The 144179-nt window shown below is 34.8% G+C and overlaps 3 protein-coding genes across 4 annotated transcripts; 2 read left to right on the top strand and 1 right to left on the bottom strand.

Moving 5' to 3' along the window:
* The first annotated feature begins 28690 nt into the window (after window positions 1-28690).
* Window positions 28691-70294, top strand: LOC149080047 (cysteine-rich venom protein AnHyalC-like). Its single transcript, XM_089238572.1, has 9 exons — window positions 28691-29067; window positions 33052-33361; window positions 63173-63260; window positions 63636-63811; window positions 63932-64041; window positions 65190-65314; window positions 68969-69118; window positions 69799-70061; window positions 70166-70294. The coding sequence occupies exons 2-9, from the start codon at window positions 33071-33073 to the stop codon at window positions 70256-70258; spliced, it is 1296 nt and encodes a 431-aa protein (XP_089094698.1). The 5' UTR covers window positions 28691-29067; window positions 33052-33070; the 3' UTR covers window positions 70259-70294.
* Window positions 70295-71192: 898 nt separating this feature from the next.
* synr (BH3-only protein sayonara) lies at window positions 71193-112345 on the top strand. 2 transcript variants are annotated; one of them, XM_089238995.1, is made up of 13 exons: window positions 71193-71630; window positions 76716-76840; window positions 78905-79015; window positions 80302-80477; window positions 82609-82741; window positions 84721-84847; window positions 86084-86282; window positions 88505-88649; window positions 91680-91793; window positions 98777-98921; window positions 100131-100213; window positions 103536-103635; window positions 112046-112345. In XM_089238995.1, exons 2-13 carry the CDS (start codon window positions 76802-76804, stop codon window positions 112222-112224), a joined length of 1551 nt encoding a protein of 516 aa, XP_089095121.1. In that variant the 5' UTR covers window positions 71193-71630; window positions 76716-76801; the 3' UTR covers window positions 112225-112345. The 2 variants fall into 2 exon arrangements, with proteins under 2 accessions (XP_089095121.1, XP_089095120.1); XM_089238994.1 differs by having other exon boundaries at window positions 82594-82741.
* A 10459-nt stretch (window positions 112346-122804) lies between these two features.
* On the bottom strand, window positions 122805-133796 carry LOC149080045 (transmembrane protein 115). The gene is made up of 3 exons (XM_089238993.1): window positions 132996-133796; window positions 128512-128682; window positions 122805-128015 (listed from the first exon to the last, which is right to left on the bottom strand). Exons 1-3 carry the CDS (start codon window positions 133724-133726, stop codon window positions 127787-127789), a joined length of 1131 nt encoding a protein of 376 aa, XP_089095119.1. The 5' UTR covers window positions 133727-133796; the 3' UTR covers window positions 122805-127786.
* Window positions 133797-144179: the final 10383 nt, after the last annotated feature.

The raw sequence follows: 144179 nt of genomic DNA, 5'->3' as shown, positions 1-144179 counted from the left end.
AGCAGAATCAGCAAACTTGAAATTCCGTGACCGCCGACTCTATGGCAACCATCGTTTTTAGTGCTGTTGTCAAAAGGATGGGTTCTTTTGCAGCTTACATATCATGTCACAGATCCATATGGACAATTGTTGTAAACAAACTATTTGTTTCCAATTGCAAAAGCATGAACGTGGAATATATTCGTGCTAATGATTAGGCATTGACTCGAAAAAGAATCAATGAACATGGAGAAAGCGGTTTGAAACAAAACAGAAACCAAGAATTCAATACAGACGCTCATGATTAAAGAGAGAGAGAGAGAGAAACAGAATTGTTTTAAATTATTTAATAAATTCGGGTCAATAGCTTACTGATTAAATGTATACTTTACGTTAAATGTGATAAATCGGTTATTATGCATACTTAACAATCGTCTTGGTAAGTGTAATAAATTTATAAATTTTACCGGCAAATATGCATGATAACCAAGCGTCGTTGGTAAATTTGATAAATACTTGAAATTTATCGCCTTTATCTGTGATTATGCGTAATACACTTGTGTAATCGGTGAGTTTGATAAATGTGAAAAAAATTTCCAAACGAGTCTAGTATGTGCGATGAATACAGTCGGACCCCGATGTAATGGTAATAAAATTTTACGAGCGTGCTCCGATATAATGTTACAATACATGTATGAATTATCATTACATCGTATAGTACGATTTATCAAGTTTACAAGCGACGCGACGATTGGGTATTATGCAAAATCACCGGTAATAGCGATAATGTTTTAGTACTTATTAAATTCACCAACGACGCTTGGATACTATGCATAATCACCGGTAAAAGTGATAAATTTATGGAAATTTATCAAAACTAACAAAATTTTCGTCGATCATGCATAACAACCGGTTTGTTATGTACAATAACCGGATTTATCATATTTACCGTAACATATACACGGCACGGTGTTACATGAATAATACCAAAAGGAATAAAATTTTTATGGTTGATTCTAAAATTAAAAAAATACTAATAATTGAAAAATATTATTAAAAAAAGAGAGAAATTAAGCTGTGAAAGCTTCAGTCCCTTTAAACAGTAGTTCTCAAACTTTAATTACCCGCAGTTTCTTTGCTCAATTCATGGTTCATCCATGGCAACTCAGAAAATAGTTTATTCGATATTGTCACACTTATAAAAGATTCATTTCTAAGCATAAATACACACGAATGAATATCTCCAGCTTGCAGCGACTCCCCTAGGAACCTCGATGCACACTTTGAGAAACACTGCCTTATAATAATAATAATAATTGGGGAAATTTAAAAATTATAATTTGTTAATGACCTCCAACAAAAAAACCCATTCTTAATCTGCTACTTCTCTCTATTGTACCGTAAAAACTTGCCTCGTAATAATGTATTTGCATGAAAATTCGTAGAGATCGGTGATTGAATTTATCTATTTTTGTCACTACGTGCTAAAATGATGTAAACTTAGATAATAAGGCTTAAGATAATAATAACAACAGGATATATATAGTTTGATAGATATATATGAAATACTATAGATATATATAGTATTTCATATATATAGTTTGTTTTAATTTAATTTACTCTCCGTGAACACTCATTACGGAAATTATATAGCTGTTCTAGAACATGACAAATTTTTAAATTCCATCAAAACTGTGTTAAATATTATATTGCAAATTTTCAATAACTTTAACTCATTATTGAATTGTCCTTTTGTCCTTTGACCATTGTCCTTTTTTTGGGACGCTTGTTTTAATTTATAATTAAGCGGTGGGACTTTTAGTTCCGATTGCTGTAAATAAATTTTGAACTGACTGCGAGAAACGTTACAAGCTCAATAAAAATATTTGCAAAATTTAAATAAATAAATAATTAATTAATGAAATTAGTAATTTTAATTTAATAAAACTTTTTTCTCAAATAGTTTTTCTTTCATATTTTATTCATGTTATCATATATTAATGTAATTTTTTTTGAAAAAGTGAAATAATATTATGGGTAAACGACTCAAACACCCATGTGTGTGTTATACAAATACAAATGCAGATACAAACACAAAGGTTACCTAACGAGGTGGTTGAAAATGATTCCCATAAAAAATATGGATGTCAAATATAATTAAAATACAACAACCCAATATAAAAAAATATATACCTCGAAAATAATTAATAACATATAATACCCTCCCCTAAAAAAAGGTTATGATTGTCTCTTGTCTAAGTTTTAAGGGGCATTGGTGTACGCAAAGGGGGTGTTAAGGTTCTAACCCCCCCCCCCCCCTTGAGGCAAGATTATAGTGTTATTTTTCAGGGAAAAAAAGTAAACCCCCTCAGAAGTAAAAAAAATCTGAAACCCCCCTCGAGAAAATTCTGCGTACGCCTATGTTAAGGGGTCTTTTAACATGGTGAAAAATTATGCTCTAGTAGAAATATCATTAAAAATAATACTTAACCATTGATTTATTTTTAACTATTTACACATATTTTTGATTATATATGCCATCATATATATGTCAGTATAAAGTTTGACATATTTCTAATACTTAATTTTTTTGCAAATTTTCAAAATAATGCATTAAAAACAGCTTGCGTGCATGATAAAGTAGCATTATATCAATGTAATTTAATAACAATTGATTCAAAATAAAGAAAACTGTTCAGTTCATGATATGAAGCAAAAGATTAGGATTTCCGTGACTCAATCTTATTTAAAATTAAATTTAAATATTTAAATTTTTAAATTAAAAAAAATTAAATTCAAAATTTAACTTTAAATAAGATTGAGTCAATAAAATCTCAATCTTTTGCTTCATTTTACGAACTGAACAGTGCGTCTTTTTTGTTTTGAATCAGTGTTTATTCAATTACACTGAAGTGCCAAAAGTCATGGGATACGTTTTAATATTGCTGCAGTTCGCCAGGTAAAAGGAGGTCCCACACGATATTAAGAGGTATCCCATGACTTTTGGCACTTCAGTGTATATTGACGTCATGCTATTTTATCATGCAAGCAAGCTGGTTTTAATTCATTTTCATAATTTGCAAAAAATTAAGTATTAGAGATATATAAAACTTTATACTGACATAAGATAGTATAGATCAGTGTTTCCCAAAGTGGGCAATATCGCCCCCTTGTGAGCGATGGAATGGTCCAAGGGGCGATAGAACCTACTGATTTAGGATAGTACTGATTAGGGTCAGTAGGTTACCCATAGGAACCTACTGACATAGGATCCTATGGGGTTACTTGAGTTGGGGGCGATGAGAGGAAAAAATTTCTGATGAAGGTGGCGATGGAACAAAAAGTTTTGGAGACTATGGTATAGATAATCAAAAATATGCGTGATAAACTTGAAATAGATCAATTGTTAAAAGATGTATTTTTAATGATATTTCTACTACAGTTTTTCACTACGTTAAAAGATATGAGACCCCTTAAACGTGTCAAATGTGTTAGCATTCACGACCCCCGGAGGTAACCTATTCGAATTATAGACAACCCTGTTGGAGAAAATGTTGCCTTAATTTTTTTGGTAATGCACAGAAAATATAATTATTGAATTAATAACTATATTCATTTAATATTTTTTTTAAATAAAGGAAGAAGAAAAATAAACCTTTTTTGCGGATATGGTTTAGTTCTTGTGAAAGGATGACGCCTGGGAACACGCCCAGTCACGCCCCTAACGACCCGTTAGAAAATAACGTATTGCAAAGCCAACAACAACAACTCGATACACATATATCTGGTGCTTATAGCTTAAGTCACCGCACTAATTAATAGAACGATATTCAATTAGTAGTCACCGCCTCTAGGAATAAAATCTCAAAAAATAAGTAAACAAACGAATAATCTGGAAACGGGTCAAGGACCACGATCGCCGCAGCGGATAGACATACATATATCCAATACCATATAGATTCACGAGCTGATATACATATAATATGTATATATCAGTGATGTTTTATAAAGATATCTCTGTAAGCAAGCATATTGGACGCTTTCCCCATAGTGAAGTAATAGCGGCATTTTTTTAATGTATATACGGTTGTTACATTTTTTTCTTCTAACACATTAACTCTTTTTCAATTACTTTTTTATCTAAGTGGGGTATCCAGATCTGCCGCACTTTCTCTCACGCGGGGAGGACGATAATTAGTATGGCAATTACAAGTAATTTGGGCGACGTGTTGCAAAATTTATTCGCAAAAGTAAAGAATCGAACCAAAATGGAAACCCCAAAGGGCAACTATAGCCCTGATATATATATATACATACAACATGAGTATATACACACACATGCAACATACACACGTACATACACTTTTTGTGTAGAGGTCTCTGGGTCTGAGGTCGCTTTCTGATGACCTCGAAGTGCACCTGCATAAAAGGCTAACCGGTTCTTTACCTCGGATGTCGGCGGCAATTCTGCTCTCTCTTCTCGGTTTTTGTGCCATATTACAAATTAGGTCCACCTGGAATATATCACTAAAATTACATTTAGATATATCAAGGGTTCGTAACCTATTCGCGATCCAAACTTCGGTCACAGGGGCTTCAAGGAGATGTACTAATCCCCTTACAATACGATTCTAAATTCATTTGTTGCACCACTGGTTTCAGAGTCATCTTAACGATTTTGGCTGCCTGGGCTGGGACTCAGATATTTTTGGGAGACTCTTGAGTAATGATTTTATATGCAGTGTTTTAGGCAAGAAGTTGTCATCTCCGAAATGACATGATATTATTACAGAATTTACAAGAATGCTGTAAATTATCTAGGCCTATTAAAAACATCAACAAATTGAAAAAAAAAACCATCAATGAAAATTCAGACACGATCAGAATCGGAAATTTATTAAAGAATATTATTCCACAACTAATGTGTGTGTGTGTGTGTGTGTACACGGGTGAATCCGACCTATTCTGCCAAATGAAAGGGGATGATATACGAGCCCAAGTGGATTATGAAACACCTCACCAACCCTGTCGTATCTCAAACCGTTTTCGAGTTATGGTGGATAATCGATTATGGAAAAAAATTATACCCACCGAGAGATTGGTGCACTAACCCCTCGATGTGGGACTCCCTGCGGTAGCAATCTTTTTCTGTGGTCACGTTTCTGCTGTACCCCTGTGTTGGGAAAGTTTCTTTCAAGGACGAACCGGGTATCGAATTCGCGACACCTCTAAACATACTTTGGTACTTTAGGCGAGCATCTTATCGACCTAGGCTACCGTGACCAAAAACACATCTATACAAACAAGGGAAAATTCTCAATATCATATAAAGAATTTTTTGTGTTTTTTTTTTTTTTAAATCCAGTGATTACCGGCCATCTTGGTAAGTTGGATAAATTTGTTCACACATTGCGAATTTATCACAATTACGGGTGATTATGTATGATTTATTCGCCGTCGATAAAAAGGCTCAAATTTTCCGAACATTTAATGCATAATTAAAGTCATTTGTCTAGAATAATGAATTCGAACGGGGAATGCCAGTTTAGTTTGCACATGTTGAGAAATGTGGGAAAAGCCAACATATTACGAGACAATTAATAATTTTTGTTTCTATCTTTTTAACGCTTATTTTCATTTTATTTAATTTTTATGGCAAACTACGTGAAAGTGCACGCATTATTTACAGGCAAAATTAATAAACTTATTAAATGAAGAGAAGAGAGGGTTGAATTTTTTCTATATTTATCAAACTTATCAACTTCATTTGTAAATTATGCATAATTGCCGGTAAAAATGATAAATGTATCGAAATTTATCAACCGTACCGAGAAGATTGATGATAATTCATAATTACCGCTTTATTGCATTTACCATAACATAAAAGTACCAATTAATAAAATAAAAGACCTTATAAATACCAAGGGAATAAAAAAAAAACAATGAGGCTTCGTAATTTTTTATTGATATAGTATTAGATATACAGTGAGCAAGTTTGATGTTACACGACTTATCTCTTAAAAACTTCTACTTATACATTGCATCCCTTGAGGACAAGTATAGTTTTATAGTCAGTATGATGGCTTCAAATACTGAGCAAGTACTCATCGTTGAATCGGCCAATCAAACAGAACGTTAAGCAGTTCTCATCGTGTTACACCGCGTGTAGGGGGATAATCATATGTGCAGAGTTACTTAATAGACACAAGGGAATAGGAAGTGCGGTTGCTATGGAATATCTTTTTTTTTTATTATCCCAGTTTAAAAAATGATAGGAACCGGAAACCTGTATTTTTATAAAATTTGGATTCTTGTCTTTGCACTGTAAAAAGTATGGTATTTAAAATAATTATTATGTGTCCAAGAAAAAAAACCCATTAAAAAATGATGTTATTAGGGTAATATGGAATGGGGGGCAGATTCAAAATGAAGAAAAATAACTAAAATTAATCACAAACAAGATTGAATGAGGATATGACAATGAAAAATAAAAAAACCCATAGTTTTTTTTATAGTTGATAATGGTGGTAGTGTCATGGTCTATTTTCAAAATTTGCAGTTGCATTCTTCCCTCTCTGTTCCAGAAGTCAACGTGGAGCCACAGAGAACAGCATACACATATTCCCAGACCTTTCATGTTCTATCTTCTTAAACTTTTCGTTTCGAAGAAATATTCTAGCTCTACTCTGATGAGACTTATAGTATTCCATATAACCCGACATATTATCTCTTTGAAAGAATAGCGTTCCATCTAACCGCAGAGAATCGCTAACTAAACAATATCACAGCACAATTAAATGCTATTCTTGTGATGTACTGTATATTAAATACAAGTACAAAAATACAAGGCCAGAGCAGGCAAAATGCCCAACGAAGTGGCTGAGAAAATAATGCTCATAAAATATATGGATGTCATATATTTCTAAAATACAGCAACCACCAATTAAAAATGCAATTATAAAAACTAAAAACTATATACATAATAAAGTATTATACAATGCCAATAAAAAATATTTATGGTTGTCTTATTCTAAGTATGGATAGATTCTCGATTTATCCCAATATGTTCTTTTTAAACGTTTCAATTGTGTTAGAATTTACTACCCCGGTATGCTATTCCATTTATTAACAACCATGCCAACAATATTGCTTAATTGGTTTCATATTATTAAGCACTCTCCTCCAATAATTTATCAACACTTTTTAAACCTTCCCTGAGAAAATTTCTAGAATTGAAAAAACAAATCTCATAAAGCAGACGCAATGATTGTGATAATCGAGCGTCGTTGATTCTAGAGTATCAAGGGATATTTTGAAGTAGTTTATCACTGTTCCATTTGGTGACTATACCTAAAGATGGAGTTAATCGATATTCCATATTATCCGACTATATAATAATCCTCGCACTTCTTATATATGTAATTGTGAAATTTTATGATCATATACCGGTATAAGATATTATATGCCCATAGGCGTATGCAGAATTTTCTCGAGGGGGGTTTTCAGATCTTTTTCCTTCTGGGAGGGGGGGGGAGGGATTTACTTTCTCCTGCAATATAACACTATAATCTTGGCTCGGGGGGGGGGGGTTAGAACCCCAAAACCCCCCTTTGCGTACGCCAATGATTATGCCTACAATTGAATATGTATTGAATTGAATTGATGTGTAATCGTAATATTTTATGCGTGTTTGTTTGTGATCATAGATATGTCTACAATTGATACATATGTATTGAATTGATATGCAGTAATGTAATAGAAAAATTTCATGTGTTTGTGATCATAGAAATTATGCCTACAATAGAATATCAATATGTATTGAACTGAGAGAATTGCACACACACACACACACCCAGTGGCCAAAAAATTAGGGATACCCTGTTACTCACCACTAATATCGTGTGGGACCTCTTCTGGCTTTGATGACAGCAGATATTCTCCTAGGAATGGACTCTACGAGTTTGCTGAAACCGTTGGGAAGGAATATTAGCCCATGCTAACGAAATGGCAGCTCTTAAATCCCTCAGATTAGAAGGTGGTGTTTCGTTGCTTTTAACAGACCTTTCAACCTCGTCCCGCAAATTCTCAATTGGGTTGAGATCGGGTGACTGGGAGGTAGACACTGGCATTGACGGATGTTTCCAATGGAAATAAGGGACTAAGAGTATACCAGGGAAATGCTTCCCAGACTGTGATTCCGCCGCCACCCGCTTGAACAGTTGTCATGTAGCATGCCGTATCCATGGCTTCGTGCTATTTACGCCACACACGGATCCTGTCATCACCCTCATGGAGAAGAAATCTTGACTCGTCAGACCAGACCACATTCTTCCATTCACCAAGTGTCCAATTTTGGCGTTCTCTGGCCCACAAAAACTGTTTCCTTCGGTTTTGCAGCGAAATCAAAGGGACTCTTGTTGGTCGCCGGCTATTAAAACCAATTCGTTGTGAGATCCGTCTTGTAGAGCGTACGGATATGCTTTGATGGTGATCCTGAGTTGTATTGCGCTACAATTTGGTGCGTTGTAGCTCTTTCGTTGCTACACACAATGCGTGTCAGTCACCTGGCACCTTTTTCGTTCACAAGCAATTTCCGCACACTATTTCGCTTTCCGCCCGAAGTTTTTTGGCTGTCATTCTTTGAAGACTCGAAAAACTGTTGTACGAGGGAATCCAAGAACGTTATCGGCTTCGGAGATACTGGAAAAGCCTCTTCTGGTGTCCACAATGATGCCGCGTTCAAAGCCACTCTCTTGTTTTCCCCATAAACAGGCAAATTGCGACGTTAACTGGTGCTTCTGATCAGGAAAAAGCTTTTTATCAGCAGATCTGATTTATTACGTTAGCACAGGTGCTGCATGGACGAGTCGAAGTTTGAGCTAGGGGTGTTCCCAATTTCTTGGCCACTGAGTTTATATATATATGTTATGTCAAAAAGGAGAGAAATTTTCCAGTTCACGATGTGGTCGGCCAGATCACGAGTTGGCCAGTTTTGTTGTAAATTGACCCGGCCAATGCCCGAATTTTGGGGCCTTGACGAGCCAGTTTGCGAAGTGGCCGGAGGTCCCTGGCAACGGTCCGATCATTTGGCAGAATAGATCGGATTCACCCTGTATATATACATATACACAAACACAAAAAGAAAATTATTTGAAGAAAAAAAAAATGCAAGATGGAATTTATATAAGAGTGAAATAGAACCTATGCAGTGGGTCGTCATCAGGGAACTCCATGCATGGTTCGAAAAGAGTAGGTGTTTGTGAAGGGTGGCTATGCTTAATTGCACTGAAAATGCCAACCCTTGTTCCCCAATGCCTGCCTTCTCAAAAATATGTTGGACGAAAAAAATGGAATGAAATACGAGAAAAATATATTGAAGAAATATGCTGTATGTGAAAATATACAGAGCTTCAGATTATAAGCGGGTTGTATGCTATATATATTTTTTGAATGGACAAGTTAATAGCAACAGAGCGCTTTTGTCATTTAAAAAGCTAATTCGGCTATTCCTTCATTCTCTACATTATATATTCTACATTACATACTCTACAAGATGAATACATATTTACATATGTAATTGCAAAATTTTATGATCATATATAAGATATTATGCCTACAATTGAAATCTCGGAAACTCTCCAATAATCTGTATAAACTGAAAAAAATCAAAACCAAAGAGATCGCTTTTCTTTGATAATATATACATCATCCACCAGAATATATAGCATCAAGAAATACACACACATATTCGTATTCATTCTCATTTAACTCGTTAAAGGAGCAGCGAAGCTTTCGTAACCTCGAAAACAACGTAAATCTTTTAAAAGGCGGTAAAGAGCGATATATATATATATATATATATATATATCATCAGCACAAAACATGCATCATTCTGACTAAGATGCGTGCCTCTTTGGAAGAATGATCTTCCGTGATAGTTAAAAGTAGTTTGTTATTAAGAGGGGGGAATCCACTTGACACATCGTGATCGGAGTGCCAAGAGATACGTTTTCATTTTGGACACCTCCTGTCACTGTTAATTTATTTCACTTAGAAAAGCCAGAAGGCACGAAATCTTGAAATAATAATAATAATAATATAAAATAATAATAAAAAAAAAAACAAACTTAGTTCGAAGGTCACTAAGTACGTTAAAGCAGGTTCAATGCGAAGGAAAAAAAAAATGAAAGGGTGGTGTATAAATTTTGATATTAGAGCTATAAATTAGCATAAATAAGGACAGTTTAAGCAGTGGTTTCTCATCACTGCTGTGGGTGTTGATATACATATATATGTTTTCCTTCCATGCATTAAACAATTTAGATAAGACGAAAACTCTTCTTATTGCTCGTAGTAAGTAGCTATTTAAAATAGTCTTCAATAAACAACTCAACGGGTTTTACGCTTGAAGTTTTTATTTGATTCTTAATAAAGAATATCACCGGGTTGTAATCGTATTTTCTTATATAGCGTAAATATTAAAGCGAGGATATGATAAGTATCACGAGTTGTAAAAAGGTAGATCACCGTCGTTGCCTAATTAGTAAAATGTAAAAAAGTGTCACGTTAGGTACGTACATCAAGTCACGTACATTCTTGAAATTTCTGGAATCTAAAGAAGATATGACATTATCCACGTGTTTGAACGTCCGGCATTCCTCAAGTGGATGGACGATCTGTCCACTGCTGAGATATGATCGTGGTGGATAGTTCCCTTAATACAACGGGTCATGTGGGTCAGCAGTAAAAATTCTCTGTTGACATATTCGTTCTAATTTTTTCCGTCACGTTTTATATATAATAATTTTGTTTTTATTATCAAATGAATTTTTTTCCTATAAGTTGTTTTTTTAATGATATTTATGGAATCTTGGTAAAGAATCAGCAAGAAATTTCTCAGGGAAAATGCAGTATGGCTGTAGACAATGTAATATTCAGGGTAATATAAAGAATAGGTAAATGTGGGAATTGTAATGGGGGAATGGGTAAATATATGAAATTGGGTGAATAAGGAAAACTGCTTCGAAAGAATGAGTATGAATAATATTCAGTGTTATACGAAGAGAGTGGGAAAGGAATGAAAATTCTCTATGGCTGAGTATAAAATTAAAGTAAATTATCAAAAGAATTTCAGTAAAACGCGGAAAATCGATCTGAGATTGTTTCACATCCGTTGAATGATGGTTGAAGGAAAGTATAAAATTTAAAATTTTTATACGATCCCGTATCAGAAAAATATCTTATATTAGCAAAACTTGTGGCTTTTTTTCTACTTATAATATCGTAAGAAATTTACCCCGTAAACATTTGAATAAAAACTCGTCTAGATAATTGACAGTGGGAAATTCCTGATTTTTACCACTTTTTACAAATCTTCGTATTCCTTTTCAGACTTTGTGATTTTAGCACGTAAAAAGTGATGAACATCAAGAATTTTAATCACCGAAATTTTTAATCACCGGCGAATTTTCATTCAAACACTATAGGGTGAATTTCTTCCGGTATAATAGAGAAGCGCGTAAGTTTTAATAGCTGAAATATTTTTTTTGATTGAGGACCATATAAAATTTTTTATTTTCATGTTTTTCTCAATTTTCATTTCACGGGAATAAAACTATTTCCCCAGTTCGATTCCCTTCCGTTCGCTCTCTCTTTTTGCTGATATTTTTTCTAATTTTAATTAAATTTTAGAATCAACAGTAAAATTTTTATTCGTTTCGGACGCTCTTAACTATATAGAAGTTATACTGTGCAGTATATAGAAGTTACAGCAGCTGGCAGTTACCAAGAGCGACATTGTGATATAGTTACTTTTTTTGCGAAGAGATATGTAAATAAAATTCCTTTACGTAAATAATTCCTTGAATTTTTAGATCTAAAATGAATTTGATCCATCATTTGATGCATTGTTTATAGAACCAAATGAAAGAGTTTTCAAATCCTCATTTATACAGGGTGGTAACTATCGACTGCCCACAATAATTACACACGTGATTCCTTGTGAAAATCTTATACGGAAAAATGTTTTTAGTTTTTTGATTTGACCCATAATTAATGAGTTATAACACTTTAAAGATTGATGACGTCACTTAAAATCCTGCCAAATTCACCGAATGTGCACCAAATGTATAACTTGGCGTTTTTGAAACTGGATAAAAATAGCATAACCCTAAAGAAAAATCGAGAAAAGGCCAACCATTTTTTCTCCTCTCTTGTGATTGTGCAACACCGCCTATAGAAGAAAGCCTCCGCGGAAAGCTTTGGCGTCACTGAAGTCGTTCATTTCACCGGTGGCCATTGGATATAGCAGTCCGACGTATGCGAAATATTTACCTATTTTTGCAGTACATCCAATGACTAAAGGTGAATTGGACGACTTCAGTGACGTCACAAGCGTCGCGCGGAGGTTTTCTGCTATAGCAGGTGTTGGCTCTGCACGAAGCTGGTGACGGCACCGATGAAGGCCATCTCACCTACAGCCATTGGATAAACTACAAAAAAAGGTAAAGATGGCGCATGCGTCGGCCTGCTATATCCAATGGCTATAGGTGAGGTGGCCTTCTCCAGTGACGTCACGAGCTTCGTGGGAAGGCCTGTATGCCTTTTCTAAATTTCTACGCGACCATTTATACAGAAAAATAAAAATTTTTTTTGCTTTGATTAAAGTTGCACATCATCTGTGATCACTTGATTTGTTTCGTTTAAATGAATGAAGTATCGCTAATAATTTTGAGATGACTTTTTTTCCAGTTCCAACTTCAAAGTTACCGAAGATTTAACATATTACATCCATGCAGTCCCGTCTTAACGCATGGATCCATCCTATATAATAAATTGAGTTGTTTACTTCTCATGTTTTTGTTAAAGTTTTCATTTTTGTTCGGATTGTAATTTTTGTCCGCACGTCTTGGTGACTTTTGTTAGCATTATTCTCCTGATAATGTCAATTTGACACATTTATAGAATCCTTCAAACATATCTGATAATCTTGATCATAGAAAACAAAATTATTTAACCTTTTACACAGTCCAAGCGGATGCATGTTGATGTACCAAGAATAAAAATAAAATGAAAGCCTTGATCTGAAAGCCACAAAGTGAAGTGGCTACTTTATCAATCGGTTTGCAATGCCGTAATAGATATAAATACGGCTATATTTCTAAAAAAAAGGAATAAGGTCACAAATTTCTAGCACAGATTAATTTGCATATTTGTGAGATACGCTCGGAATTCATTAACATTTCTCATGATCTGCACTGAATAATAATCGATGGCAGAACATCATAATAATAAGCAGAAAAAGTCAGTGGAGAGATATTTTCGAAGCAAAAACGTGCCGTTAATGAATAATAATAGAAAAAAAAAAGTTGTGCACATCCATTATAATGAATACGGTTAATGTTCCTTTGAATGTTGGCTGAAGACCAAAAAGTGATCTTTTTGCTACCAGTTTCCCTCTTCATTAATATAATTGCATCGATCTTTTTTTTTTATTGGATTTGCGTGTTGTTCCGGTTTTTCCCAATTTTTTTCTCCATGAAACTTGAAAAAAAATTCTGTTCCGGTCGTATAAATTATACACAGTGTGTGTCAAAGAATTTTTAAGACTGAGTCTGTGAAATGTCAATATAGAAACGAGAAATTATTATTTGTTTTAGTATTGTATGTTCAAAATAATCCCCATCCGGCTTCAATACACTTGTTGCAACGATTTAATAATTTTTTTCAATGCCTGTTCCAGTTCACTTTGCGGAATTGACTTTAAAGCAAACGTCGAAGCTTGTTTTTTTGGTTTTCGATGAGTTTTTTGACTTCCGTTCCATACTTTGTCGTTTTGTTTTAAGAAAACACTATATTTCATCACCTGCAACAATCGATTTCAAGAATTTTGGATCATTTTCAGCAGCTGAAATGATGTTTCTGCAATGTACATTTTTCATTGTTAAAGTGTGTGGAAAAAAATTAGACAGTTCAGTTTTGCCCAAATTTTAATTTCAAGATGGTTCGAATTGTTTCTTTTTTGATGTTTAAAGACTCTTCCATCATTCTCAGTGATACGCAGCTATTGATTGCCACGAAATCACAACAATGAACTTGGTCTTCCGCTATACTATCCAGCTTCTAGCGTATCTCTTCAGTCCAAATTACATTTGTGCCGCAGGAAAACATTTGATCTACTTAAATAAAACTCGCTGTAAAGTTGCTTCATCAATTGGTACGTTTCCGAATCATTTTTACCAAGTTTTGCGTTAAATTAGTTAAAAAGAACAGCTCTTTGTTCAATCTTAATAATTCAGCATGAAAAAATTCTACTTCTCTAATGAACGTACGTATCGTTTAAGTTAGTTTAAAACCGGTATTACACAGTATAAAAGTTTTATAAAAATTCTTTTATTAAATTTGAAAAATTCAACCAGTAAGATTATCGGTTGCATTTGCTCGAATGTAACCTATGAGCTTTATTGGCTAGATTTTTCAAGTTTTAGAAAAGTTCATTTATAAAACTTGAAAATTCACCCAATAAGCGCATCGGTTACAATCGAGCAAATCTAACCAATAGGCTTATTGGTTGTTTTTTTTTCATATTTTGTAAAATGTATTTTATCAAACTTTTGTAGTATAATCCACACCTAACAGAAGCGCAGAACTTTTGACAGTGCGCAAGCAAAATGTCGAGGTTTATCGCTGATTAACCACGAGGCTTATTCTACGCTGATGGCGACACTGTAGGCTGAGATAAGCCCCAGTCTAAAAAATTCTTTGACGCACTGTGTGTGTGCGTGTGTTATATAGGAATAATTTCCCGGAACTATTTGAGAATTTGACGATCAAAAATATATAATATATGGATGGTGCTGCGCGGCCACTCCAGAGAAATAAACCAGTAAATTTGATAAATAGAAAAAAATTAGGTCTGTTTCCACCATGAAAATTATTCACAAAAAAGGGTTCCCCGAATAAAACAGGGCTCCGCCGTAGAAATTATAGACCGCTAAGGGCTCCTCAAGTCAAAAAAGGATGAGAACCACTGCACTAGTCCATGATAAGTATTTTATTGCCAACCGCACCTTCCTATATCAATTGGCTGATTTGTTATTAATTTTTAAAATGTGTCGAGGACTTCTCGTTCACCCTGTATATTTTTATTTTACCATTATACAACTAACATTTTTATCTCAAGTGTTGAGAAGAATATCAATAGCCACGCAAGGTGGAAAAATGCCTAGAATTTTCATCTTTAACAATGCAAGAAGCGTCCCATTTAATTTAGGCCGACTCCGACTAATCTACCCTTGAATATCTATCAAATCACGTGCTACGGAAAATCGAAATGTTCTAAGAAGAATATAGATATGATAGTTGAAAGTGTTAATTATCACTTGTATAGAGACGTTTTCCTCTCAAACTGAACATATACCTTCCGGGTTCACGTGCATGTCTTCGGTTGTACTTAACTATAAAATTATGGAATAACTGGAATTGTGTCGGGTTTCTCGAAACTGAGTTTTCTTTCTGCTTAATTTTCACCTTTGCCCTCTAGAATTTAGTTACTTATTTTCTTAAGGGAAGGCGGGAGAAAAAAAAAACAAAAAAGAGCCCTATTATCACATTTGCCTCTGAGCATCGTCGAAACCTTGGGATACAGATAATGATCTCTATTTCAAAGAGAGTAAATTTGTCCACATCTTTCGCGTTATACAAGAAACACAACGTGTTTTTTTTTTATATTTTATTTCACTTTTTTTTACCAGCGACATTTGTCCATATTTTGTGGGTCAGTCTCATTAGCCTCCAACATTAGAAAGTGTTTTCGAAGTTATTCAAAAAAAAAAAGAGCACACGAAGATCATTTGTCTTTATATCGGAAGAAGGCGTGAGAGGTGAGCAAGTTACTGGTGTTTCCATATACCAATTTACCTGTCAAAAAAAAAAAAAAAAAAAATAAATAAATAAAAAATAAAATAAATTCTTTAGTTTCTCTGGTTTGTTTGGCGACAGACAAGTTCACGCCATGTCTGGCATGTGATCCCGAAAGAAAAATTCATTTATTTTCCTTTTTTTCACCTCGTTCAAGTAAACCATCATAGCATAAGCATAACAGCTGATATACATGATATACATACATACATGTCTTATGCTTTCTTCCCACAGTATTTGGGCGCAGATGGCGGAGGTGAATTCTGACAGTGGCTTCGAGGGATATTAATTAAATCACGATGTTAATATGTTTGAAGGTCATTAGGGATTCCAGAAGTAAAAGCAGTGTTTGCCCCTATTTCATATCTAGCGATTCAAATTATCGCTCAAATTAAATCAAAATCATAACACAGGAAAAATAAAACAAACAAATACAACAATATCCATGACCCAAAGGAAATCATTATCCTCGATATTTCATGAAAAGGACGATATATATATTAAATTGTACTCTATTCAAATTTGAGTAAAAACAAAATTATCGAAACGCACGTGAATTTTTTGTAGATAGATATTCGATCGTTTATCATGTAATGAGGTCAACGGATAAAGAGTAATAATTTTTAAAAATGTAAAGAAATTATTAACCCTCTATGGTCCTACGTATATTTGAATACAAATGACAAATACACGGTAAAAAACATACTATACCAATTTCTTTTCTCAATTTTTTCGGTATTTAAAAAAATATTATAAGTATATAAAGTATTATAAAAAATACATCTTTTAGTTCATTTCTGTGCAAAATACGGCACATAATAAGTACAATACTCTTTTTATCTACAAAGAGTTGTCTGAAAGAGTTGAGTCATTATCGGTGTCAAGTTTTGAGATCTGCTGAAATTTTATATGTTCAGAGATTAATAAAATATCACCTGATTGAAAAGAAATTCGAAATAAAATTTGAGGTAACAACTATTAGGCTTTGCTAAGCAAGATTTTATCTGCTTATAAATAACATTGAAATCAAGGGCAAATTATGCTTTTTACCTTTATTTAACCAGTTTAGCCGATTGAAAAAAATCCACTTTAATTAATTAAATTGCTGTATTGATGTATTGTTTCAATTAAAAATATGCTAACAACACCACAGTATCACTTTACATCCGTTTTTATGAAAAATAAAGTAAAATAAATTTCAATGCGTTTTTATGGGGGGGGGGGAGGTGAACCGTAGAGGGTTAATTGTAATTTACAATTATATTAGTTTCAGGTTGAGTAAAAATTTGGATTGTGCAATAAATATGTGCAAGTGCTTTTGTAACAGTTTCCAATTAATAACTAAGGATTACGATTTTTTTTCTCTTTTAGTGAAATAAGTTTTCACGATTTAAAATGGCTGCTTGGAGGAAGAATGCATTCTCGATATTGATGCTCTCTATCATATGTATAACACGGTGAAGATTTATGAATACGCACCGTCTAATTGCTGAACATACCTTTGGACTAACCTAAACGACACGCTATTTCCATTAAGAGCATTAATAATTGCCCGTCAGGCATTATACGTCTTTGGGAGAGGCTGCTTTACAATCTACTCATCTCATTACCATAATCGTCTGTGTATTCAGTCTTGCTATATATTCCATTCATGACTTTCCGCTTCCTCACTCACTCTTTCTTTCTCAAGACCTTAAATCATTGTTTTTCCTTTCATCTGAACACACACATATACACATTAGATTCATGACTTGACAAACTGTCTTTTCAGTTTAATCTGCAATAAAAGAAGCCGAAGACAAGCTTATATCTTTGATTACAGCTATTACTATTTAGTATGATGTAATTATATATGTTGGTTATTTTTCGTTACGGATTAATATTTTTTTTAAGAGCAATTTATTCGCAGGTAATATAACTAAGAAATAATTTGCATTTGATTAGATTTCGTTCTGATCAAAATTTTATAAACAGCGTCTTTCATTCACTTACTGAGACAACTTTTTTATTTAGAGTAGGCTACATGAAAATAAATGCAGTGTAAAACTCTCTGATCTGGATTTTTTTTGTATAAGGTTCGATGTTAGTTTTCCCTCCCTTAAAGGCCACTTTTCGACGAAATGAAATGAGATGCTTTCATTTATTCTTGGAATCGACTTCACATTTGTTCAGTAGATTTATGCCATATAACTATTGCTTAAATAGCTCTCTAAGGAATTTCCCAATAGCTTCGCATCTGTTGAATACAATTCTTTTGTGACTGTATTGAAAATCTATCAATGCACTTGATGTCATGGAAAGGGTAGTTTGAAGTCAAAACAATTTCAAATGGCTTTTCAGTGACAGTAAGTTAGCAGTATGTAAAGATTGAATATCAGTAGTTAAGAATATACAGAATTTGCAAACACATTCACGTGAATGTATGATTTGTAACAACTTGTGAAATTTTTATTTTTTGACTTTTTTTTTTATTTTCCTAACTTTATTGTTATTACAAATATTCCGGATTCAGGATGACAATATAAAAATACATGAAAAAATTTCAGAAAAACAACTGTCAACTGTAAAAACGATGATGCTAAAGAAGCAGAGTAGGAATGCAGAGACATGATTCAAATGCAGGGATGAAAATTTTGGATAGTCAAGGAGTAAATGTGTTGCAAGAAATGTTACGCAAAAAACATTAAAATAGTTACTTTTCAATCTTGTATAGATATCACATACAGTATTGAATTATTGGAAAACTAGTCACGCATTGTAGCCTGAAACATTTTTTTTAGCGCGCCTCTATGAGAGGGCTGTCTCTGTAAAGGGCCAGTGAAACTTAGGGTGGCCCTCTTAGATAGGTTTTGCTCTACATATTTTTAAATATGTGATATAATTAGGAGATGTATAAGCATTTCTCTATGACATATACAGGGAAATATTTTCTATTAATGATAGTAATAGAACATCCCTTCATGGTAAATCATGCTATCTTTCTGTCAAATTACTAGTTTTTACAACTTCCATTGCATCTTCGAAATTGATAGATCCACGCGTAATCTGCATACGCCGGATGCAAGATGGACTTGATCTCTCCGTGCAACGATTCATCCCGTATTTTCACGGTAGATTCTACAAATTATTCTCCCAGCAATAACGCCAGCAACAACAACCCCTTTTATCCGCAAGATAAATGACAGCTATTTCATTATGATTATGATAACTGCTCTCTTCGCCTTTCGAGATGAAAAAAGATATCTTCTTATCTAATTATCTTTGTAACCTAACATTTGTGTTCACAGAGAAGAAAACGAAGGCTTAAGAGAAAGTGTGGAAAAAGATAACCTGTTTTTTCTGTGAAGATGCTTCCCATTCAGCAACTACAACATCACAATATGAAGAACGATCTTTCCTCTCAATCCATTCGTGGTGCACTTCACCATATCCTTACATATTCTTCCACAAAAGCCCCAGAAAAGCCGAGCTTTACTTTATTTCTAGTGTCAAAAGATATGAAAGAAATATTTTTTCCCCCTGAAATATATCAGGCAGGTAAATATGGAATCCAAATGCGTGTATAAATATAGAGAGATGAGCCTCTCTTCTCTCCTCAAGAGCTTCAGCATAAATTTCCTATGGATACTAGAGATTTTATGTTTAAAATTCAAAACATGGTCCACTTCTAATGCTTACCGAGACAGTGCAATGAATAAATCTGAAATTTCCATACAGCAGGAAGTATCTAGCATCCATTTTGAATGCTAATGCACTTAGACATGAACGTTATTATTATGCAATTTTTTTTTGTCCTTTTCACTGAAGCCTTTATATATGCGATTTATCAAATTGTATTAAAGAGTCATTCTTTTTATAAATAGTTTTTCCTTGCAAGCCTTCCAAAATATTTATTTACACATTACACAATGTAATTATACAATAATAATATTGTGATCATACAATATTCAAATCTTGGTGAATGAGATAAACTGACGACTTCAATTTTATTCGTCACTTGTCAAAAAATATTTCGTGACATTCATTATCACAAGAATGTTTCTGGAATCAATTTTTTGACTTTTTGTTGCGCCACCCATTGATCATCAATGATAATATATTTTATAAAAGTTTCATCTAACCCTTATAGATTTGTATTCTGTCGTTGTTTATGGCTGTTATGCCTCTAGAATTTTTGCCTCGTCCCTTTTTTGATATTAGCAGATATGGAAAAAGTTTGAAATCACAACATGCTTCCAGAACAGAATATTGTGGAATGAAAATTTATAAGTTGAGGGGAGGGGGGCATTGAGGGTCACATAAACTACATTATACCAGCGTTGAAGTTCTCAATCCGATTCGGCTTTCTCGCTTCCCAACAAAACGTGATGGAAGCTTTATCTATCTCTGCACATGACATAAAAATTGACAAGGCAAAAAAATCAAGACAAATAAATGACCAAAACGTTCATAGCAAAATGCATATAACACAAGTTAAATATTCAGGGACGTTGATGACATTTCATAATTTCTAGTGCCGTCAATGTTTAACAGATGGTGCAACAAACGGCCGCTAAAAAATTTATGAAAAACCCTTTGCACAGGGAAGTGTATACCAGTGGTTCTCAACCTTTTTTCCCATGACCCCCTCCCCCTTTCAATAATTTCTCATTCCTGTAGCTTCCCCCCCCCCTTGCGACCATGAATAATTATTGGGATTTTTATGCCCTAGAACCCGATAGAATATGCTTCATAAAAAATTCATTTATGCCCTAAAAACTAAAAATATGCTGTAAAAACTTAAAAATATGCTTATATAAATGAGCTGATCATATTTCCTTGAAGAAATTACAGGAAATCGCCAATCATTGTCAAAAATGAGGAAAAAATGTACGTTAATAAAATTGCCAATAAGTTGCTAATATCGCAGAAAAATCGCTAATCATTGCAAAAAAAGATATCAAATGTAAGTGAAATCGCCAATTATTGTAAAATCACCAATTGCGGGAAATGAATCTGGGGAAGAGAGGGAGAGCTTTTGGGGCAAAAAATCCCATTTTAATTTTTTTATGCTAACATATGCAAAATAATGTCCCAAAATACGACTTAAATTCTGAAGATCATGAAAAATGCCCTAAAATTGCTGAAAATTATGAAAAAATGCTCTATCGCGTAAAAACAGCGAAATATGCAAAATGTATAAAAAAATATGCAAATTCATAGAAATTCTAGCTTTAATAATTACCTACCCTCCTCCTCCCTCCCCGTTTTCCCATTTGAAGGTACGGTAGTTATTTAAATATGGTTTGAATATAGTAATCAGATTTCAAATAAGAAAATTATCAGTTTGTTAACTTTCATTTCAATACGGCGCGATTTAAATTCATCGTGAAAATCTGATGTCTCCAAGTGGCTTTTTGGTTCATAATGTAGCCTCTCTCTCGTAGAGGAAACAAGTAACGTGTGAGTTGGCTTAAACACAATGCAATATTTCACATATAACACATAACAGTTCTACTAGAAGTAATCTATACACAAGGTGGGCAAAAAGTCCGTAAAAACTTTAAAAATTCATAAAAAATAGCCGAAATAAAAAACGGTTTGCAGGGTTAGCATCGCTAGGTCACGGGATTTTTTTTAAGAAAGGAAAAAAACTGCCGATAGGTGGCGCTGATGTGCACAAGTCAAAGAAAAGATACGCAAATAACAAGCAGAATGCATTCAAATCGTTTATTACATCAGTCTGTGTTCCACATTACCACCACCACAGGGGATAACACATTGCAGGCGAGTCACAAATCCAGAAACGGCAGAGTGCAGCAGGTCCACATACACGGTTTACAACGGTGAACTGGTTGTGGATTAGGAGCGCAAGTGCTTATAACCGTCTCATTTGCATATTTCCACCGAAGTCACTTGTATCAGCGCCACCTATCGGATGTTTTTGAGTTATTTTATTTTTCCTGTCTTAATAAAATTTCCGTGACCTAGCGATGCTAACCCTACAAACCGTTTTTTATTTCGGTTATTTTCCACAGTTTTATTCATTTTTAAAGTTTCTACGGACTTTTTGTCCACCCTGTATATAAAATAACATGTCCTGACTGATTCATCACCGCCGAGCCAAAACTGCTCAAGCTATAAATATGAAATTGGGTCAGTAGTTTTATTTCATAATGTAAAGACTCACTAAAAAAGGGTTTTCAAAATTCGACCCCTAAGGTGTCATAAGGGGGGGGGGGGCTGGTTCAAAGGTTATCTGGAAAATCGCTGAAACTAAATATGAAATTTGGCCAGTGTTATACTTTACAATATAGAGACTCACTAAGACGGGATTTCTGGAAATTCTACCCCCAAGGGGGTCACGAGAGGTTCAAATGTTATAGGGGGAAATCATCGGTGTGCAATTTTCAGATTGTCAAATTCACACGAGCGAAGCCGTTGCTTAGCAACAGTTCGTGTATAAGTATAGAGATGAATAGAGTCCCCGAATTATTATCAAGCTCTACATTTCACACTAATTCGTTCAGGCTCTGAACAAACACATAGTATTAATTTATCATTGCAATACAGAAAAACAAACGCGCACCTTGTTTTTTCTTCAAAGTTTTTCCTGTAGTAACCAAATAGGTTTTCTGGTGAAAGTTACTTATTTTTTACTTATTTCAGTTAAAGTCCTGATTTAATATTTTAAATTAAAATTGAGAAAAAATACAAAAAAATGTCTTACCTTTTTTTAGATTGGAAAATATTATGTCATTCAATAAATTGGCACTGTATATCAGGGCCGTAACTAGAGGGGGCGGGGGAGGGGCAACTGCCCCAGGCGGAAAAAATTTGGGGGGTGGCAGTTTTAGGTAGGAACAAAGAACACCATTACAAAATTATCGAATTTTAAAGGTGTGGGGGCGGCAAAAATCTTAGCTACTACTGTATACATACAGGGTGATTCAAAATGCAATGGATATAGGCACCCCCTCTCAAAAGTCATAAAAAGTCAGGGCATTTTGCCTGTTGTGGCGTTGTATTTGTATTTTACAAATTTCTTCGTAACCCCCCTCCTTATCAGCAGTCGTGGCTCCCCTTTTACGAGACTTTCATCCGTGCTCACCCCCGGAATATAGGCAGTGGTTCTCTAACTTTTGTGACCCGCGGCTGTCTTGCACTACTCATCGTTTATACGCGGCTCCCTAGAATAGTTTAAAAGATATTCCATAAAATCGCCAGCTCAATGTGACGCCTCAAACAAAAGTTGGTGACGCCCCTAAAAGCTGCGACGCACACTTTGACAAACACTATGATAGGGTGATACATCAAAGCAAGGCAGAAAAATTTCAATTAAACCATCGAATACTCTGAATTTTTATATGTAGAAAATGTTTCGATTTTCGATATTATCACGTTCTCGATGACTTCATATTAAATAAGACAAATCGTAGATATGTAATCGTATACGCTAAATATTATTTTCATATCGATATTGCGTGTTTCTCCGGTAGGGCGGGTCTTGACCTATGCAGTGAGCTAATACAAAGCGGGTTCACATGGTGTGCATAATGGGATGGCTTCTAGTTATGAAGGTTAGCTACGAAATAGTGGTTTTATCTTCCTGACGGGTAGTAAAGAAAGAAGTGTTGTTGTAGTAGGTAGCGAGCGGCTGGTTCGACCCACTTAAAACCACATGCTTAACACTTCGGTTGGTGGATTTTTTTCCTTCATATGACTAGCATCGTATCGTTCAATCACTGCTCTAATGAATTAATTACATCGAAAGTGAGAGTCATCATCGACATCAAATGAATATAATAAGCATTATTTATACACAGCTTTCTATCGAATATAAATACGTATTGGATAAAAATTCTTGAAGCCTGAATGTTTCACTATCTACAGAGTGATTCAAAAATCACGCGACTTTTTACAACATATTTAATTTTTTGAAATACTACAAAGAAATAAATCGAAAAACCGTACTTGTTCTAATGACGCAACATCTATGGATACAAACACATTTACGGCAAAATATCACAACACAGTCAAAATGTAAGCCTCTTTCGTGAATAGAAGCGCGAATTCTTTTTTCCAGGATTGTGGATACTTTTCTGAAGGTTAGAGCACTTACCTTTTCAATTTCTCTGATTGAATGTTCTTTTTGAATTTGAAGACCACAATTTTTTTGGCACACCCAAATTACAGTGCTGCTTCGAGTGTATGAACGTAGCCTGTTAGATGAAACCGTCTTCATCTGTGAAAAACACAGAATACAATTTATCAATACCATTTTCATCAATGAAAAATCTCAGCCATCGACTATGAGTTGGATGTTTAACTTAATCGGGAGAGTTTTCAATTTCTCAACAATAAGAACACGATAAGCGTTAAACTTGAATTTCTTCAGATCTCTGTGAGCAGTCCCATATGACAAACCCCCATCTGTTATGCCAGCTTTCCACGCTCTTAGAAAGTGAGTTCAGAATTTTGTTCTTCACTTTGTGCATTTTTTGCTGGCCTAGTAGAGACGGATGTCCACTTCTCCTCCAGTTGCCACCAATATATTCAGTTTTTTCTTGTTTTTTTTTTGAAAACGCGAATGTAATCTCGGGAGATTGTTGTGTTGTTGCGTGTAGAAACATTTGAAAAATCCTTATTGAGCGCCTCAATAATGGCTGCAAATGAATGAATTGAAAAATATTGCCCAATAAAGGTGTCTACACACGTAACTGCAAGCTTGACAAGCAGGGTTGCAACTAGATACTTTGTCACCCAGGGCAAACCGGCATTTTAGTGCCCCATGCCATTTAGAAAGAGTGAATTCGGCACCCATTCTGGTCCAGTGCCCGGGGCACCAGATTCGACAGCCTCCCCTTCCTAGTTGCGGCCCTGTTGACAAGCATGCATGTTCAATCTTTTTCCGCAAGCATGCACAACTTCTCTTTCGCCTACACACGGTAAAGCATGCTTTCTTGTGCAAACGTCAGTTTTTACACTGAAGAAAATTACAGAAAATTCATCCACAAACAATTCGGCACAAGTGAGTGAGCGTTTGACGCGAGGCATTGACCAAGTGAACAAATGAGTGAGGGAATGAGCAAATCAATGAGCAATTGAGCAAATGAGTGAATGAGAAAATGAGCAAGTGAATGAGAAAATGAGCAAGTGAATGAGAAAATGAGCAAGTGAATGAGAAAATGAGCAAGTGAATGAGAAAATGAGCAAGTGAATGAGAAAATGAGCAAGTGAATGAGAAAATGAGCAAGTGAATGAGAAAATGGGCAAGTGAATGACCAAATTAGTGAGAAAAAGTGAGTATGACAAAATGAGCACACATGAGTGATTGAATGAGCAAGTCAGTGAGCAATTGAAAAAATAAGTGAGTGGACGAGTGAGAGAAAGAGTGAGTGTGTGAGAGACCAAGTGACAGAGTGAGCGACCTAGTGAGAAAGAGTGAGTAACTTATTGAAAGAGAATGACCTAGTGAGAAAGAGTGGGTAACTTATTGAAAGAGAATGACCTAGTGAGCGAGAGTGAATGACTTTCCCACTTGCTCACCTACTTGCTGATTCACTCATCTGCACAACTGCTCATTCACTCGCTCAATTTTCTCACCTGGTCACCCATTTTCTCAATTGCTCATTAAGTCACCAATTTTCTCATTTGGTAACTCACTCATTTGCTCACTTTGTTATTCTGTTGCTCATTCACTCACTCAATCACACGCAGAGCTCGCTGAAGCGTGAAGACTGATACAGGTACCCGCATGGTTATGCTTGTGCAAATATGGGGCTTGAACAAGCATGCATTATCAAATTCGCTCGAGCCTCAAGCAGCTTGTACAATATCACGCAAAATTCTTATACACACGCTCAAGCATGCTTGCACAAAAAAAGTTTACACATCCATGCTTGCAGTTACGCGTGTAGGCAGGCACCTTAATACAAAGTCTTGTCTCCTGGCAACAAAACCATCTTGGCCACAGAACGAACCAAACACTACTGAGAGTATCAGTATGCATGGATAGGAAAAAAAAATCACGTTTCATTTAAAAAAGTGACACACACGCACACACTTATAAAAAAAATACATTAAAAATTTAATATTTCATAGCGGGTCATGTGACTTTTGGATCACTCTGGACTTCATTGACACTGGATATGTGTAGTGAATTCGGGGTTGATCACTACACATATATCCTGCGCCAATGAAGAGTAATCATCTTGCAGTTAATTTTTCTCAATACGTTAGGTCATAGTCTCTATCTAGTGCTCGGCGGTATCTTACGGTTTCGCGAGAGTTTTCTGTGGTTCCGGTGGTAGCAGAAGCTGTAAAAGTTGTGATTGGCGTTAAAATAGAAATATCCATATTCATGTTTATTTGCGTTCCGTGGAACGGTTTCCTAACCATCAAAGTTCCACGTGAACTGAACTAAAACGTTAGAACCCTATGCGTTACAGTAGTTTTCCTCAATCGCTGAAAGGCCGGTCTTTAACACTAGTCATACTAAGCCGCAAGAGGGTAACTTGAACTACGTTATTTTCTTTTTCCTACTTAATTTCAATTTGATATTCCAGAAATACTTTGCAGTCGCATACATGTTTTGCTGTGATATGCGCATTGCAATATCGAAATCTTTTATCGGGGTGATTAACCACTTTACGATCAAGGACGTAATATCGCGTCCAAATGCCAGTGGAATAAATTTAAACAAGTTCTCCTTGTTTTTTTCCCTCTGTCCTCATCATCGTGAAGCTTTGTTGTAACCATATGAAACAAAGTTGTTCTTTTACCTCCGTTTATTTCTATACTCCTCTTAGTGATTTTTTTTTTCACATATGACGTATCCTTCTATTACACAGGTTGTTGCCTTGAAGTGGCGACAAACTCAGAGGGGGGATATTAGGCATCAAGAGGGACAAAAATTGCCATAGAACATGGTATCGTAAACCACGTTTAGTCGGTAAAAATCGCAAAACTACTTATGAAGGGTGTGACGTCGAGTGGGACGAAAAGTCCAATAATAAGTAGAAAAAACATTTGTTTGACAGCATGATTACAACACAGCCTGTGGCGTCAACAACTCATGTAATAATTTCTCTTCGTCTACTTTCTGCCATTGAACTGAACAGGCGGAATAATATCATGCTGTCAAATAAATGTTTTTCCTACTTATTATTGACGTTTTTATCCCACTCGACGTCGTACCCTTCATAAGTATTTTTGCGATTTTCACCGATTAGACGTGGTTAGATATACTATGTTCTATGGCAATTTTTGTTTCTCTTGGTGCCTAATATCACCCCTGTGAGTTCGTTGCCACTTCAAGGTAACACCCTGTACACATGTAATAGCGAAAGAGAGCAGGCAGGGACTGAATTTAAACTGAATGCATAATTTAGATTCATTTGTACCACCATGAAATGCATTGTACAAATACCTTTAAAATATGCATCCAATTTAAATGCTTTTTATGGTTTTACTAACAACGCGAATCCACCCACTTTAGTCTGCAAAAGCTGGTGTTGACACCACCCAGTCGAGTTCGTAGGTATCCCCATCCATTTGTGATTTGGTCAGCTCATTTCTGTGTCTGATACATTCAGATGGAAAAGATAAGCTCCTAAAATGTCCAGACAATTCAATTTGATGCTAAGAGTCTTATATTGAAAGAACGGTGTTCTGGAGAAACATATGCTGCTTTTTTCTTTTTTGAATGCAAAATTGTTCTACTGGCTGAATCTTTCATTTTACATGAAATGGTTCGAAAACTTTCGGAAAGAGAAGTGAGGGTACAGCTGGAAAAATATTGCGAGGTAGACACGAGATCATCGGCCTCGAGTGACAGTGATTCTGATGATGATTGGCACTAAAATTCAGCTAACGACGCGGCTGTTTTATGTTAGCACGTGCATGCATATCAACGGAAATGCTCGTTAGCCGAATCTGTATTCGTTAGCCGAGGCAGAAAAATTGCAAAACAATCTTCGTTAGTTAGCCAAAAAATTCGTAAGACAAGGTGTTCGTTATTTATTTGCAACCACAAAAATCATAGTTTATTTATAATTAATAAATTCATTCATTCAGTAAAATAAAAGAATTCATTAAGTTGTTTCGAGCTGTAAAGTGGTTTACCGCACAACATTTTTTTGTTCTGCACAGAAAGTCACAGCAACTTCATTAACACTTAGAGGGTAGATAGCACAGAATACTGTTGTTATTAAACATCTTCGAAAGAACAAAAACTGGTGAGGAATTCAAAACTATATTGACGGTGATTTTGAAGGAAATATAAAAAATATCGTTGTATAGAGCAGTTTAAAAATCTCCTAAAAAATATTGTTATGAAAGGATTTATCGTAGTTAAAGGGTTTATCGTAGTAAAAGGATTATCGCATCGAGGGATTATCGTTATATCGAGAGGAGTTTAACATTAGACTATAGGCAATTCCAAACAAGATTTGGAAAAATATCGTTGTAGAGGAATTTATCGTTATATCATTGTAGTGAGGTTTCACTATAATTCTGAAAAAAAGTTTTATTCAAAATTTTTTTTTATGAAATTATAATTTAAATAAATAATATATATATATATATATATATATATAACAATTGTGTGATCAAAGTCAACAGTGTATAGAACTGTGTAATTTTTATAAGTTACCCACTTTTTTTTTTTCATTATTATTATTTTGTTTTCTTTTCTCATTTGAAACTCCTTTCCTCATTTTCTCAAGGATACCTGCACTAGGTCGTTCTCTCATTCAAATTTAGAGCACGGAAAAACACTTTCAGTCGCTGAGCAACTTTCTCGACAGGTGATCGGTTGTGACTCGACGAAGCAGCAGCCGCAAATCGGCGATTAAAGAAAACACTTGTTATATATAATAGTAAAAATAAATAAAAATAAATGAAATAAAATAAAAAGAGATAAAAAATAGACATAGAGAGAGAGAGAGATCGAGAAAGAAAAAGAGATTGAGATTTCACAGAGAGAAGAGAAAGAGATAGAAGCTATGAATGCCATACTAACGAGAATCAGCAGCATCTTCTTCTTCGGCATCATCATCACCAACGGGCCTTTGTTTTGAAGAGGCTACTGGCCTCAGGAGGTGGTGGACTCATAACGGACTAGGCTCATCCAGGATCGGCCACCCTTAACCTACATTAATTCGACTTTCCCTTTCGCTAATCAAACAGGTACATTTTTGCATTTTTTACATATTTTTGATTATTTGAAAAATAACTATTGATAATTTTTTTTTTTCCTTTCCTTAAATTTGGAATTTGAATTACTTATGAAAGTTTCTGACCATTGTTCGATATCGATAGTATTACGCTGTAATATTTTTTATACTGATATAAACACATATTACATTCTAATTTTATTACACCCAAGGGATTACAAACTAAAAATAGAAAAAAAATAATAAATCTAATTAAAATTTTTTTTTTACTATCTAGAAAATTATAAATTTATTGTTTTTTTCGATTTCTAAATTTTAACCCAAGTCTCAAATTATATTTAATACCAAAATTTAAATAGTTATTCAACAAATTTTTTGGTTACTTAAAAAAATATGGGGAAAATTGTGTTTTATTTAATTTGCAAATTTAAATATTATTAAATTTTTAAAATTGTTCAATAAAAAATCAATATCTACATTGTATTGATTATCCACGAAAGTGTGTTGAAATTACTTTTTGATTTGCATGAATTAATAAATCTCATTTTTAAAAACTTTTTATTATCTAAAAATTATAAATTTATTGTTTTTTTCGATTTCCAAATTTTTAAACATAATTTTTTTTAACCATTTTATTATCTAAGAAAGTTTTAATATATATTATTTTTTCCAATATGAAAATTTAAATAGATTTCATTTACCAAATTTTTTGGTTGTCCAAAAAGATAAGTGGGAATTGTGTTTTTTTTAATTTGCAAATTTAAATATGATTAAATTTTTAAAATTTCTTTTATAATGTAAATGATATATGAAAACTTTTTGTACACGTTTTTTTTTTAATTTGAAATTTATTGTGATTGATATATTTAATTTTTGAATCATTCCTTCTTATTAATGCATGGTAGGGCACTGAAATTGTATATCTGTGTGAATTAACTTTTTATAAGATTTAATATTTGATATGAAGGATTTTGAAATTATTTTCAAGTTCAATTGAAAAATAGTCAGTTATACAAATCAGTTATACTATTGAATAGTTTTTGTAATATGTATATAATAATACTTACATTACTGCCGCGCGCGCGCGCGCGATTTCATTACAGAAGTCTCATTTTAATAAATATCCAATAATAATAATCAATTGAGATTTTATGTCAAGAATCAAAATTATTATTGTTTCATTTTCTTAAAAGTGCAGTGAATATCCTCTTAACAGTTACCTTGTAGATGTGGGTGACCCCTCTTATACAGCCAAATAATAATCAAGTTTTGTTTCAAAAGCTTCAATAACGCCCTCTTTTTTTACTATCCTTCTATAGAGACGAATTTTTTTTCCCACCGGTGTCCACAAAAGAGGGGTTTTACTATAGTTATAGAGAATCGGAATCATAAATAAAATGTATCAATAAACCATAAACGAGATCGATGCAATTATTATTCCCGACTAGAAATTCTCACTTCACGCTGTACAAATTTCGTCTGACTAAATTGATTTTGATAGTTTTTAAAGTTTTGGAATACTAAAATATATTTAGTAATTTTACCTGAAAAATTATTAAATTCGAAAATTCATTTTTTATGAGTCCAACAATTCAAAAATATTTATGCAAACATTCATCAAAAACAAAACTTTTTAATTAATTTTTTTAACATATTTTCGGAATCTAGGATAAGTATTGCAGAAATTTATACAAATGTCATTTTCATGGTAATCTTAATTATATTCAATTTAAATTTTCCTAATTTACGTAGTTTAAATCGATTGGTTTTGTGTAATGTAGCTGATTTTGAGAGTGAAAAAGTTCTTCATTGAAATGATTTAGAACTGTCATATTAGAATCAGTCTATTCGATTCGATATGAATAACAAGCTTTGTCTTTCTATTGGGTATTCTATTCGTTTCTGGCGAATTCCCAGTAATATATGGTTTAAATCTTGCCATTGCATTAATGTGATTTCGTACGTTTATATTATTGCACTCTGTTTTAAGGTGATAAAGGGTTTTACGAAGAATGATTTCAAGAAATAATTACTCATAGATGAATAATAGTATAGAGAGCCGTCACATTAATATACAATACAATATTCTCCAACAGCCGGTCTAAAGAAAGTTACGATAAGAGCCATCGGAGTAGAAAAGAAGAGAGAATTATTCTTTTCAAGATTCATTCACACCATGCTGATTAAAATATATTGCTCTCCAAATTAAATCGTAATAAATTGTGTATTCACTTAGCGATCGTTACTTTAGCCCTAAGCCGTTCTATACGTCTTGCAACAGCCGGTTGCCTCCGGGCTAGACTCGATAGTGGTGAAGCAATTACTGAAAAATCTGCATGCGATCATTTGCCATTCATACCTTGACTCTGATAATTTAGGCAAATAGTCTAGATGAATGGAGAGAATAGACATTGGTTAACTCTGAACAAGTCAGATCTTGTATGATTAGAAAAGTTTTTTTTCTGTATTTGGAAAAAGATTTCTCCGTGAGACATTATTGGTCTGTATTATTTTGAAATTCGAGATGTATTGATAAAAAGAGATTCATTAAATGCAAAGTAATTTTTCATCTAGGTAAATACTCATTTTTTTCATGGTTTATTTATAGTTTTACTTGATGAGTTCTCGTTTTTTCTCAGTTATTACAAATCGCCAGAGGGAATGAGACAATGTTAAACTGAATGTTGTACACCTTAAAGAGACAGGTAAACTTTATGTTAGGATAATTGTTTCGGAAATCTATAAGAGCAGTTCTCTCTGGGAAATGATGCATTGGACGGACTTCTTTCAGTGTAAGTTGAGAGTTTAAAAACAAAAAAAGAACTAGTTGTTGACCTGCGCTCTAGGGTATAAGTATGGGCGGTTCTCACCAGGGAACTCTCGCGTAAAGAAAACCGTGGAAGCTTAAAGAACAAAAAGACAGAACTGGAGAAGAATTCCCACGCTGTCTGTCAGCATTGCGTTAAAGAGTTGATGCAACAAGAAAACTCCGAACTCATCTATAATTAGTTATTTGTACACCGTATTGAGTACATTTAAAGACATAAATTATACGAACGAAAACATTTTGACGTGTCCGAAAGTTTCCCGGTGTTTCACTGATGGTAAACCAAGTCACGCGAAAGTAATAATAATTTACATACACAGTGGTTCCATCAAGTAAATTTTCCCATAGAAAATAATGGAAATTCCATTAATTAGTTCCACGCTGCCGAAATGTAGATACTCGTATAAAAGTTTATTAGCATGGCATAGTACAGTGGTTTTATTTCTTGCGGAAATAGTTTCAATAATATTTTTTTTGCTCGTAATTCAGATTTTAGATTATTCGTGTACCGAGTTATTAAAATTAGGTATATATATATATACATATATATATATATTTTTTTTGTAATTTAGTTTTAACTATTCTTAAATTAAGTGAATCAATTACATTGCTTGTGATTTTCAATTTAAATAATTGAATATCATGAAATCATTGCATAGTCACCTTGAATACATTTTCGCTTAGAAATTACTTTGTTTTCGTTAGAAATTACTTGGTGTTACCGATGGTCCCAGATTTCTTGGCTTATCCACCACAGTGCAAACATTTTTAAAAACATGATTTTATAGGCTTGCGGCACAACACTAGGTTTTGTTTTGAAAAATAAATAGAAAATAGTAAAATAGAAACAAAATAACTACATGAAAGTTAAATGTTGTACTGAAAACGTGCAGCGGATATACCCAGGCTTATTTTGCACTATTTATACACTACGGCAATTCCGAGAAATTAATAAGTCAAGACATGAACATAAATATTCCGAGAGAATTACCGTAATATTTATTTAATAACTCATAAAATTCTCCTGTTTAGAGTTGAGCTTTTAATAAGTTTATAATTTTATATATTATTCATTGAATTATTTATTGTTGATCACCACATGTTATTATTTATTATTTTATACAATAATTTGTTATAAATTTCCGAAAATATGAATTTTTGTTTTTCCAGGTTGTTGTCCCCCTTGGAAATGCCAAATTTAAGGAAGTATTTTGCAATTCTGGTGGTAATTGTTCTCCTAACTGTCTCCGATGGATGGTACCCTTACCAACAACAGAACTGCCCGGACATTTATCTCAGGTACAGTCGACAGCATACGGCTTGTCGTCCTCCGAATCCGTATTGTGAAATATATTCGCGAGGAATCAGCAAACGGGATCAAGAGATTATCATACGAAAACATAATCTCTTGAGGAATTTCGTTGCGCTTGGATATGAAAGAACTAATAATCAACCATCGGCAGCTAACATGATGCAAATGGTAAGTGTGCCTCAGTGATATTATCACCCGATCGGGATTGACGTAAGGCATAATATAGTTGCACCAATGTATTTCAGATTTTAGAGGGAGCAATAAATCAGTAAGGTAAACTGAGGCAACTAGAAATTGGGGGGTAAGTGGAACCACACATGATTTGCAAAATTCAACTAGCTTCTGGGAATGGTATCTTGCGGAACTTTTCTTTCATACTTAATCTATTTTTCAGTACAAATTTCTTACTACTTTATCTGTCATTTTAATGTAATTATGATATCTCTTGAGGTAAAGTAGGAATGAAGTGGTTTCTCTCCCCCCCCCCCCTTTTTCACTGTGCGGAGGCAAGTGGAACCCAATGCATTTATACCAACCCCATACCCCGCATTTTCTGAAATTTTGAGTTGCCCTTCTCATTTGCCTCATATAAAATGTCGGATAATCTTTACGGAAGAAGTGATATTTTTACATTACGAGTTTTTTTTTCCACATTCCAAGGTTATTAACTAATATTGTGAGTTTTCTCTGCATAATAAAGTTGTAAATAGCTTTTTATATCAAAATGATAAACGTTTTTGGCTTTTTATGGTATAAATGAATTTTTTCCTTTGTTCAAATATCTTTCATTTATGAATCATCGTTTTATGAATAATTTTAAAGGACAATCAGCGTCAAGTTCCACCTGCAACCCCCCCTCAAGGAAGCAAGTTGAACAACCACTCCACTGAAAAATAAAATTAATCTCGAAAAGGGGACACTAAAGAAAATGTGGTCAAAGCAAGCCCTAAAAATAGAATAGTTCAAAGAACCTGCTGCCATATTTTTCAAAAACTTTCGTTGACTTCTCCAACGTAGGTGCCAGGTTGAACTTGAACTAATGAAAAAAGCGGTTTCATTTACCTGAGTTTACCTTATGAAAAATAAAATAAATGAAATGAATTTTTCTCCCCAAGAACTTTTATAAGCTCTGTCGGAAACATCGAGTCAATCTTCATAATTTCATATGAGTCTTAGGGATGCTTCTTAAGGTGTGGTTCGTAGAATGGCTCGAGGCCGTTTCATATTCGCAGAACAGCACAATTTTTCTAGTCCTAGGGATGGAAAAAATAAATCATATATTTATTGAAGGACTCTTTTTTTTGTGTGTGTTGAATTCACTCAGTTGACCACACGCAGCACGACTTCACTATAAGAAATCACTTTTCTCGAAGTTTCGTGTATTTTTCAAAAAACTTTTTGAAGTTTTTTTTTTTCGCAGAAGGAGATAATTACGATTGCCTTTCTCATCTGTTCGTGACCTCTGTCAATCGATGCTCCAGTCACCAGAGAGCACTTTTATATATATATATATATATATATATACATAAAGTCAACCTTGATATATATACTATGTCTTTTTTATATTGTGTGGCCTTGTTTCTCGTGTTTCAATTTCTTAGTGTTCCAGAACCATTTAGTTTTATCTTCTTCGATGACATATCAATTTTTTTGTTATGATTGTTGTCGTTTTGAAGCTTATCACCTGGAAACAAACCCTCACGATTTAAAATTTTGTTACTCTTTTTTTCTTCTTCGATAGTTTTATCAGTAATAATACATTGTTGATCACATCCATTGAATTGATAATAAAATAAATTACAATTATTTCAGACACACGTGAATATTATTTTCCGTAAATTAAGGAAACATATTAGTAACATTTCGGTAATTCGTTCCAAATCAAACTAATGAATACGAAATTTGAGTATTTTGTTGAGAAAATAATGCTAAAAAAGGTGAAATGTATTTATTATGTTTAAAACTGTATTGAATGATTTTGATGAGAGTTGGATGGCCGATTTGTTGTGATGACTCTGAGCATGCAAGTCCATAGACTGATTATGTAAGATTAGTCTATGTCAAGGTTTCTCAACCTGTGTCCGTGAGGATAAGTTGGTCCGCAAATAAATGGTCCACAGGCAGATTTGAAAATGTAATTCTGATGAAATGAAAATTATTCAATTCTATATGCAACAAATATTAATGATATTCACATAGGCTCGAACATACTGTAAATTAGTGGTCCATTGAATTATTTTAGAAATTTTTGTTGTCCTTGGGTTCAGAAAGTTGGAAACACTGGTCTCTATATGTAATGTCCGGATGAATCGTGATGGACAGCCATCGCTTGATTAAATCCAAGTTAAAATCGGATAGAGGGGGTAAAATGATTGAATGTGAGTTCTTTTGAGTTTCATAAATTTTGACTACAATTTCCGCAGAGTTGGCATTCAGAAGGTGTAGCCAACCACGATCAAGAGCTACAAGAATGTTACTTGTATGTACTTGAATGTATTTGAACGTGAACGAGAGAGACCGATAATAAGAATAGAACCACTCGATCCCAATCTAAATAAGGTACTTCTTGCTGCGTCTAACGGGGGGATATCATCGAATTCTGCGTGTAGAACTTCTTCATTTACGTAGCTAATGCAAATCGACTAGCAGATAGATCCTGTACCTCTTACCTCTCGTTCAAGGAGAGAGCATTTGAAGTGGGCACGTATGTCCACTCGACTTCAGATCAATAGAGGGCTGTATCCTTCACGTACGTGTCTATGTTTTGCTATGAGCGATAGCAGACGTTGTTAGATTTAGAGAGAACTCAGAAAACCAGCTATCATCAATTAATCAATCAATCATCAGCGAACGAGATTCATTCACAGGAAATAGTGTCTGCGTGTTTCGGGTGATGTATATCTTGAGATGGACAAATACAAACACAAAGACCACAACACAGGCAAATTGCCCAACGAGATGGCTGAACAAATATCCCCATAAAAATATGGATGATGAGGATGACGGGGGTACAGACCCATGTCTTTAGACGTGGAACAATGACTGCTCAAGTCTATTGAGTTAATATCCTTGGAGTTTGTGTGGGTCTTTATGCGGTGTAATAAATATTTCCCATGCTGTATTGCTGCTTCAGGTGATCACACCAATATTAAAGGTATTTTTGCCTATATTAGGGGTGCTCAGCCTTTTGGATAGCACGGGTCACTTCAGTGATTTGAAAACCTGTCTCGGGGCACTAAAATAATTAAGTATCCTGTCACTGGCCGCAAAATAAAATGTTTAGTTTTCTAATTTTATACATGTGCTATTCTTGAAAATAAAATTACTGTCTGGAAATTTTTTTTCATATGTGTTATACGGAGTGATTACTTAATTCCCCTTGGCGCATTTTACTGGCGAACCGTTGATCCTAGAGGCATATTTTCAATTATAAAAATTATACAAATAACGTGTAGAACTCAGATACGTCATTCATGTTGCAAGGGGATGTAAAGTTATTAAAATAAAAAAAAATAAACTTTTTATACAGGCACCCTATTCTCAAAAACCCAATTAGAAAGTTGTTGCCCTGTCTCTTTTGAAACCAACAAAGGAAATTCCACGTTTATAAGTGCTATATTATACGCAGAGATATTAGAATTCAAAAATCGGAAGAAAGTTGAGAAAGAGCAGCATAAATAAGGGAAAAAGCGTTGTCCATTAGTTTTTGCTTTTCTTTTCCAAGTTTCCTCTGATTTTGAAATCAAATATCTCAGTGAATATTGCACTGAGAAACGTGGAAATTTTCTTGTTGGCATCTGAAAAGACAAGCCAAGAACTTATTGGGTAAGCTAATTGAGTTTTTTGAGGACAGGATGTCCGTATAAAAGTTAATTTTTTTTATTTTAATAATTATACAACTTGCAACATGAATGACCTATATATCTGAGTTCTATATACACGTTATTTGAATAATTTTTCTAACTAAAACTATGTCTCTAGGATCCGCGGTTCGCCATTTAAATGTGGCGAGGGGAATTAAGTAATCACCCTGTATAATTTGGCACAATTTTATAAAAATCCACACATAACTTTTCAAGTTATCGCTAACCTTGTAATTTTTTCTTTAACTTATGAAAATCAGTGTACGTTTACAGTTTTAAAGGATTGTCATGATTCTTACGGAGGATCAATCTCTCTCTCACACACATACTACAGATATTTTTCTATCTTTGCTAAAACGTATATGAGGTTATCCTTTAAAAGTTCCGTTATATCTTGGGTTTTGACATGGAATTGCTCCCAAAGGAGAAATATTTGAACATACTAATTCCAATACATTTCTAGTCGCTTGTACAATCTATCAAGGGAAATTTATCGTATTCTTGTGTTAGAGGTTATCTTTTTTTTTGTTTTTTTAATCAATAACACACCCATCATGGGAATAACGATACTTTTTTATGGCAACATTTCCCAATGATCGTGAGGAAAGTCAATGACCTTAACGCGATCTATCATTTTTCGAGCGAAGAATTTGAACAGTTTCCTTGTACATCACGTCTCGCCAATGACAACGATAATACAACAATCTGTCGACTAGCTTGGATGCATGTGTTAGCATAAAACGGCTCCATGAGGTTCGTTATTCATTACCTCGGAAAGGGTTTTTTTTGTAGATCGATGGTTTTAACAGTTTCTAATATACATCAAAGTTCCAGTTTGAAGGTTAACGTGTTATCTTGAAATAATGTACGAGTTTTTTCTTTAGTAATTTTTCATAATAAATATATTTAAGAAATTTCATTCGTTGCAATTCGACACAACAAGTGTTTGAAGTCTGGTTGAAAACTTGAATCCGCTTCAGCTCAATTAACTAGCGAACCGTAGGTTATAAAAATATATTTCTAATTGGAAAAAAGTATTTGAATAATTTAATTTTTTTTACGCCTCCCCTCCTTTAGCAAGTTGTTGCCTTGTCTTCGTGAAACTCAACGAAAATAACTTCCAATGCTGTCACTGTGATATTGCTTATTGAAAGTTATACGGTGTCCGAATTTCGGAAAGTTTAAATTAACTGCAACTTCAAAAGAATTTTTCGAATTTTCTCGTTTTTTTTCTCAAGTTTGTCCCTTAATATACGCTAATCTTTCCCTCATTTTCAGCAATTTTCGAATTCAAATATTTTGTATAATATTGATTTGAACCGTATAAAAAATTAAATTTTGTATCTCAGTAGATATGTATACACCCCTTTGTAAAAATGATGACATACCTGCGATGTGCACGTTATTTAGATACTTTTTCTAATCTAAAGTACGTTTCTATAACTTCACGAGTTATTTAAGCTGAAACGCACTTAAGATTGATTGGTTAACGTTAGCACTTTCGCTATCACTGTCCCGTGGACATTTTATTGTCTTATTAATATCTTTCACAAAATTGATTTTAATGAAAAATATTGGTTGCTCATTGCATTTTAATCGTTATCGCAATACCCCACTAGGATATGTGTGTCTCGCTAAAAAACACCAATGGGATACATATGTCCCCTCTGATCCTTTCTCCTCTGGTGATTGTTTAAATATTTTTCAGCATATTATCGGTATTCGTATATTAGTTGATTTATTAAAGTACTGATTTTTGATTTACTTGTCAGAAAAAAAATGGAAGTGAGAAACTGTGTGTTAAATCTCGCACTCTGAAAACTAAGTTTTCACCCTGTATAGGTTCCACCCTGTATTACATAAACTGTAAAACTGTAAAACTAACACTGTAAAACTAAGTTTTCACCCTGTATTACATTTAAAAAAATTAAATTTCTAATTTAATTCGTTTAAGCTGAATTGAAAAAGCATCTTTTTAAATTTTAAAGTAAGCGTAAAGTATATGGGGATGTTTCAAGAAATTAATCAAAACTCTACGGTTCATTCTAAAATTGAAGTAAAAGAATAAAAAAAATGCAAAAGAGTGAAATCAGTTTAATAACTTCACTCACGTAAAATAGTAATGGGGAAATTTAAAAAGTCTAATTTTATATGGCTCTCAATCGAAGAAAATAGCAACTGTATACTGTATATATAGTAGAATTCACGTCTCGCTTTATTGGACCGGAATTATACTGTAAAACTTTGATAAATGTTATTTCATAAAACTTGAAAAATGCAACCAATAAGCGTGCTGAACACATTAAAGCAGGCTTATTGGTTGTTTTTTTTATCAAGTTTTCTAAAAAACCTTTTATCAAACTTCTATAGTGGAATACCCCGGCCTTAAACCGAAATAAATTCCACGTAACATTTAGAAAAAAAAAATTCGACATATCGATGATTGATATTTTTGACTTCTGCTATTTTTCATGTCATAAATAAAACTTGTTTTTTTTACTAAAACCGTAAGCCGGGATTACACTATAAAAGTTTGATAATGGCTCTTTTATAAAACTTAAAAAATGCAACCAATAAGATTATTGGTTACATTCGAGCGAATGTAACCAATAAGCTTATTGGTTGTTCTTCCCAAGTTTTCTAAAATATCTTTTATCAAACTTTTGTAGTGTAATACCGGCTAAAAAAAGTGAGAACATCAAGAATTTCAATCACGCTATTCCGGTGCATCTTTATCCAAATTGGGTTTTTTTTCGGTAGAGCAGAGAGAGGTACACATTCCACTTGTGGATATTTCTTATGATTAAAAGCAATATAAAAATTAAATTGTTCCTTCCAATTATACTATTTTACGGGAGTGAAGTTATTATAGCTTGATTTCGCCTTCATGAGATTTTTTTCATATTACGGAGTAAACTCCTCGGTGTGTGATAGAGAGAGGTGCAAATTTCACTGATTGAGGGTTTTTTTTTGGTTTGGACGTTTGGAGTAATATAAAACTTTTAATTTTTATATTTCCCTAATTTATATTTTACGGGAGTGAAACTGAGTATAACTATCACATCTCAATTTTTCTCTTTTGCTGTTCATTTTCCACTTACATTTTAGAATCCATCAAAGAATTTTTATTCCTTTTGGACGTTCTTCATGAAACACCCGTCTAACTGGATTGATGTCACACTTTGAACAAAACAAATTTCATATTTTAGATCGTAGTTCCCCCAACTTTTTATTCCATCTCCCCGTTTCTTCAAATTTTTTTTCTCATCGCTCCTTAGCTTAATTGACGATGCTTGATGGATAATTTTCATCACACACTTCAATTTCTGATTTTGTATGCAGCATCAATCGTTTCCTATATCAAATCCCATCGTCACATTTTCTTATGTAGGCCTTGGCCAACAATATGTATAAATAAAATAAATAAGAGGACCCACAGTATCCCATATTGTACCCATAGCTTCCACGATCCCCTTGGATCATTTCATAGCCCCCTGGGGGAGCGATATTGCCCAATTTAGGAGACTGTTTTAGATGACTCAAAATTTTCACGAAAATTACTTTTCAATGTTATGCGTCACTCGACTGAACTTAACAAACCGAGCACGACCGGGCTCTGTCGTATTAGCGATGCAAACTAAGTGCCCCGGAGGGTGCGGTCGTGCTAGAAAAACTCCAGTCGGCAGTCCGGCTGGTTAATCAAGGGAACAGGGGAAAAGAAAAGATAATAAAAGTGAGAAAAATAAAAAAGTAACAGAATATGATAACAATTAAGCTACATACGTAAAACATCACAGAGCCCTGCGAGGCTGAGTCCAAAATGATATCAGCAACGCGGAAAGGGCCCACGCGTGCACACGATGAGTCGCTCGACTGAAGAATATCTTAAAAAATTTAATCCTATAAGCGGCGTTGACGAGATATCTTCCCTCATTGAAAACCTTTAATTTTAGCATTGAGAGCCCAAATATTTTGAAAAGTTGATTTCTCAATGGAATATTTCCCCCTATACCCGTTTGTTTGCTTCTGCTTAAAATCGGAAAAAAGCCTACTTCATTAAAAAAGATATGACATTTTGAAGGGGGTTTGGGGATTTTTGCTGTGACGCTTAAAGGGTTACATAATTTCGTACAGAGATCCAAACTCCTTAGGATTATATGTTTCTCAATGTTTATGAAGTCCTTCGGATAAAAAAGAGAGATTATTTAATCCGTATATAAAGAAAGTTCGTGTCATCAAATACCTATGCTTAAGTGATTGCTGAATAGTGGAGGTTTGTCCGTTTAAGAACTGGCATTATGTCTGCTTAATGACTACTATCAAGCTGTAAATTGACCACATTCTCTTAACACTTCTGTTGCAAGTGAAAGCTTGGCCAAGAGACGCCTATTGCGTTCCTAACACTTTTCTTTTCGTACTTAATGAATATCATTAGATGAATGCTCATCTTTTTTTGGTTACAAAGAAACAAAAAGACACACGTGAGGATGTTGAGCCATGTTGATCAGAAATTCATTCAATATAATTCAATGAATAAATGAGGGAGAGACATAAAAAAAATGAATAAATAAAACTTGAGGCCAAAATAATTTCTTTTAAAATCCGATTACCGTGCCGCATTTTTGCCTCATCAACGTTGCTTATTCCCCCTCATCAGCCTATTTATAAAACTAATACGCTGTAATCATGACCTCAAATTATCTACTTGATCACCTTAACCCAAAGGCAAAGCTGTGATGGCAAGTTTTACATGTTTTTGCAACTCTCTCTCTCTCTTCCGTGTAGGTAAGTCTAAGGGTTTTTTTTTCAACATTCAGTTTCATTATCTTTAGAAGAGGAGGAGGAGGATAATAATGATTGCACCTTGAAAACTGCCAATAAGCGTTTTGTCATGGCAGGTGATTTCACTAGAATATTGGTTAGGTAATTATACGAATATGATTCAAATGAATGGAGTATAATGGTTTCGAGTTTTTTTTCTTTGAAGGGGGGGGGGGAATTCCTCTATATACGTGATTGCAATCAAGATAGAATTTCACGGATGGCCTTAATTAACACCACATATAGATCAGTATTCTCTTTTTATAGGAAAAACCGTAGATAATTAACTATTGTAATAACTATTATAATATTGTTATAACTATTGTAAAATGGAGCTCGTGATTCAAATTCTATGACTTTTTTTTCATTTTATTATATCTCTTACATAAATTCCGTGACACGTGGTTGAATCATTATTAAAAGAAGTCACTTTATTCTCATTTTCTAATACTACTACGTTCAAATAGTTCTGAAACTTATTTTATTACGGAAGAATGAATACAGATAGAACCTGTTGATTTGGTGTTTCCCTCGGAGTAACTACCCTGTGTAATTATGTATTTTTGCCATTGTTCATACAAAAATGTAAATGCGGATTGCAAGCCCCTTCTTTTGTCACATCCTCCAGTGCCTTCGTTGCTGCTCGCTGCACTTCTTCGTAACCTGAGAATTGTTGCCTCTAAAGCAAATTCTTTATCCAAGGAAAAAGTCACATGGCGAGATCAGGGAAATGAGCTGGTTAAGCAGTATCGGAATGTCATGTTGTGACAGGCAATGTGACACCAGGAGGAACCTGTGAGTCCTTAGAAGTCAGCATGATTCGGTGAGTCGCAAGATCTTTGGAAGGCCAAGTCGTGGTTGTTCTATCACGATAATGCGCCAGCTCACAGGTCTTTCCTGGTGTCAGATCACCTGCCAAAAAACATGACACTCCGATACTTCCACAACCAGCTCATTCCCCTGATCTCGTCCATGCGACATTTTCCTTTTTCCACGGATTAAAAATTTGCTTAAGGGGCAATGATTCTCATGTTCCGAAGAAGCGCAGTGAGGATGTGACAAAAAAAGGCTTGCAATCCGCATTTACATGTTTGTATGAACGATGACAAAAAATTCATAATTGCACGCACGGGCTAGTTACTTCGAAGGAATCACCAAATAAAATGGTTCTATCTGTATTCATTCTTCCGTAATAAAATAAGTTTCGAAACTTTTTGAACGTAGTATTATTTTTAACCCTTTACTGATTCAACCCTGTGAAAAAGGATTGAAAAACCTTTTTTTTTACAGAAATGGATTTAAATTAGTGCTATTTTTTTTAGCATATTTTTTATTTTAACAATAAATCAACACAAAAATTCAATTAATTAGTGTGGATTTTTTTTAATTGGCTAAAATGGTTAATTAAGGGTAAAATATACAGTTGGGATACATTTTAGTAACATCTATGAATAGATAAATCCTTGCTTAGCAAAGTTGAATCGTTTTTACTCTTGAATTTTATTTCTAATTCCCTCAAATTCATACGATTTTACAAATCTCTGAACATGTAAAATTTCAGCAACTCTCAAAAAAAATGACACTGACAATGAAGGAATCAATCTTTCCCTGAAGGGAATCAATATTTCTAGATAAAAAAGTATTGCACTGTTATTTATTACGTCATTATCTAATAAGTCTTGTTTAATACGTCATTCTTAGTCATATTTTGTACTGAGGTATGACACTAGAACATAGCTTCCCAAACTTCTTATTCCATCACCCCACTTCTTCAGAATTTTTTTTCTCATAGCCCCCTGCTCAAACCAACCCATAGAATCCTATGTTATACCCGTATTATTTCTATCACCTCCGGACCATTCCATCGCCGCTAGGAGGCGATATTGCACATTTTGGGAAAGATGTACTTTTTAAAATACCAAAAAAATTGAGAAAATAAATTATTGTAATTGTTTTTTTTTGACCCTGTATATACCATGTATATCCATATTTATACGGGACCATAGAGGGTTAATTCATAAATTGAAGATTCTCAAGTCTCCTATAATAACATCTGGATGAATGTCACACAACACTAAAAATCTTACATTTTTTTCAAGAAAAACTTTAAAATATTTTAAAAGGAGTATAACATACGAGAAATAAGCTTAAGTAAGAACTCTTATCAAGTGACCTGGAGTTTTTTTTTCATTTTAACATTGTCTTTTTTCACGTTCAATAGACAGTATAAGAGGGAAAAAAACTATTCTGAAAGAGTATACGCTCGAAAAAACTTTCACATGATGAACCTAGATGAAATAATGCAGTGCTAATGTCAGGCGTGGAATAGCGTAATTTGATAAAGTATTGGAAATTGTGTTTGCATAATTGCGTTAAATCCTAGAAAATAGAAGAAATATCTTCCAGTGCACCGTTTATCTCTGGAGCATGAGAGTTAATGGAGTTTGAAAGAACAATGGCCGTAAGACGGCGTTCATAATGTGATGAGATTCGGTTATGGATAACTTTAACTTTTAGTTTTTACAGTAACAAAAATTCCCTGCTTGCTCTGTCGAAGACATATTTAGACCATACATAACGTTAGTATCCATGTCTTTAAACTTTTAATACAAGAAAGGTATGGTTAAAAAAAATTGCTATTGAATAAAAGCTGTGCAAAGTTTTTCGAATATTAATTTAAATTACGTTAAATGCGTTGATTTTTGAAATCTAAATTTCTATGCGTGAATTGCAGTTTAATTAAAAAAATACTGTTTGATACATTCAATAGAGCATTAGAACGGTTTATAATAAATCGATAGTTTCTATTTTTGGTTCAGTGCCAGAATGAATAAAAATAAATCGAGAACTAATACCAAAGTCATCTTTAAATTGCAACTAAAATTAAATATTACAGTACCATTAGATGAAAAAAATTGTTGAGGTTTACAACGAAGATATTTAGGTATGATTAATATACGGGGTTGGAAAAAGTATGTGACTTCGTGAGTTCGATGTCATTTGCAAATATCTAGCTAGTTTATGTTTACATATAAAGCTTTTAAAGGATTCGAACCATTTAATATTAGCCATTTCTGGCGTCGTATCTGGCATTTATAATGGCTTATTTAATAATGAAATTTTTAGATGCATGAGAAATATAATGGTGATTGGTATATCGACGTAAAGTTGTTCGTGAATATTAATGACACGAATTCGGCTTTCATCATTTCATCATTGCCGAGAGAAAGAGAGCTGTAAATCCAGTTATAATCCATTATTCAGATGTTTCGAATTGAATAATAAATTATCTGTATGTACGGTCGATGTCGTAACATATTGTGCTGTTCATAGTATATTGAAAAACCGATATATAGTACTGTAACTTTTCTCACTCACTTGATGTGAACTCGATTAATTCAACCTGATTACCATATTAAAACTATTGGTAACATGCTTTGAACATAATCTGATGGGGAAAAAAATGAGAAATATCCTGTCACACAAAATTCTGATTAAAGTTGTTGAGCATATACAGCTCTCCTCTTATCGAATATGTGATTATACAATGAAATTTATGTGAAGTAAAAATGTTTTTATATATATAACTTTCCTACTACGTGATTGTCATGAACATGTATTGCTAGCGCGCTGGTCCTCGCCTATTTTTCAAATATTCCGTACATCACGAACCGATGAAAATGTGTTCGGGAAATTATTACCAAGCCTAGTCCTATTATAGCATAACGCTCTTATAGACGTTGAGCTTAAATTCTAGGATATCTTTAAATACAAATTTCCAATAGAGTTTGCACCCTGTTTAAATTTGAAATCAATGAAGCTTACAATAATCTCGTCTGAGTAATAAGAAAACTATCGGACATGGTGTTTGTGTGCTAGAGCAGTGTTTCTTAATCTTTTTTCACCCATAGCCGTCTTCGGATCATTTTCCTTTTCGTGACCCCCCCAGTCATATTTAGGGCCCCCTCACCCTCATCTAGAAGCGAGATCATTGTTCTACGTTATGCAGTCTCAACACCATGGGTCTCAGAGTGATGCTCTGGGGCTCCCAGAATTTTTTGGAAGCCCATTAGCTGGTAGCAACAGCTACTGAGTCGCATATTTACATACTTAAACTCAAAAATCATAGCAATAGATCATTATGTAGCTCTTCAATGATCATAAGGAACTCTACCAGAAGGGGGGGAGGGGGCTCTATCTCAATAGCAACATGAGCCTCCAAGAAACTTATAGTCTGGGGATTTCCCTACCTTCCAGGCTGGAACCCAGCCCACCAATTAAAATCATTTAAGAAATCATAGTATCGGATCTCAATATCATGGAGACCTCGTATGTATCCGAGCCCGGGTGGTCCTATGCCTTAAATGGCAATAGTTCTATAAGCATTTCTGCTAAATTCTAAAAGTAGCTACACTTTTTCTCATCATATTTCACCTGGAAGGTTTAATTTTTCATATCTGAATTTTTTTTCACTGCTCTCTGTGGTCCCTTAGCCACCTGTCACGGATCCCTTTAACATATCCCAGTATCACGAAGAGGCTATATGGCCACAGGTTGAGAAACGCCATGCTAGACTTCATAACTAGAAATGAAAAATGTTGACCGCAAACGCGGTCCGCCTTTATGTTCTATCAGTATTTTTTTTACCCAATGTCCCTCACAAGACCTCCTTCCTCCAAAAAAGGAATGGCCTATCTGAAAGCTTAAGGACACACGCATATCTAAATATTCAATTAGATAGTCGATTCAGTTTGCATAAATGCACTTTAAGGGACCCACGATTCCGTAACGTAAAAATGGTTCTTAAATCGAAACCATCTTTAATTGAGCAGGTTTCGTAGGATGAGGTTATGGCCTTTAAATGCCTATAGCTCTCACGTACAATCTTCATTCATCACATATCTACAACATCATTACGAGATTAATATGATCGAGCGACTAGGCTGTATTCTACAGAAGCTGTGTTTTGATGTTGCCAGCATCCCAGCAAGTCCAATGACAAACAAATCAAACAACACGTGAGATTATGGTGTTGAAACTGTAGCCTAGATTCTGACAGTACGCTCCTTGAATCTACAGTGTTCCATAAAAAAAACTGACGTACCCATTGCGGTTTGCGTCCTTAGACTTGTCAAAGAGTTGGTTGGATTTTTTTCTGACATAAGAAAAAAAGTTCAAATTCTTGCCAATAGGTGGCGTTACAAATTTTTGTTCCTGATAATAAGCATATTCAGTAAAATGATCTCTCTCGTGCGCGGTTACATTCTCTCATTTATAAGATTTTCTGTGCTCCCGCCCAAAAAAAAAAGAAAATAATGCTACAGTGGAACCTCTCGATAACGGGCACCCATGGGATCAAAAATTTTGTCCGCTAACGGGGTGGTACGATATACAGTAGAACATAGTTTATACGACTTTCACATTTTTACGACGTTTAGTTTCAGTCGCAATTGATTCCTATACCAATTTTAATGTTAAAATGTAAATGTTACTGTGTGTGTGTAAAAGTGATACACCGGTGGTTATGCATAATCACCAGTCGTCTCTAAAGAAAGTTTGATTAAATTTCACTACATTCACATCACTTTTACCAGCGATTATATATAATCAACTAAAGTTGGAAAGTCTGATAAATATGGAAAAATTTATCACCTTTCTTCTCTTCATTAAACCAATTAATTATTTTTATCCGTACATGATACGTGCACTACGTATATATATTTTGCAATAAAAATTGAATTAAATTATATAAGTGTGAAGAAGATCATAACAACATTATTAGTCTTGTAAAGTTAGCTTAATCGCATGTATCAATTAACAAAACCAACAGCACCATTCGAATTCATCATCCTGGACCATAGTCCTGTAAAGTTAATTGAGTAATTAATTGATTTATCATATTTACCAAAACGAGCTTGGTATTAAACATAATCTTATTTGAATATGATAAATTCTCGGTTTAGGACCAAAAATTAAAAAAAAAGTAGTTTTGAAAAAAAATTGGAGTTTGCGTGATTTCACTGTTCGCTATCGAGAGTGTCCGCTAACGAGAGTGAGATACCGAAAATTAAGCCTTATTCCACGGGACCGGGGATCAAAGTGTCCGTTAACGGTTGCTATGTACGTCTCAATTTTAAGTCGCAGAAAGTTCAGATTTTTTCTCTCCCCCCCCCCCAAAAAAAAGATTTTTCAAAGAGTCCAAACAGATTTTCAATGAAGTTTTCATGTGTATAACTAAATTGGTTAGATTTCTGTCAGAGAGCGTATTATCTTCTTTACTTGGACTACAACTCTGTTTATGACTGACTAACCATCGATCAAAATATTCCCTAAGTTCTTGGTTCTTTTCCATTCTGTATACAACCCTCATGGTGAGATTCTAGTGCCCAATGTGGCTTATCAGTATCAGTTGGCCAGGTCCCTTCACAGGTGCTAGGGATTTCAACTGAAGGGGTTAGTTGAATTGATGTGATGAGAGAATGGTGATAGAACTACGAACTTGCAACCAATGGCAAGTGTTTTAGAAAGATGGCACATTTTTTTGTCACAAGAGATTGCTTTTAATGTTTAACTATTTGTAATGTAATGAAAGCAGTTATTGATTCCATTCAAAATGAACGAATGAACTAGAATTAAGCTTATAAAAGTTACACGATGGCCACGAAAGCTTTTTTTTGTTTCATTGAACGAATGAACGTTTGATGATAACTAAGTTAGGAGAGCTACAAAATGCACATGACAACGATGAAGAGATCAATGCGGAGGATGATTAAAAAAAAAAATTAGGGACATCTGCTAAAGTTTAGAATGGCTAGAATTCTTACGTTGTCGTAATTCTTACAAGTAACTTCCAGTCGTACAAACCTAAAACACTGCTTTCCAGGATAGCAACAAAAGCAGTGTTTGATTTTAAGTTGCTTTATATGATGTTTGATGAAGAAATATTATCTTATGTTCTGAGAATGAAACAATATCTATATTAAAATATAATGCACTTGCGTCTGTCAATTTTCATGTCTTAAATATATTTTTCGATGCATTTTTCTTGATATTCACTTAAACGCCTCTGTCACTTATGCGTCTTATTTTTCTTGTTCCCTTGCACCGATGCATAATTGAGAGATTACTGTACCTTTGTTTAAAAGACGATGGGGGATCAACAACTAGCTTATGAATAAATTCTTTCTAGACAAAAGTGAATGCGAATTTAATTATGGCGTCGTTGCATTATACTGTGCCTCTTTGTTAAACTGCGATGTTGACACCGGTAGAAAAGGCACATTTACTGAATATTCTCAAACGAAAAAAATGCCAGATGTATAATCTAGATGTTTATTATGTGTTTCATTTTCGTGGTGCGAAATGGATCTGCCTATTGACGAGAATTTTGATCAATTTTTTTGTTATGCCGAAAAAAATCAGACTTTTTAACAAGTCTAAGGGCGCACACCGTAAGCCAATACGTTAATGTGCTGATGTTTTATGATTTTATAAAATCCGTCTAAGTTTATGGGACACCCTGTATTTTCTCCAACATTAAACGTGAATATGATATGCACCGACACTACTATTTTCATTTGAATTCTCTGCGTAAGCTATGATAATTTACGGAAACTATTCACTCTTGTCTCGTACTTATATTTGATTTCTATTCGTTTCACGATTTCGTGTTATTTCCATGATGAAATAATTATTTAATTTCGCAAACGTACTGAATATACATCGTACCGTTTATAAAATTAACATTTAAGTGTTGAAATTCACATCACGACGGATACAATATATCACCGCAGAATAATGAGAAATGCGTGAACATTTCGACTGTATTTAGGCTCTATATTTTTGACATGTCAGTGTTTTATGTGTTCTAATGATTTTTTTTCCGAACAATTATTTTATAAATGATATTCCGTCGATTGACATGAGAGATTTTCTTTGTAATTGGCGTTATATCTGATGCCCCTGCTCGTATTTTATCATGCAACTGGATCAGCTCGTATGAACATTTACTTGTGATTGCGTGTCGTTGCTGTTTTATCTCGTTCCAATAACAGCAGAAAAGGCGTGGCGGCATCTTGATGGGAAAAAATAGTTTGAGGGCAACCAGTGCATGCATCAAAACATCACCATTAAGCCTTTTTTTTTTCTTTCCAGCCCCGGGTTATCCAACAGAATTCCACACGAAACTGGAATGATTATTCATTATTAATAGTAGCACCATTAATAAAAATTAACCATCAATATTTTAGAGGCTGCGAAATTATGTGACGAGTTCAATGTCTTTGTTGCGAAAATTCCCCTCGTTGCCTGTCAGAAACAACAAAGTATGACAATATCGTAATACCCACGCATGAACTGATACTACATTTCATTTTAATTCATATATTTTAATTAGATATTCACAAGAGAAATAGCTCGCTGTGTGCATTATTAATTTATTATTATTACGTTTAATCATTTTTCATACGGCCCCTGTTCTTATTCTCACGCTGTGTCTTTTTTCCTTAGCATAACATATTTTCCATACTTGGAGCTTTTATGGTTTTTACTATCTTGTTTTTCAATCGTAAGACTTTTATTTGCTTCTTTTATGGCAAATAAGAATTTCACTTTTATGTTAGTTTCAAATTTCTTCAACACATTTTAAAAGAAGGTAAGTTTTAAAGGCATAAAACTTTTTGAAGAAGAGTCTTTTGCATCACCAAAATAGCCTCAACATAATTTTAAAAAATAGGTGAAATGTTATAGATATTCTACATTAAACACATGTACAGTGCTGTCATAAAATAACTTTCTCGAGTTTCTACAGAGTTGAAATTTCAGTTGAAATTGAGATTTAAACTTCGTAAAAAAGATAGTGTTTACAGTTGCGTGATGCAATGTATTGTTATTCTATATTGTAAAAATATATGGGTCGATAAAATGGAAACCGTTCGCGTGAATATATGAAGACGAACGAAAAGGTATACATCTGAATGTGTGGTAGAATTTAAAACAAAGAGATACCTATAAGAAAGACAAATTGCACCTCTTTTTTTAGAAATTACTGTGGACATTTAGACAGGTATTAAACTTCTTGAGAAGTTGGATGCCATATAGATAGAAGGTGTTTGGTTGGTCCGCCGCAATGTCACATTAGTAAAGCTACATAAATTTATCATGGTATTGTAATGCAGCATAATATCCCGTGGTGTGATTCCGTTGTCTAGTTGCGAACAGTTTGCGGAATCATTCATGATGAAGTATGGTATAAGGTTCCGCAGAAGCCATTCCATAACTAGAATCTGTTACCAAGTGACTTTCATTCACCTGCGAAAAAGAAAAGAATTGGGGTAAGTCGTGTCATAGACACGGTCGCAAGTTTTAACATGAATACGTACTTTGTGCTTGAATCACGTGGTCAGTAGGTACTGAATTAATGAAATGGATACCATAGGATTTATCTTTGGAATATGTAACAGACGATACCATTGTCGTCTATTTGCATTGCGAACTTTCCGAGATATAGCATAAAACAATTTCGTTATGAATGCGAGCCGCAAGCCAGGTGCCCAAATCAGAAGAGAGATCAAAACCAGAGTGGTATCATTGAATTTGAATGAGATCTTACCTGCAGACATCAGAAGCACTGATAGATTCTGAATACTTTCTGTGAAATATGAGCGTTTAAAGAATTCCGTAACGCAACTTTTTGCGAACGCATTCAGTATCGTCAGGTGATTTAAAAGACGTTAAAATGCATTATATAGACGTTAAAATTATGTATCTATGTCAAAAGCTCTAAAAACATGAATGAAGAGGAATCTTTGTCATGCAACAAAAGCACATCAAGTGATAGTAAGCTGCATTGCTTAAATGCACCTTGTTGTTGATGTGACGTCGCAGTGAACTGACCAAATTTCTTATTCACGGACGGTATCCGGCCTCTTATCAAGAGCTTGGATATGAAGAGTAAATTTGCATGCCTCTCTTAGTGCCAATGGTAACTTCTTAACGAATAGTTAGGGCAAATTGAGAAGCTATTCATACTTAGGTGAGAACAACAATATTTTTTACAGGCAGTGTATTATATTTTTCTTCTACTTTTCCCGTGAAAATTACTTTTATTTTTGGTTGCTGTATTTTAGATACACATATTTGACATCCATATATCTTTTATGGTCATTTATTTTTTCAGCCATGTCGTTGGGCATTTTGCCTGGTTCCCTTGAATTTGCACCTGTATAACACAAGTGCATTCTGATTTTCTTGCAGATTGATTTGTTGAATTCGCTTTTTCCGTCCGTCTCAACAAATTCATTCCAACGAGTTCCATTTAATCGGCACTCATATACAGTCGAACCCCGATATAGCGCCACCATTTGTCTCGCAGATTCCTGGTGCTATAACGGGTTTGGCGTTATATCGAATCACAAATTAACGTGTGTAGTTCCTGTACATGGAAGATTTTTTCACTGAAAATTTTTCGCGCTAAGCGGGGTTGGCGCTAAATAGGGGGCACTACAACGGGGTTTGATTGTATTTCAATTGATTCCTACTGATTATACATAAAAATGTACCGTGTCTCATAAGAAATTCAAAACAGCGAAATCATTGCAAAAGAAAAGGAACAAACTACATATAAGTAATAATTCACCACCATTTTCTGTATGTATATCTTTGTTGATTTTAATGAGCATAATTACGCGGTAAAATGGGTGGACGCAAAGGTGTTAAGAAAATTATTCAAATTTATGGTTATGTTATCGTATGTTTCGTATAGCTCTCGGAATAAACACGTAGTTTTAATTAAATACAATGAAAAATCCGGTTTTATTTTCCTTTCCTTCAACGAATAAATGTAGCTTCAAAGTAGTCGTTTCGGAACACGGCTGTCGCCTGAGGACGTTTTAAACATTTAATTATCTCTTTTGATATCAACTAGACATTTAATTGCAAACATATTTTAAGTGATAACAAGAATTCGAATTACGTAACACTTTATACATATCTTTTAAATAAAAAAAAAGCTTATCGCAGGTTTTCATTAGCTACCCGATTGTCCTGTGGCTAATATGACCGAAATGAAAGGGGGGGGGGGAGCCAAATAAGAATGCGGAGAGAGGGGGGGGGGAACGATGAAACGATCTCTATTTATACCGAAGCATTTTATGTCTTTGACTGCTGTGATTTTTATGATCCTTCTACCATGGTTTGAGTTCTCTCTGAGTCTGTCACATCCAGCCATAAAACCACACCTCGAAGCTATTTCTGCTCCACACTTTATGACCGCAATGATGGTTTCTCTGTTGCTCTCTATGCACTCTGATATAAGAATTAAAGTTTATTGGAATTTTTCCGGTAAAAAAAACGTGGTCGTGTCAAGTTCTCCGCTTTTCTGTAATAACTCACGCTTAATTTAAAATATATAAGTGAATAAAAACTTTTTTTTGAATTTGAAATGATACTGCGCGATGAATCAATATTTAATCCTTAATCCACCGCATTATGAAAAAATGAAATAATTATTATGTAAATTTTTTGGTAGGTGATTTCAGATCTAATTAAAGCCCCCCCTAAAAACAAAAAAATAATATTTTTTTGAAAAAATTATCCAGTGCACAACGAGCTAATTAACCTGGTACTTTAAAATACCGTCTCAGCACCCGAAGCTTACAATAAAAAAATACCAATTAAAATATGGTGAATAATGCATAATAATAAATATTTGTTTATTTTACCACAAAGAAGGCCATAATTTGTTTTATACATTTGTTAGGGAATATTTTGTAAAAGCAGTGTTTTTTACTGCGTCACATTTTCCTGTAATGCAGTAAATACTTTCACAGGGGTGAAACAACTAACTGAATTTTATTAATTAAAATATTGTTACCGGGATCTCGTTTTCGCAGAGTCCTTGAGATGCGTGAAAGCTCACAAGAGAAGGAATGTTTCAGAACGTAAAACAGTTCTATTTACAGAAACTAGAATTCGCGCTAAGCCACAGCAGCCATTCGAACGCGCACATCTCTACTCAACCAATTCTCGAGTCAATAAAAGATCGCTCTTCTATTCGAACAATCGCATGCCACGCGTACCTTACATGACTTAACAAACCTTTTCAAATTTCTACACTTCGTAAAGATATTTAAAAAACTAGTTGTTCCACACTGGTGCTGTCATCTGGTTACCGTAAAGTAGTTATGTATAGCCCTTTTACTTCAAAATACCAACGACCTCCTCCTAATCAAATCATGGCCAGCCACTCTGTCTCAATGGAGAGATTTTAGCAGGTGGACGAAGAAGACCTTGGTTATGCTGGAAGCTGTGCATGTGTGTGTTGTGAACCTAACGTCAAGTCGGTATATTGATGCAAATTATCAATAATTAGTTTAGTATTCAATCAGCCTAATCAAAACTAAACGAGCTTTTGATTTGAACTTCCATCTTACCATTGTATAAGAATAGTCACGTTAGAGCTTTTAGTGAAAATTTCGACGCAAATATTAAGTTTTAATTTAATTGTAATTAATTGTTTTAGTAATGTATTTTTAAAATTTGGATTGTGCAATAATTTATGCTTTTAAAAAATGAATGAATGAATAAAATGCATAATACGTATATTATTCTTTATTTGGAATGTTTTTATGGTTCAGTTTGGAGGTAAAAAAACCACATGTATAAATGTAAATTTCTCAATAGATCAACCAAAGAGGAAGCCTAGTAAGTGCTGTGTTGAAATATGGGCTTTCATGACCATAAACATCGGTCTTCTTTTATTGGCGTGGCTGGAAAGGGGGTCATTATTTCCCACTTTCGTTTCGCGCTATAACTCAAAGCGAGAGGATGACAGATCATTTTTCGCAAATAGACCTAAAGGCGTTGCGAAAGGTGTGAAAATACGTTCTTTTCCCCCACCTTCAACATTTCTTAGACTTACTTTTACAAGCAATTCGCTACTAAACAATCATGCGCACACAACGTACTATATTTTTCTCTTTTCCTTTTATCACCATCGACGTGCTTACGAATACTCTCTTTCTTGTAACCAAGAAGAATGTGGCAAATCAATTCAATGTGAAATATATCATATTCCCAACACACATATGCCAGATAGATCCGAATTCGTGACTGGCCGTGTTCCAGTCACTATAACTGATTACTCTATTGATTGTCAATCAAATCTCGATTCGAACAAATGGCTTTATTCTAGTAATTTATTTGTTTTCCTTCTCCCGGGTTAGTCATATATTTCCGCGGCTATTATTTTATAGTTTCCGTAAACGCTATTTTACTGAAAATGTTATTAATTTTATATAACCTCTTCAAACCTGAGCCAAAACTAACCATTAAATTTTTTTGATTGATTTGTATTTATTGTATGTCAAAATGCCCTTTAAAAAGGAAAGAAAATTGAAAAAAATTGATTAATTAATTAGTTTGAGTCGATATCTTTACTAGGGCCATTTGAGTTAGGTACCCTTACGCATACCTCACGTCTTAACTTAGAAAAAAATGTCATTAAAACCATTTAATATTGTTAAAAATGTTCCACATATATGTTCCTCAAATAACTCTGCACCCTTGGTTATAGAAACATACTTTCAACTATAAAGAGTATCCAAGTAACGTACCCATTTTAGATATGCCATTTATTTAACAAGGGGCCGTATATGTACGGAAATACAAAATTTAATTTTTATACTGTCCCTCTGTCTTCAAACTTCCATTAAAATGTTGCTGTCCTATCTCCCGAGTCCCCCAAGAAGAAATGTCTTCTAAAATAATAAGAAAGTGCAACATTTGCCGAGATTCGAGAAATTTCGTGTTGATTTCTAAATTTTTAAATAAATAAATCTTTCTTTGCATATGGGCACTTACATATAGCAACAATTAAAAAAAAATCGAACATCAATATAAAAAAGTCAAAAACTTCACACACACACAACATCCTTAAAAAAAAAAAAAGTTTTCCAATTTGATCTTGTTCGAGGTGGTTTGATAAGTTCGAGGTTTTGCAAATGAAATTTTGTCTGGTGGGATTGCGGAAAATACAAGATTTAAGAGAAATACACTTACTTGTAAATTAAATAATAGACATTCGAAAAATATATGGAATATGTCGAATAAATTATTGAAGTTACCAGCAATTAGGGCAGTGCAGGATTTAATGACATATCCACTAGGCATACGCAAAAACCACCATCTGCTCTAATTTGAAAAATTAGGCGTTTCCTTGACAAAGATATGTGTATGTGTGTTAAAAAGAAGATAATTTTCAGATGTGAGACTGAAAAAAAATCTCGTGGTAGTTAGCATATCTTGTTGACCTATGAATTGATGAAAGATCGTTTTGAATTGTTAGGTCTATGTATCTTGTTCCAGACTCTGCCACGAAGCTGGAAGAGATCTCGGCAACGGGATAAGTCCAGTGGCAAAGTTCTGGAGTTCATTCATTCAGGTCTATGTATCTTGAAATAATCATGGGAAAATGTTTTCCGGGAGCAGCCGGTGTCACTTTCATGTCCGAAACGAATGGGAGCACAGTTATACGGAGTAAGTTCAAAATATTAGAGGCCCAATTACGGCTGTTATTCAGTGGGGGGGGGGGAGGCGTTTTAACAGGCCATTGAAACATATCTTAGGAGTCTAAGATTTTTAAATTTAATAGGGAATCTCAGAATTTAGGAAACCTTCAACAAACTGCAATGATCTTTTGAATTTTTGTGTAGGTGCATAGCATAGAGACACCTGCCATGTAGCGGTACTATAATGTGGTATCAGTCGATGTTGAAGTGTGAGACCCCGGACGCATGAAGAAAATGCGCTACTGATGGGGGTTTCTGATGTATCGTCTAATTCAGGACCACAACTAGATGCTTGGTCACCAGGGGCGAGTACACATTTGGCATCCCCTTGTTATGATGAAGGAGAGGTTAAATAGTAAAATTTGAGTTCCCTCTGGTTCGCCGCTCGGGGTAACAAACCTGTCAGCTCCCCCCCCCCCATTTGCGGATTGGGTCTAATTTAATCTCATTTTATTGGGTCTAATTTAATCTCATTTTAATTAGACCCTCTCATATTAACGATGTTGTGTTTCACGAAGCATCTCATTCATTTATTTTATATTTGTCCCTTAATCCTTAAAGTAGCTTTGACGAGATATCTCGCCTCTTTAACAGCCTCTTATTTTGGCATTGACAAGCTCAGATAATTTGTAAAGTTGATTTCTCAATGAAACACTTTTCTCTATATCCATTAGTTCGCACCTGCTGAAAATCAGAAGAAAGTCTATTTTCCTTAAAAAATATGGCATTTTAAGGGGGGGGGGATATTTAATGATTTTTGTCGTGCCACTTAAAGGGTTAATACTATATATGCTGTCCTTTACCTCATTTTGATCGATTTTGAAATTCAAATACCTCTTCTAATATTGCAGTTAAAAACATAGGATTTTCTTTGTGGGGCTCAAGAAAGACGGAGCAACAACTTTCCAATTGAAAGTTAGAGGAGAGTTTGAAAAATTAAATTTTGTATCTCAGTACATATACGACAAACAATAAAAAAAAATAGCATATCCGAAATGAGCACGTTATTTAAATTCGTTTTTATAATTGAAAGTATTTTTCTATAACAGAGATTCAGTTATTTGAGCTGAAACGGACCTGAAATTTCACTCTGTTTAATACGATTTAAATCAGTGGCGTTGGGGCCGGGTGCTGAAGCACGGTAATTTGCCGCACAGGTCCAAGTACCAACACAATTGATTCCGAAATCATAATTTTTCACTTAAAACTCAAGACTAGTGTCCACAGGCTCAAAAAATTTCTGATGTCACTGGTTTGAATAATGTTTCTCCTTCATAAATCTTATTTCATTCGCAAGGAAAAGGAAAACATACGTAGATAATTTCTTAAAAAAAAATAAGAATATATATATATATTTTTACTGAAATAAAATGATTGTGCGCATATACACATGAAAGTATCGAAGGGAAACTTATAGTAAAACGTAGAAAAGGGGCATATTGTCGGTGAATTGAAAAAAAATTACCGTCAGTGAAATATTGTAGTAAATACGGATAAGAATGAATGAAATGTGACAGTTTAGGTATAGGTATTATTATGAAAGCCTGCAATTTACAAACAAAAATAATCTCCAGTACTTTAAGTACTGCCCTCTGATGAAATCCCCCTCCCCCCAAAGTTCATATTCACCATTTTTCTAACTCTACATTTACACAATCCTTTAACCCTTTCAGACTCTGGTGCCCCAAATGTGTATATCGGTTGCTTTTTTTCTCACTGCAGAATTTTTTCTGAAGGATTGCGCAAGTTTTGAACAAAAAAAATAACGATTTGATGACGTTTATGTTTGGGTGCAGTAGCCCAGGTCGGTAGGATACACGCCTTAAATACCGAAGGATTTTTAGAGGTGTCGTGAGTTCGATACCCGGTTGGTCCTTTTCAGAAATTTTCCTTATGCGGAGGCACAACAGATACGGCGACAACATGACCACAGAAAAAAAAAAATTGCTACCGTAAGGAGTCCCACATCTAGGGGTTAGCGCACCAACATATCGGTGAGCATAAAGAAAAAAAAAACGCTGCCGGTTCGGAATCAGCAGTAGGTCACGGTCTAATTAGCCCTCGTGTGCAGAAAATGAACGTAGTGCGACAAAAATGATCAACATTTATGTTTCCAATCCATTTTTTGAATATCAATTTTAATATCAAAACATTTTTAACATCAAATAACATTTATATAACGTATAAAAATTTTTAAAATTCCAAAAAAGGGGTCTAAAAGGGTTGATTCGGGGATAAAACTCCCTGAGGTCCAAAAGAAAAAATTCTACAATGAGAAAAAGCAACCCCGGTCAGCACCAGGGTCTGAAAAGGTAATTTAACCGTTCCGGAAAATTTTATGGGTGTTTTGCATCAAAATGCACACTTGCCCTTTGTGATAGTTTTCTCAACACGTTTTGTGACATGGCTTAAAGAGTGACAGCATATCTCGTGAATTTTCATCATTCCAAAATTTAAAAAATTTCCGTGCCTAAACCAAAAGCCCAGTCTGCGCCCCTTTCAACCAGCCGCAAGGTTGCACCTCACCCTTTGCATCCTCGCTTATGCCGCCCTTTTTTGACGATTCTCCCAGACCAGACCAGAATAAAATTTTTCTTCCCGGGCCATCTGCGGGCTTACAAACTGTAGCTCCGGGGGGAGCTACGTATGACAATTCTCAGTAACACAAAAATGTCAGTTTATCGCAATTGGTTTCACAATTCGGGATATGTTTCGAATGTTATACGGCAACAATAGATGGCAGCACAAAATTCCCACTCCTGGAAAATTTAAAAAAAAAATCTATCTTGATAAACTTTGCTATAGAAAAATTGTAATAATTAATTTTTTTTATTTAACTCGTCTTTAATTTACATCAATGTAAATAGTATTGGTGAAGAGCATTCCACATGGGGAAAGGAAAGTTGAACTAACTTAATAGATAAAATTAACATTAAGTATATAATTACAATGTGTGCCGCTTAATGTGATCAGTGATCACATTGGAGCTTGAGGTTTCTGATAACAATAAAAGATTGATAACTACATCCGAAAAAAATCCCGTTTGTAAGCACGATGACCATATGTTCTGTTTAATCGAACGGGACAACTCCGTTTTTCTTTCCCACGTTAGGTTTCAAAACGTTTTAAATCGTGCATTTTATTTTAAATTGTTGCAAAACAAAATTTTAAAATTGCTAAAAAATTCTTTTTAAATCAGAAATTGTAAGGAGTTATAATGGAACTGTCTGATGTTTCTGTGTATCAGAGCCGTACAAAGGTGTGTGCAACAGGTTCAGTCACACCCGGTCCCGTGTTTTTTCAGTGGCCCTGTTTACAAACTGTTATACAAATACAACGCCACAACAGGCAAAGTGCCCAACGATGTGGCTGCTTAAGAACATCATGGATCCCCGAGCCATTTTTTGGAGGCCCTACCTACTACTACTACACCACACGTGCACACCCCCACCCCCCATCCAACCCCCCCATCCAACGAATCGGTACATGCGGGAATGTGCGTGTACGTGTAGTGAAACCTGACGTGAAGTTTTTGTTGTTTCTCTGTAATGCTTGTTATGTATAGTGCTGCCATCTGCCACTAGTTTTTCTAACTATGAGTGAAGTGTTATGATTGAATGATTTATCGTTGTAGGACTGTTGCTCTCTGTGGCGAGACTTTTTAACGGGGAGATCGGCTCGCATTTGCGCCTTGAAGTTGGGAACCACAGAAAACCAACTTCAGCCGACCACTGATAATTTCGATAATGATAGTTACGATAATGATAATTTCTTTCATAAATGAATTTTCATCAATTCTGAGATTACTTCTTTCATAAACTTTGCATTTTCATCGATTCTTAATTGTCTTCCATTCTGAAAATTTGAATTTTCATCTATTCTGAATTGCCATTCATTATGGAATTCTGAATTTTCATCAATTCTGGAATTCTGAATTTTCATCAATTCTGGAATTCTGAATTTTCATAAATGCTGAAAATATTTCTTTCATTTTTTTTTCTATAAATTTTCTTTTTTTTCTTATCTTAATTATTATATATCTTATTTTTTCTTATCTTTAATTATTTCTTTCCTATATCCTGAATTTTCATTGGTGTGCTGGAATTATCTATATTATTTTTCTTATTTTCGATTCATTGATTCTGAATTTTCATTAGTTTTCAGATAATTTATTAAGGTAATAATTTTATTTGGTTCTGGAATTATTTCTTCCATCAATTTAAAATTTTCTTCAGTGTGAAATTTTCTTTAATTTTTTTGTTATTTTTACATTTAATTGTGTCTATATTTTTCAGTATTCCTGGATATTTTGTAATAATGCATGAATTTTTGAATGCTGATTCCCATTTTCACCAGGATGTATAAAATCGGGGCTAAGGAGCCCCGAAATTATTATGACTTCTCTAGTCCTGTTATTATTTTCGCACCGGGCCCCACGTATGATATGGGGAGCCCTGTTGTGTATTACGTATTATTATCCCGATAACAAAGAACCATTCTTTTGCTATCTGCCTTACCCAAAGAAAAGTCATAGAGAAAACTAACGACTGTGTAACTTTTCTTCGCGTAAGTTGTTAACAAAAGAAGGGTTCCTTTTTTCGGAGAACCAACTTTGATGTTTTGAGAGAAAGGTTAGCAGGAGTTTTCAAGAACCGGTCGGAATCAGTCGGGATAGTAAGTCAATGAATATAAAATTTAGTAAGAAGCTGTCCTCGGTTTGGCACGATGTCATTCCCTTTGTTCGTAAAAAGCATGTTTGTACATCGCACCCGCTTTGGTTCAAGGATAGCGTGCGTAAACTTTATCTTGAAAAAAAAAGACAATTCAAAGAGTATAAAAGTGAACGAGGTGACCTGTCATTGTTTACTTGTAAAAAAAGGGCGTTAAAGAAGGTCCAATGAGTTTAACGAACTCCCTCTTGAAAATTTTGGAAATTATTATCAAAAGGCACTTGGTGAAGTAGACAGACGAGAATAATGTATTGTCGGATAATCAGCATGTGTTCAGGAAGGGGAAGTCATGTGTAACTGACCTCCTTTGCTTCTATGATCACGTGACAGGCGTCACAAGTGGAGTTCCTCGAGGAAGTGTCCTTGGCCCCATAATTTTTTTCACTTTTTATCGATAAACTCGATCAGGGTATCGATGGGATTACTAGCGAATTCGCAGATGATGTGAAGCTAATGGGGGTAATCGGGAATGAAAGCGATAGGGAGTTGTTCCAGACCAACTTAAACAGGATTGCAGCATGGGCAAATGAATGGAGCATGATGTTTAGCGTTGATAAGTGCATGGTCACTCATTTTGGTTCGAACAACCCACGGTTCTCTTACGAGTTGAATGGTGTCACTATCCCGGATGCAACTAGGGTAACCGATTTGGGAATTCTCATTGACGAGCGGCTTAGGTTTTCTGAACATTGTTCAGCGGTGGTCAAAAAAGCGAATAGAATGCTTGGTCTCATTTTCAAAAAAAGTCTTCGCGCTCTCCTAAAGTCATTCTTCCACTTTTTCGAGGCTTAGTTCGTCCTGGACTGGAGTATGGTTTTGGAGACCATACCTACAGAGGGACATAGACTTGGTTGAAGGAGTGCAGAGAAGAGCTACGCGTGTCCTTATTGGCACACGGGGCTTGAGTTATGAAGAGAGACTTCATTTTTTGAATATGTTTACATTGGATGAACGCAGGTGTCGGGGAGATGTGATTGAAGTGTTCAAAATTTTCAATGGGATGGATAGGATGGACCATGAACTTTTATTACACCGCCAATCGACTGCTTTTACAAGGGGACACCAGTATCGATTGGTGAGGGACAATGCAAGGTTATGGTGTCGCAGGGAATTTTTCTCTAATAGGGTTGTAAATAAATGGAATAGCTCACCCCCGGAGGTAGTAAATTGTAACACAATTGACACGTTTAAAAAGAAACGATAAACATGTTGGGGTAAATCGAGAAGTTATCCATACTTTGAATAAGACAACCATAAATATGTTTTATGGGCATTGTATAATATTTTATCACGCGTATATTGTTTTTAGTTTTTATAATTTCATTTTTAATTGGGGGTTGCTATATTTCAGAAATATCTGACATCCATATTTGTTATGGGCATCTTTTTCTCAGCCACCTCGTTGGGAATTTTGCCTGTTGTGCCTGTGTATTTGTGCAATACCTTCTTTTAATGTATAGTATGCTCCATAGATCCCTAGAAAAGTCTTTCGGCCGAAGAACTGTGGATATGATCAATTGAAAGAAACTGACCATGTACTAAAGATAAACTTTTTCCTTATCTTGAGGGAAGTGCCTTCACTTTAGGAGAGAAAATTGCAAAAGATACGCTACACTTACTTACTACAATACTTACATGATCTTAGTGGCTATTACGACCTGATTAGAACATGTTGAACTAAATACGGAAATTTTTCTCAAAAAAGGAGCCTTCTGACCTCCTACATAGTCTCGTAGATTGATAACGATAACTTATGGGGGGGGGGGATGAGTCTAGATCAACCTTAGCTTCCAATATACAAAAAGGAAAAACTTGGTAACGTAAACCGAAAAGTCCTGATAACTATTTTTCCCATGTTATGGTATTGTTCTGTTCCATACTTAGTGAAAGTGATAATTACCCAAATGTACCATTATCCGTGATTTAAATAAACGGCGTATATTGTACAATAATTATTTCAATCCAATATAACGTATATATTTTTTTAAATTAAAACAGGTCTGGGATAATGAATTAGCTGCCGTTGCGCAGAAACATGCAGATCTATGTATATTTGCACATGATTGCAACGAATGTAGATCAGTTGGTAAGTATTCTATTTTTTTAATACCTATTTAAAATTATCAGAATCGATTACAAAATAACTAATCATAAACGTAATAATTCTTTGTCAACATGAAAAATCGCTGTTTTTCATGATGGATGCATTTTAATCGTTCGTTTTCCAATGGACGTATTTTTTTGGAAATTAATTTCTTTCTCTTGGTTACCAATCGGTCTTCCATTGGAGCCAAACATTATACAGTGTATCACGTGAATTTATGTTTTGCAATCATGCATTTTGTATCACTAATATGCAGTCGATTCTGAGTGTCATCAAGTATTTATTTAAAAATGTTTCATGAAATATCATTAATTACAGAAAAAAATCAATTTATTTTACTGTGATGAAATCTTACAGAAGCCTTCTCAGTTGGACAAAACATAGCAATGAAAGCCAAAACTGGTAATTCCCTTCCAGTACCCGATTGGGATGCAACAATACAGAGCTTATACGAAGAAGTTCAGTTTTTTCGGCCAAGATGGATAAACCCATTCAGAGCACCAAAGCGACCAATGACAGGTCACTATAGTCAGGTACTATTGAGAATCAGCTCTTTCTAAATTACAACTAATCACAAACTAAAAAAAAGTCAGTCGAACTGCTAATGCGACAAAAATAGACTTTCTCAATCAATTTTGTTTCCGTGTTATCAGATTGTATGGGCCGATTCTTGGAAAGTTGGCTGCGGATACACTATACATAGTTATTCAAAGGATAGAAGGTTCAAATTTGTGGAGCTTTATACCTGCAATTATGGACCAATGTAAGTTTATTCTCTTTATGAAGTTAGTGGTGCAAAATAAAAATGCATATTGCACAGTGATAACCAAAAAATACATGTTTCGCAATCAGTTTTTCCGCTTAACTCATACCTTTTAGCAGGTCTGTAAATGAACAATAATGTGATTGAGCTGAAGATAACCATTCTTAATGTCAACCAACATATTCTAAATTCTCCATATTTTTGATTCAGTGTATTACTGTATTTACGTTTACCAATTATAATAAAGGATTTTTTAACAAAGCTTTTCCTTAATGCTTATTTCAATTTAGGTACATAATTTCACAGTTGTGTATATATATAGGTATATATAACTGAAAATCTCTGCGCATTATAACTCAAAATCTGTATCATCATTTTTTTCAGTCTGAGACCAGTGCATCATGCAATTAACGTGACGAAAAAGGTCTTAATTATATTCTCATCTTTTTCTTCAAAATTGAAATTGAAATCAAATATCCAAAAAATTCAAAAACAAAACTTATATATAAAAAATACTAAATTTTTATGTAAAAAAAAACTTATGAACATTTCAAAAATATTTTTCACCATTTTTATCATCATATTTATTACATCAGTGTGTCAAATTTCATGTAAATCTGTGTAACAGTTTTTGAGTTATCCTACTCACAGTAACATAACTGTGAAACTATGTACCCAAATTAAAATAATCATGAAAAAGGAGTTCTGCTAAAAAAAATCCATTATTATAAGTGGAAAATGTAGATAATATACTGTGTGAATCACGTATATGACAATATTTAAGGTTGATATTGTGAACATGATCACCTTCAGCTCAATCACATCATTGTTCATCAGCATTTACAGACCTGTTAAAAGGTATGAGGCTTCTGAAAATGTGCGGCATTCTCACGGTGAGCACATGCATAGCAGTACAATTTCTCACGTCAGTTAACATCACTGCCGGTGAAAAAACTTGTAGAAAAGAAAACAGTATTTAAAACAAAACAAAAAATGCGTCGGATTATGAAAAAAAAAAAGAAAATTTAACTGTTTTGTTTCTCTTCACTGAATTTCTGAATTTAAAAACAAGAATTGAGTAGGTTTTTCTCGTCTTGTTTGTACACTCATTGAGCTCATCAGAAGATCTAATTGTTGACAATTTTCAGGGGAAACGTCCGAATGAGGGAGATGTACCGACCAGGAAGGCCCTGCAGCCAATGTCCAAAAAATACATGTTGCGGACACAGTTGTGAACAGATCGGTATCCCTGCCGAATACGATGGACTCTGCAGTGAGTAAGACAATCTTTGATTCATTAGATCAAATTCATATAGTACTTTTATGAAAATGACCGTCGTCCTTTTATTTTTATATGTTACGGTCAAAGCCCGAAATCGGCCGGTTGGCCTGGCCTACGTCCGAATTTCGGACTTTGGCCAGTCTATTCGTGAAATGCCTGAAGATCTCTTTCCGAAAAAAAGGCATGATTCGGGGTCATCACTGAATTGGCATATTTTTTGTGATGATAATGGCCATTTATAATTATGGTTAGCTATAGCAACCTCAACGATGAAAAAAATTGGAATATTGATATCTTAGGGGATTGGTATTGATATTATAAGGATCTCCAGCCATTTTTTGGCCAATGTCCGAAATTCTACAGAATTTCAAACTTTAGCCGAGCCAATTTCGGTATTTGCCGTAACATATACGCATCGTTTTCATAAATTAGAACACCCCAGAAATTTACGAGAGCAGTTCACGAAATACTGAAGCTAGAAAGCCCAAATTAAGGGTAATTAATTAATACAAATTGCGGTGTAGTTTGTATTTTCATCTTCTAAGAGCTTCTTCTTGAGCATGTCGGCGGGAAAAAATTTGCATGAAGTAGATCGAATTATTAAAGTGTCAAATTACTTTTTCCTCTTTATTTCAAAAAATTAGAACAAACCGAAAGTTGTTTTAAAAAATTAGAACATCTTAAAACGGATTATAGCGTGAATATTTTCATGAAAAATTTACATAAACTTGATCGAATTCGTGTTTTATTATTTGATCATTTTTGTCGCACCACGGTCATTTTCTGCACACGAGGGCTAATTAGACCGGGACCTACAATTTATTGCCGATTCCGAACGGCGGGCTTGTTTTTTACACTCATCGAGAGGTTGGTGCGCTCACCCCTCGATGGGGGACTCCCTGCGGTAGCAATTTTTTGCTGCGGTCAAGTTGCCGTTTTTGTTGTACCCCTGTGTCAGGAAAGTTTTCTGACAAGGACGAACCGGGTATCGAACTCGCGACACCTCTAAACACCCTTTGGTACTTTAGGCGAGTATCTTATCGACCTGGGCTACCGCGCCCAATTCGTGTTTTATGTCTTTCCTCGTTATGTACGTAAGCCAAGAATCGTTCAACTTTGGTAATACGGGTAGAAAAACGGGACATTTCTGCAAATGAAAAATTGCATGTGCATTTGGTAGGGCAGTATGAGCAAACGCGTGTTGATACCGTACTAATACATTGTATTGTGGCGATCTTTGGCCTTAGCCATGGATATTATGCATCATGACATTGAATTGATGTCTCCAGCACAGATCTGGATCGGACCTCAACCGTGAATCCAATCGTCACTATTTTAGAGCCGATAGCAGTTGGTTTGCAATTGATTATTATTTTTTTTTTAGCACGACTCCGCTATCTCTTGGTAGGATCAACATCAGGTACAATCATCACATATCACGAAACCACCGAAGTATCGGTGATGCTTGATGGACATTGTCGAATGCTTGATCCAATCTTCGTTTTCCATCTTCAAACGAAGTCTGTAGCTACTGGAACTAAAAACTAGAGATCAATGAATCAGAAGACTTCTCTGGATGAAGGTGTACATTAGGTTCTCTACCTTTTGATTCCAGATGTTGAAGACTTGTATGAAGATGGAAATTTGATTTGCCATAAAGATTTTGCCTATGTGTATTACTGCAGCATCGATATAGCTTCTTAGACGTAGTCAAGCATGATGCATAAAATCCATGGCCAAGGCCAGAGGCGTATTTATGGCTTTGCCACTGCCACCTGCGGGCTACAAAAATTTTGCTGCCCTTCTCTCATTCGTAGTGTCGGAACCGGGGGTGCTGTGGGTGCTCAAGCACCAAAGGAAATTTGTGTGAAATTCCCAACAGGTTCGAAAGTTTTCCGACACCCATGATTCTAGTCTAATTTTCTCTTTCTTCGCCACTCAATCCTCGAGTTTACCGCCCTGGGCTATAGCCCCACTCAGTCCCTACCTCCGTAAATACGTCTCTGCCTCTAAGTAACTATTTTCTTCACTCATATGCTTGCACACTTTCTTGGTCAATCTTTTGGTCGTTCACTGATCTGGTCTCTCGCTCACTAGGTCACTGTTTTGGTCACTCCCGTACTCACACTCTCCGGGTAGTTCTTTTGGTCATTCACTGACTTGATCCATTGCTCTGAAGATCACTCTTTTGTTATATCATTTGCTTGCACACTGGTTTGGTCATTCACATACTTGCACATGCTCTAGGTGACTCTTACGGGTGCTCACCGACCTGATCTCACGCTCTCTCTGACAATCACAATCTTGCGAACTCGTTGGGCTGCGCTACTAATTACTCTCTGACCGGGTTAATTACTTTCTAGGTCACTACTCGTTGACCTGGTCACTTGCTATCTATATCATTCTTTTGGTAGCTCAAATGCTTGCACACAATTTCGGTCACAAACTCTTTTCATGACTTTTTTTTTCGGCTGCACACTGACCTGGTCTCATGCTCTCTAGGTTAATATTTTGGTCACTTACATGCTTGAAAATTCTCTACGTACTCGTTTGGTCACTATGTAGCAAAGGCGGATTTATGGTTTCACTGCCAGTGAAGAAAATGTTTTTGCCACCCTTCTTCCATTGTACTAGTTTTCTTGACCACCCATTACTAAAAATTTGCCGTCTTTCCGAACTTGCCACCTTGGGGTATAGCCCCCCCCCCCTGTAAATACACCAATGGCTGAGTCCAAGGATGGCCACAATACAATGTATTAGAATGGTATCAACACGCGTTTCCTCATACTGTCCTACCAAATGCACATGCAATTTTTCATTTGCAGAAATGTCCCGTTTTTCTACCCGTATTACAAAGATTGAACGATTCTTGGCTTACATACATAACAAGGAAAGAGATAGAACACGAATTCGCTGAAGTTTGCTGTAAATTTTTCATGAAAATATTCATGCAATATTCCGTTTCAATATGTTCTAATTTTTTAAAACAATATTTGGTTTGTTCTAATTTTTTGAAACAAAGAGGAAAAAGTAATTTGACACTTTAAAAACATTCAATTTACTTTATGAGAATTTTTTGCCTCCGATGTGCTCAAGAAGAATCTCTTAGAAGATGAATATACAAATTACAACCGTACCCTTAATTTGGTCTTTCCAGCTTGAGCATTTCGTGAACTGCTCTCGTAAATTTCTGAGGTGTTCTAATTTTTTGAAAAAGATGTGTACGACATTTAAAAATTCAGGTTTGAATAGTATTATCCAACTAGAAGTTCAGACAGACAATGAAATGTTCATCTTTTTAGCCACTCGATTGAAGATGACGTGATAATTTACCTTAGCAATAATAAAATAGCTTTCTGAAGTGTTCAACAGCATTCTCACTAATTTTTCATGATGTGTTGAATTCCATAATCGTTGAAAGTCACAAATTAATTACAATTCGTTCTAACTATTTTAACGAGATCTATAGTAGTTATTATGATAAATTAAAATTATATGATAGTACAATTACCGATTGATAACGCTGAAAAAAATATTTTTGCGTTTATCAATGTCTTTTTCCCGAATAATACTGTTTCTTACAGTTTCTCGAATATATGTTTTCGTTTGAATTGTTTTCCCATTCATTTATTCATTTTCATTTAGAGTCTATGGATAGTTATGGACCACATCCGAGTTTGCCAATGGGAAACGTTTATTTATGGTGCAACTTTCGAGCTGATCACAGGAATTCTGACTGGTGTGATTTTGTTATTGATGGAATTAAAAATTGGAAAACTAGAAAAGTAGCATCAGGTAACATTTCTTTTTAAAATGAAATAATGTACAAGTTTCAGTAAGATATAATACTATCTGTATGAATTTGACTACGTGAATTGTCTTTAATGAGATTAAAATCATATATGGCATCGATAGGAGAAAACAAACGATGAAAAAATATATGAAGCCCTAAAGTTTATAAACTTTGCTGCTTCATCGTGTTAATAGTCGAAATGAAATATTACTTGTGCCCATGCTCATGTTTAGACACTCAGGAGTAAAGTTTCATTTTACTCATTGGAGTCACGTCTTCTTTCCAAAGAGGTAAGTTTTTGGTTATGACTCGCTTTGGCCTATCTCTGATCGAAATACGGTAAGTTTTGCTCTTAAGTCAAAGAATTAGAGGAAAATATATTTTGGTTTTATTCACTTTACACACCAAAATCTTTGAATTTAAAATTAATATTAATAAGAGTGCACAAATTCTATTTTTTATAAGTATTTTCTTGATCGTTTCTTTCAAATATACGTGTATAAGTTGATGCGTAAGTAGGCACATAAGTATGTTGGAATCTATCGTAGAAGCCGACTCATATAGTCTTGTGTTCGACAGCTGAAATAGATTTAATACACAGCCCTTCATAAAAACGAATGAGATACCTGAATTTTGTTCATAAATAAAATAATAATATGTTTGTGCAACTGTCATTTCATAGGAACTTATGCGACAATAGTGCTGCGCGGTGGACAGACTACAGCGTTGAAATTCAGGACGGAGATGGATCTTCCACAATATTTGTGTGTGCACATGGAATACCGGAAAGGACCGTCTATAGCTGGAGAATACTCGAGTAACGCTCTAAGTGGCACTTTACACAGTACCTTGACCGACGCTTACTATCATCTGAATTTCACGTCTGATGCTAACGATTGGGTTGTTACCGAATTGCCAATCAGGTGGTGGGGAGGACCTAGCATGGTAAACGTCTACTATCGACATCACCATCATTTTTGCAATGGGAATAATTTTATTTTTCTCAATTCAAAATGGTACTAAAATTTTGTCTTTATGTATTTTCACAGATGACGATTTTTTTTGCTGTGCCATACAGAGCTCCATCACAATATTTGGACTTGAAAGAATTGTACTTACGAGAAGGACGGTGCCTTTCCTGATTTGTTACTTTGCGTTTCTATAGACTTTCTTCTATGTAAAAATATGAATTATATAATAAATATATTATTGTATTATAGCCTCCTCCATTTCAAAGAATTCATTTTTATCCTTTTTATCAGTATATTCCATTTTTAAATTTACACTGTAAATAGAGAAGAAGATAGAGATGAACTTTTATTTATCTTAGTTAAGCCAAGTTAATCAACATTTTCATTCATTATTGCGCCAAAATTACCATCGCTATTTCCAGAGTAATTCCAGAAATTAACTCCGTGTGAGTTTAAAAGTACAGTTACATTATCCCCTTCTATGTATATTAACACCTCTCATTTGAACTATTTCTTTAAGAGAAAGTAAGATAAAAATATCTCTTTAGAAGAACTTTCTTAATAAGAATTTAAGATAACCCCCTGTACCATAAGAAAATGAATGCTTCGTTAAAGTAACCATCCAAATTTACTTATCTCCTTTTTGTCAGTTACACCTGGGTCCAACCCTGCTGCAGTTACAACCGCTGTAGCATAGAAACGAAAAAACGAGCTAACGTTAAATTTAGGGCAATGAACGAGGCATAAAACGAATGTAAATATATTTATGCGTCCTATCATTTTAATATAAAATTTTCATTAGAGTGAAACATAAATATTAAGTATTGAAGCTTAATTTTATTTTTATATTGAACCTTATGAGTGGATATACACACACACATAGAACATGGAAAAACCTTAAAATGAACTCGTTCAGACAAACACACATAGAGATAGGATGAACTTAACGGTTCGGCAGTTCTAACAAGGCAGTTGAAGCGACGCCTCTTATTTCTGATTTGCTTCTAAATCCAGCTAGAATAACACCATGGAAACGAATTCTTCAGTCAACAACAAAAGCCCCCTTCCCGAACTCTCGCATAAAGTAGACAGCGATAAGTGAAGAGCACCAACCATGGGTATAACAACGACGCATGTTTGACATTCATTGAGATGTTGAATCAACACGTGGCATCTTGGAAGAAAATGCGGATGATGGATATCTTTCCGAGATTGCTCTCAAACCTCTCGAGAATGGTCGAGTAAGATAATTACACAGAAAACATTTATCGTATTATTATTTATTGACCATATTTAAAGCAAAATAGTATAGGATACAGAAGACTATTAGTTTGTTCGATATCAGTTTTTCGTGCGATGTTACATTGATTACTTTGTTCTGCATGTCGTTAACATGCAGTTGATTTGCTATAAATACAGTCAAACCGAAATTATCATTCTCGAAACATGAAACAATTACTTTTGCTGAAATATTATATTCTCGGTTCAAATACTCGGGATATCAGAAGACTGGAATCTTCATAAACTAAACATAAATCTAAAGGTACGTGAAATACGTTCTTTGTAACTATATATAATTTATATATGTATATTTTTAGTAATGAATTTATCTCCAGATCTTAAAACTTAGTTATTAATCCAGTTATTCGTTAGACTTTCGTTGATTCATTTCCCGAAACAAAATTCCATAAATTAAGTTTCATATCGATGGCATATTTTCTAATTTCTCTCAAATACAACTATTATTTTTAAGTATTACGTATATCAAATTATTTACAGTACAATGATACCTTGGCTTACAAATTTTTCAGCTAACGAAAATTTTTTGTAGTGATTTTTCTGCCTCGGCTAACGAATAAGGTTTATGAACATTTTCGTTGATATGAATGCACGCGTAAAAACAGCCGCCTCGTTAGCTGAATTTTAGTGGCACACACACAATCACATAATCAGAATTTCTACTTCACCAAACACACCAACTCTGGCTATATCGCTATATTGCAATTTACTGCCATTATTGGGCTGGAAATGAAGGCGCTGTCTGTTGGTGGTCGCCTCAAGCTCGCTATTGAAAATATCTTATTTATACCGTCCCTCGGGTTCGAACCTGGGACCGTGAAAGCAACCTTCACGGCGGTAGACGAGCATCTTACCACCACGCCACTCCGGCAATCAGAATTTGCGCCACTCGAGCCCGATTAACTACTGTTCATCTAGAAATCTTTTCCAGGTACCTCCACTTCTATTCTGAAAGTTTTCGAACCATTTCATGTAAAATGAAAGATTCAGCCAATAGAAAATGCATTAGCAAAAATAAGAAAAAAGTAGCCTACGTTTTCAGAGCCCGCGTTCTTTCGAGTGCAAAACTCAGAGCATCAAACTGAAAAAATAGTCTGGACATTCTAGAAGCTTTTCTTTTTCATCTGTAGGTATCAAATACAGAAATGAGCCGACCAAATCACAAATGGATGAGGACACCTACGAACTCGACTGGGTGATGTCAACACCAGCTTTAGTGCTGCTATTGGTTGCATAGGCGGAGATAGACATGGAAGTCTGGAGGGGGGGGGGGGGCACGATGATGATGATAATGTGAATTCATATATACACATACATTAGATCAGTCGACTCAACCTTTGAAGCTGGGGTGGGGGGGGACATTACCCCGCATCTCCGCTCATGATTGGTTGTATACTTAGTGTAAAGTAGATACTGAAAGCTTTTCAGCATCTCCTCTTCTTGTTAATTCTCATTTATCCAGTTTTGAAGCTGTTAATTTTCACTTGCGATAAGTTTTTGTCTTTTTTATATCGCTTCTTGGTCGTAAAATGTGAAAAATCTTGGTCCAAAAAAAACGTAACTTTGAATTTTGGGCCACGATCGTTAGCTGAGGTATCACTCTGAAAAAATGTCGTAAAATCGTACAAGAGGGGCTATATACTGAATTAGTTGCACAAAATTGGAATCGTCCTTTTTTTAATTAATTTTTTACTCTATAAACTTTTACTAGAAAATTAATATGGGGGATGATAAAAGTCCTGCTCTGGGGGGGAGGGGTCCGTAAATAAACCAGACATAGAGATCCGATTAAGAACGCGAGGGATGGTTGGATGTCAAAGTACGGGGCTGAAAATCTCTTACCCCGTCTTGATAAGTTTTACATAAAATTGTGATGGTTATGAATGCTGGTATGAATGGAAATTACCCTATTTTATTTGTATAAAAGTATAGCAGTTTTTACAATTTTAGTGATTCTGAAATGGTATAAATACTTTGAAATTGTGTTAAAAGACAGTATCTGGGATTTATTGTTTAGTAACAATTGATTCAGTTTTTTTCCAATCAAAAATAATGAAATGCCTTTCATATTCATTTTCGGAATCGAATTAATCTTCAAGTTTCTATTATTTATTAAACCATCATATTTGTTCAAAATAATTTATAAATACGTTTGAAATAAATTGTCATTCACTGCATATTTCTTCCGTCAGTTTTACATTTTTTTGAATATACCTCATAACCTGGGCCCGGATGTTGATGCCATTTGGATTTTTTTTTGCATTTTTCAATATTTTTTCATTTTTTGGCATTTTTTCACTTTTGAAATTTTTTTCAAAATAAAAAGCAGGCTAAAAAAATTTTTAAACAAAAAAAAGCATTACTTTCAGCACTCAATTCCTTTATAAATGACAAAGTTTTTGTAGAATCAATTCCAGGTAAATTTAGTATTCATTAAAAATTCTAAGAGCTGGCCACACTTGCATGTACGTACTACATGGGAATTTTGAAATATGCAAATTCGTGTTGAATGATTTTGATCCGTAGGAATGCTGCATGCAGTAAGATTTCTTAAGCTCTGTTTTGCCTTGGGAATATTGAATGATGACTGAATATTGAATGAACTGATGACGTACATAAGATCAATCTTCAGCGAACATTCTGGGGGTTTCCATCCTTCAGTTCTTGCAGAAGAGCATGTAGCTTATTGATGCTATCGTTAAAGTCAGTGTTCTAAAAATGGGGTAGGCCAATTCGCTACCAAGAAATTTGAAAAATAATGGGGTAAAAAAGCGAACTTATTGCCTATAGAAATTCTTTTTTGTCTTGATGTCTTTACAGAAACGTCTGAAATTGAAGAGAAATTAACACTGTGAGTAGATCAGATCTCCCCCTCCAAATACCTAAATAACATCTGTTGATGTTGAGAGAAGTTTATCTTGTCTTTTCAGGAATTTGATGAAATCAAATATTGAGAATGAATGTGGTGTTTTCAATAGATACTATAAGAATTTTTTTTATTTAACCTCCAGTCAAAATAATGACTGGTTCAGTCTCTAAAGAAATTTCTTTTATTATTTTTTTGTTAGTTTTTAAGGCATTTTTTCGAATTTTTAGGGAATTTTTTCAAGTTTTTGGGGCGTTTTTTATAGTCATTTTTCAGGTTTTTTAGGTCAACAACATCCGGACCTTGTTCATAACACATATAAAACTGCAATCATTATAAAATTTAACAGACGTTTGATCATTTTCAAAAATAAAACTTAACTACACACACAATTCTTATGTGAAATAGGTCTAAAATATACGCATGTATTCCTATATAACTACGAAATAAATATAGAATGATGAATTTGGTCAAGAGTACACAAACACACGTATAATACTGTACTTGAATAATAATGACCATCAAACGATGCATCAAAAAAAGATTTTTATCTGATTCGCATTTAACTGAATAGGAATAAAACATTCTTTGTTGGATTGCATAAGAAAAATATGCTATCATAAAAATTCCATGGTATATTTTGCAAGAGTTCGATGATGTCTGGTGTCATTCACCTGTGACGGCACTTGTACAGGAAGCACATGAACTATGTTTTGTGAAGCACATCGGATCGATGGCGCTTCATCATCTCACGAGGGCTTTTATCATCCAGTGACACTTTCTGATTCTCTTTTGGGAACATACGAAAAAAAAATTTTGCTCGTTAACTAAAAATTACCCACTTATTCTGGGAGTGATTTTGAGCAAATCAGTGAAAGTACTGTGTGTAAATTGTATGAAATGAACGCTGAAGATTTAAAAATCTCAATCATTAATTTTTAATTAATGAGTTGAGTGAAATGATTTTTTATACCTTTGAGGTGAATAATCATGTCTGTATTGATGCAATTCCATTATATATACGGGATGATAAATAAAGTCTCTTAGCCGCATTTTACTGGCAAACCGGTGATCTTAGAAGCATACTCCCAGTTAGAAAAAGTACCCAAATAATGTGTAGACCTCAGATACGTCATTCATATTGCAGCATAGTTATTAAAATGTAAAAATTAACTTTTTATATGAACACCCTGTCCTCAAAAGTCCAATTAAAAAGTTGTTGTCCTGCCTCTTTTGAGGCCAACAAAAAAACTTCTACATTTCAAAGTGCAATATTCGTTTAGATATTTGAATTTAAAATCAGAGTTTCAAAAAGTTGGAGAAAAAACAGCATAAACTAACTGACAAACTCATTTTACATTGTTTTTTTCCAAACTTTTCTTTAATTTTTTTAATTTAAATATCTCAACGAATATTGCACTTAGAAACGTGAAACTTTTTTTGTTGGCCTCAAGACAGACAGGACAACAACCTTTTAATTGGGGTTCTGAGGACAGTGTCTGTATAAAAAGTTAATTTTTATATTTTAATAACTATACACAACCGCTTTCAACATGACTGACCTATCTGAGTTCTACACGTAATATGGATACTTTTTGTAATTGGAAGTATGTTCTAAAATCAACGATTCGCTAGTAAAATGCGGCCAAGGGGCTTTCCTTACTACCCTGTATATAAATGATTTATTGAAGAGCTCAACTTTCAAGCTCAGTTTGAATGAGAGAAAGCTCGGCATTATTCTTTTCAATACGTCTTCTCCGAAAATTTATTTGGAATGGTTTTGGATCAAATTCCTTTCTCATTTCATGATGGATAATGATGATGGTGTGCCACTCGCAGAAGTAGAGAATTCTTGAAGTTGGCAATTTACTATATAGACTTGGCATTTCTGATTCTATTATTAAAACTCGGTGTCGGTATTGGACTAGAGTACTTCGTTTCGAAAGAACTCGGTTGAATGCCAGTCAACAAAGTCTCATTAAATTCACCTTAACTTCTGATCGATTAATGTTTTCATGAGAGCCGATCTCTTTTCATGCAGCTGGTCATGCGAGATTGCATGTGCGAAGTAAAGCCAGTCATTTTAGCTGGACTAAACCCGCTATGGAAGATAGCATTCCAAAAAACCTCTACGCTAACGTTTCTTTTTTTTTTTTTTTATGAGAATAGTGGGAACGTTTTCCTGATATTAGATCTAGGACCCTAAGTGCTTTGATGTTTTATGCTGAAATGTGGCGAAAAATAGTAAAAACCAATTGAAGTGCGGAAAGCAAAAAACCATTTCATATCGTCAAATAGACCTAAAAATTAATATAAAATATAACATGAATGATAATCTATTTGTCAAGCAGTTATTTTAAATAAATATTCTTACTGTACGTAACTTTATTTTGAGCAATTTGACCACTTTAATATCCTCTCGAATTTATTCTATCATTCGATATTGTTTTGCTATATGTACAGAGACGTGCTCTTGAAGTGTAATGAGTCCAAGTAAATGGCGATGTCGTTGTTTTCCCATTTTTTTTTAATCTGTTCAACTGCTCAACATGGGATGCGGTAGTACGAAGTACGCCAATGCCAAAAAGGTGAGTCTATTGAAAGTTATTCGTTAATTTATTTAGTAGTTTTCATTTAGAAGGTGATTCAAAATTTTTTTGGTAGCAACGTTAAGGGGTGATACCGTAGAACAACCCCCCCCCCTCTTCAATCCGTTTCTCGCGTGCACCACGCTGCTCTCTGAAGCACCCAGAGTGCTCAATGCTCGTGTCCGATTTCGTGCTCGCGAGCACTTGATAAACGTCCCAAGGAAACACCTTGTACAAATCGCATTGAAGGATTGAAATCGTCCTGATTCCATTTATGGGTATGTCAAACTTGCCGTAAGGGTGCTCATCTTTTGATGATGGGAACAGGCAGTGTTCGCGACTAGAAAAAGGTTGAAGACCTCTGCCGTAGAACAAAGTTGAACAAGCATTTTTCGCTATGGAGTGTGTGGTTGAAAATGATGTTGTTGTGTAAATAATGTAAAAAACCATATTAACGGCATTAATGTTCGTCCTTGGGGTTTCGATGGGAATAGCGTACATAATGTCCAGGAGATGACCCCACAAAAAAGAAGCCGAAAGCAGAAAGATCGAGGGGGAAGCTATACCAATGGCCCACCATATACAATCCATTGGAGTACAAAGTGATTGAGATAGTGTTTTTGAAAGGGTGCTAGTCAGCAGTTCCGCGATATATATTTTGTGTGCAAAATTATATTGAATTTAGTACAGTAATAAGACTATTTCTTAATCGGTGTATCACAGATCTTTAGGGCGATGTCGAAGTGCCTCAAGATCAGGCGGGGTGACGGGAGACATTTGAAATCTTCAAGGGTGTCGCAAACGTAAAACGTTTGGGAATCCCTGGTTAAAGTAATTCCAAATTTCACGGTGAAATGGGCCAGCTTCATCATGCTTTAACCACGTGTGCCCTCAGATGATTGATTGCACATATTACATATAAGCACATATAAGCAAATCCGTCAAGATTACTGGTGAAGTGCTGCCCTACAAAACACTCTCTAAAAGCTCCTTACACTCTCTTTTACTAGCTTTTAGCTACTATTCTTTGCGCTGTCCCAGCTTTCTTCATCACATTATGAATTGCCTGTTGTACCGTGTCAATTCAGATATAATTTTTTATTTTTCTCTTTGTATTTTCTTTCAAATATTGTAAAATATGTAATTTAATTGTAAACTCTAATTTGTATAGTTTTATCGTAATTGGCTGGGGATAAACAAATTAAATTATGTAAAACAGAGGTTCTTAACCTTTTGTTTTTCACGGACACCTTGTGGAAATAAAATGAAGGACGCGGACCCATATTTTGTCTTTGAAATGACAGCCACGGATCTCTTCTACCAATAAAATGAATGCATAATATCCAGAAAATACCTGTTTCCTTGATATCTTGGGCTGAGAAAAAGCCGTCTATCTCTCTCTCTCTCTCTAAACCGTCCCATCTGGGGGCCATTTCCTGAAGTCAAGAGAGGCTACTAACATCTTTACTTCAGCGCCTCACGCCACAGTGCGTGAAATAAGAAGGGCAGGGTCGTGTCTACAATGGTGTAGATGGTTGCATGCTTGCCCAGTATGCAAGAGAGCCTGGGTTCCAGTTTTGGCGGAGACAAGATGACTTTTCTTTCCGAGTTCCCCTCAGCATAATATTCAGGAAATACCTGTTTCCTTAATATTCAGTATATAATATAAAAATAATAAATTGCTTTCTCATACAAGTTTACGGACTTCTGAAATTTTTCCAAGCACCACTAAGGGGTTCTTGAACCCCTGGTTAAGAACCTATGCTCTGAATGCACCCTCTACTGTCTCTGCTATTATAATTCGACCACACATTATATGACAAGAAATGCTTATATAAGTATATTTTATAGATCCCTTTCAGTTTCTATCAAAAGTGTTGAATCACTCAGTATAGTATAGTATACCTCATGATCATAATATACCAATGTTGCTGCAGCTGCATCAAAAACTGAACAGTATATTGTATTTTGATCTATTATTTTAAATAATGCGTAAATTAATAATATTATATTTGTCTCACAGTAATGAATATATATATTTTTTGACTTCGTTTTTCCAAACAGATAGACCCTACTAACGATGAGTCAATACAAGTCCCTTTAAAATTACCCAATAAAGATCAAAATCCAGATGTTGGCTTTGTTATTGAAGAGAAAGGTTCAACAAAAATTAAGGTTTGAAATTCTTTTCCGCCTGTTTCCTTGATATACGTTTGTTTTATTGCCATTTTGAAATATTTGATCTTATTAATAACTCATTTGGGTCTTGGCAAAAAATGTAAAAAAAACTAAAGCTTTTTATGGTATGAACGGTACGAATTTTGTACAAATACGGTTCCATTCACCCTCACCACATCTCATAAGGATGACATGAATGAAGAAAAAATAGTGGTAAATAGTTTCATTTCCGAGAATCGTTTACCTTGACCGTTAGGCTTTTGAATAAATATGATCTAGTAAGTTTGTTAGGTCAACAACACCTACGTTACAAAGTGGGAGCCCTCACAAAGATAGTGACCTAAAAATCTGGTGAATCTTCTAATGTGAATAAACATTTCAAACTACCCCCATAGGGTTACGCCTTTATTTTTGCGTCCTTCGGTTAAGAGTGACATAATTGTAACAAGAACTAATTTATCTTTCAGAACCTTCCTTTGCATTATGAGTTTAAAACTATAATTACTCCTTATATCTACTTCATTTTACCTAACCACGAAACACATGAACTCATTCGATAGACAAAGGGGTAGTTTCTATTGAAAATGCTTTCAACACCCTCTGTCTTTTCTTGACCCTTGATGACTGATGTTAAAGTTTTAACGGACTTTTCAAAGTATGCGTGATTGAATTAACCCTCATATCTCATTGATGAAGATGTAGCAATATTTTTAAAACTTGAATAACAGTTTCAAAGCATACGAAAAGTTAAATTTTATTAATAGTTTACTTTTTATGACATTCTAGCTCTTTGTTTTTTGTTTTGGTGAAACAAAGTACTGAATAACTGAACAAAATCAAACATAGCTAATGTACTTTTCCAATCATATCCGTATCAGTTGATAATAAAAATTGAAATAAATTATCGAATATTTAGCCTAACCATTCATATGCATAATGACGCTGAATTTTTAAGAGATTTATGCATGTGTATTAATTACGCAAAGTTTTTGTTTTAATTATTGAATAAGTCCTATAAAAACTGACGGAAATTTATCCCCATCGATGAGGATTTTCTCTGTTTTCCCGAAATAAGCAGGTTATGGAATGAAAGAGCTTTTTCATGCATATTAATTGTGTATTTACTAACCCTATAATGCTACCCGTGGTGGGCATGTGCCCCATCAAACATTGAGTTTTAATTCGTGTTTAAAGGATGGGTAGCATTCCAGGGTTGAAAAGTTTTGTGAAATATTCAAACTCTTTTCTGACAATTTTTATTTATCAATTACAATCTATTAAAGCCTGTAGAAATATCAGCCGAAACACTACAAAAATACCTGGATTTAGAAAAAGAGATACAATATTTTGAACGACGACAAGTATTGGATAGTTATCAGGTAACAGTGGAGCAACTGGAGCGACTAGAACAAAAGCTGAAAGAGCTGGAGACGACTAAAAAGGAGCAAGAAGAAATTGCGTAAGTAAAATATTTTGCTTCAGATAAAACTCGATATTAGAGATGAAATCACACAACCCGAGACCCACTCTAGCATCAAATAGACTGCAGTAATAATCAACTCATATTAAGATAAATTGTTATTCCTAACTTTTGTTAGAGTCAAAAACCAGTTTGTGGATAAAACTCTAAATATAGAGCAAATGGCTATTCTCCGTATTAAAGGATTGTACGGAATTTGATAAGAAATATTGATAATACACAAATACTTCTCAAATACTAGACAGGACTCAAGTAAAATATTCAAGGGTAAGATAAGATGATATAAAAATTATATTTAGGTAGACACAAAAATTCACAGGTGTATTTGTGATATAAATTCACTCCACTAAACATACACGAGAGAAAAGACTGTTTGCTCTAAAAACTACTCTAAATACCATAAATACAAAATATACACTCAAAAAAAGTCGACTGGGTAATAAAGATTATTCACATATTGCGAATTTATCGATAAAAAAGTCAACGGCTCTGACGAAACCTGGACAGCTCGAAAGAAATTGGAATTTTATTTCTTGGCAATTTAACCCACAAAAATGATCCATGTTACATAATACGTATTATTACACTGGTGTAAGAAATTAGGAGAATTTGGAGACTTGGTCGATTATCTCTAGAACTACTGTACCGATTTTAATGAAATTTGATATGTACATACATTGATACAATACAAAACAAATAACCATTCAATAATTGTAATACACACGCATGATCGTGCGTAACACTCGTTGGAGTCGGAAGGTATGAAACAGCGGTTGCAGAATAAACAAAAAAATGGGTTAATAGGGTTAATGGTGTATGGTCCCCTCTTACAGATATACAGGTCTCGCAGCGTGATTTCATACTTGAAATAAGGTAGTTTATGATTTCCTGTAGCAATTGGTCCCACTCGTTCAGCAACGCTGTTTTCATTCCCTGGATGGTTCCCGGAGGGGGGTTGCGAGTTGCAATTGCCCTCCCCAGAGCGTCCCAGACATGCTCTATAGGGTTAAGGTCTGGAGATCTGGCTGGCCAATCCATCCGGCGAATATCCTCACTCTCTAGAAAATCGTCGAGCAGAAGAGCTCTATGTGGCCTCGCGTTATCGTCCATTAAAATGAACTCAGGGCCAACTGCACCCCTGAAAAGCCGAACATAGGGCTCCAAGACCTCATCCATATACCTCACACTAGTCACAGTGCCGCTTTCAAAGACATGGAGAGGTGTGCGATCATCCAATATGATGCCTGCCCCGACCATTAAACCTCCTCCGCCATAATGGTCGATTTCGCGGACATTGGAGGGTAGGTAGCGGGTCCCTGGTTCTCTTCATATGAACGTACGGCGAGAATCGGTGCTTAGGCTGAACCGGGACTCATCAGTGAAGAGAACGGTCGCCCATTGATCCATACTCCAATCTCTATGCACCATGATAAACGGATTCTCCTGTCCGTAGAAGTGAGCGGGACGCAAACAGCAGGTCTTCTTGCAAACAACCCTCTCCCATGAAGTCTTTTGGAAACAGTCACCCTTGATACACGGGTTCCTGTGGCTGCATACAAGTCACGAGAGAGCTGAGAAGCTGTAGCACTCCTGTTACGCCTCGCTATAATCGACAAATGGCGATCTTCTCTGGCTGTCGTGGCTCTTGGACGACCTTGCCCAGGCTTTCTCTCGATGGATCCGGTATCCTGGAACTGTTTCCATAAGTTACACACGACGCTGGGCGTTAAATTGAACTCTCTACAAATCTGGATTTGAGATTGGCCTGCTTCTAGCCTCCCCACCTCATTCCATCATCTAAACGTTGATGGCTACTCATTTTTACTGTTACAATTTGAAATTAACCGATTGCTGCAAAATAACACCGAGAAATTCGCAGAGGTGTGCTAGCGAACGAAATGCATTTTAACTTACGCGCGTTTATAAAGCTTATAAAGCCTGTTTCTCTACTGGCTCCGCCTACACACACGTGTACGCTTACGTATTTGACGTACAAGATTTGCATTTTTGTCTAGAAGCAGTGGTTTTACATTCAGTTTAGTTCTTTTCTTGAAATTCGATAAAATATGCAAATTCTCTTAATTTATTTCACCAGTGTATTTGATCACAGGAGTCGTCTTCAAGATGCGGTCAACAAGAAAGGTAGAAGACAGTCAGTCAAAGAATTTCTTTTATCGAAGAACCAAGAAGGCGATTCACTTAACAACGATGAACAAGAATACGTTGATATTCTCAATCGCCTGGTGAGTTATCACGGTAATTTTTTTAAGACCTCCATATGTGTATGTGATATCTTAATGCACATGGTGTATAGAAAATTTTCTTTACCCTGGAATAACTCGCGAACCGTTAATCCTAGAAGCATACTTCCAATTAAAAAAAGTATCCAATTAACTTGTAGACCTCAGATACGTCATTCATATAGCAAGTTGTATTAAAATTAAAATAAAAAACTTTTTATTTGGTCACCCTGTCCTTAAAACCAAATTAGAAAGTTGTTGCCCTGTCTCTTCTGAGCCCAATAAAAAAATTCCATGTTTTTAAGTGCAATATTCGTTGAGGTATTTTTCACTTGAAAATCGCTGAAAATAAGGGAAAGAGCGAATATGAAGCGTATAATGAGAAAATGAGTTTGTCCGTTAGTTTATGGGGTCCGTTAAAATTAATTCTAGGATCAACGGTTCGCGAGTTATTCCAGGATAAAGGGAATTTCCTATGCTCCGTGTACGTCAAAATAGTCGAATAAACGATACAAAACTGAAAGAAATTATGATTCATAAATTAGCACTTTTGATTATTAGAAGGATTTCTCTAGGCCTCATCCACGGTTGTTAGTATCGAACACATATTCACAAATAAAAAATTTCTCAAGATTCACTGATTTACCTAAATAAATTTAAAATCATGTTGTGACCGAAATATCTTTGAGATGATCCATTGAAACCTCATAACCTGTTGTGAAATACTCTGATTTCTAAAATAATCTATATTTTGAAGAAATTATCGTCAATGTTCATGCTTATGGGGTGCGTATAGAAAGAATCTTTAAAGTCAATAAAGATAAATATTTGTCTTTATTGGCCTTAACCCATTAACCGGCATAGCAGATGTAAGTGAGGTAAGAGAGAGATAAATTAGCCACGTATAGCCTATAAAAAATTTTCTCCCACCTGGTGTTAAGGATGGTTAGATTCTAAGGACAGGCTCTGTCCCATCGACTAGTGTTAACTCCTGTACATGTTCAGTACACTCAAAATTACATGCAACAGGTTTTAGTCTGATCATTGCGAAAGTTGTCCATGATTCATACGTATGCAGGTAATATGGTACAGTACAGGGTGGTTATAAATATATTGACACTACTCAGACATGTAGCTCCCATTCTGATGGAGGTATTTCGATGAAACTTGCTATATAGGATATATGAACCATGGGAAAGAAAGATTCAATAAAAAAAATTCAATTTTTGACCACAAGAGGAAAAAGTGGCGCTTTTTATCACAGTAACCCTCTTCCCATAATCCAAATAACATATATACAGTTTCAATGAAATACGTCCACCACAACCGGCGTGACATAAGTCAGAGTAGTGTCAGTTGAATTATACTGTCACTACTTCGACCTATGTAGCGCCCGTTGTGGTGGACGTATTTCATTGAAACTTTGTATATACGTTATTTGGATTATGGGGAAAAGGTAACTGTAATAAAAATTGCTACTTTTTCACCTAGTGGTCAAAAATTGAACTTTTTTATTGAATCTTTCTTTCCCCATGGTCCATATATCCTATATACGAATACAAATACAACGCCACAACAGGCAAAATGCCCAACGAGGTGGCTGAGAAAAAGATACCCATAACAAATATGAATGTCATATATTTCAAAAATATAGCAACCCAATTAAAAACACAATCACAAAAATTATAAACAATATATACACATGATACAATGCCCATAAAGAATATAATGGTTGTCTTATTCTAAGTATGGATAGCTTCTCGATTTACCAAGTTGCATCAAAATACCTCCATTCAAATGGGCGCTACATACGTCTGAGTAGTGTCAGTTTATTTATAACCACCCTGTATTTAAAAGGCCGTTTGGTATCATATCCTTGATGGAATATATTTATTATTACACTACCAATTCGTTTGTGAACATAACAGACTTTAGAGCCTACCTGATATGTTTATAACTTTGAAATATCATATTTCTTCTAGGAAGTACTGACAAGAGAAATCGAAAGCACAGAAAATCAAAGAGACCTACAAAAGAAAGAAGTTGAAACTTTGACTGCCGATGGAGAAACGCTACAGAAACTTTATACTAAACGTGATGATCTATTAGGTGAGTCTTCACGAGATTTTCAACTGTAATTTCGCAGTGATTTGGTATTTTGTTACCTCAAAAATTCAATGAATGAAAAATATGTAATCCGTTCATTCAGTACATACTGTGATATACACATAAGTACGGAGAATTCGACAAAAATATCCGAGCAATATGAATTCCGCTGTTTATTTTAAAATTCAAGAAAAATATGAAAAAATGATCAGCAAAGAGAGCAGAATTGCTTTTCGACAGTTTAACCCCCTTGAAAAATGGTTATTGGAAAAAAATACAAAAAAATCTCAAAATTTTTATACGGCCACGAATCAGAAAACTGTCAAGTAGTGAAATTTGTGCCTCTCTTTTTATTACACCGAAAACAATTAATCACATAACAATCGAAAGAAAATTTATCAGGTATTGGTTAATTAACTATTGATTTTTGGCACTTTTTTACGTGATAAAATAACTGTCTCGAAACATTCCAGCAAAAATTTTCAAAAGTCAGGAATTTCAATTACCGATATGCAAGCGAATTTTCATTGACTTGCTACAAAGTAAATTTCTTTCGATATATATGACAGAGAAAAGCACAAATTTCACTATTCGACAATTTTTTGACTAGAGGCAGTATGAAAATTTGCATTTTTGTGTTTCACCTGATAATTACTTTTTGGGTGGTTCAACCATCGCAGCAAAATTTCCTTTTTTTCGCCTATAATTATTATAGGAATTTAAAAATGAGCCGTAGAATTTTTATTCCTCTCAGATAATTTCGATGAAACACTCTGTATGTATATTAATAATGCGAACAAATTTCATGGTGTCAGATGCATATACAGGGCATGGCCCCCACAAGGGTGGGGCGACAGGGCTCCATCCGTGGAGGCCGTGGCGATTTTCATAATTTTTTTGTTTTCTCACGCTATAAATTCACTATAAAGGGGCCAGTGAAAGTCTGGTCTGGGGGCCTGCAAAACATCCCAGGCTAGAGATCCTGCTGCAGGATGTGGGGGCCATGATACGGGTGACCTGAAAGTCCTGATTCGGCCTTTATCTCATCAACCGTTTATCATACAGGTATGGATAAAGGCCGAATTTGGACTCAGTGCACCCTGTATACATATAACATTTTTTCTGTTAAAAACAGGAGCAATTAAATAAGATTCCTTTTTTTATTATTTAGCTATTATTATGTATATTGTATTATTGGATATGATTGTGGGATTTAATTTTATTTATTACACTATAAAGACAACGTGTTTGGAGGAGCTTATGGAAGCAGTCTTGAAAATCGTCTAGAAAAAGAAATGGAGCTGCTTCTTGAGAGAAAAAAACACGTCGACCAAGCTCATTTCAAGTGGAAGCAAGCCCAAATGATGGTCAAACGAGGATGCCATCAACTCGGGCTGGCAGTTCAGAAATGGAGAGAGCTCTCAAGTGTACCTGAAAAGTAATCTTTACTGTCTTCAATCATCGTACAGTAGCCTTTCACTAATCCAACTCATATCAGACCAGGGTGTGCCGGATTGCTGAAAGTTAATCAAAAAAGACGACTATCTAACCCTTTAAGCGGTTTTCAAAATTCTCCTGATCCGCTTTATGAATACCACAGTGGAAATCACTAAATCCTCTGAAAAATGCCGCCTGTTTTCAAGACGAATATTTTTTTCCGATCTAGTGCAGCTGATAAATGCCTTCCCTACTGCACTACCGAGAATAATAATAATTCTATTTTATTTATACAATATTGTTTGGCCGAAGCCTATACAAGAGAATGCGGTGATGTGGGATTAGACAAAGGAGACGATTGATGCTACATACAAAATCGGAAATCGAAGTACAATCTATACAATTTATTGTATTTGATGAAGATTGTTCCCAATCTATAATTGTTCGAGGCAATACTTAATTTGAAGCAATCTGTGGATGCAGGGAAAGTTTTCAATTTTTGGGAGTGATTGAGTCTATCAAAAAAATGTGACGATTTCATTAGAATATAGGAAGTGAAAAAGTTATAAAATAGCCGTGGATAATTTTGAAAAGTAGGGTTAGTCGAGCGATATATCGACTGGAGGTAAGCGGTAGAATATTAAGTTGTGACGGAAGCAGAGGAAGACCAGCAGTTTAAAATAAAGCGGGTAGATTTATTTTAGGTAAATTCCAACTTATCTGTATTGGCTTGTGGATGGGGATCCCAAATTTCACAGCCATAGGAGAGGGCAAGAAGGGCATAAGTTTGGAAGCAGAGATGTTGGAGATGGAGGGTGGATTATTTAAAGTTACGACGAAGGAAAACAAGTTTTTGGAAGCATTTTCCAAATATATAATCAGTGCGGAGGTTCTAACAGAGGTCCGCAGAAATTATCCCAGGTATTTGTAATGGGAATAATATTAAGTACTAATAAAAGAAGGAAGAGAAAAACTGTATCGTTTTTTTGTTATTTATGCTGTACGCATTATCCTGTACTACCTCGAAACTTAATAAAAAAATATCATCTCCCTCGTTCTGTTTTCAGACTTTGAACAAAAGCTGACTCCGCCCACTGGCAGTTGATTCACAGGTTGAAGGGAGATGAAAAACATGTTTGACTGTAAAGACAGCTTCAACGCAGTAGGTGTCAGACCAGACAAGACCCGGGCTCTGACCTTTTCGGGATATTTGCCTTTACCCATGGGGGTTGCGCTATGCTGGGGAGTAACGCAGTAGCTGGGCTCGTGATTGTCGAAATGAGAGAGTTTTAAGAAGGCGAGATATTTCGGGATTACCAAAATAAAGCGCATCAATTTAGACGAGATATCTCGTCATTGACTCTGTAAGGATTAAATGATCCAAACTTCTGCGCAAAAAAAACATGCAGTGCCAATTTTTTTCTTCTCTGGAGGCTCGAAGAATACCCGCCTAAAAAACGCGGGACTAGTGCACAGCTGAATTATCGAAAGTCTACTGTACTTAAATTCTGAAACACTAAATAATGCTACTATACAGGGTGTCCCATCAAGACCACCCAAACTCTGCACAGCCAGATTCGTCGCTTGGAATGAATAAAAAATGCCCAAAGAACTGTACCTGTGTACGACCCATAGTTTTCGAGAAAAATGCGAAGGAAAAGTATGACGTCATATCCGGTGCAAGGAAAAAACTTTATTGGAAACATGAACGTCATTTCACGATGCGCATGCAGTGATATGTGCGGTGGACATTTTGAACATTTAAACATGCAAATACCGAGAGAGATGTTCATGTTTCCATTAAAGTTTTTTTCCTTGCACAAGATATGACGTCACATACTTTTCTTTCGCATTTTTCTCGAAAACTATGGGTCGTACATGTACTGTCCTTTGGACATTTTTTATGTATTCCAAGCGACGAATCTGGCTGTGCAGAGTTTGGGTGGTCTTGATGGGACACCCTGTATTATTCTTCACCAGAGTCAGATACACACTTTTAATTAGAGTTGAAATTTTTACTTTTATAATTGTCTTGAAAAATAATTATCATGAGCCAACCTTATTGCACTTCTTGACATGGTTTTGCTTCTATTTGTTATTCTATTTTTATCCTTTTTGTTTTGGTTTTTTTTTTCAAAAATTTTGCTATTGCGTTTAAATATGTTCAAAACGTTGTATGAAAAAAGAAAACTATTAATACACAATTTTTTTTATCCTTTATAGTGACGTTGAACAACGGTATATCTGCGCAGCCGAAACTCGGAATAACCTCGTAGCCTCAAGTCAAAATTTGGAAGGCGCTCACAGGTTTTTGGAAACCATCACTTTTCCATATTGTACTAAAGAAGAAATCGATACATTGAACAAGGTATTTCAACTAGTGCAAATAAATATTTTTACGTTATACAACGGTAACTCGACCACTTGACTACTACACACACAAGCTTGAAAAGTACAAGAAACAACTCATTTAACTAAATGAAGCTGACAGCCACTTTCAGACTGTACTGTATTTGCCAGAAAAGCAAAAACAATTTTACTCTGAATATAAGAATACAGCACTGTATCATGTTGATTGATTTTTATCTGAGTATTAACATTTTAGGGATGTGGAACTCTAATGTTTGCTTAACCCTTTGATGGGCGTTTTTTACTTTCTACAATATTTAATGAAATTACTTGACAAATGTAATGTCCGGGCCTTATGAATACGAAATATGGTGAGCAATTTTTTTTTGCATCGTTCAGAAGGGAGGTGGGGGGTGGTTTAGCGGTGTAACCACCGCCCCTGCATAACACGATATTGATGAATTTTCAAGATGTTTTACATCAAAAGGATATAGTGATAACTATCTATCATTTCATTGATGAATATTAATAAAAAGATGAACATTTTTTCAAAATCTTTTAGGTTATTTGAAAATGTAATGAAAAATCTAGTATTTATTCTGATTCTATTTCGTACGACTTTGTATCAACCGATACTGAACGTAAAAGAAATTTGCGAAATAAAATCATAAAGTACAGAAAGTTATCTAGAATAACTCAATAAAAATTTGTCCACAAAATTCTCATTCATATTATTTCATATTTTTTCATAATTTATTTCTTTTATATATCTTACTTACCTTTACAAATCATGAAATTTGTGAAATTATATGACACCCTTCTATGATAAGAACACAGTGGCTCTTTACAAGTAGGCCTACTGCACATAGCAATTGTTCAGTGGGATTTCTCTTTGGTACTACAAAAGGCACATCTGTATGCATGTATACTTTACTGGTACGTGGATGTTACCTTTTGTCTTCTTCAGAAAATGGAAAGAACACTTATCTCCCCAAAAATGCATAATTCAGTCTCCCCCATTTGCAAGCATATCATATTAATCCTTAGTAACAAGAAAATATATTTCTTATCTCCAAGTGGGCAATAAAACTACCATGAAACCACATATAAACTTTGAAAGAGAATTAGAAAATTTACAACACTTTCTCGATTTCAGCAGATAAAAGAGCATGTAGCTTAAAAATGTATAAGTTTTGTTCAGGTGATATATGATCACATTTTCTTTAGATGAAATGAGAAAAATCAAAAATTTTCATCTTCCTGTAGCTAAAGTTTCATCACATATTAGTCAATAAAAAAAACTGCAGTCAATCCATGATAAGTCGAACACCGATAACTCAAATATCTGTTTATGTCGAAGTTTTCCCTCAGCCCCAGAACTTTTTCCGTATTTTAATGTTAAAATTTTCCCTTAACTCGATGTTTTTCCCTCCATGTCTAAGTTTTCGGGAATGAGAGAAATTTAAAAAATAGCATTTAGTAATAGAATTTTCTCAGCATTTACCAATAGAATTTAGTAACAGAATCGATCATTTAGCAACAGAATTGATCATTTACCAACAGGATTCAGCATTTAGCAATAGAAGCTTTAGCAGATTCTTGTTACTAATGGATTCATTTGTCTGCTTGCAAAAAGTGAATGACTTCCTCACTTACGAAGGACAAAAAAGAGAGAGAGTCGGTCAAAAATCACTGCATTATTTGGCAGAAAGTATTATCTTGTAAATCTTGTATACACTTTATTTATAATTCGTTTAATTTATATGAGTATCATGTATGCGCCCGTTTCCATAATACAGTATGTACGTCGAGTTTATTTCTAAATTTTCTCATTCAATAATTAAATCGGCTATGATTAAATTAGAATAACTTGCATTTTCAAATTTCTTCATCTCCAGTAGTTTGACATGTTTTACTAATACGATATTCGTAAATAGCCCTGCTATTTTAATAAATCTTTCTTTTTCCCACTCTGAAATCGGAATTCCCGATACGGCAAACTGACGATAACTCGAAGTTTTTGTCGGCCGCTGCACATTCGACTTATCGCGATTTTATTACATTTTGTGTTACCATATAATAGCTTTATTGAATGCTAGAAAACATTTTTCCACACTTCCTTGAGGAACTCCACTTGTGACGTCTGTCCAATCAGAGAATTCCCCGTTCACTATAATCCGTTTTGACCTATCTCTTAACCACGATTCTATCCAATTCCGCAAGTTGCCCTCTCGTGTAAACACTTCAAGAGTTTACCGTGTTGGACCCGATCGAATGCCTTCTGGAAATCAAGGTAAACAACATCTACATTTTTGCCCTTACCCAAAGCCTTAGTCACGTGGTCATAGAAACAAAAGCGGTTAGTTACACATGACTTCCCCTTCTTGAACCCACGCTGATTATCCGACAATATATTTTTCTCGTCCATCAACTTCACCAATTGCCTTTTGATAATTTTCAAAATTTTCGAGAGGGAGCTTGTCAAACTCACTCGACGACAATTCAACACAGTTCTCTGCTACCCTTTTGAAATATTGGAACAATATTAGCAAGCTTCTAATCTCTTGGGACGATACCCTCAGCAACACTACTCCTGTAAATCTGTGCGACTGGCACCAAAAATTCATTTGCACATTTCCCGAGGACTCTGGGATAAATATCTTTGCTTGCACATACATTTTTTAGAAGATTTAGGACCTCCACATCTTCCACTTGAATACCGTTGAGGATTTTATTACCCCATGCAACACTCGTACATTGAATATCGTTTTCTGTATTAAAAACTGACGCGAAAAAGTCATTGAAAGCACTACACATGCCTCAAATAACGAAGTCATTTTTTCATATTTCGGTGAGAGATTTCGTACCTCACCATTCATTTATTTTCCTCTGCTACAATGCATTTAACCTAACGGTTTGTATTCAAATTCATCACTCATAAAGTTATGAAACATAATAAACTAGTGAGGTACATTTTGTTTTGAGAAGGAATGCGATGGAATATGATATATTTTTCTTTTATTTTCAATTTCTTTTCTTTCCCTACAAGGCCATAACGTTCATCTTCACAGATATGCAGACTACGGAAAGGTACGATCATGCCATGGAATGTTATCGTACGACTTACAAGCGATGTGGAGCTCTTCGGCAATGGTTTGATCAGGTCAGTCATACGTTTGCTTTGTATTTCCTTTTTTCAATACACCGTGGAATAGACAGACATTCTTGAATCACATGCCCGAATTATGCAACAAATAAAATTCATACTTTTTTAAGGTGTTCGTATAAAATTGCAACTCTGTGATTTGCAAAGTGCGAGAGATGCTCATACAATAGAATAGATGTCTATTCTCTTATTTTCAATATCAACTCGGCAAAGGTGCTAGTATTTTTAATAGAAATTAGTTTTCTAAGAATTAGTTAAGGAAATAGTGTAAAAAATTCTGGCAACAGCGTCCCATTTGACTCCATTATTTATTTTACGAGTGAGTCGAAACTAATTGAAGCGATTGTATATTCTGATCGGAAATAAAAATAAATATGAGTGAAAATTTTGTGAAAAATGCAGTTTGATACTGAAGTTCAATTTATCAATTTCGGTGTTCTAAACTATATTGAACTCAAGAGAAAAAAGTTCAATAGAGAGTTGAATTAAGTGAGCTATAAGTATAGTTCAAAAATTTAAAAGGGGATATTCTTAGTCTCTTTCATTTTTAAGCACCGACAACCAATCAAATCGAATGTCATCGAAAATTTTTGCAAAGTAACATTCATCTCTTCATAAATAAAGGAAAAGACTATCCAGCAGTAGATGCAGATAGGACATGAACATTTATGTTTGATGGCTTTATATAACTGCAAATCATATATATTTCCATTATTTTGAGTAATTTTTGGGTAGCGTTTCTTTGACAATGTGTGATTTTTTTTTGTTTAGATATTCGTCAAATGCATATGCAAGAGGTTGAAAAAATCTAATTCACTTACACATTTCCAATAAAATTCTGCCGTTAAAGTATAATTCACTTGACTCTACCAAAGTAATTGTAGAGGTGAATTCAAGATATCCAACACGAAGATGATCAGAAGACATCAACAACTGTTAAAATAAAAACTTCATACCTATATATAAGTGTTCAAACGATATTCTTGCTTGTACTTGTTTTCATTCGTAAGGTAATTTAATTTCGGTAGAATTTAAATGCAACATAACTTCATCGAATCCTCGTTATTACATAGAAACTATTTATTAAAACTAAGCAACTTCCTTTTACCATGAGTTGCACTGAGTTGAACAATATCATGAAAGAGTGACGTTAAAAGTGTCATCTAAGTGCATCCCTAGCCAAGAAACACAGGATTCAGTAAATTACAAAAACATAAGCGCATTGCAATCCATCTTTTAATTTTTTTTTTGGTTCGTAAATTTGATAAAAAATAACAAATATCAAAAATGCTGGATTGGAATCATTTCGTAGGAATTACATATGATAAAACCTCAGTATAAACGCAAGTGTGATATCTCTCTGAACATTCGTGTACGAATCCTGGTCACATCAAATTTGGAGCTGTTGGTCGGAGCTATCACACGCTTTGACTAATGACATTCATACTGAATTCTGAAAAAGCAGAACTTTTTCTTCCATTAAAATGGCTCAATCAAAACGTAAAAACTCAACCATTTGTTTTTTTACTTCAAAACTAGCCAATTTTAAATCGAAAAAATGCGGAAATCCTCCACAAATACCATTTCTCTGTGATTTTCCTGCACTCCATCAAAAAGAAAAAAAAATCGGCTTCATTCAACTCGAAGAGTCCAATAATTGTCTTAACAAATAAGGTACCTTCGATATCCCACGGCAATGTGACATATCACAACTAGGTCAAAAATAAATTTCACCCATTGAACAGAACGAACCGAGCATGACCAGTCTAAGGCACTTATAAAAGAGAGCGGGCTCGTCATCCATCTTTGAGCTAATAACAGGATTGCCACTCAAAGTTAAGTTTCGGAAATCGTTGAAACAAAGCAGGATAGAGAACAGCGATTAACTATAGCGGTAATAATAGCGTCATACTTTTGCTCAAAGATGGCTCATAGGTCAGTCAGTAAGGAGCTCTAGACCAGACTATGCCGTCAGGACGGCAAAAAATTTCCAACCGGAGGGCAAGTAGTGTAAGAAATCCCAACGACTGGAATATGAACGATACGAACATTTTCAAATGCAAGATGCTTAGACACAGCAAGTATAAAAGAAGAAAGTTGAGAACTGTGCTTTTCCGAACTCCGTTTAAATCAGCATAAAAGGTACCTGATTAATCGGAAAACCAAATGCTCTTCCAATTCAGTGTTGTATAATAAGGGTTGTTTCATCCCTTTGAAGTCGCACTTGCCGCTTTTGCTCAGTGAGAGTCTGCGTGATGTCACTGCTCAAACACTTTTTTTAGCAGACGACATCAGTACACGATACAGTTGAATTGAATAGCTTTTTTTTACATTTTAGTTGCTTATTTTACTGTAAGTAAGTAATCTCTTGTTTATGATGTTTTAGTGTCAGGGGTATGCGCGTGTGGTGTTTTTATAATCTTTTTATAATCTAAAAGCCAAGAAATGGGTCAAGTCCAAGAAATAGTTGATAAGTGTAATGTCTCATGATATTAGTATTCAAACTGATAATAATTTCAAACATTTTATATTAGGATTTTTTTTTTTATTTGCTTCCAATGTTTTATGTTGCAGTTGCATTGGTAATAACGAAGCCCAAGGCTTTTAAAAAAGCCACACATAATTTAAATGAAAACAAAATGATAATAAAAAAAATATTGGACAGTCAAAAGATATAATTGACATTATCAGGCCCGAGTTGGCTTTCAATCAACCCAATAAAAGTTAACTAACATACGTGATTCAATTGAAATTGATCCAAGAAAAATATTCTCAGTAGAAGTTACCTCATACGCGCATGCAAAATTTCTTATTTAAATGTTTTAATGGTTGAACGATGGAAGCCACTAAATTAACAAATTCTAATGATAACAATCGAAAAGTTAATTGTGGAAATAATTCAGTAAAAAAGGCAGGACAGTGATTGCAAACTATCGTAATTAACAGGGTAGCAAAGTGCAAAAATTAACTAGGTTCAGTTTGAGCAATGACGTCACGCGTAACGTCAGCAAAAACAGAGTCGTGTACCGACTCTGCCTCGTCATGTAAAACAGCCCTTACTATATAGCCCTGTTTCCAATTATACTACCGATTGCTGTATAATGATGATCTATTTTTTTTTACAGCTAAGATTTTCCGGAAATATTTGAAACCTTTGGAGATTTTTCATATTTTAATTAAATGCATTTGTTAATGATAAATGTTCCTCATTCCAATGAACTTGTCATCATTCTTCTCCAAAAATCTGTCAACAATTCTTGCAGATCCCCTCGTCCATACCATCGTCCTCAATAATTGTCTCAGTAGTAATTTTTCTATTTTCATTGCCATCAACACTCCATTTTAGATCCCATCCATCATTATCACGCTAAGTTCTCATATCTCTAGTGTGTCCGTACCTGTCCTTCTAATAGCAAGTAGAACCTTCACTATAAGAAAAACTTGAGAATTTTATTAGAAATATCGATATCTTGACGAATTTTTATTCGTCATTTTTAGGAGGTAATTTTGCTGTCTTTTTTTTAAAGGAAAAAAACGTATTTTTTACTATTTTCATTTTACGGGAGTGAAACCATCACAGCTCAATTCTTTCTTTTTGCTTGTCATTTTTCTTTTCTTTTTTTTTAATTTCAAAATTCATTGCAGAATTTTTATTGCTTCCGGAAACTCTTCATGAAATATCCTGCGATATTGCAAGTTACGAGCGTAAAAACCTAACTGGCTCTGGACAAAAATGATTGAATAACATTAGATTGATAGAAATGACAATATAAGCGTACACACGCATACACGGGATGGTAAAGAAGTCCTGACATGATTTGAAAAATATATATATTTAAAAAAAGGTATTGAAAATAGAGGCAAACGGCTTGAAGCGTTTGAAAGAAAAGGTTTTTCAATTTTTCTTCTAATCACTACAATATTTCTACACTCACCTTCAGTGACGCGGAGGATGTCAGGCCTATATAGCATTTCTTGCCATATTATTTGTAACATGAGTGTTACAAAGAATGGAAGTAAGGATAAAAGTAAAATGAATTGGAAATGAAAAAAACTTTGAAACTTCTCTTTTAAATCCTTTAAGCCTTTAAATTAAGTCTCTATCTTTAACAGCTTTTTATTAATATTTTTTTTTCAAAACTGATCAGGACTCCTGAACCACCCAGAATTTAATGCAAGTACGGCGAGTACAGATGTGAAAAAATAAAAATAAAACTTCACGAATTCAATTAAAAGGTTTGGGGTAAACAGACCAACAGAAATAAAATCAATAATTATAACTTAACTGCTTTTCCTTCCCATTCAAAAAGCTGTTAAAGATAAAGACAAACGGCTTAACACATTTAAAAGAGAAGGTTTCAAAGTTTTGTTCATTTCCAATTCATTTTACTTTCATCCTTACTTCCATTCTTTGTAACACCCATGTAACAAATAATATGGCAAGAAATGCTATATAGGCTTACCATCTTCTGCGTCACAAAAAGTGCGCATGTAAAAATTTTGTACTAATTATAAAAAACTTTGAAGCCTTTACTTTCAAATGCTTCAAGCCGTTTGTCTCTATCTTCAATAGATTTCTTAAAATATTTTTTTCTAATCATGTCAGGACTTTTGTACCATCCTGTATTTGTACCGGTCTTGCATGCATGAAATAAGTTTTAAAAAATATATACAATGATATCGAGCCCGTGATTTCTTTCAGCATTATAGCGTTGCATTAGAATACGCAAAAACAGTGTACAAAGTTAAATTCTTCCATTAAAAGATAATGCCATCATTGATCGATACAATATCTTATGCATTTGAATAAATAGACGACATGAAAATGGTTAAAATTAGCTATGCACGTAACTGCAAGCTTGATAAACATTCATGTTCCATCTTTTTATGCAAGCATGCTTGAACGTCTGTTGGAGAATTTTTTGCAAGGATTTTTATTGTACAAGTGGCCTGAAAACTGAATGAATTTTGATCATGCATGCTTGTACAAGCCGCGCAAGTGAAACTGATGCCATGCAGGTAGATTGTGAAAACTTGCAAAAGTCTTCACTCTGCTTCACTTCGCTCTGCTTGGTTTTGTTAGGGCGTCCAATAGCCGCTCCGGCCGGTTTGAAAGATCTGGGCTCTAACCTATGTGAAATAAACATCACGGAACAACTGAAAAATAGCAAATTAATTGTCATCCACTTTTGTATCCTCAGCTTTCATAATTTTAACAATTTTCGAATCTTCTAACAAGATCAAATGGCAAGACATCTAATCAACGAAATCATGCAAGGCAGCTACTGTTTATTATGTATCTGAACTCCATCCTACTCTCTTAAACATGCAACATTTTCTTAAAATACTTCTGTATTTGATGCTCTTTTGATTTTCGTCACGTAAAGTTTTACCATTTAATGCATTTAATGATACTAAATATCAAAAAAAATTAGTAACCAAGGACGACATTCTATCTCAAAACATTCTTCTTTTTCATATTACATATTTTAAAATCAGGCATCATAACATTTTTTTTTAATAATATCTATTAAACTACATAAAAAGTGTATAGAATGTCGTTTCATGTCTTTTCCCTCACGTGTCAATTCTATAGAAATCTATTCATCCAAAACATAGCGTTGCTTATCAACTGCCAATCTGCATTTTTTAGTGCTTAAAGGATTGATTTCTTTTTTCTCGTAAACTTAACGTGTAGCATAAATACATGCGTAAATGGCTTGATGGGACAAACACAGAGAGTAACAGTCCGCGCCACTGTAAAAACCGATAAATCTTTTTTTTTTGCTATTTTCCCCCTTGCGAAACGGCGCTCGAAATATATTTCGCCATGAAGCTGGCTGTCGGGGCAACCAGCTATTGATGTGGCACACTTCATTAAGCACACAGTTTGCTGGAAACGAAGAAAGAAGTACATTCATTCGTTTCACGGCACAAACCTCATCGTACCTCCAACAGTTGGGATTCCGATCAGCTAAAGAGAAGATATCCTTGAAAAAACAAAAACGGTTTTTTGTGGTACCAGGAGAGATTCGACAATAAATCGATTATAAACGTTCGCCAAGGACGCGTCGTAACAAATAGGTTTGGCCGTTTTTTAGATAATCCTCAGAAAAGTATCTGTTCCCCGATGAAAACAAAAACATGATGACTTACTTTCAGTTCCACTGCGATGGATCTTTTGCATTGCATACCAAGTCTTTTCCATTCCCAGAAAGGCAAACTTTATCTCTGACTCCAAAATAACTGGAAAATAAGTGAGGCAAACAAATGGTTCTGATATCACGGAACTAAGAACCAACGCTGGCAAAATCTGTCAAATTGAAATGATTGAATCCGAGTTTGAAATACTTGAAAAAACTTTCTTCAGAAATGATATCGCCATTTTTCAAAATAGTTCCCGTTGATTATACGATAATATTTGTCTTATTTTTACGGTCGCTCTACAAAATTTATAAAATCTGCTGTAAGCGTATTTCTGCCTTCATTGCATGGAATATAAGTAGGGTTAAGCTATGCTGCTGATACCTTATAATGATGCCCATTTCAATGTTGGTATTCCAAAAACCATGAAGGTAACTATCCACTCTAACCATCGTCATGTTCGCTCAACGAAATATCATCTTTGGTTGTTACATGAATATTTCTCCGAATACGATTCAACCATACAGTACAATGATAATCTACTACGGTTTTCAAGTTTAATAAAGCAATCGGCATTGCCAGGTTGGGTGATGGGAAACGTATGCAAAAATGTGAGTGATTCTGAGGAAAGTACGCCTGAACACGAAGAGTACACCAGCTCACGACGCCGCAGTCGCGTTCGAGAACGATATCCGGGTGTTCACTATATAGAACAAAACAAAGTGCAAGAAGAATATTATCGCGGAAGAAACTTACATGATACTGATCCAGAATGTACATGTTTTGGGCCGACGCCCGACGAAAGATTTTTCGTTCAACGTCATCCTCATCCACAGGTACTCAACACCACCATCTCAAAAGACTTGGCTGAACTGACCGAAGAAACTAAAGTGAAGGCTCAAGAACTGAAACAAGAAAGGATTCACCTTATACGGTCTAAGGTAAAAGAAATAACTGGGAAAGATGTCGACTTAGACGAAGGTGAGTTTTAGCATTATTTATTTGTTTTAATTACAATTTATGAAATAAAAGGTTTTGATGTCTAATTAAAATTCATTTGCACATTTCCCGAGGACTCTGGGATAAATATCTTTGCTTGCACATACATTTTTTAGAAGATTTAGGACCTCCACATCTTCCACTTGAATACCGTTGAGGATTTTATTACCCCATGCAACACTCGTACATTGAATATCGTTTTCTGTATTAAAAACTGACGCGAAAAAGTCATTGAAAGCACTACACATGCCTTAAAAAACGAAGTCATTTTTTCATATTTCGGTGAGAGATTTCGTACCTCACCATTAATTTATTTTCTTCTGCTACAATGCATTTGACCTAACTGTTTGTATTCAATTTCATCATTCATAAATGATGGCTAACTTGATTGCAGTCACTATTGCAATCCAAATTCCACCTTAATAGGCACGTTAAACATAATACGAATAGGCCAAAAAAATATCGCATTTCTGACCAAATTTTCAGATTTTTTTCAGGAAATCTTTCAAAAGTGCGGTGATTATTTGCTATGATCCGTTTCTGACAAGTTTTCAATTCATTTTTTGTGAATTTTTTGCATGTCCGTTGCTCACTGTAAGGAGGTGTTTCTTCTAGAAATTAAAGAAATTATCAAAGAAATATATTGGCAACTGAAAAAAAACTGTCCAGATTAGAGGAGAAAATTTTTTGTGAAAAGATTCGAATCTTTTCGCAATTATGCATATCATATGAAGTTGTTTCATACATTAATATAATAAATATTGAAAAAATTTCAAGGCAAATAATATTGTGGTGTTGATAGAATAAAAAAATACCTTCAACTCTCTCTCTCTCTGATGTTTAGGAATTTTAAAAACTGTAATTGTTAAATTATTTTTGATATAACAAGGAATTATCCAAGTGGAATAAAAAGCATCAAAGTTGAAAAACTTTTAGAAATGTGGTTGAACACAAATAAAAAGATAATAATTTTCAGAGATACTAATTTATCAGTTTAGAAAAAATTGTTGGAAAATACATTTTCGCGTAATGTATCAAAATTACATTCTTCAGATTAGGTATACTTAACTCAATGAATAATCGATAGAGCATAATAATAAAATCGATTCTTCCGATAGATAGCAAAGAAATTTTTGGAAGATAGCGAGATGTTTCACATTAATTCCGATTATTCTGTATTTATTACGTTAGGAGCTTTGGAAATGGATGCAGAAGATTTGGCCGCGGACCAACAAGTAGCTCAACTTTTTGAAGCGGAGAGAGTGGAAGGAAAGGTAAATTCACTTTTTCAAAGATCTAATGAACGAATATTTTTTTTGTGTAAAAAAAAATCAAAATCATGGTTTTGTAGGTAAATATATTTTGAGATTATAGCGTAATTTAGTAATTCTTATCACTTTATTTAAGAGTCAGGGTTTACGACAGTGGTTCTCAAACTTTTGTCACCCACGGCTCCCTTGCCAAACTCATGGTTCAGCTACGGCTCCCCAAAATAGTTTGGCAGATATTTTTCCATATAAAAAGAACCACTTCAAAGTATAAATATGCACACAAATCAATATTTCCAGCTAGCCGTGACGCCTTTGACAAAGGTTGGTGGCGCCCCTAGGATATGCGACGCACACTTTGAGAAACACTGGTTTACGAGAAGAATTTCATTCTCATCTAAGTAAAGGATTTTTCTGTCATAAAGTTTTATATCCATTTACATATATCAGTTTTATATAATATCAGTTTTCAAAATAAATAAAAAAAAAAAACTAGATTTTTATCAATATAATTGACTGCCAAACGCCATTTTATTGGAAATCCACAAAATTATCGATGCTGGTGGATGTGGCTTCCGGAGAAATCTTCCGAAAAAAATCAATAGCGAGCACTTATTTTTGAATATACATATTTTCATAAATAAATTATATATATGTAGTCTAAGACAGCCATAAAATATTTTAAAAAGTTCATTAATGAATGATGTATTAAAAAGTAGGACTGGTCCTATTTTTCTGCATTGGGGAAATACATGTTGAAAATTCGTGATACAGAAAGTTCAGTTTTAAATGAGATTGATGGACGTTTCAGAAGGCAAGACCAACATTCATCGTCTCCACAGTGAAAACAGAAGTTTTCGTGCATTCCGTGTATATTTTTGGCATCCATATTTTTGCAGAAATTCTTTTATCAGCCACTCCGTTGAGCAGTTGTGGCATTTGTATTTGGGATGCATCAGCTCCTTTCCCAACAAGTACTATCCGGCAAGAGTTTCTGGGAAAACAAGCAACAGTATGAAGATTGTAAGTTACTTTCGAAATCAGCGATTAACCTAAAATAACTAATTCAAATGATAAGATCCAAGTGAAAAAACCCCAAGATTTTTGACAAATAAACTAATCGCTGACGGTGAGAACTCGTTGCGGTGACGGTGCGGAGATGTGCGAACGGCTGCATTGCTTAATATTGTTGCATTCTTTTACCGAGTGATGACCTACACTCGGCCGACATACGTGTCGGGCACGGTGCGGATATGTGTGTCCAGACCTTTACGTTCAGCATCTTAAATTGCTTCATGCTGGGGCAGCCTTGATTTCTTTTAATTTATTCTTATATTTGTGTTTAAAACTAACGAATAGGAGTATGAAATGAACAAAAAATATCTCTTTATATCATCAGTTAATATTATATAGTTACGAAAAATATTCGATTAAAATTCAAACAAAAAAAATTTGATTAACCAGTTAAAAATTTTAATCGATTCCCAGCCCTATTAAAAAGTTATAATGATGTATAGAAAAATGAAAAGCTACTGTGCTCATGTGCATACCTGTAACATTATAAAAGAACTGACAGCAGTGTTTGTTTACTCAACTTTTCTGGCTTTGTTCGGCAATCAACAAAAACTTGAAGGTGCTACTTTACCACTCCACTTCACATCCTTACAAATGCATGCATGAAGTTTGCTTTTTAGCAACATCTGGAACTATGACTAGTTCTTCAAATGAATATCAGTTCGAACTTCTTGTCTATGAAAAGGACTGTCATGTATCATATCAAAACAAATACCGAATCACCCATTGATGTGAAGAAAAAGATTTTCGCATATGCCTTTGATATAAAAATTAGAAGATTCCCAAAAAGGAAAAAAGTTTAAAAAATCTTTGGAAATGAAAATAATAGACTAAACTGAAAAAAGATAGAAACTGTGTTTTTTACACAGACGGATCAAAATTCAACAACAACCATTCATTACTGAAACAAAACAAAATATTATCTATAAAACAACTATAATATCAGTTGTATATAATATCAATATACCGATATACAAGCATATATAATCAGTAGAGCCCGAATTATATGCACTAAAAAGTGACGAAATATAATCCAAAAATTATGCAAATATGCACCTGAAAATGCAAACTTGAAAATGCCAAAATGTGCATTAAAACCCCAAAATGTGCATTAAAACCCCAAAATGTGCATTAAAACCCCAAAATGTGCATTAAAACCCCAAAATGTATATAAAATCCCAAAATATGCACTAAAACATCCTGAAAAAGTTGCAAATTTTGAAATATGTACAAAAATGAGAAAATATACATTTACAAAAAAATCACCATACAAAAAAGATATGTTTTTATAAAATGCATATTATCTATTTCTTAGTATATATATTCACTTACAAAAAACAAAAAAAATATCCCGACATATACAGTATATAGTTGCATATATGAAAATAACTTCTACATATTTTGTATTTATTTTTAATTTCAGGCATTTTTAATTTCTAGTTTGTTATAGCTGCCCAGTAACGAAACAGCAGTAAATAAAGAATTTCTCTACACTATTTCTACAAAAATTGAACACTTTTGACGTACCTCTAGAAATAGTTACAATAAAACGGTTGATATTTGAATATAGAATTACAAACAATCTCTATTAATTCACTAAATCCCTCCTGTGGGAAAAAAACTGATGTTATGAAAATATTACGAGCAATATTTATGTTAAAAATTATAAAAAAAAACATTAAACTTAAATAAACCTTCAAAAATACGCACTTATTCTGAAAACTCTTTGATTTTATGCATTTATATGCATTAATGTTTAAAAAAAAAAGGCCAAAATATACAGATGCATATAATCTGGGCTCTAATAATCAGAAATAAAGTAAACCCTGGAAGACTTGAATACTCAAGACAGCAATAGCACAATGGCTCAGAGTCCTCTCTTTAAGCTTTATAAAATATTGGGTACAATGATAAAGAGATAATGATACAATAAAAAAAATATAAATATACTACTGTATTCAGTTAAATTTTCTAATAATAAAACTGAGAGAGTATACAAATTTCTCTCCAAAAGTCTTAAAAAAGTAAATTACAATGTCTGAGAAAAAAGCGAATTACTGATAATATTCTCGTTCGGTAGATCGCAGCAACTAAATCTCTATTACTAACAAATAGATATTATGAAATTTTTATCTATAGTAAAAATTATGAAAACTAGTACGAACTTTTCTTAAATTAATTCGAATGCAAATTTCTGCATTCGAATATTGATTCTTTTCTAATACTTCAACTGATTTTTTCTCTCTTTTTTAAGTATGGCAAACTTTTGTCACCCGATTCGGCCTCTCAAGCTGCACCAACTCCAGTTCCTGTGTCGGATCTTGCACCAATGCCTTCCACCGAAGAAATATTCGGTAAGTTTTGAATATCATATTGTGTGACCCACCTATCATATATACCCTTTTATATCAGTGTTTCTCAACCTTTTTGTACCCAAGGGCCTGAAACCGCTGTTAGTAGTGTGACACTATATGTCCTGTATTTTACGGGACGCTCCTGCATTTTTGGTTTGGACTATATATTTTATACAATCCTCCCGTATTTAAAATTGTAAACATAGATAATTTTTTTTATAACTTATGTTATTATAATCATGTGACTAATTATAAAAATTCATCTCACTGAAATTCAACTGCGGTTAAGTGGGATTTCCAGTAGCCCTTCATTTACCTGTTATTGGTGATTTTCAGAAATTTTAGCAATAATTGGTGATTTTTGCGACTTATAGCAATTGGCGATGTCCTGTATTTGGCAGTATATATTCGAGATCCCTATTTTTAGTATATTTCCCTTGATAAATGTAATCACCAGGTTTTAACGTTTTTTCGTGAAATATATTTTTTACTACGATTTTTAATAGTCCGTAATTTTGGTAACTGGCAATTTTATTGAAAACCTCCTAAAAATTTTGTTGGCAATTAGAGATATATCCCACATTTCCCACATATCCCACGTTTCATGTGGTCTAACATGAAACGCAAACGCGCTAGCGCGTTTCGAAACGGCCACTCCGCAAACATTAAAATAGCATTCCAATGTATGCAATGTATGTTAAAATGGCATTCCAATGTATGCAATGTATGTTAAAATTGCATTCCAATGTATGCAATGTATGTTAAAATGGCATTCCAATGTAACCTGGGGAAGAAGAAGAAACCGTATGAAAATCTGCGTCACAGTGAATTAAAGGCACGGACGCCAGTCCTGTGAAATTATTACAGCGTTCAACCGTTCTAACAGTTGCAACGTACGGGATAATGGCGCACTTTAGTAATATTGAAGAAGCAGCATGCATTTCATTTACGGAGCTGAAAACGGAAGTACAACAGAGGCAGCACGAATGTACGGTGTGCGTTTTTCCCACAGGCGGTTGCCCAATCCAAAAACATTTGCGCGCTTGCATCGGCAGCTGTGCTAAACGGGATCCTTTTTTGCTTTCCGGTCTGATGCAGGTCCGGGCCTTTTATTCACTGTGACGCAGATTTGCATACGGTTTCTTCTTTTCCCCCATGTTACATTGGCATGCTTGTTCTTCCGATAAATTTAACAGGAATGTCATTTTAACGTTTGCGGAGCGGCCGTTTCGAAACGTACTAGCGCGTTTGCGTTTCATGTTAGACCGTGCATTCTTTCATGACAATTGTTTGTATTGGTGTGTACTATCACCTCGGGCGCAGTAGCCCAGGTCGATAAGTTACTCACCTAAAGTACCAAAGGATGTTTACAGGTGTCGCGAGTTCGATACCCGGTTCGTCCTTGTCAGAAAACTTCCGTGACACAGTGGTACAACAAAAATGACGGCAGGACCACAGAAAAAATTGCTACCGCAGGGTATGTTTTGCCAGTAAAACGTACCCGAGGGGTTAGCGCACCAACCTCTCTATGAGTATAGAAAACAAGCCTGCCGTTCGGAATCGGCAATAAATTGTAGATCCTGGTCTAATTAGCCCTTGTGTGCATAAAATGACCGTAGTGCGACAAAAATGATCAACTTTCACCTCTTAAAGTTTATCACATCTTTTCTGAATCACCCTGTACATTACGAATGTGAGTTTTACAATTAAACAATTTTTCATTCTATTATGGTCTATACGCGGGCCACCTGTACGGACCGCCTCTGGTCCGCGGCAACAGGTTGAGAAACGCTGACTTATACCACTCCCTCATTAAATTTGTTATCAGAAAAAATATATAATTTAAAAAAATAATTTCATTCTTCTCCAAAATTTTAAGGAGTATTTTTGTACAAACAGAGGGTTTTTTTTTCATCAGTGAAAAATAACTCTATTAAAAAAAATTACCTATAATTCAAAGAATATTTTCACTCTTGAATAAAATTTCAGGAATAAATTGGAATTTTGATGCATGCATCGCGCATCTAGATGCATAATGGCGAATACTGCTCATTAAATAAAACATTTTTCATCTACTTATAAACACGGTACGTAAGAAAGTTCTGTACCTAATCACGGTTACTGCGAGCATGAGTCCATGTGTTATAAATACATTAAAGTATAGCTACAGTAAACCTTGCTACAACGATACTCGATATAAATCCCTCTACAACGATATTTTTTCCAAATCTTGTTTATAATTGCCTGTAGTCTAATGTTTAACATCTTTCGATACAGCCATATCCTTTACTATTATAAATTCCTCTACAGCGATATTTTTTGAGATTTTTTAAAGCCGCTACTATCTTTTAATAATTTACTCCAAATCGTTTTGAATTTGATTTCAACTTCATCACTTGTTTTCATTCTTCTGAATGTGTCTGATAACATCGGTATTGTGCACCACAGGATCACAGAAAACGGTAAGGAAGCATTGAGTATTCTACTTTTTGTGTATGACACAAAAGTGCACCTTGGTAAACAACTTTACGGGGCGATGCATCTAACTGAATTTTATGAATCCACTAAATAATTACAATTTTTTACGGCGAATAAAAACATAAAAGCGCATTTTCTAGTGGTACTAACCATGCCGACTTAGAAAAGATGACAACAGCATAAATTTGATGGCATATGATGCCGTAATAATGTTGCCTCTCGATATAACGATAATCCCTCTACAATATTTTTCTTGATCCGCAGATATATATTAACTATAAATGTAATATTTTGTTTAGGTGTTGGTAAAAATTTCGAAGTGTGAAACTAACTATTTATGAAAATAACTTCGAATTTAAACTCACCGAATTTTTTTCACGTTATGGAAAGTTAAGTCATTTAACTAATAGTCAACGCCAACACTTGATTTAGCGAACGTATTTAGCATCATTGAGCTTTGTTCAAAGCAATATAGATGGGAAAGAAGTCTGTTGTACGTCCTTAATTTTTTACTTCAAGCAATATTTCAAAAAAAAAAAATTCAAACATGCGCTTAATGCTTTCTTCTCTATTTATTAATGGAAGTTTGTGAATGTACCACGCGCGGAATAAAAAAAAAGTCAAGCATTTGTGTTTTTTGTTGCCATGGTGTTAGTATCGAATTATTACTTGTTATGAGCTCTTCCTCAGTATGTGAGTGTGTCTAAGAGACTAAAGAAGTCATCAAGTGACGCTGATTTCATCCCAGTCAATAAAGCCCAACATAAATAACAATGAATAAAACAACAGCAATAGAAAACGCTCAATAGAAAGAAAGAGTGAGAAATATTGTACATGCTCCACAAAATGAGTAATAACTGCCTGTCAGATTGACTTCTGAGCAAATGGTTTGCATCAAGTATATGGACGGATTTGGCTGCAATCTCCCAGTAAAATCTTATTGTAGAAAAAAAATCGCTAAACATCCATCATACAATATGTATAGAAGTATTCAATCTATTCTTTTTTATGTTTACGACATAAATTGATGGATGTAAATTTTCCTTACATTTCTCTGTTCTTTTCACATAAATCATAAGTTTCCGTAGAAAAAATTATCATGACAATCTGAAAAATATAATAACGTCAAACAAAGTTAAGAACACATAAATTTTAAAAATTACATTCCGATAAACAGTCATCAAGAAAACTACTGATCAGCGAAGGCTTTCTAAATATTCATTAAATACATTCAAGGAAAACTACTTTCATTGCAGCCAGAGATAGACACCAATGTGAAATACAATATAATCTAAAGTGTTGTGAAACCTGCGTTTTGCTGCACATGAGTGAAACATTAATTGACGGTCGGCTCACCATTCACTGCAAATTGACAGTCTACCACTCTATCTGGGAGACTTTCTCTTCCTTTTAATTAATAAGTACACGGCCTAGTCTGTCTCGATAAATCACCAATTTCAGCCCTAGGCTGAACGTTAAGGCGTGCGTCTGTGACGGAAAAACATTATGCACATACTGTATATTTAAATAAATAAATAAATATTATATATATACATATAATATAACAATTGTGTGTGTGTTTATAAAAAAAAACAACAAAATTACATGCATTAGTAACGTAGAATCAGTGGCGTAGCAGGTGTTTGTCAATGGGGGAGTGAAATCGTTAAAGGCTCCTTTTTTCTGTTCCTGTGTTTAGGCGCAAATTTAAAACTATGCATTCATTGAAAGTACTTGAAATTTCATGAAAAAAATCAAATTTAATTTATTCTCTATTTTCACAGTTTGTTTTTATTCAAATTAACTACACAATGTGACTCTTTTTAATTTATTTTTATTTTTTAATGAAGTTTAATTGACAAGGCCTTCGCGTTTTTCTCATTGTTTGATCAAAGGGTCCTCTGGTAAGTGCTGATTAGAAACCACCGATCCGGATAAAGTTATAAGAATAGAAGTAAACTGAAAATTGATGGTATTCTCTTTCTCTGATACAGTATAATCACGGCCACCACAAGGGTAGGGCTGACAGGGCTCCAGATAAATCTCATTACTTTTGTTATTCTTACAATATAAATTCACTATGGAGGGGCCCGTCAAAGATCGCAGCCTATCTCAGCCTAGGAGTCCGGGTCAAAGATGTGGGGCCACATCTTTGTGTTTAGAAATTACTGTGTGCACTGTATTTCCAGAGTGAAAATACAGTGTGTCATGAAAGAAAAAATCTGAATTTTCATACGGTCCTCCAACTTACAATTAGAAAGTTGTTGCCCTGTCAGATCTATCTGGGTTCTCGTAGTTCTTCTGCTATGTACATTTCGTGAATTGAGTACGGCTATCGTGATCCTTCTGCTAAGTACCTTCCGTGATGAATTGAGTATGGTTCTCGTGGTCCTTCCGCTATGGGCATCTCGTGATGTATCTGGGTTGACGTCGTGCTTCTGCTATGAAAATCTCGCGGTGAATTCAGTATGTGATCTTTCTGTTATGAACATTTCGCTTGTCTTCCTTATGCTGTATGCATCCGGCTTTTGGCCATTCTGCTATATACATATCGCTTGTGGCCATTCTGCTATGTACAGTATATCTGGGATGTATCTGTGTTCTCCTGATCCTTCTGCTATGTACATTTCGTGAATTGAGTATGACTGTCATGAACCTTCTGCTAAGTAACTTTCGTGATGAATTAATTATGGTTCTCGGAGTTCTTTCTGACATGGACATCCCATGGCTACCTCATCCATCTACTCGTAGTGAATGTCATTCCAATAAAAATATAGAGTCATCAAGCATGCTGAAAAAAATCGACTATGGCTTTAGGACAGCGGTTCTTAACCGGTGCTCCGTGTGCACACTCCAGGGGCTCCGCGGCCGCTCGAGGAAAATAAAAAACAGTAAATTTTAAAAACAAATAATTATGTAAATATTTTTAAATCATGAAAATAAATCAGTATCTTTGACGAATAAATAAAAAATATGTCCACACACGGGGCTCCACCATAGAAATTTTTTATTAAAAAGGGTTCCGCGAGTCAAAAAATGTCGAGAACCGCTGCTTTAGGACATAGTAAATCTTTTCTAATATGATAATTCCAGTTGTGCATCAATTTTGGTTGCGACGATGATGTTGCTGAGGACGAACATCGACAGCCCTTAGCTCCAGTGACACTGTTGGGGAAAAGCACCGAAAATTCTCCGGCTCCGCTGATGAGAATGAGCACATACAGCTCCTCCGTCAGACCAGACACGACTCAGGCTCTGTCCCTCCCGGGATATAAGCCTTTTACCCGTGTGGGTTGGATCGTGCTGGGGAGAAAATTTTGACGTGATAGTCACCAGTGAGGATTGAACTCACGACTCCTGGTTTACAAGGTCAGTGCTCTAACCACTGAGCTATGATGGCGACACACACGGTTCCTCCTGCACAAACGCCACTGCTTATAGCTCATGACGACAATCAACAGTCCTCGGCTCCGACGCAACTGCCGACTAACTTTACCCGTAGCCTTTTCACATTCTTCTCAAACCACAGTCGGTGACAAACGCCACAAACATATCAAAATCTATGGAGTATTGCTTATGAATGTGCAGTTGTCAATTGTCAAACACTATTATGCATTATATGCGCATCAAAGGGAGAGGAGTGCATTGCCAAAGGAAGGGAGTACGTGTGCCTCCTTAGATTTGAAAACTTTCTGACGTTCAAATTCAGTGATTTTGGCCTTTTCGGAATTTTCTTGCGTTGCTCTAACCTTTTTGACTTCATTGTTGATCATTTTTGAATCATTCATTAGCCACATGTCACGACATTTTTCGAAAGAAAGAAAAGATTTCCGAATTTTTCTTCTTCACGATTTTTTTTGGCATATGATCACTATTTGCTTTTTCTTTGTCGCATAGTGGTAAAACTTACTACCACTTAACCAACTCTGGCCATATCGCTATACTTCAATTTACTTAATGAGATGGGTTGGAAATGTAGGTGCTGACCTCAAGCTCATTAAGGAAAATATCTTATCTATATACTCCCTCGGGTTTGAACCAGGGACAGTGACAGCAGCCTTTACAGGGGTCCTCGCCTTACAGCCTTACCACCTCGCCACTCAGACGCAGCGGCAAAACTTACTGAAAAACATTAAACGACACTTCACACAATTTTATAGTATGAGTTCATAACTACACTCAATTTTAGACGCATGGCTTCCGATTCAGATACCTCAGAATGACAGCGCTATTGCATCAGCTGATGAGTATTTATAACAGGCTTCGTTTTAATTGGGTTGCTGTATTTTTGAAATATATGACATCCATATTTTTATGGGCATCTTTACCTCAGAATGACAGCGCTATTGCATCAGCTGATGAGTATTTATAACAGGCTTCGTTTTAATTGGGTTGCTGTATTTTTGAAATATATGACATCCATATTTTTATGGGCATCTTTTTCTCAGCCACCTCGTTGGGCATTTTGCCTGTTGTGGCGTTGTATTTGTATTATGTTCCATCGAAAGAAATATTGTTCATTCATGTTTTATTTATAGTCTTCAAGTTATTAAGTTTCTGTGACACAAATTTAGCGTAATACCTCGGTTCTGAGAGGCAAGACATATTTAAAGTTGAAATGATATGGAACTCATGGTTATAGATACTGAACTATCGACCATTCCTGCGATAATAAGGCTCTGGCTAAGTTTGTCAGAAAACGTACGAAAGAAGCGGCCATTATTTTTCTATTACCGTCATAGGAGCTAGAGGTTTGGGAATTCAATTTCGGCACTAAATTAAAAAAATGTTTACCTTATACTGTTTTAATATAAGGTCTTCTCTCGGATATATTTTAACCTTTATTACGGTTTAAAAATGTTTAAAAAACGTATAATACGGAAAAGAGAATTATTACGCAGAAGGAAGCATAGTGAATTAAGATTTCTGTGAAAATTGTTTAAAAACAAAACTGGCCCTGAATTTTCAAAATTTTGAATGCTCTTCTCTGAATTCAAAATAAAGGTTACGAATTTAGTTTTATAATCTAAACCCAATATACCGTAATCGATGATATAAGTGAGTAAAACCATCCATTATGTAAATCTTTTAAAAATCAGAGAAAAATTTCTTCCTGAAAAATAATAAAAATTACACATGAGTTTTCTAAATAATTCATCAACATGTGTAGATTTCCATTTTAGATGGCTGTCTAGATGCAAAGCTAAATATTTAATACATAATTGTTTACTTCTTGAATTGGATCACATTAACGATGAGGCTACAAATCGTAAGCAAGGATGTAAAATTTAAAGTTTAGACGTAAATCGGTTTGCATAAGATTAAAATTAATGCACTTTGCTTTTTGCCAATTTAATTTTAAATCATTAGCATAGAACCATTTTTGAATCAATATCAAATGATAATTTGATTCATTCTGGAAAATATTGGCTGAGCTAAGGAATAACAACATGACTTTCGGCACGTCAAGTGAACAAGTTGACGCTAGCTGCTAAACTTCTAGGTGAATATAAAAAAGTATCTCCATAGCTGCCTACAGACAAGGGACTTCTGCAATCTCTATCTTACACCTAGGACCAGTACTGAACCAAAAGACTTGGGCAATGGTCTGCATACTTCAAAAATGCCAACTACTCACTACAGAGAAAGACGTGAATTTTCCTAATAGACACTTTTTTAATTAAGTGGGCTGTGTATGAAAATATTTTTATATTTCCTTCAATACATACTTCACGGAAAGTTTACTATCACAGCAGAATTACCCTTTTTTTGCTGATCATTTTTCACATTTTTCTTTGACCTTATGACCAGTCGTAGAATGTTCATTCTCTCCTTTGTGAAACATCCTTATTAAGAGCATGATTCTTCCATATATTAAGTGCTTGATTCTTATGCAACTTTTGAATGGAAATATAATTTGTATGACTTTCAGGTAAAATAGATGAGCTTAGAAGACAGCATGCTGCAGAGATGGCCGAATTTGAGAAAGCGCAAACAATGAACAAAGCTAGAACAAAACAAGGTTTACAAGAAAAATTACAAGAGCGTCGGAATAGAAGAAGTCGCATTCAAGCTCACGAGAGAGAGCTGGAAAGCATACAATCTACGTGACAACCCAATATACAGCGTGTACCAAGCTGAATGTGAACTAATAAATTTAAATAAATTTGATACACTTATACAAATATCGAAACCTATCATAGTTAAGATAATAAATGCATGTCAATTTGAATTTTGGGGAGTACATGTTTCTTTTCTCCTGATTATTTCGATGAATCGTTTAAGCATAATCAGATGTATTAAAAAGACTATGAGATAAAAAAAAAAACAAATGTCAAAGTTTATCCATTCTATTTTATCCCACCGCGATCATATATTCAGGGTGAAAGCTTAAGTCCCTTTGCCGCAAATTAGCGTAGAGTAGTAAGTTTGTTAGTTAATGCGGTTCTTTCCCACGTTTTCAGTGATTTATAAATCCAAATATTTCAGCGGTCTTTATTTTTTTTTTGGCCTCAGAAGAGACAGGGACACAGCTTTCTTTCTCTCTCTCTCTAATTGGGTTTTTAGGACAGTGTGACCAAATAAAAAGTTATTTTTTTATTTCAATAACTATACAACTCCTTGTAATATGAATGGCGTATATGAAGTCTATACGTTATTTGGATACTTTTTCTGCCGCTATGGTGGTCGAGTAGTCATAGTGACGGACTCGCATCGCGAGGACCCGGGTTCAAATCCCACCGTCGCCATAGTGGTGGTCGGCTGAAGTTGGTTTTCTGTGGTTCCCAACTTCAAGGCGCGAATGTGAGCCGATCTCCCCTTTAAAAAGTCGAGCAACAGACCTACAAACAGTACAAATGTAATTCAATCATAACACATCACTCACTTCCCTCCTGAAATATAGATGGCAACAACACTACATATGCAATCAAAAAGGTACACACATACAGTTACACTTCCGGCACAACTCGCTAGGTAGTAAATCGCTCATAAATGGTGATAGACCTGAGTTGTGCTCGGTTTGAAAGAAAGGATACTTTTTCTAATTGGAAGTATGCCTCTAAGATCAACGGTTCACCAGTAATTTGCGGCAAAGGGACTTAAGCGTTCACCCTGTAGATATTGACAATATAATCTAATACAGTATTATGTGGTTTGTTCTGTATATGCGCCCATATAGTTTAAAATACTGGTTGAAAGCCAATTTCGAACACAAAATATATAATAAAATATATCTAAAAATTGACTACCCAAAAAATTCTGATTTATTAGTCACTGTACACAGGCAATCAACTAATAGGAATATACTGTATAATATAATATGTGTGGAATTATAACTAGAAAAATAATTTCTCAAGACGATTTCAGGGCATTTTAGTCAAGTGATTTTAGATTGTAGTTGATTAGCCTAACTTCGCCAGGTTTTACTACCACAACCCGAACCTAAAAATGTAGCGAAATTCCTTTTAGGACGAACCATTGCCCTGACATATCTCCTGGTGTCAACTGGACACGTGAGCAGCCAGTTTGAAAGCTAACCGGCTCACGACGGTGAGATTTTTCTCCGCTCCACGTTTTTGATACTACCTGCATGGCCGCAACTAGGGGGGAGCAGGTGGGTCTGGTGCCCCGGGCTCTGAACCAGAGGAGCGCCGCATTCACCCTTTAACTGCCTCCTCTACGTGCAAGGGTGCCAAAATTCCGGCTAGCGCCGGGTGACGAAGTATCTAGTTGCGGCCCTGACTACCTGAAGTGAATCTCTAAAAATGCGTGTTTTCAATGTTCCTGCTTATTTCCCAAATCAGCACGAGTGTTGCAATGAATGTATAAGGCCGGGATTACACTATAAAAATTTGATAAAAGATCTTTTTCAAAATTTTAAAAAAGCAACCAATAAGCCTATTGGTTACATTCGCTCGAATGCAACCCACTTATTGGTTGCATTTCTAAAGTTTTATAAACGAACTTTTTTAAAACTTTTATAGTGTAATACCGGCCTGAGTATACATTAATTAAAATGTTATTTATTCACTTTTCCTGACCGGTCGCAACGCAGATTTATCGTAATCAAGACAATTTAATATCGTTTACTTCTATACAGAAAACGAAATATTTTGCTTGGAAAGTGTAAAAATGTGCATGATAAATATTTAGCTGGCGTTAGCTATCCATCTTGAAACCTGGAAGTGAGAAATTGACTTAGTGAAATATGTAATAAATGTAATTTTGATCTTCGTGTTCCAAATAATAAATTAAAGATCTTTTTTTCAGTTTTTACAATTAAAATTTTTACATTTTGAATTTAATTTACGTTCTCGCAATTCGCGAATCTCACCCTCAATCATTAGCGATATAAATGCCGAAAAATCCAGTCTAGTATCTCCATAAATATTGTATCCAAAAATGAAATTTTTTGCAAATGACTTTTCGGAGCATGATCTACATTCCACTAATTGGAAATTTTGGCACACGGAGACTGCAAAAAAATTTATTTTGTTAATGTATGACCACCATTAAAAAAAAGTACGAAGTTTTAAAAAACTGCAAGTATTTTGAAAACTTTTTGCAAGTGTACTTCTGAAGTCAACGGTTGCATGGGGGGGGGGGGGAAGAAACCTTATGTACAAACAATTTGAAACACCTTGCCTATATTTTTTAATTGTGAAACCGTAACGAGAGATATAATGCTGAGGTAAAAAAGAAAGGGGAAAAAAAGAAAACTTACTTTCAACAGATTGCCGATGAGTGTCCCGAAGGAAGAGAGCGAGCGCTCGAATGCCATTCTTCCATTTGCACAGGGATGAGATATCTCTGATCGTTATAAGGGGCTAACATAAAATGTCAGTCGTGGCAGAACCATCTTCTATCAACACTTATACAATAGCCACTAATAATGAGCTCAACATGAAGAATTTGACCAGAACAACAAATTTGAAAATCATGCAAAGAAGTATCTAATGCATTAAAAAGCATTCGTTAAATGGGTTGACTTCATCTCGCAATGAACAAAGTTTGTCTATGTACACGCACTCATGTCAGAAAGTTTAGCATAAGTATGGTTTGTGTAAATTAGTTTCTCAAACTTTTTGTTCATCGCACCCTCCCTTTCCTGAGTGATATCCTATATTGTATCAGTAACTATTATCTTCCCGCAGAGGGCGATATTGCTCACTTTAGGAAACACCAGTGTAGATATACTGCATTTGGCGATTCCGTCAGAATTTGTGGAGACATTGTCGTGGGGGTATGCAGGGAGGGACATAAGTGGGTGGCCAAGACAACCAGAAATTAAAAACATTCCTCAGTATTTTTGTAACAAAAATATTTAAAAAAAAACACGTTTGCATGCCATTTTAATCAGTTTAATTGAAAATGTTTTTTGTAGTAACACTCAAATTCCGGAAGAGATTCTTGTGCTCCCCCTTCCCGAATCCCCTCCAAAAAGTTGATCCAGAGAGATCACCAGGATGGTGGTTCGTGCATTATGAACACAATGAGTATATATAGTTATGATTATTATATAAAAAAAAGTTTTACCATCAATTCTTAAAATGAAGTAGCAAATTAAGGAACAGAGGCGTCTGAAGTGTTTGACCTGTGGGCACTGGCGTACGCAAAGGGGGTTTTAGGGTTCTAACCCCCCCCCCAAGCCAAGATTATAGTGTTATTTTTCAGGGAAAAATTAACACCCCAACCCCCCGCGAAAATTCTGCGCACGCCTGCCTGTGGGTGCTTGACTAGATTTTTATATACGAGATTTTGATATCTGAATCAATTCTATAGGTGCTCAGACAGTTCTATAAAATACTGTGGGCTCCAATGCCACTGTTCAGGAATGATTAACTGAAATTAAGAGTGTGAGCTATTCGCTTCCCTTGTTCTTAAAATCTGAAGATTGAATTATGCATTTTGAGGAAGGTTCGAGGTCAAACTAAACTGAACATGACTTATACTTAATAAGTATATATAAGTAATATCATATCCAATGATCAGAGGCGTTAGAAGAGTTACAAACCTGTGGGTGCTAGTATTTAGAGTAATATAAGAAATTTTGATTCCTGAATCAATTCTGGAGATGCTTGGGTCCAAGCCACAAATTACAGAGTGGGTTCGCTTGAGTGCTCGCAGCATCCTCAACTAATAACATCAAATGACTAGACAAAAACCATGAAAAGTAAATGAAACATTCAAATTAGATACAAAATTATTTTATTTCGAAATTATTTAACAGACAAGTAATATTACCTCTACATGATATTTTACATAATGAAGCATGAAGTCATGACAGTTGAATGATCAAAGTCGTTTTTTTTTGTTTTATTCAATAAATTTCCTTTTTTGAAAACTAAACTCCATTGACATTTCATCACACACAAAAAAAAAAAAAAAAAAAAATAATCACATTTTCATGGATAAATTCCAAATTAAAACTTCACAATAGAAAATTTAAATTTTCATGAAAATATATACTTGTGTGTATTTTAAAAAAAATGCAGCTTTGATGCAAGTCCAAGCTTACTTAGAAGCAGAAATGTGAATACATATTTCTATTTTCGAATAGAACATGCAAAAAAAAAAATCTTCAAAATACACAATTTAAACTTCAATTGTGTCTATTTCACCTCAAAACAATATTATGAATACAAATTGCCCATGCAAGAAGTGAGAAAAAAATCAATATATTGCACTCACATAAAAGAGGAAAAAAAGACTAGCATTCCCGCTTACAAAAATTATATTTAAAGTTCAAAACACACACAAAAAAATATATATATCATTGTATGAGATCTTTTTCATGAAATTAGCAAGAACATGTTTTGAATAGTCTGATTGTTGGAACTATGCCGACAACATGCATTTGCTTTCATGTTTCATTTATAAGTTTGGGAAAATACTTTGAGCACAATTTGCACTTTTCTTGAAAATATATTATCAGCAAACAGAATTGCAGAAAGCATTTATAAAAAAAACATCAGATGACAGCATATTCCATAATTTTTGGTAAAAGTATTTTTTCCACAATGATAGTTATTTTGCATTACAATGGAACCCTGTTACAATGAGTGTTGGAGGAAGTGGTTTAACCTGTTTTATATACCTAACAGGGGTATAATCATGAACGCAAAAGCAGATTTCATTCAGCAATGGGGATACAACATATAGTACCTGCATTATATATCCAATTCTGCTTCATATCCAGGGAGGGTATATTATGGCAGGGTTTTCACTGCATTATATACATCACATTTTTCTAAACTCAAAGTTCAACTTCAAAATTTGAAATCATATATATTAAGCTTTTTTTTCTTCCCCCCCGCCCTCTCTCTCTCTCTCTCTCACACACACGCACGCACAATGCTTATTTTATACCAAAAGTAATCTAATAAATAATACAAAAAAAGTACATTAAATATTCATTTTGAAGTTGGTTTAGGATTTGAAGGATAAAGCTAATTATTGATAGTAATCACTAAGGATAATATCAGTGATTACTATCAATAATTAAAATATTAGGTTGTCCTAAAAGTTCCAAGAATATTTTGCACTGCGACCAGTAGGAGTTTGGTCTTGTACATTTGACATATTTAATAACAGTACTTCTCCCTGACTAACTCATGAGAATACACCTACTCCATTGTGATCTTCAGCTGCTGCTCTAAGTTCAGCAATGATTTTTCTAGTTCATTTTTGTCTGATTTTTTTTTTTTGTATGAGAACAACCTGCCTCTTATCAATGTTATTTATGAAAGAAAGTATAAGAAATTTTAGAAGATTATCAAAGAAATTTTATATATATATATATATATGCGCCAAAAGAAAGCTTCACAACAAATTCCTTCACAGATTCTAATATGTAAAAAAATGACTTCAAAATTTTACAAAGTATACGCTGTGGTGGTCGAGTGGTTATAGTGACAGACTCGGGATGCGAGGATCCGGGTTCGAACCCCACAGTGGTGGTCGGCTGAATTTGGTTTTCTGTGGTTCCCAACTTCAAGGCGCAAATGCGAGCCGATCTCCCCGTTAACAAGTCTCGCCACAGAGAGCAACAGTCCTACAACGATAAATCATTCAATCATAACACTTCACTCATAGTTAGAAAAACTGGTGGCAGATGGCAGCACTACACATAACAAGCATTACAGAGAAACAAAAACTTCACGTCAGGTTTCACTACACGTACATTCCCGCATGCACCGATTCGTTGGGGGTTCCGCGGGGTGCATGTGTGGTGTAGCAGTAGTAGGTAGGTCCTCCAAAAAATGGCTCGGGGATCCATGATGTTCTTAAGTCAGCCACCTCGTTGGGCAATTTGCCTGTTGTGGCGTTGTATTTGTATTTAGACATCATATAATAAGTTGTATTTGAGTTTCTCTTACATCAAAATACTTTCCCATTCGCAAAAAATTTAACCCCTTTAGTGATGGGTTTTGTTTAACTCTACGAGAAAGCCCCAGATAATTTGATGGAATATTACTCAATCCAAATGTAATTATTTGAGGCCCTGAATGGATGAACATTATTTTTTAGTTTATTTTGAAAAAAAATTTAGCCTTTTTTCCCAGTCATTAAAAATAAAAAGATAACTGGAATTGAAAAATGAATCCCTTGAATGTACATATACAGGGAAGTTACAGTAGAACCTCATTGAGATGAAGTTCAATGGGTAAATAAAAATGTTTTGTATTAACCAACACAACAACAATTTGATTAATTAAGAGACTTGAAAAATGTAGGTAAATTATGTTCATAATGGGGGCTCGGAAAATCCCAGGTACCAGGTCACTATGCCGATGGAAAAATTGGCATTAGCACCTAAAATTTTTTACATGCGACTTATAAATTGAAGTCTGAAGACAACAAAATTTTTATAATTTATATCAGCATGCCAACCAACCAGGAAAGTTAAAAACATTATTAATAAGTGAATGGTACATATAGAGGAATGAAAAGACACGTCTGTATCCATCCCTTTTATTGCTAAAAGAGAAGCTCACCCAAGACACTCATAATATTTAAAAAAAACTATTGTAGCACTCCCAGTGGAGAGATAAAGCTACCAAAAAGTTATGAAGTTGACTTCAAAAAGGCTGTGTTACCTGTCATTGAGCAATACATATTAATCAGGGTTCTTTTGTTTGAAGTGAAATTGTCAGTTTGTCTCAAATAGAAATACATGGTTTACATCAATGTTTCCCAAATTGGGTAATAGTTGCATCACTCTGCTTACCGGATCATTTTTGAAAAATCCTGATTGTCCTCTACGGCGTTCTTATGTTATTGGTAATGTCTCGACATTACACTCAAGACAGGCATCTTCAACCCATTGCTGGATGCTCGTGTCCAATTTTGTGCTTTCAAGCACTTGATCATCATTCCAATTGAATGCCTAGCAGAGGAGCCAACATGAAAACATTGGGGGGGGGGGGGCTTGATAGTTGCTAGTCATCTCATGTATATGGGACTTAAGCGCATATACAGTAGAGTGTACATTGCATTGTTTTTTTACTAAATTATTGGGAGAGGGGGGCTCTCACACAGCCTCCTTACAAAATTTATTGGAAGGGCTCAAATGGCCACAACCCCCTAGGTTCCAGTGCCTATGACACCTTGTACAAATTGCATTCAGGGACTGAAATTATCCTGATTTCATGCATTCGTATGTGAAACTTGCCATAAGGGTGCTGCTCTTTTCATGATGGGTACAGGCAGTGCTCGCGATTAGAGAAAGGGTGAACAACTCGGGCTTAAGGGGTCACATTTGTAGAAATGAATTTATAAATTCTCATAGAAACCAAAATTCTTCATATGCACATACGCTCAAAACTCGATTATTGGTGGTTTCCTTGTTGATAGAACATGTTCCCCCCTCCCCATATAAGGGAGGCAGATGGGCCTTCAGCTCATGCTCAGCCAAGGCCTGTCTCTTAGATAGGAAGAAGCCCTGCGACAGAGACCCAAATTTTTATGTTCATGTGGGCCCCATGTTTCCCAAAGGGGGCAATGGAAAGACCTGGGGGCAGTAGAAGCTTTGAGTTCAATACAGGATTCTATAGGTTGGCATGAGTTGAGGGAGTGAGGCAATGGGAAGAAATGTGTTTTAGGGGGCAATGGGACAAATATTTTGGGAAACTATGCCCCCCCCCCTCTCGCCCCACTAAAGTTGAATTGCTGTTAACAATAATTTAGAATCTTTTACGCTGTTATATATATTTTTTTTAATTTTATTTCCATTAATATAAGGCCCCCTATGTGTGTGGCTGGGGGGACACATGCATTAAGAGGGCCCTGCAAGTATAGTCAATTTGGCCCAAAAGTTGACCCCTCAAATTCTTTATCTATAAAAATTTCTTGGGAATTCTTTCTTTCAATTTTGTTTTTCTCTAAATTTTGATGACTCTACCACTTTTTTCTCAATAATGACAAATTAGGCATTCATGTGTAAACTGAAAATTATATTGTTACATCATTTTTATCGTTTATTGATAATGTTTCTGTAGATATTGCTTTTCACTAGTGCTTTCATCATTAAAAATTATAAAAGTATATTAATTCAAAATCTTTTGAAAAATGGACAGACAAAAAAAAATTAGTTCTTAAACTTTGCATTTTTTAGTAAACATGGATAACTGTTTTAACTAATTTTAATTAATAATTACTGATAGAATAAATGTAATTTTTATTCCTCTCAAATTATATTGTATAGTTTTTAGCACGAAAACTATAAAAACTCTACTGCAATCAAATGACCCTATCTCGGGCTTTTGCAAAATTCCACAATCTTGTGATGGAAGGCAAAATTAAGGTAAATATAAACTAATGTAATTAACTTAAATTAATAAATTTCAATGATTAAACTCATTTGAATAACAAAAATTTGGTTTTATGTGCATGAGTAAATCAATGGGAAAGAAGAAATAGCAAAGTCATGGCTTAATCCATCTGTCGGGTCACTTCGCTTACGGGGTCACATATTTTTGCTCTCCCAAAGGTGACCCACTAACAAGGCTTGACTGCATATGAAATCAAAAACCATGAAGAATTAAGGAAGGGTTCCCTTCTAAAACATTTCTATCTAGTTTATTACTTGATATGAATAACCACAGGAAAAAATTATCTCCTATTCAGGGAGAGCAACTTTCAGATCTCAAAAGCTTATGTGCAGGTATTCATTAACCAGAGCCAGATCTATTAAGCAAACTTTTGAGTTGAGAAGCATCAATACACCGATACTATTGGATCTAAGAATAAAGTCATCTGAAGTCTCCAATGGTGTCAATATCACCATACTTGTGTTGTTGTATGTTTATGCATATCCTATTATACAAGAATAATAGAGAATGCAGACTGAAACTGCATGCGAAGAGTGACTGAAGAAAATAAAACACTACTCTAGCACTTACACTGGCTCAATAATTTGTAATATAACATTTATCAACAAAAGTCATTAATTTTTATGCCAATATCAACCCTGCTGAATATTCTGAAAAATCAACATTGAACCACAATAAGAAATATTATTTGGTCAAGCAACAACAGATTATTTGGTCCTTCATTGAATGCAAGAATAAAGTCAAATTAATGCTATTTCATTAAATATTTCTTCAAGTATAGGCCTAATAAAATAAAATTATTAATCATTGTTAAACTATACTAGAAAGTCAGACTTCAGAAGTATTTTAATCTAACTCAAAAAATAACAATTTTAGAGTTACTATTGTATTGTTGCAAAAAGATTTTAAAAAAGTCTGAAGAAAATACGCAAAATCTTCAGACACACAATATTTCATTATAGTACATTTTTTAAATCAATAGGCTGTTTGAAATTTTGATCAAGGAAATGGCGTATAAACTGTGTTCACATAAAAATGAGTCTAAAAAAACATGTATTATGTTACACATATCAACTAATAATTTATTATCTTCTATACAAAAGGTAATAAATTTCTTTCCTTCATTTTTTTTTTTTTTTTTTTTTTTAAATTGGCAACTACTTCCTAAGCTTAAAAAATCACTAAGAATGCAACTAAATATTTACTTCTGAATAATACTTATAGAATTTTCTAATAGCTTATATTTATATATACAGACATGCCAACTTTGGCTTAAAGCTTGTCAGTAGTAATGAATGCCATGGGGGTACCCCAAGACAACATAATCATAATACAATAAAAAATAATCACTCAAAAATTATTTTTAATTTTAATTGAAAGTTCATTAAATATAGCATCTCAGTGGCACTGGAACCTACAAGGCTCTGGCCACATGAGGCCCCCACCTTCCCAAGCAATGTTCCAAGATTGGTGAGTCCCTTAATAATTCATGAATATTCAATGCAATCCCAACCTGCATACGCCCTTGTGGGCCGTATATACGGACATGTAGCAACCCTAGACCCCCACCCTCATTTTCTTTATAACAGAGATCCTACAATGAAACATTCTTTCCCACACAAGATCCCTGAGCTCGACTATGCACTATGCAAATGAAACCGGGTCCGACTAGGAGCGCTGAACCACTCAAAAACCTGTTTAGCCCACAGCTTGGGGCGGTTTTGATGGAAAACAGGTTTTTGCGTGTTTAGGCATCAAGTGGAGTGGCTGGTTTAGACGCAGCTTTACAGATTGCCTTCAGCACACAGACAAAACAGATCAGTTGAGTTTGTTTTCTCTTGAACTCTCTCACATGCGTATACAAATTTATCATCATGGTAAAGATCGATGCAATTTTATAAAAATAATAAGAATAAGTAAACCACCACAAGAAACTCAAAGACCAGATTTTTTTTAACCAATTTCCGCAGCATTAAGAGAGTCTCCCGTAGCTCCATAGTTCATCTCACCTATCTGTAGAAACTACGGACAATCCGTAGCAGTTGTAACTCTGTATATATATATCTTTCATACACCTTTAATTTGATATCAGCAGTCAAACATTAAAAACTTTCTTGACAAAAAATTCTCTGCATTCTTGTTTTGACTTCTAAAAAAACATTTACTTATGACTATTAAAAATAAACAAGAACTTGAATCTGATGAAAAAAAATTTCTCTCATTTTTTCAACAGAAAAAAATTAAATTTATGTATAAGTAACTTATCAATTGTGAATTGAGGATAAATATATGTTTAAAATATGTTGCAATACGTATGGCAATACAATCAAAGGGATATATGTGGGTGATATACTATTTCTCATTAAGGTGTGGCAAAAGTAAATTTATCCAACAGCCATAAAACTGTATATTGGTAGTTCATTCATTTACGATACTCTCTCAACACATCATAAAAAAACCAGTTTCATAAAACTACATAGATTTTAGATATGATTGTTGTAATTTTGGCATCTGTGTATTCAATAAACTGTGCGAAAAAAGATCCCAGGAAAAAAAAGTGTATATATATGACGCAGATTAACAATTGAGAAAATTATTGCAAAAAAATGAGAAACTTTACACAAAAAAAAAATTAGATAATGAATAACAGTAGGCAAAATTAGTCTGGGAGGCTGCTCTCTCCCAAGCTAGAGAAAAGATCATGCTTTCCAATGCCAGACTTTTCCCTAAACTATTAAGACCAACTTTCTCTTAGGCCGGGATTACACTGTAAAGGATCATTTATAAAACTTGAAAAAATGAACTTTTATGAAACTTTTATAATGCAATCCCGGCCTTAATGGATTTGACTGAAATACTACTTGTCAAAAATTTCTTTTAAATTGATGACAAAAAATAAATTTGCAATCAGACCTCAAGTTAAAAGATATATAGTATTCATCACTTACAACCATTACAAGTTACATTGAGTATATTTTAAAAAAGGAAATCCATTAAACCAAGATGTCATAAATAGATTGTGTGGGACTATGCCTCATCACTGCCACTCTTGTGTACATCCATCTATCCCTGAAAAGTTATCTCAACCCTTTTTATCTACTGACAGTACCTTAACATACTAAATTAGATTTATTAGTCATTTGTTATGTACTAAAAGTTTTTGGAGAAACAGTATTTATATATATAGTCTTTAATAGAACCAAAATGACCAGCTGAATAATTTATATAATTATTTATCATTACATTTACCATTATACTCTTATTTTTTCATAATTTAGTAGATTAAGCATTGAATATAACAAAAAAAAAAAAATCACTTCACATTTCTTCTGTATATACGGAAATTGGGAAAAGATGAGCCAGACTTGCTGTTTAAGTTGTGGTACACCAAAGTTGAGCACACTAAAACAATTTTTTGTCATAGAATTGATCTAAAATTAAATACAAAGGATGAAACTAAAAAAATGAAGCACATACAGAATAATACAGAAGATTAAAAAACAACTTCAATCGAAAATAATCAAAGCAATCCCTCCAAAGAGCGACTGCCAATCATAATACATGCCTCAGAGATTTGCAGACATTTTGAAACATAACAGGCATATCGTGCTCAACTGCAGCAACAATTTAAATTCCACAGACAGATTCAAGATGATTTTCATCAAGGTTCTTACTCCACAAAAAAAACAAAAAAAAAAACAACCATGACAGAGATCAGGCAATATCATGCAAATCAAGTTTTCAGTTAGCCCTGTCTAACCCATCAATGACCAATCTAGCACCTTTACATTTCATTTTCAATCTAGATTACTATGACCAAAAATAATTGCTTTGTTGAAAACCTACCACCCGTAAAAGTTTTGCTGATCTTTTTGAATTGTACTGTATAATTGCATCGTTTATACAAATTGTGAGAATGCATATTCATTGAATTTATTGTGTCTTTATCCATAATTTTTTATAGCATATATCTCCCAGTTTTTTTGTTAGTTATCAATATATATATGCACCATCTTTGTTTAGCTCACACAGATTTATTTTTGAGTATTTTAATTTGATCATGTGGGTTGTACATATACTTTACTATAATCTGCATTAAACATGTTTGATAGAGAGAAATTAAATGTTTGGAAAAAGTTCCATTAAACTATGGCTTTAAAAATTCTCATTTATTAACATGATGTTGAAATACATAAAATGAATGTGATTTTATCATTTCTTTAACCAGAACCAGAGAAAAAGGCATAAATGAAACTTCAAGAAAAGAACATTTAATAACATTAATGATAAAAATATATTTAAATATTTGGGATGAAATAAAAAGCGAAGATAGCATGAGTAACTTCACCTGATGTGCTCAATATGTATAACACAATTGTAATGCAAAGTCAGCCATGGAAATTAGCTAAGCTAAAGTAGTATGAGACAATGATGCGCTGCTGATCATCAACATAATAAATCGTCAAATTTTAATAAATATCAGTTTGAAAAATCCTCTGTACCAATGTTTTGAAATGGAAGATCTTGATTTGAAAAATGATTCAGGACCAAATTATTTTGAAACTGTCAAGATATAAAAAAAAGTCAACATAAAATCAAACTTGACTATATCACAATTTTTATACAGATGAGAATCGTGATGTAAACTATAAGATATTTCTGTGCTGCTTGGAACAAAAATTTTGGAATTCAAAGAAGCAAATATTATCATCAACTAATCATTTGATATCCATAAAATAGTCAAACTTACATATAATGAGCTCACTTTTAACAAGAATCTGGATTTAATGAGCAAATTAATGCATTTTGTTGTATACAATTTTAACTTATGGTAATTGTCACTTTTAACAAGCAGTTTTGCATGGTAGCTCAGATTTAAAGACCATTTTGAAGGGGGAAAAGCTTGAGTAAATAAAGACAAAAATGGAGAGAATGAAAAGTAAATGGAAGAAAGAACTACAAAACTGAGTTTCTTTTGCTCCTCTTATAATATGGAAATAACACATTTGACAAATAAATGTCAAAAGTAATTCAACAAAAGGCCTATCACCCCATAAGGTTTTTGTCAATGTGCAGGAACAGTAATGCTTTGTCTAGAAAAGAGGAATGAGAATGGGAAATGAAGATAAGAGAAACTGACGAATAAGAATTTTAAAACATGGCCAAGTTATCCATTTCTTCATTCACAAACTCCATGGGTTTGAGTGTGAAGATCCTCACCAGAATGTGAGGATTTTCAGTTTTAACCATCAAAGATGAAATAAATATTATAAAGTTGCTAAAAAGGTGAAATTTTTTTTATATGTCTAATATCCACACATATTGTGTTATACATATTTACACTTGCTATAAGCACTTAATATGTAAAATTTCATTTTTCACTTCAATACATATTTAGCAGGTGACTGGATTTAACAAGTATTCTTGCAGGGAATGAGCTGTTCATTATAAGTGAGTCCTACTGTATTACATATGCCATGTAAGATTGGTCTGTATTATTAATGATTTTTGAACTTTCAATCTCAACTTTGTTGTCAATTCTTTCATTTCAGCTTGGAAAAAAAAAAATCTCTAGTATCTTTAAAATATCCTAATTTTAAAATAATCAATTTAAACTGAATAAAAAAATTTTCTTGTGTGGTTTTTTAACCTGCTATTATGCTAACCTGCTCAATTTTTGATTGCAGCTGGTCATTTTCTCTCATTTAAAATGAGGATTGAATGATACAATGGCTATTTTCAATGTTAATTCTTTTGGTCAGTGCCCATAATATTGTCATCCATTTGTATTAAATAAGTTCACATACCTTCACTTTTTTACCAAGTTCAGATACTTTTTTTAAGCAACAATATAAAATTTGTTCCCTTTTCAATCACCTAACACTCATCACTTATGAAAAGAACAATCACTGAACAAACTTGATGTGATTGATCATGACAATTTCTTGGTGAATATCTTTTTTGTTCATGCAGGAAAATAATTGAAACATTAAATCTTCCAAAAAATTTCAGGTTCAAAATACTGTGTACTTTCAATGAAAATTTTAAACATTCACAGATAAAAATAAATATCATTTAATTTAATGAAGAATTTACACATATTGTTATATTTTTCCAACAGCAGAAATTTAAAAATAGCATCAACATATGCGAGATTTGAGATATATGCTCCAATCCAATAATGAACTATAATCCTTAACATAAAATTATGCTGCTAAAATGAATGAAATAACTGGCATTACTCAGATGATTTACCACTTATAATGTTTCCTGTAAAAGTATACATATAATAAAAGAAGAAATTAATTTTTATACAGAACCTCATATAAGAAAAATAGGCCTATACCCAATCACATTCGAACATATCATTTAATTCCTATTTTTAATCTATGGCATTAAAACTCTTTATAAACAATGATGTGTAAAAAATGACAGAGCACCAAAACTATAAACAATTGCAATTGAATGCAACATTAAAATTTTAAAATATTTTCAGGAAACACAAAATCAGGCTTTCAGAATTTATTTTTATGATGATTTTCAGAAATCAGATATAGGTATGCTATTAATTGCTTCAAAATCCATAAGCAAAATTTACAAGGAAAAATTACTAATTGATGTATGATTTGCATGCACAGGATTAAAACTGTGTCTCATCATACATTCAGATATTTCATTCTTTTAATCTCCAATATATATTGCATTATATGGCTAAATTATATGCCTAAAAAAATTGGGTGCTTAGTTAAGAAAGAATACATTGTCCACATGTTTTCAAAAATATTTTCACAGAAAAAGCTTGAAATCGATAAGTGCTAAATTTACTGAAATAAATTAAATTACTTTGAGGAACTAGTACGAGTTTCAACTGAACTGACTGTAGGTGCTTGAAATGATGCTATAGATGTGGAAGTTGAACCTGATGTTTCAATTTGCTGCTCTTCTAGAGGCATTGGTATAGAAACACTTAGTCCTTCAACCAAACAGTGTTGTTCACTGTCTTCTGAACTCGACGAAATTTGCTCAGCTTTACTTAACCTTTCACTTAAGGCTCGTAAAGCTATTTGTCTAAAAAGAAAATAATTTATAATACATGTACAAACAAACACTTTCATAGAACAATTAATTTTATTCCAGTGTCTTATATTTTTCTCTCTTTTTTAGTGTTTTTTTGAACATCTTGTATATTTAAATACAATTTCTATAAAAACAATTTTACAAAATGTAAACATCAGCTTTTATTCTACAATATTGGTGACAACAAACCTTAAAAATTGTTTTTTTCCAGTTGCTTGGACATATCAATCACTTGTATCTTACTTATTAAATATTAGAAAACATATGCATAATAATGCTACTAAGAATCATTGTTTCTTGAACATAGCCCTTTGCCAAGCCCTGGTGTTGTGTATTCAATCAATTGAAGTTTCCATTTGTTATATCATATGATGAGTAAATATAAATTTAATCAATTTTATTTATATATATAAAAAAACTTTAAATTCTCAAATTGGCATTTTTTTTTTTTTTTTAACTTTTTTTTGTTACTCTAACGAAAAATTACCTTCTCCTTTCTGTGTCACAATCAACTTCTGGTAAGTTGAAATTCACTGAAGGACTTGAAATCAGTGAATAACGCTCCTTCCTCTTCTTACATATCCTCAAATAAACTAATAGTCTGAAGATAAAAGAACCCATGGCATCCATAGCAGTCTGTAGGATGCTAGGAAAAAAACTGGGGGGGGGGGAAGAAGAACTGAGAAAATAAATATCATAGGTACACAAAATAAATCATATTCAGTAGATTAATCTATGCATCTATCCTAACAAAGAAAAAAAAGGAACCCTTCCGAATGATTGTTTTAACTGTACTAGTATAACTTCATATTTTCAGAGTTCACTTATTTTTGCTTTAAAAAATTAGAAATCTGAAAGTCAATGTTAGAGAAACAATGATTGAAATGGAAGAAATATTTAGATTATTCATTTTCAAAACAAAATATAAATTTCAAACATTTCTCTCATACATATTATAATTAAAATTATCTGTCATCTATATTTTACAAAAATTAATTTTTTGTAAAATATAGATGACATTTACTCTCCTTTGCTCCCATTAGCTATCATTTAGGTACATTGTGAGTGCAGCCGAGAAAAAAAATTTCCTCCTAATACAGACCAGAGAAACAGTATTCCTATCGCAGAGTTAAAGATACCAGCTTTTTCATTTCTCTTGTAAACTGGACTATAAGCTACAGTACTGTTTCCCAAAAACAACTTCACAGGGTGGAACATCAAGGAAGCAAAGTTAATCTATCCAGTGTTTTGGACGTAATATTACATCGGGTTGAATGGATCATTTGATCATTGATCATTTTTGTCACACCACGGTCATTTTCTGCACACGAGGGCTAATTAGACTGGGACCTACAATTTATTGCCGATTCTGAATGGCAGGCTTCTTTTTCATACTCATCGAGAGGTTGGTGTGCTAACCCCTCGATGGGGGAGTCCCTGCTGTAGCAATTTTTTCTGCATTCTGACAAGGATGAACCGGGTATCAAACTTGCGACACCTCTAAACATCCTTTGGTACTTTAGGCGAGTATCTTACCGACCTGGGCTACCGCGCGCCCTCGGGTTAATGGAAGAAATAGAAACACCATTCCTTCGCTGCTATTGTTATGCCACATGTGTGCACTTAACCAAGCCACCTTAAAACCTTTCATGTGAGAGAATAAAAACTTGTTCTTTTCACTAAAAATCGCCCCCCCCCCCCATTTGTCTTTCAGAGGCGATTTATTTTGAAATAAATTTGTCAATAAAAGAATATCATGGTAATGCATTTTTCCTACGTATGATTTTCTGATCTCAGAAATCATATGAAGTCCAGGGTTTAAGCTACGGTCGCATTTTTCGCAAAATGTGAAAGAAAATCTCAGAATGCGAAAAAAGTAGTAGGCTAGCCACTTTCGCAACAATGCGTACACGAGGTACACAACTAGTAGACATCCAACCATCAATCATTACATTAGGGGTCATTCAAGTATTACGTCAGCATCGGGGGGGGGGTTTCGGATTTGCTGACTTGGGGGGGGGGGGGGGTTTGAAGGTTGCTGACGTCATCAACCACCCTTTTTGAAGGTATGAAATATTCTAAGCTGCTGACAAAATTTTGCTGACAAGGGGTGGAGGGGTCAAAAATGGCTAAAAATCTGCTGACGTAATACTTGAATGGCCCCTTAGCATTGTAGCATTTTGCTAAAGCTTATCCTCTCATTTTCGTTTTTTTGCGAAAGGAATTTTTTTATCCAGCTTAAACCCTGATGAAGTCCTATAGAAAATCAAATATAACTCATTATTTTCTTAAAGATTATACACAATGGCAATAACTTGTTCATTTTTGACATAATGTTATGGTTTCTAGACTTACCTACTGCAAAAAAAATCATGTAAATGTTTGAATTTACCATTTTATTTAATATTTTGTTCCTCATTCAGAACCCGACCCCCCAGAGAAGGACAAAAGCTACAACAGCACATAGCCCTTAACTTTGACAGCTTCGCATTGACAAAATGGAAATGATTTTTATATTCTCCTTTTTTCTAACAATAAAACAAGGGTTGGCTGGTTTTTGACGTATGGCAGTTTTTGATGGTTTAAACCGTGGTTTAAACTTGTGGTAGCAAACAAATAAAACCTACAATCACCAAAGGAAAAAACCTTGGAGCAATCAGAAATTGTCAATTTGGCGCAACCTTACAGAATCTTAACCTAGATGTTTACGGTTGGAAGAGCCATAGTATAATCCCTTTTATCATTGGCAACTTTTTTGGCGATTTCTTTTTTTTGTATGTTGGTGCTTTTTTTCCTGGTCGGCCATTTTCTTCCATTGTCTTTTTTTCTGCTTCTAGGTTTGCAGTTTCTTTTTTACTGTTGTTTACTGTAGTCTGTATAATCATCTGAAAGTGAAGTTACCCCTAAAGGTCACAAGTAATAATAATTAGAGCCCGAATTACATGAAAATGCATATGCATATTTTGACCTTTTTTTAGCATTAATGCATATAAATGCATAAAATCAATATAAGTGCACATTTTTGAAGGTTTATTTAAGCTCACTCAATTTTTTTTTATAATTTTTCAAATATTTTTCATATTATTTTCATAACAGTGTTTTTCCCGCAGGTGAAATTTAGTGGATTAATACATATTTATAAAGTAGGCTATTTTATGAATACTGTTTTATTGTAAGACTATTTCTAAAGATATCTCAAAGTGTTAAATTTTTTTAGAAATAGTTTCTAAAACTCTTTTGTTACTATTTTTGTTATTGAGCATCTACAACAAACTAAAAATTAAAAAATACCTGAATAAAAAATATGTAGAAGTTATTTGCATATGTGGTATATACAGAGGCAGATTAAACAGCAGACAGAAAAACCAAAACTCCACACTTTTTTCTAATTCAAGGGGCCCAATATTTTCTTTTGCGCCCGGGACCTTGATCGACTTTAATCCGCCACTGGATATGTATATATATAAAAGGGGATATACTTTTTGTAAATGAATTCATATGCACTAAGAAATAGAAGAGATGCATTTTTTTTTTAAAAACACATCTGCTTTTTTTTTGGGTGGCAATTTTTTTAAATTTTCTCATTTTTTTTACATATTTTGGAACTTTGACACTTTCAAGATTTCTAGTGCAGTTTCTGGGGTGTTTAATGCATATTTTGGGATTTTCAGTGCATATTTGCATATCTTTAAAGCATATTTTACCACTTTTTTAGCACATATAATCCGGGCTCTAATAATAAGCTTTTGTGCTAAAGGGCACAACGCTTTCTAAGCTTTTTTTTGGTTCATTTTGGTGTACTATATATACTGTTTCCCCAAGTATGTTACCTTCAGTTTTTCTTGTGGGAACGTATATAATCTGATTTTCTTTCTGGACACATTTCATATTTACATTTTTATTAATTTTTTACATACTAGCTGTTATACCTGGCAATGTTTTTAATGAACCCAGAAAGAATTTCTTTTTGTCTTGACTGTTGCATTATTTAATAGAGACCTGGTTTTTATTTTTATCCCAGAGAATATATTTAATCTATATATATCAAGAGAGGGACCGTTTTACTATTCAAAAGGGAGACCTGGTTTTTATTTATAACCCTGAGTTTTTATAACAGAATCATGTTTTTATTTATATCCCATTGTTCATTTTCCAACATGTTGTTTCATTTTTAATCTCAATCCTGTATTTTGTCTAGGACAAGTCTGCACAAGTGCTAGGTCACCATGACGACTAGAAAATCAGTATTGGCATATAAAATTTTATATGCGTTATTGCTAAACTGCAGGGCAAATATGAAACAAAATTTTTTGACTTTGTAATAATGTGCTTTCCAATATAGGAAGGAGTCCCAGAAAAGTAGAAAAAAAAACATTATTTAGGACTTTTTTTGGGAGAAAACCATGCTTGTCTCTTAAGTAATTTGGCTGGCACCTAAATTTTTTTCAGATTTGTCTAGCCTTGATCTAGGACAGGGGTTCTAAAACTATGCGCCGCAGTACCCTGATGCACCTCCAACCTTTGTAAGGGTGCTACGAAATGGCAACCCTGACAAAGGTTTTTCAAAAATATTCTTTGTTAAAAAGCTCTGGGGAGCCAGCAGAGCTCACAGATAAGCATTGAATAGGGCTAGGGGAAAGGAGCACAGCAAGTGAAAAAAAAGTTTGAGAACCCCTGGTCTGGGATATATTTTTTACCTTGATCCCTTTAGTCTGGAATGCTATTTTGTTATTGTTGTTCATTTTTTGTCTTTTTTTCATTTTAACAGCTATGGTATAATCTCTTTTTTACAATGTGGTGGAGATTTTTTTCTTTGGGAAGAAAAATGTTCAAAAGCATGACTCCCTTTCACTCTTCGCGACTTCTTGTCATGTTTTCTGATATTTTTCTCACCAAAGGAAAAAAAATAACCAAAAAACGATTACACTATAGCCGTTTCAATGTAAAGCAGATTATAAAAAGATGTCTTACCTAGAAAATGTGAAACCAGAAGAAGGATCTCCATGCGTTCCATTGCTATGATGTTGGTGATATCGAAGGTACACCCAAGAAGCTATGATACCAGATGAAAACATGATAGGATATGATGCACTGACTATACCACAAGGCCAAAAACACAAGCTCAGAATCAGTATACACAATGGCACATCTTTGTTCTTCAATTTTCCAACCGGTGTTGCCAACAGCACATGCTGAGGCATAAGCTGTTTTACAGCTACGGCTACACCCGCACAGTATCCCGCAAGACCATTAATATGCACAGAAAATAGGTACGATGTGTCGGATGTTATTGTGAACAAAACTATATAAAACATAACAGACATGAAGGCTACACTCGTGTTCACTAGAGCAAAGAAAGTAAACATTTCAAAAGTACCCCAGAGTGGTTCCAAGAGCTTCCCACACAAACCAACAGTGAGAACATCAGCCAACACCAACCAAAACTTCGTTTCGAGAAAACAAAATGTAAATGCTGTCCATACCCAAAAGTTTGGGGGTACCAAATACCCTGGTGTTACACTCAATATCCTAACTGTATCTGTCAAGAAGGACAAAATGTAACAGAAGATAACAAGCGAACATATAAGTTTGACAACAAGACTGGTACTTTTAACAGCGGCATAAAACTGTTGTCTTACGTACGTGATGTTCCTACCTAAAGAGGATGAATAAAATATATTTCTGGCCCTGTTAAACTGCATATTTAAATAACACAACACCAACTTCCACTTTAGCTACTTGCTATTAATAGTGTGTTGCCGAATCACAATTCTATATATTTCGAAATGTTGTGACCATATGATATGTATTTCAAAGTACATTGCAATGCTGACCATATTCCATCGTGAAAAAATACAGAAGTGGCTCGCTGCAGTATTGAACATGCCAGAATATGTATGTATGCGCGATATTATCAAAAATAGGTTTTTTTGCTGGTATCATCCAACAACTTTCCTCTTCTAGCTTCGAAAACTGAGAAAAAAAAACGCCTGCAAGTTTCAACTGCAATCGCAGGTTAAACGATCAGCGATCGACACGGATTGGTTAAAATTCTTTATTTAACCAATCCGTTTTGATCTTCAATCCTTCCACCTGCGATTGCAGTTGAAACTGTGTTGGTGAATACGGCCGTAAGTCATGTCACTTACCTAATTTTCCACAACAGATGGCGCTACCATTCTGGCCAATGGAACTGGCCGCTAATTTCACAAATGCACACATTTCGCGATTACACGATTTGAGCCAATCACGTCTCTTCTTGGTTTACGACAATTCCCACTACCTTGATATCGTAGGATCTGTTCTGCTTTCGGTCACAAAGTGGCTTCGTTATGTAATTACTGGAATGTATTCTGAAAGATTAACACGCTGTATCCCAAACAAACATTGTTTTTTATTTTAATTCGCATAAGGGAAGGATTAAAATTCCGTGGTTAATAAAATAAAATAGCATACCCTCGTAAAAAAGGACATGTTTGTCTTTTGCAAACTTGCTGACAATTGGAGAATTTTCCTATGCCAATTTATAAGAACTGTTCCTCCGTCTTTCTCAGAAGACGTTGAGCTGGCGCCAATACGGACTATAGTACAACAATTCTCTTGCATAGGCCTCTGCCTACAATATCGTATAAATAAATAAATGTAGAAACAGGAGAATGGGGCAAAAAAAAACACGACAGAAAATCAAAAATCTCATCTCGCTCTCCATCCCCATGCACTTTTGAAACTGTCTCTTAAGTTTTCTTTTAGGTCACGATCAATGGGATCGCGAGTTGTAGATGCTGGTAGATATCATTGACATCTCCCTCCCAATGTCCATCAAATGATCAATCGTAAGAAAATATGTAAGTACTGCTGCACCATCTCCCCCAATAGATTGGTATAAGAAAAATCTGCTCGAAAGGAAGAGAAAGTGAGGAAGATTCTGACGAACCTTCAGTGAGTCATTTTTTTTCCGCAGATCTAAAATGTCCATGTCTCTGAATTAATTGTTGTAAAACATATGGGATAGCTCCTCTTATAACGCGTGTGTTAAGGCGCGTATACACTAGCGCGTGGATCGTGCAATGCAAGCATTCCCAAGCGTTCGCAATGCATTCAGTGGGTACGATTTCCGAAACGAATCATCATCATCAACGATGGCTCCATCCGAGAGCTGTTTCAACGCCATCTGTAAGTTTTGAGCGGCAGTAACAACTACTGAGGAACATGAACGAATATGATAAACGAATTTAAATGGCTATTAAAAATGACGAATTTAAATGACTCAAAAATGACGAATTTCAATTCACGAGGGGAAAAAAATGAAGGCTCTAGATAGGCTCAGAAAGCACGCACAAACACGCAAACCGATAACGATGCCGTACAAACTAGAAGGAAGAATACCTTTGTGTTCGTCGAAAAAACCGACTGTTATTGAATCGGTTCAAACAGATCAAGAATGATTCGTTAATCGTTCGCAACACCGTACAAATTACTAAAGGATTTTGCCCTGTCGACCTGCGGTTGGTTGTGTTTTTGTTCTTGTGTCCAATATTTTCAATTTTTTTGTCCTTTTGCATCTCTTTCTTTTGCTGACAAGTTCGTCAGGTTTTTTATTTTTTGTTCCGGAATAGTTTTGTCTGTGGTTTTTTTCTTTTTTTTCCCCTCTTGCAGTGGCGAGAATTAAATAGCACGCCCCAGGGGTGGCGCGCTTAAGCCTAACCTCGGACATGACAAGTCTTTCTGAAACTGACAGTATGAAGATTATTGCATCGACTTCATCGGATAACATTACACAGTCTCTGTCTCACGAGAAAATGGAAGTAAGTGGTTCTGAGAAAAAATCTGACGAACATAATGTATTCACTTCTACCATGTCAGATGGTCAAAAAGCCATTCAAGCGGCCGCTCTGGGCTGCTCATCATTCCAAGTGATGGTGATTTCCCCGCAAATTATCCCAGCTTCGAAGCCTCGTGCCCTGCAGAAGGAGCTAAACACCTACATCAGGAAAAGCAAAGATATCTCAGAGGTGAAATTTACTCGCTCTGGAAAGTGCCTCATTCTAACAATATCAACAGCGAAGTCAACACTGGAGGCACTCATGATCAACCAACTTTTTGGAACTAAAGTATCTACTAAATTCCTACTGGAAAACTGTTCCACGAGATTCCTCGTCAGAAACATAGAATCAGACATCCCTGTGAATGAATTAGCAGAAGAAATCCAAGGGAATAATATAATCCCTCTTGAGCTCCGGCGTTTTATCAAGCAAGGAGTTCCAACCTCCACTGTGTTAGTAACAAAGCTGGGAACACATTTACCTGAGGACATAAAGCTTTGGTTCCTTCGCCAGAAGATTTCTCTTTTCATTGATAGACCGCGACAATGTAAACTATGCTTCAAATTCACACATATTGCAAAATATTGCCCAGCAAGGGCCCAATTTTGTGACAAATGTGGGGAGCAGCACCATGTATCAGTGTGTACGGCTAGTACACTCACCTGTATCAATTGCAAAGGCTCTCACTCAGCGCTTGATAAATCGTGTGTCCAATACAATACAGAATGTAAAGTTTTACAGATCAAAGCAGAGCGCCACGTCTCTATCGCTGTGGCACGACGATCTATTAACACAGAATCATATGCCACGATTACATCCAAAAGTGCTCCTCCTGAAAACACTCAGATTACTTCCACTCTTCAAAGTGAACTTCGTGCTTTTAGGGAAGCATTGATAAATGAAATCAAAGCATTGTTACAACCCTTTTCTTCACCACCAGCAAAAATTACTCAAGAATCTGGCGGCAAAAGAAAGATCACCGATTCGAGTGAAATTGAGCAAGTTGACCTCATCCCATCACAAAATCAAAGGTCCTCTTCCCGTTCTTCACGTCCGGGAAAGAAAAAGTGAAGGAAAAAAAAAAGTAATTTTAGTGTATCTTAGGGGATAAGTTCTCTCCTGGCTTTTTGTTTGTCCTTTCACAATTTTTTTTTTTCATTCAACACTTCAATCAATAGACTTAATAGCCCATCTGGTCTTTCTATCACACAATGGAATGCCAGGGGTATAAAAAACAAAATCTCTTCTGTGAAACAATTTTTGCTTGAACAGTCTGACATCATTCTCATTCAAGAATCGCATTTGAATCCAATGAAAAATTTTTTCCTGCCTGGTTGCCATATTTATCGTCAAGACAATTCTTCAAATAAAAGAGGTCTTCTCACTGCTATCAAGAAACACATTCCTTCAAAACTGGAATTCCAATATTGCAACGACGAGTTTGAAGCTCTCGTCATCTCTGTCTATTTTAATGACAAAATTATATATATTACAAACTGTTACAGACCTCCTTCATCTTCCTTCTCCACTTCTTACCTCAATATCATAAAAGGAAAAATGGGAGGTTCTTTTATTCTGGCAGGTGACTTTAATGCTCACCATCCAGCCTGGATGTCTCGAGAAACTTCCTCCTCTGGCAATAAAATTTATGACTGGCTCAATCTGAATAATATTGCCCTCATTATTCCATCCAGCCCCACTTACTTCTCTGCTGAGAGGAATTCTTTTATTGACCTGTGTCTCTGTAGCCCTAATCTATTTAGCAATATAACCTGGTCTACTGGGTCAGACCTTTATGGTAGTGACCACATTCCCATTAAGATTTTTCTGGGCGGGATTAATTGCCCGCATCAACAGTCTCACTACTTCATCAATTGGAACAAATTCAGCACAGGCATAGCAAACACTAGATTTCCTGTGTTTAACTCCTTTAATCACTTATATAATTTTATCAAAGATCAATTTCACAATGCTCGAGTAATCTGTGACGCTACTAAAAGTCAGCGGTTGCCTTTAAACTCAGAGTGCAGACAACTCCTTGTTAAAAAAAAGAAGTCCTTTAAGAGATATAGGCAGTCACCTACTGTCGGGAATTGGATCGAATACAAAAGAGCTCATGCTACTTTTCGACACAAATTTCGTTGCTTCAAATTTATGTTTTTTGACTCCCAACTCAGACAAAACAACAATTCAGTACATATCCACAAGATTTTGAGAAAATTCAAGTATATTGGTTCCCATACCTATGACTCGGCACATGCAGTCATTCTTTTTCAAGGTGAAACGCTCATTGACCCTCTCGAGCAAACAAAAGCATTCATGTCCAGATTCCAATGCCTACAACCCCAATCTACAAGTTCTCAAGTCTCCAGCTGCTCTAGAGAATTTAACAGCCAGTTGGAAAAGAAGTTTACCTTTAAGGAACTGCAATCAGCAATCAAAAGAGGTAAAGACTCTGCTCCAGGTCCAGACGATATCCCCAACAAAGCCATTCGACAACTTCCTCCAGATATCCTTCAATTCCTCCTCCAAAATCTCAACTCTCTTTGGATTACATCTTCTGTTCCCGAATCTTTTAAAGAAGGAAAAGTCATCTTCATCCTAAAAAAAGGAAAGCCTTCTACTGATATTAATTCATATAGACCCATCACTATGATTAATACCTTTACAAAGCTGTTTGAACGAATCATTCTCTCTCGTCTTCAATGGATCTCTCTTCAGCACAACTTTTTTCCTCATAATATCTATGGATTTCGTCCTAAAACAGGCACTGAAAGCTGTCTTAGAGATATAGTTGCCTGTATTTATACAAGTTTCTCGAAAGGCCACCAGGGCTATCTGATTGGTTTGGATATACAGAGCGCATATGATAATGTTCCTCATGATATTCTGATTCGTAAACTTTACAACATTGGTTTTGGTACTGTATTTTGCAAGTGGCTCCATTCATATCTGTCTAATAGAAATCATCACATTCATTGGAGGGGCCATACGTCGCCCAGGTTTCATATTAGTAAAGGTCTGCTACAGGGTTCTAGCCTTTCGCCTTTCCTGTTTTCGGTTTTTACACTAGACCTGATCCCGTTAATTCCAAATTTTGTGAAACTTTTTGTATATGCAGATGACTTGATTTTATATGCCAGCTCTCCGGAAGGATACCAAGCAGAGGTTTTTCTTCAGAAATCTATTAGCATTCTTAATTCTTGGGCACAAACGAATGGTCTTCAACTTTCACCTAGCAAATCTCAATTCTGCATTTTCTCTCGCAAAAAAACTAATCACCATCCTTCGTTTAAAATTCATAACTCCCAGATTCCTTACCACCCTTTCATCAAAATCCTGGGAATCTATTTCGACAAAACCTTGAACTGGAAGAAACAAATTCTTCATCTCAAATCTACAGGAGCTTTCTCAAATAACATCTGCCACTCTGTTGCACGGTCAGCTAGAGCCATTCCCTACATAATGTTAAAACCGATTTTCTTATCCATTATTTCAAATATCTTGGGATACGGTGCAATTGCTTGGGCAAACTGCTCGAAATCCCTTCTATCTTCTCTGGATCCCATATATCATTCAGCCATCCGCTCTATTCTTGGTCTTCCCAGAAGCACCTCGGTCATTAAGATGAGATCCCTCCTTCAAATTCCATCATTGGAGAACATTATTCTAAACAGAACTTATATGGCTCTCATCACCGCAGTTAGCTCACCATCTCAAAAATTTACTCTTCCTACTATGAATCGTTCTTCTGTCTTTGGAAATACTGCTCTTTGGAAAAATAGATGCGCCAACTTATCTATTTTCTTAAATCTGCACTCATTTATCCCATTCATGTACAAGGTTCCTCCATGGTCTGTCAACAATGTCTTCATTCAAACTGATGTTTGGGAATTCCAAAAAACGCCTAAAAGCAACCTCTCTTCAATTCTTTTCAATGAATATTTTGAATCGGTGAACAACAACATCATTATTGCTACTGATGCCTCAAAAGCCAAATATACAACTCTTGGTGCTTTTTTCCCCCAGGCTAATGTCACGAAAACATGTACTGCACATCCAAATGCATCTGTTTTCTCCGCTGAAGCTCTTGCAATTGCATATGGCCTCAACTGTCTCAACATCCAAGACAACCCAAACATCACAATTTTTTCAGACTCAAAAGCAGTTCTCCTTGCCCTGAATAATATTAGCATCCACTCACATTCTGTCATCTTGTTGCTCTATAACGTTATTGCGCATATTTGTTCTCAGATAAATTCGCTAACTCTTGTATGGGTTCCAGGCCATGTCAACATCTCTCTGAATGAAATTATTGATAAAGCAGTCCATAATTTAGCCACCACTTCTGTTCCTCTGACAACTCCAGCAGGTTTCTTCATTGAAGACTACAAAGTCAGAACCCGAGACATTCTCACATCAACTTGGCGGAATCAACTTCAAGTGGCTTGTCCATCTCAATTTTCTATTTTCCTCAATTTTGTTGAAAAAATCTCCAGAAAGATGTCATCTCGAAAAATTGAAAACCTTCTTTACAAACTCATTTGCGAGCGAGCTCCGCTCAACAAGTACTTACACACTATTAAAAGACATAGAGACCCCTACTGTTTCAATTGTCCAATGGAAGAATCTGCTTATCACTTCCTTTTCCAGTGTCCTTTATATCAAAATATTCGCAAGTTTATCCTCATTGATCCTGTTTCAAAAAACTACATTTTAGAGTGGTCAGATCTGATTTCTCTTCCTCCCAACATTATTTCTTGTTTGGTCCAAAAATATATTTGGGCATCCCATCGTTTTGATTGATTGTTTTTTTTTCTTTCTGTTCTATCATGACTAAAATAGAGGGCCTCTAGCTTTAGAAGTGCTGCATCGTTGCCCTGTGCAGCTGAAGATATCCCACTCTTCCTTTCCCTTTATTTTGTTTTCCTTTGCTCTTAATTTCTGGGAGCAGTCGACAATGATTAATATTTTTTTTTCTTTAATGTAGAAGATCTCTACCAGCCGCAGGGAGAGGGCCTTGCTGTAGCCAAAAACCCTGCTAAAACTAAACCATTGATTGATTGATTGAAATTACTAAACAACCGATTGCGAAGGCTTGCATTGCACGATCCGCGCGCTAGTGTATACGCGCCTTAAGTCTCAGTAATATTGATCATGCCCAAAGTAAAACTTTGTGCAAATAAGAAATTAGAAAATTTCGTGAAGGAGTTTAGGAAGTATCATCCATGGTATTGACATGCTTTCAGTCCTCCCAAAAATAGCAGTTTTATTTAGATTTATGCAAAGCATTCGTAAATACCGGCATTCTACTTTGAAAACTAGAGCATGAAAGTGTGCGGAAGTTATTAGCAAAAGTATACCAACAAAACTGTTCCCGATGAATCCACTTTAAGAAAGACGTATTTAGACCAGTGCTACAAAGAAGTTCTTCATCGCGTTCGAAATGAAATTGTAACAAAAAATATATGGCTATGAATTGATGAAACAACCGATGCAACCGGAATATATTGGTAATGTAATTGTCGGTACAATGGATCCTCAAGAAGAACAAAAAGCTTTTCTGCTGACATCGGAAGAATTGCAAAACACAAACAGCACCACGATTTTTCTCAGTTACTCATCCAGTCATTAATAATACTTTGGCCGGATGGCATCAGACGTGAGAAAGTGCTTTTGTTTTTGACAGAAGCAGCCCCCATGCACGAAGAAAGCTGGGAATGCGTTGAAAGTTTTGTTTCCCAACATGCTGCATGTGACATGTCTTGCACATGCATTGCACGGGATTGCAGAAGAAGTAACTTCATCCGGAAGTAGATATGCTTATTTCCGACGTTAAAATTTTTCTTGCAAAAGCTCCTCGAATTCGAACCTTCAAGGAAATCGCTCCCGCATTCAGTTACCTCCAAAACCAACTCTTACAAAATGGGGCACGTGGATATCTGCAGCCACATGTTATCGCTCTAATTTTAACAAAATATCTGAAGTGGTGAATAGTTTTCCCGATGAAGCCGTAGCAATAAAGAGAAGTAAGGAATTACTTCTTAATTCAAAAGTCAGAAATGATTTAGCGTTCGTATCAATGTGTTTTGCAAAACTCTCAAAACTCATCGAATCTTTGGAAAGGAGAAATATCCCTCTAATAGATGCATTGGAAATTGTGCGCAGCATCAGGGGCGGCTTAAGCGGTGCACCCGGACGGTAGGTTGTAAGGGACGGCAGCGTTGACTTTACTTAATTTTTTAAGAGTCCAAAATTTTTAAAAGTTTCACAGTGAAAATTCACATATACCATCACGCTTTCTAAGTCATACTACGACAACGGAGATGTTGAGAAAACTTGAGGGAATAAATAAACAGGGCCTACCACCGTAATACCAGAAAAAAGAATGTAAGCTATCAGGGGCGGCTCGAGACAAAATCTCTATTTGGGATCTCAGATTTTTTCGCCTCCTGTCTATTCCCCATAGCCCTACATTCTGCGTCAGGGCTCCTAGGCCAAGCCGGGCCACAAAAGCCAAATTTTAAATGCGGGACCCTTCTACAGTTAATTTATAGCATGAAAAAATAAATAAAAATGATAAAGATAGAATCCCGAGTGCTTAGGCTGGAGCCCTAGCACCCTGTGCCCCCTTGTCAGCCCTACCCTTGAGTCATGCCCCTCCCTCATAACTAATCCCAACAATTCCTAACAAAAAAAAAATTCCCCTTATCATTTCAGATTTAGCGTCTCTCCAAAACGGACAGAAATCATTTTCTTTGGCCAATAAAACGTTTTTCACTCATTCACCATGGACTTAGCACTTCTCTTGAGTGGCACCCCGTGCGGCCGCAACGGGTCGCATCGTCCAAGAGCAGCCCTGTACTTTATGAAAAGGGACAATTATGCATTTTAGTTCCCTCACCCAGTATTTTTTCCAGAATGGTTCTGAAACAAAGGAAAAATTCGGCTTCTCACTTGTCCGGTCCCTGGAGTACCAGAAACATCTTCGAAATACGAAATAAATTTCTTAATAAAAATAACCTCGTTATACATCATCTTTACAGGATAAGTGATGATGGCTATCCAAATTAAGTGCTGCTTTACGGATTAAATTACCTGTTACGGCATTCTGAGTCAATTTCAATCGTTGACTCTGAAGTCAACGATTGAAATTGAAAATTTTGAAATTTAATTTTTTTTAACTCATAAATTATATTACAATAATTACAACTATAAAGAAGAGTATTAATCTCACATATTTGTCTTGTAGAACGTTTTATTTCGTGGAATTCATTTTAATCATTTTAATCCACTGCAATTTGCAGTAGTGCTCTAGTTTTATAAAAGGACTTTTATAAAACTTTTATAGTGTAATCCCGGCCTTAGATGAAAAAAAGGCAAATCTCTTTCATTTGCTTTTTGTTGGTGAAAATCTAGTAATTATAGAAAAATTTAGTCGAAATCTACATAAAACCGCATTAAAAAAACAATATTGCTTATTGGACTACATTAATATCTGATCTGAACCCCGAGTGGGACATGTCTTCTCTAGAAGTACTTGCTCTACAGAGAAATTCAATCCTATTCTCTCATCGGTTTGAGGCAGGGCCGTAGCCAGAAATTTATTTATGAGGGTGAGAACTTGGATTTCCGGGGAGGGAGGGTTATATATATATATATATATATATACAGGGTGATTATAAAAAAACTATCCCGACATATGGGCCCCTAACTATCATACCATTCACAGAAACTGAATGAAATTTTGGCATAAGGTATTTTGATGTATGCGCTCAAGAATGATATGGAAAACATCAGTGTCACTCTAACAGTTACGGTTACAGTGAGAAAATTTCGAAAATATCAAATGGCAACACCAAGTTTTTTGTATTGGAATGTGATCTCCATTGTGAAAAACCCTAAATAGCGTTCGAACGGCAACTGTAGCATGAAAATCAGCGGCGGTAGATAGGCTAAAAGTGAGGACAGCCAATAAGGACAGAGAAGCAGCATAAAATAAAGCATTTTATTGTGTTTCACAAATTTTCCTTGTGGAGGACTAATCAGGCTGGGATCTCAGCCGAAGAAATGGTGTGATGAATGAAACGAACATTAATGCTCTGGTGCACGGCAAAGTCCTTTTTACTTTTTCCTTGCCTAGCTCCGGGGATTTTCGTGCTACAGGTGCCATTCCAACGCTATTTAGTGTTTTTCAGTATGGAGATCGCATTCCAATACAAAAAACTTGGTGTTGCCATTTGATATTTTCGAAATTTTCTCACTGTAACCGTAACTGTTAGAGTGACACTGTCGTTTTCCATATCATTCTTGAGCGCATACCTCAAAATAC

The sequence above is a fragment of the Pholcus phalangioides genome, unplaced genomic scaffold, assembly GCF_987345545.1.
Source record: "Pholcus phalangioides strain wild (caught in Gottingen) unplaced genomic scaffold, Ppha-v1.0 ptg000011l_1, whole genome shotgun sequence".
NCBI classification, from domain to species: Eukaryota; Metazoa; Arthropoda; class Arachnida; order Araneae; family Pholcidae; genus Pholcus; species Pholcus phalangioides.
Note: the sequence above shows the minus strand (reverse complement) of the source record. Positions and strands in the feature narration are given on the sequence as shown.

Excerpts from the sequence above, each read along its gene's own strand:
- LOC149080047 (XM_089238572.1), top strand. The coding sequence starts at position 33,071 with ATGCCAAATTTAAGGAAGTATTTTGCAATTCTGGTGGTAATTGTTCTC. Across the intron at positions 63,261-63,635 it reads CAACGAATGTAGATCAGTTG|AAGCCTTCTCAGTTGGACAA; the intron begins GTAAGTATTCTA and ends GAAATCTTACAG. Across the intron at positions 70,062-70,165 it reads GGTGGGGAGGACCTAGCATG|ATGACGATTTTTTTTGCTGT; the intron begins GTAAACGTCTAC and ends GTATTTTCACAG.
- synr (XM_089238994.1), top strand. The coding sequence starts at position 76,802 with ATGGGATGCGGTAGTACGAAGTACGCCAATGCCAAAAAG. Across the intron at positions 88,650-91,679 it reads AAATCGATACATTGAACAAG|GCCATAACGTTCATCTTCAC; the intron begins GTATTTCAACTA and ends TTTCCCTACAAG. Across the intron at positions 103,636-112,045 it reads TTCCACCGAAGAAATATTCG|GTAAAATAGATGAGCTTAGA; the intron begins GTAAGTTTTGAA and ends TATGACTTTCAG.
- LOC149080045 (XM_089238993.1), bottom strand. The coding sequence starts at position 133,726 with ATGCAGTTTAACAGGGCCAGAAATATATTTTATTCATCCTCTTTAGGT. Across the intron at positions 128,683-132,995 it reads TCTGGTTTCACATTTTCTAG|TTTTTTTCCTAGCATCCTAC; the intron begins GTAAGACATCTT and ends CCCCCCCCCCAG. Across the intron at positions 128,016-128,511 it reads TGTGACACAGAAAGGAGAAG|ACAAATAGCTTTACGAGCCT; the intron begins GTAATTTTTCGT and ends TTTTCTTTTTAG.